The following is a 142,694-nucleotide window of genomic DNA, read 5'->3' on the forward strand; positions in this document are numbered from 1 at the left end:
TCCCTCCCTACATGTCCTGTCTCCCTGGCTCATTTCAGCATTTTCCCTTTGGCCCTTCATGTGGTCATTTACCTGCAACATAGCTGGCATTAATGTTACTGTTTACATATTTTACCTGCTCTTGTTTGGAGTCCGATTGGTCTTGGGATCTGAAAATTATCTTTTCATCAAACAAGGCAACTATCTGACCACGATGCTTCTGAGAAAGAGAACCCAGTGTGTCTCACCATCACACACTCCTCTGTGAAGCTGTATGTGTGTGCATGTAGGATTGTTTAATGCCATCTGTCAGTCCCCAAGGTTCTGTGCATCTTTCTCCATTTGTGTTCTCACTTCAGATTACGTGATTTTTGTGGGGATCTTCAAATCAACTGCTGTTACCTTTCCTCCCTGCTGTGAAGTCCACCTGGCGCCTTTTATGCCAGCGTAACTCTACTTTTCAAAGTTCTAGACATCCCACTTGGTTTTCCAATCATTTCCATTTCTTCACTGTGATCCCCACTCTGTCCCACTTGTTCATCCTCCAGCTTCCTCTGTTCTCTGAGGGTGTTAGGAAGATCCATTATAAAGCTTCTTTGCCAAGTGGAAAAGCTGGTTGTCCCATAACTGGCTCCTGTTGTGGGAGGCCACCACGTTCCAGCAGAGGATGGCCACCTCCCACACATGATCACTGAAAGACAGCTCATGAAACTAACTAGATTAAAAATATTCTAGGGGATGAGGACAGACCACAAGATAACACGTGCCAGGTACTGCTTGCCTGTAGCAGAAGTTTCTCCGGTCCCATCTGGTCCTGAGGTCCTATAGCTGCTTATAAAATAATCTCTCAGAGGCTTATATTAATTAACAACTGTATGGCCTATGGGAGGCTTCTTGCTAGCTAGCTCTTTCATCTTAAATTAACCCATTTCTATTTATCCATGTATTGTCATGTGTTCCATGGCTTTACCTGTGTCCCATTACATGTTGCTCCTTGGAGGGCAGTTCGGCGTCTCCCCTTACTCTCCTTTCTCAAACTCTCATTATCTTTCTTGGATGTTCCCACCTGGCTCCATCCTGCCCTGCCATAGTCCAATGCAGCTTTATTTACTAAGCAATGGGAGCAGCATATATTCACAGCATACAGAAACATATCTCAGAGCACTTGCCATTGTTCACTTATTGGGAATTTTTATATATTAAGAATGTCTATTAGAGCATGGCTCAGTGGTAAGGTATGTATGTATTGCCTACATATGGCTCCTGTCCCATAACCGGCTTACTCCTTCTTTTTGACTGTGGATCATGTCCTGTGTCTCAGTCTGTCTGGTGATCAGAACTCAATACAGAACTCTATGGGTGTGCTCTAGAGACCTTGGGCTCTATGATGTTTCCCCTTCTCAGTACCGGTTGCCATGACAACAGGCAATTGGTCACGGAGTGATCACCGTGAGCTTGGCTTCACCGTCTGCCATGACTTTCTCTGTGGAAGTCCAAAGTGTCTCAGACTCTTTCACTTGACTGTACTTGACTGTCCTTCCTATGTCCTACGTGTCTTTGTAGGCTGGCAGCAGCAGCCACACATGACACTTCCTTCAAGGGCTTCCTGGCATTACTAGTCAACTCCATCAGCCTTAACATCCAGCCTGGCATGTCTTAGACTGTGACAATGCCTCTCCCTGTTCAACCTCCAGTTTCCTTGCCTCAGTATCAACTCCCAGCCAGATTTGACTAGCTTTCCTTTGGTCTGGAAAGCTTCATCCTGAGCCTCAGCCTCAGGAAGGATGCTATAAACACTCCAAGTGCTTTAGGCTAAATGGTCTCTGCTCTCTGCTGTGTCTCCTCGCAGCCTAGCTGCTCTAGGAGCCCAGAACTCTACATGTTGCTATCTCTCTGTGGTAGTTTGCATGCAGTTGGCCCCGATAGGTTCATAGGGAATGGCATTGTTAGGAGGTGTAGCCTCGTTTGAGTAGATGTCACATTGTTGGAGAAAATGTGTCTCACTTCACTTCCTGCTTCTTGAGGATCAAGATGTAGAACTCTCAGCTCCTTCTCCAGCACCATGTCTGCCTGCATTCTGCCCGCCATGATGATACTTGAGTAAACCTCTGAAACTGTAATCCAGCCCCAATTAAATGTTTTCCTTTATAAGAGTTTCCATGATCATGGTGTCTCTTTCAAGCAATAAAAATTCTAACCAAGGCTCTCTCTTTGGGTTTCTGCCTTCTGTACCACAGATGGGAGATTGTCCTTAGGAAGAATATAGGGCACTGCTCAGTTTGTGAGCTGTTTTTCAGTGATCATGTGTGGGAGATGGCCATCCCCTGCTGGGACGTGGTGGCCTCCCATAACTTGTTCCTGCTCTTTGCAGCTGCAGGGTATGTATGGCAAACTCTCCAATACAACAGTTACCCATTACTGCTCATACTCACCTATCAACATATACACGGTGAGTATCCACAGTGTTCTTGGCACTGGGAACACAGACCAGAACAAGTGCTGAGATCTTCACACCCAGGAAGCTCACAGTCTAGGGATAAAACAAATGCCGAACAACCATAAAAATAAAGCTGTGGCTGGAACTGTAATGGACACTGTTGGTTAAAAGCACCGCACAGGGAGAGCCAGTACCCCAGTGCTGCCTGGGAGAACGGCTCTTCAGAGAGCTGATGTGGGAAATGTGAAGATCAGACCTAAAACCATTGCACAGTTAAAGGGATGAAGGAGAATCTGTGATAAGGCAGGGGGCAGGCTGGGAGAGAAGGCTCTAGGTAGGAGAGGCATGTTGAGGTGCATCTACAGCTCTGGGTGGGACAGGCATGTTGGGGGGCACCTACAGCAAAAACCATGTGTGGCTGGACAGGTGATAGAGGCCTTATGATGTCTGACATGCTGTCCTTGAGAAGAGGAGCCAGACCACGGTGCCCCAGCACTATGGAGTCCGGAAAGCTATACTATTCAGCCAGGTGCCAAAATCCCAGTCCATGCATCACCTGTTCTGAATGAGCCTCTCCAAGCACCAGAGAAAATAAACTTCTCAGAGCATGTGGAAATGGACTGAGGACCCAGGCCTTCCAAGAATCCATGTTCTGTGGACCTCCGCTGGTTCTCCTCTCCTTCTAATCTCCAGATGAGGGAACTATGCCTGCTGCCCTCACACCAGGAGTCCTTGCTGCTCTGACAGAGCCTTCTCTGTGGCTGTGTTTAGTTTTCCTGGGGGAGGGGTGAAGATTCTAGAATGAAGTGAGTTTGGCCAGTACTCAGAGGGAGCTAGGACATGAGAAGAGTTGGTGTCAAGGATTAAAAATATTCTAGGGCATGAGGACAACCACAAGATAGCACATACCAGCCGCTAGGTACTGCTTGCCATTGTTAACTTATTGGGAATCTTTATATATTAAGAAATGTCTATTAGAGCATGGCTCAGTGGTAGAGTATGTAGGTATTGTCTATGTGTGTGAGTTTTCTGAGATTCCTGGGGGGAAGAGAGAGAGAGAGAGAGAGAGAGAGAGAGAGAGAGAGAGAGAGAGAGATTCATCCTAGGTTTCACTCTGTAATTTGAGCTTAAACATTTTAAATTATTGAAGGAAAGATTTCAAATATAGTATCTATAGCTCATGTTTTGGGTCAGCCCTTCACATGCTACCTAATTGCTTATTTCCAGGTACTCAAAATGGGAAGTCTTTGCCTAACATAAACAAATATTGATTATGATGACCAATTTCATCCTCAATTAATTGGTGATTAAAATATTTTTCTCTTAGGCAAGAAGTAATCAATATTCATACCCACATCATACTTTTTGAACTGTTTTAAAAGGAACCATGTGAATTAGAATTTTTAAAGAGATGCTGCTACAGCAAAGGCAGGCATTTTTCTCTGTGTAAGATTCCAGAAGGGAACATAACTGCACACACTAGAAACAGCTACACGCCCATCATCACATGTAGCTATAACCTAACCGCTCAATGTCACATCACATACGTTTTATCTGGCTAAATTACTGAAAATAAAATGTATAGTGTGATATATTGCAGCCATATAGTGTGTACAGTTTGTATATAAAAAAGAATGATTAAAAGTCGATGAGAGAGTGTTTATAAATCTTGATTGCTTCATAATTTTAACTTTGAGCAACATTTTTATCATAATTATAGGCTTTCTTAAAGCATTTATGCAGATTGTTGTTGCTCAAAAGGGGGTTTATTCCATTTTGGTATAAACTACACTTTTTTTTTCTTTATGAAATCACTCTTTGAGTTCCTAATACCCAGTACTCTGCCAGAGCCGTAGAATTCAAGTAACAGGAGGCGTTTGCCCCGCAGAGTGCGATGTCCCTCTGTGCCCTGGCCATTCAGTGCCCATGGACACAGGGTGAAGTGGTGCAGTCCCACAGTGACCAGTACTTGACACGTAGGATACTCCTGACCCTTCTCCCACATGTGTGTCCCTGTGAGATTTGTCTACTTCTGCACCCAGTTCACAGATTAAGAAACTGAGCCCTGCCGGGCGGTGGTGGCGCACACCTTTAATCCCAGCACTCGGGAGGCAGAGCCAGGCGGATCTCTGTGAGTTCGAGGCCAGCCTGGGCTACCAAGTGAGTTCCAGGAAAGGCGCAAAGCTACACAGAGAAACCCTGTCTTGAAAAACCAAAAAAAAAAAAAAGAAAGAAACTGAGCCCTGAAGGCTTAGCCAGTGACAGATTGTCCCACTGGACATTTGATCTGGAAAATGGACCTAGGAACAATCAATGGTGCAGTTTTATTTTTGACCTTGAAAAGTTGAGGTCCCAAAAAGGTGATGTAACCTGCCCGGTATCCTGTCAGGATATTTACTATTACTGAGCCCAGTGGACAGTGTGAATAAAATTCAGGCTAAAAACACTCAGAGGCCTCAGCAGCTCATAGCCTTACTGCCCGGGCGGGCGGGGGGGGGGGGGGGAGTGAGTGAGGTTTGAGGTTCTTTCCCTCCAAGAATTTTCATCTTTGCCACATGGTCTATGAAAAGGGTGGGGGGAAGATATCACCAGAAACAAAACACAGAACTATGTGAGGAAGCATAAAGAGAAACTGTCCATAAAAATATCTAGTAGACTCCACCAAACCAATCTACAAATCTCTCCACGTTCTCTAGGGACCAAGGCTGGTCTTGGTCTCAGTTCCCTCATTTCATCCCAAGGCCAAGGATGATACCTGCCAAACAGAAGGTGATCCACAAATGTTTGTAAGGTAGATGAATGAGTGAGTGTGAGGATGGGTGGATGGAAAGGCAGATGGATGGAGGGATGACAGATAGATAGATAGATAGATAGATAGATAGATAGATAGATAGATAGATAGATAGAGCTATGTGGGGATGGATGAGTGGATGGATGAATGGATGGATGGATGGATGGATGGATGGATGGATGGATGGATGGATGGGTAGGTGGGTGGGTGGGTGGATGGATGATGGATAGATAGACGGACAGACAGACAGACAGACAGATAGAGCTATGTGGATGGATGGATGGATGGGTGAGTATATGAGTAGATAGAGAGACTAAGGGATATATGGACAGATGGGTGAACAGATATGTAGATAGGTGGCTATGTGGATGGATGAATGGATGGATGGATGGATGGATGGATGGATGGATGGATGGATGGATGGGTGGGTGAATGGACAGGAGAGTTGGTAAATGGATGGATGAATGGGTAGATGGATGTCTGAAAAAATAATAAAAAGCAACAAATAAGGGGTTTCTATGAATATAATATGACATGTAAATTCTTTGTATAAATTCACATAAAGAAATAAGCCTTTGTCAATAAGGTTAGTATAAACCTTAAGATATAACCACCCTTATTTAAAACAAACAAACAAAAGAACAGTTTGAATATAAGATAGTATGTAACAGGTGCCCTACTGTTACCATGGATGGCATATGTTTAAGAAGTCACCAAGAAAGGGAGTGCTCATGTCAGGTTGGCATGCTCATTGAGACATGAAGACTGGCCAGAGTGTTCAGTCACTGCAGACAGACACAGAAAGTCACCCACAGCATGCTGCCTGGGGAAGCCTGTGGAATCTCCTCAGAGAAGTGGGGTGTTCCTGGTTTGACCCCTCTCCATCATTTTTCAACATAGAGAACTAAAGAAGACCAGGGTGTGGATGAACACCGTGAGCACAGGAAAGGTCTGTAAGCAGAAGGGCCCCATGCTTCCCATCAGATCAGACAAGTCCTTTGTTTCTCACAGCAGTGCAGGGTCAGGTGTCTGCTTTAGGATTGGGAAACCAAGCACTAGAGATGTTGAAGAAGTCAACTACAACCACGCAGGATGGAGCAAAGCCAGACTTTGGCATAGACTGTCTTACAAATGTAAGACTCTCTGCCATCTCTTCATTTATCAACAAATATGTCAATGCCTATGGGGTTTCAACCACTGTTCCAGGTGACAGCAGATCCTATTTGGTGACCTCCTTCCAGAGACTAAGAATTAAAGTCTCGAAGGCTGGCCAAGATTTTCTTACACTAATCTCACTTCCACCTATAGTAAGAATAAGCATAAGAAATGTCACATGGCTGTTTTAACTTTTCTGATGAGTTAATTGGGCAGGTGAGACGGCGCAGTGGGTAAAGGCCCCTCCTACCAAGCCTGACAACCTGAGTGTGAGCCCCGGGACCCACACAACGGAAGGAGAGAACTGGCTCCCACAGGTTGTCTTTGACTTCCACATTCACACTGTGGTGTGAAATGGGCCACCACAACACACACAGTAACTAATTCATTAATGGCTGAACCAGGTATAATGGTACATGCCTGTAATCCCAGCACTTGGGAGGCAAAAGCAGAAAGATCAGAAGTTCACAGTTTATCTTTAGTGGCATACGGGTTCAAGTCCTGCTTGGATAACATGAGACCCTGTCTCCAAAAGAAATTCAATTAATAATTGAGAAGGCCTTTTAATTTACACACCATACATTTCTGTATATCATAAGTATTGTTAGCAGTGTGTTGTGCTGCTTATATCACATTACACACAATGTGCCTGTATCTGAGAACTCATCCCGTTGAACAGGGCTTGAGTTCTTCGCCACTGATAGTGTTTGGTCCTTTGGTGCGGTCTTCCCATCGTGAAAGCTTTGCTTCTAGATCCAAGAACTGGAAGGAAGTACAGTTCCAGCCCCGTCCAGCGCTGAGGCAGAGAATGTCTTGAGTTACTAGTTTCGTTCCCCAAACAGTCTTTGGGGTTGGCTCCGGTTGCACCTGATTTACTCTATGGGTTGAGAACAGAGAGAGCAGAGAAGAGGAACAGTAGAAAGATGCTGTGTCCTGTGTCCAACTGGACACAAAGACATAGTCCGGCAGTGGTGGCACATGCCTTTTAATCTTAACACTCGGGAGACGGAGACAGGTGGATCTCTCTGAGTTAGAGGCCAGCCTGGCCTACAGAGCAAGTTCCAGGAAAGCCAGGGCTACACAGAGAAACCTTGTCTAGAAAAACAAAACACAAACAAACAAACAACAACAAACCATGAAGACAGATACTCAACAAACCAGTAGATTTGTTCTGTATGACTCACTGCTGAATGAACTGCTCAGAAAACATGGCCACAGGGCTGCTATATCTAGTAAAGCAAGGAGTATGGGATGTACATAGAACTTGCAAATAAAGATTATTTTTTGAGAGGACAGAATCCATTTCTATTGCTCCGAGTAGTAAGAAAATACACCCAAAGAAGATTGTAATTAGCTCTGACTGGAAAGGAAGGAAGGAAGGGAGGGAGGGAGGAAGGATGTACTCGCCCCCTTGAGCACACAAGCCACACACACACACACACACACACACACACACACACACACACACACACACAGGCACATTGAGGTGGTACTGGCCATCTTCAAGGATGCCTTTTTTTCATCCTTAGTGTGCCATCAGCAGCCTTCAAATCCAGGGTGCTAACCCTCCTGGATTTGCTGAACCCGGATGTTTACCCTGGAACCCGATGGCACAGCATCATCACTGCTCATGGGGACACTGAGCAGGAGTTACTGCCCCCTCCTCCTGAAGACTTACATCTTTCAGGCATAAGAAGTGTATCTAATGAAGATCTGCTCCTGTCCATCTGTGGCAGGCTCAGATGTTTCCGAGGAAACTGCTTTTTAAAAACCCAGGTGTGATGGTGCATGCCTTTAATCTCAGGCAGCAGAGGCAGGGAGATCTCTGAGTTTGAGGTCAGTCTGGTCTGCAGAGTGAGTTCCAGGACAGAGAAACTTTGTTTCAAAACAAAACAAAATGAAACAAAACAAATTAAAAAAAAAAAACCTCTTACAGGTCTGCTTTTCTTTTCTATTAAAACGTTATTAAAGTCCTGGCACAGAGAAGCTAGGTACCTGGGCCACTGTAATACTCTGCATATGTAGGGAAGTGAGGACGAGCCATGTTCTTCTTGCAGTCCTTTAGGGAGACCGGAGGACGCATCAGGGTCTGCGCCAGCTGTGTGTCATTCACCCAGCATAAGAAGAAACAGGCCTCAGCTGATCTGAGGGTCACAAAGCTACAATGACAGGGCTCTGGTCCCTGTTTATCACAAGGTAGACACTGGCCAGAAGACCCCTCCTCTTCCAGAGGGCCTCCTATGCAGGACAGGGTAGCAGAATGAGGCCAATTTTCTGGAGGGAAGCCCTGAGACCTTCTAAGTCTCCTGAGGCCATATTTTGTGGTACAATCTAAACTTTTTATTCCCACCTTCGAAGTCCATGTATAAATTCAACAAAACAGAAGGAGGAGCTGGCGGGACAGAGGGACCAAGGAAAGGACAATGCACGCCAAGGGCAAAACCGTATAACTCCACCCATCATTTTGTATCATGGTCACACGGCTTGGGGCCCTGGTCTGTAACTGGTGGCTGGCATCTGCATCTGGTGTACAAGCTGGACTTCACCAGGAGAAGAGGAACTGGACAGATTTTTCAGAAGCAAAGCCTTGCGATTCACATTCTTACTGCTGAATAATCAATCCTCTTCTGACGGAGGAGAGAGTGTAGACATCCTCATCCATGAACCAAGTGCAAGTATTAGAGTCCCCAGTGGAGAATTACAAAAGCCACAGGTTCCCCTCCGGCTGCTCTTTCAAAGCGCCCTCACTTAAGAACACAGCCCTTATGCCTGGCCCTTCAGACCTTTAGAAGAGGATCCTTGTGTGACAGAAACAGAGAGGTCGGCCTCTGGAAACCTAAACAAAGATGTTCTTTCCCATCTCCTCCTTGAATTCAGAACTTGGTGTCTTTTGGTCCCTTCCACCTTCCATGGCAGTTGACAAAGCCAGGTCCGCCGCCTCAGACGCCCGGAAATTAACGCTAACGCAGCCACCCTGCACTAGGCTCCAGGCCTCCTTGGCTCTGGCGTGGTCTTAGCCAGACTTAGGGTGACCTTAGACCTGCTGTAGGCTTTGCCTCAACCACAGGCCTTTTTGAGATTTCTGCGGGCCCATCCTCCCTCCTAAAGCCGAGAAAGGCTTGGTGCAAGGGCCAAGGAAAGCGCGTGGGCTCGGAGCCCTCTGCAGTGTCCGGGACTCGCAAAGAACAGCAGTGGTCTGCAGAACCAGAGCTGGGGACTAACTACCTAGAGAAGCGAGGGTGAGGCGGAACATCTGACCACGCCCACAACCTGCAAAACTGGTTGACCCCAGGCTTCTCCTCCCCAGGCGGCACCAGAGAGGCAAGTCCTGGTTTGGACAGACTCCCAGGGTTGTATGTCCAGTGCCTGGGACCAGGCTGTGACTTGTAGGATCCTGCGTCTGCTCTTCCCCGAGGACCCGTGTGCACACCAGTTCCCTGTGATGTGGGATAAACTCCACTTCACAACCCCCATTGATACGGGTTTGACGTCTGTTTGCCACAGTGTTCTGCACTTAGGCTAACACCCACTATTAAATGACAAAACCCTGGCAGCCTGTCAAAGCCAGCTGACTGGCAGCTGCTCGGCTTACAAAAACCATTCAAATATTTGCAGGTTCTGAGGCTTTCTGCACTGTTGTACCCAATCTTTCAGTGATTTAACATGTAAAATATAAGTCAAAGTTTTAAATCTGGATTCCAAAATGTTTCCATTTTCCATACAAAAGGAAAGAGCTTCCCGGTGTCTGTTGGAAGGACTCCAACTCCGAAGAGCCTCCGTATTTCTTGCCCCCAGATTCCTGCACAAACCCGGGTTTTAAAAAATATCTAGGGCCAAACTCCCTCTCCCTGGTGTTCCTGACGTTTGGAATAACCGAGCTAAATTACTTTAAACTCCAAGGAAATGCGCCTTCTCAGAAGTGGGTTGAAAAAACAAGGAGTCCCCAAGGAACTCCACCGGCTTTATTCCCCTCTCTCTGCCACACCAACGTGTCTTTGAGGTGGGGAAGCCTTGCTACTAGGGAAAATATTCCCAAAGAGCAGGTCGGTCTCCAGCGATTCCCAGCCCACTAAGTCCTGTACTGCGCTTCGAAATCTCTCAGTCCGATTAAGAAATAATTTACAGATGACAAAGTGCTCGCCTAGATTAAGATCCACGGAGGGAAAGTCATGTGGGTTTTTGTTTCTGAGATTAGAGCCAGTCACGGTTCTGCTGAAAACCTCAGCTGCCAGCGGTGGGGGGAGGGGGGAGGCTTACGTTTGTCCACCAGAGAGCTCCAGATAAGCACACACCCACAGCACCCCGATGGGGTGAACAAACGCTCGCTACTGTCACGTGTGCTGTGTTTGTACATTTCTTTTTAATATTGGTAACGTCTTTCCTTAGGTTGTGGGGGAATTGTAAATCCTTTGAGCCGAATTTGGGGGCATCCTTTCAAGGAAAAAAAAAAAGTTTGCTTTTTGAAACATTTCCTGGGTGTCGCAGAGGGTGTAGGTCTTAAGTCCAAAGTGCTGACGTCTTCCCACGGTTGGGGACCTAAGGGGAAAGGGGAGATGGGGTAGCGGAGAGAAGCTAGCAGAGAGACTTGAGCGGCTGCAATCGGGCGCCTTCTCAGAGGTTCTCCCCTGCGCTAGGCCCCGGGGGCCGGCGCCGTACTTCGGGGTAGACTGGCGGGCAGCTTCAGCCTGGCAGCAAAGGCCGGGGTACGGGGACCCGCCATGAGAGGGAGTGACAGCGTATCGGGAGGGTACCCCACTACACGCTCCCTGGCTCCGCTGCCACGACAGCTTCCGAGCAGCCCCACCCGGCTCTCTCCCGCCGTGCTCACTAGGACGCAAGTCCCCTGTCCCGGCGACTTTTTCTTTTTCTTTCTTTCTTTCTTTCTTTCTTTCTTTCTTTCTTTCTTTCTTTCTTTCTTTCTTTCTTTCTTTCTTTCTTTCTTTCTTTCTTTCTTTCTTTCTTTCTTTCTTTCTTTCTTTCTCTCCTTTTTTTAAACCTGGAGAGCTTTGTGTCCACACACTAATCCTTAGACACAGTCTTTCGTTATGTTGCTCCCCTTGGTAGAGGGAGCACTGGAGGGAGGGAGGACTAAGGAGCGCGTTGTGGAGGGGGGGCGAGTGATGCCCTCGCTGCTCCGGGGGAGGCCTGGCGCGGCGCCCACGGCCAAGGTATCCCCTCGGTGAGACAACAAAGCTCCAGCCGGGAGCAGAGCGGAGAGAGCCCACAGCGAGGACGCGGAGGGGGCGGAGGGGGGTGCGCCATTCCGATCCCGCGCAATGACCGCGCTGACTCAGGAGTGCGGGCGGGGGCGTTCCCCCCCTCCCAACGAGAGGTAGGGAAAACCGGGAGAGCCGCTCCAGGTGAAAGTCGCCGCCCGTGGGATGCCACAAGTGACAGCTGACGACGGGCAAGGGGGAGGGGGGGTGCGATCGCCGCTGGGGGAGGGTACGCGGTCCCTGCGGTCCCAGGGTCCCGAACCTCTGCGGTCGGGCCGGCGGGAGGGGCGGCAGGCGAGGGCGAATGGGGAGCGGCGGGGACCCGGCTGGGGAGCCGCTAGAGAGGGCCAGCGGCGGCTCCACCTCCCCGCTCGGCTCGGCGTCCCAGCTGCTAGCGAAGCAACGGCTCCCTTCTATTCACTGCCGAGCAGGAACAAAACCGCGGCTATTTATTAGAATACTTGTTTGGTATTGTTCAGTGCCACACAAAAGGCGCTTCATTATGTGGCGGGATCCCCCTTTTCCAGAGAGAAACAATAACCTGAAATTGTCTTGCGAGTCTTTTCTATCAATAATAAATTTCATTTTCTTGTCTCTCTCGCCTGCAGTGTGTGCGTCTGCGAGTGTGTGTGCCGAGCGAGGAGCGAGAGGAGCTTGTGCGAGCGAGTGTGCGAGCGGGGGTGAGCGTGTGAGTGTGCGTGCGCGTGGCGCTGGCGCCGTCGCCTCTGCCAGGAGCCTGGCCGGGCCGGGGTCCGCGGGCTTCAGCGCGTGCGCTTGGCCTGCGGGACGCCCAGGTCCCACGCGGCCCGGAACCAGACGGGGCTGCGGAGGTACAGGCCGGCCAAGCGGTGCGGACCCGCCGGGCTGCAGGAAGAACTAACTGTAAGTGTGTCTCGAACTCGCGCGGGGGGCTTCACCAGCCCGGCAGGGACAGGCGGGCGGGAGAGGCGCGGGGAGGGGCGCGGGTCTTCGTGGGCACTTTCTGCGAGGGGATGTGCGAAGTGCTCGCAGCCTTCCGGCCTCAGTGGGGAGCAGCCCGGTAAGGCGGTGGTGACCTTCGCAAGCGGACTCGTGGGTCCGCTGGTCATTTTCTTCTCTGTGTATTCACTCCTTCGCTGGTCCTTTTGGATTGGCCACCGCCCAACGGTCCAACGCCCTGGCTAGGTGGGTCGCCCTTAGGGGCAGAGGTGGAGGGAGGTCGAGCCAGTGGCCGTGGGGGCAAGATTTAGTGGGTGGCGGTGCCCCTTCTACTGGGGTCGTCTGCCCCTGCTCGCCCCCGGCCCTGCCGAGGCCAGGCTGCCGGCTCTCTGCCACCACTCTAGGCAGCGCCAAGAACCTAACCCACGGGTTGAAATAACCTTCTAAAAATTAACATGTTGAGGCGCGTGCCACTTAGTGAGAGGTGTTTTGGGCAAAGAATCAATTTAACTTTGACTGACCGACAGACTTGACTGTATTAATTCTGCTACTTAAAAAAAAAAAATCAATCATCCGGAGCCCTCGACACGCAGAGAGTGCCTTTGGACCGGGTGCCTGCCCAGTAGCTGCTGCCTTGGCGCAGTGGCTGTCGCGCCGGCTAGAGGAGGACTCCGGGAGAGCGATCCTGAGTACGCACAGCTGAGGGGGCCACCCGAAGCAGGGGTAACCCTGACCCAGAGACCCAACCTGTATAGTGGCGTCCTCCCTCGTCAAGCGAAAACGCACCATTCGGGGTTGGGTTAAACTTGTACGCACTCCGAAGTCTCCAGACCCTAGCTGGCCACCCTCATCTGCCGCCTCTTTTACCCGGTTCGAGTAGCCAGAGGATGGACGTATACCGCGACTTTCAGAGGTGAAATGGATTTTCGGCGTGGCCTAGAGTCGATGAGCAAGGCGGGGCAGACCCAGCAGCATCGACCTAGGCAGGGACCAGACTGGCCGCCTCCCCTGGCAGGAAACAGGTGTTTGAACGCGATAGAGGCCTCCAGTCAATTAACCCATTAAAAGCCCGCTTTGTGTCATTGATTTCCTGCAGGGCGGAGGGGCCCGGCTTTCTGGAGGCGCCTTTGTGAAAAGCTGACGTGGGAAGGGAGCTGTATTCATGGCACCCTAGTAGGTTCAGATGAACCCCCGGGCACACTCGCCTCCTCAGTGGCTTGGGCTGGAGCTGGACAAGAGTCCTGCTCGGTCCTCAGTAGTCTCATCCCCTGCAGCCGGGTGGTGGATGCCGCCTGGTAGCGGAGTGGAGAATACTCTGAATACTGACTGTGGTCAAGTTCAGGATCCTCAGGAAAGAGGAAAGAGAAATTGCCCCTCTTCCTGGACTCTGTCAGGTGTCGCTGCCGAGGAGTCTTTGGGTGGAGCAAGGCAGGTTGGGTAGCTCTACCTGAAGGACTCCCACGGGGGACGTTCAGGTGCCCAGCGGAGTGGAAGAGAAAGTCACCAGGTGGCTTCCTGCTGGGCCCTACTAAAGAGACGGAGCCAAAGGCTTGGGGCTTGGAGACCAAGGGGCTGGAAAGGGAGACTGGGATGGAAGGAAGTAGCCTCCCGCCAGAACCCCTCAGGTGGGCTACTGGGTTTCCCTTCTCACGTGCTCCACCCAGCAATGAGCCCAACCCTGCAGGGGTCCAGAGAGAGACCGCTCCAGTGACTGGCCTGGAAAAGAACAGAGAACCAGCAGGCACAGCCCCGGTGGGGGGTGGGGGGGGATGTCCACTCTGCCCCCCAGAAGATAGGCCTGGGCATTCTGAGTTACAAGCACAATTTTAGATAACTGAAAGGCCAGCAGCAGCTGGGGTTCAAACACCCCTCTCCCGTCACCTGCAAGCATTCTTTGTCCTTCTGAAATCCAGAGTCAGTGCCTGACCCAGGAATAGCCAGTCCCTGAGGGAGAGATGAGGCATTTCTAGGGGACAGTGATGGGTGCTGATTCCAGCCCTTAGCCAATTTTGTAGAAACCTCACCTCTTTTCCCTTCATTCCTAAGATTTAGGACTCAAAGGCCACCTGAAACCTTACATGCCACCCCTGCAAACCCTCCCCCCACTTCGGACCTCTTTCCCAAAAAGCTCTAGAGTCCTGAAGGGCATCTGGGCCCTGGAAGGTGGGCTGTGATCTTTTTCCAACCCTCCTGTCCAGAGAGTTGCCCCCAAAGGCTCCCGTGCACGAGGTCAATGGGCCTCTCTCTCTCCAACCCCAGGGAAATCTGATTTCTGCGGGTGGACCAGCTGGGTTGTCTCTTTGCAAGGGAAGATGAACAGCTCAGCTGGGGCCAAGGGGTCCTCCATTAGCCCCTCACAGGGCAGGGAAGCCCTTCCCACAGCCTGGAGATATTCCCAGACCCACTCTTCCTGTTAGCTACTTTCTGAAGTGAAGCAGGGCGCATGACTGAAAGGGCTTGAAATTGTGTCAGAGTGATGTTTTAATCTCACTGAAAAGTGTATTAAAGGACAAGATGTGATTTATGTGAGCTGCTCCGATGAAAGGCAAGATTGGAGTGGATGGGCTTTCACTGGCGTGAACCTCGTGCCATGTTTATATTGCAGCCTGTGTAGCTAATCTAATTTGCAATAACTGGCATGGCCTGTAAGGAGAAAAAAAATAGCATCTCTGATTTCACCTTATTCCTCTTCATATAGAAATTCCTTATGACTTGTCTCCTCTTGTGAGGGACGCCTTTTCTATTGGGGGGCTAATGAGAGAGGATGTGAGAGAGGGGGCCATGCATACTCCAAATGCGGCTTCGAGCCCTGGTCATGGACACCCTTGGCCTTGATGGACCACTGTACAGGGCTGACGTATTATTTTAGACAGGATAGAGCGGTTACTGTTACCACCCCCTAGGATGTCATAGCTCACCTTGCCCTCCATTCTCCAGGCGGCGGATATTGCAGGCTTGTCTGCTCAGCCCAAGAGTTTCAGTATCAAAAGGCTTCTTTGGGAATGTCCCTTAATCAGACACCTTCCATTCTCCCGGGTTTACCCTCTGCAAATTTTGGTTTGAGCAGTGGTGAAGCTCCACCATTCAGAAAAAGTTTGATCTGGTGCACGAGATTTCTATGGTCTTAGGGAAAAGCCCAGCACCCCTCCGCTGGGGAGGAGAGCTTTGAATTCTCATGATCACATCTAACTTAACCAGCATTCTTTATCGGGAAGACACAACATGCATTGGAAAATTACAACTTTTGCACAATGTAAAAAAGGTGTATTCAAACTGTTAATTACGGGGGGTTGAGTAAATGAAACTTTCACAGTGACCCATTTAATTTTGCAGTAATTGCTGACAAAATAAGACACGGATGAATCACAATACAGTATATTTATCTTGAAGGAGAATATTGTGCTGATGTAGTTAAACCAAAGACTAAGAGAAAAATTTAAGAACGGCGGCAGAAAATTTTAAAGTACATAAAAATCACACCCTGAAAACATCTGGGTTAACACCGCGGAAAGCCCGGCTTCTGTGACTTTTCTGAAAAGCGCAACCAAATTACAGAGGCGACTGCGCCTCTCCTCAAAATCAAGGCTCACCGCGAGCCCTCCTCTAAGCACAAATCTTGAGTGTAGTAGAAATCCAAAGGCAAAAGAGGGTTAGGAAAGTTCCTGCCCCAGCAGAACGCCGCATCTGACAGACGCCGCCGGGTGGAGCGCCGTGGCAGGTTGACCCTGAAACACGGTCTAGCCCAGGCCCTACTTGGCAGAGAGAATGCGAAGGGAGAGGAGGGGTCACCCGTGCCCCTGGCACAATTTGCTTCCCGCAAGCGAGTCCAAACGGATTTTTTTTTCCTTTCCTTTCCCGTTCTTTTGTGGGAAGGGAAGCGGGCCCACACCCTCTAATTGCTAGCCTTCTCCTGCAGCCCAAGGCCGAGCGACGGCTCAGCCAGGGGCAATGGGGGCAAGAGGTTGGGCACGAGCCTGGACACCCACTAGATCTGTCCTTTCTCTATCGGCATTGACACAGGAGTGCCGACAGTCTGCAATGCCACCAGAGCCTGGAGCACCTAGGGTGCCCGCAGAGAACCGCATGGGTAGAGCCGCTGTCTGCCGAGTGCGAGTGCCAGGGGCGGGCGCTGTGCTGTGGACGCCCAGTCGGCACTCGCGATGGGTGGGAGCCCGGGCAGCGCTAGCTTTTTCAAAAGCCGCTGATGGAAAAGCACAGAGCAGCAAGTTGCTGGAGGCTCGGCCCTCCCGTAGGGATGGGTTTAGGCTGAGTGGATAGATTCAGACATCTGGTGCCCAGGTGTAACCGCAAGGTAGGCCTGATGAAATTCTTGTCAGGAAATTTCACGCGGCAGAAGTGGGCGTTCGGTTCCAAACCCGCGAGGCCTGGCACGCAGCGGCGGCCCAGCCCCGCTGGCATCTCGGTCGCCTCTTCCCCTGGCACCCGCAGCTCTGGGGAGAGAGGGCGCGATGCCCCCTTGGGTTCCAGGCTTTCCTCCCCTCTTTCATTCATAAACCTGGTGGCTACAGACGCAGCTTGAATATTGACGTCTCTCCCCCGACTGCTCCGCCGTTAACCCAATTACAGAATTCATCAAGAACTGTGTTGAATTATCTCTTTCCATACAGTATCAGCATTAGCCTAATTAAAAGCTATAATGTCTGATATAATGATTAAATCGTTAGCTCTGCTGTAGGGAAGCAATATTTTGTTTTCCCTTCAATTAGAAGCTGATTGAGGTTTTCAGAGCAGGTCAGCTGTGAAATTTGAATTATATGTGTGAGCACTGCTCACAGGGTGAGCCCCTACTCGAAGCTCCCAGAGATTCTCCGAATGCTTCCACCCAGAGAGCCAGGAGGCATGCATGCACACGCAGTGCAGCTCCGAATTGTGTGTGCTGGTCGCCGCGCTGATGGCTGGAACCGGAGCCTGGCAGCCTAGACGCGCAAGGACTTTATTTACCCCTTTCCCACAGGCGCGGTTGCAGCGGCTCTCCAAACTCAGACGCCGCTGCCGTTTGGGTCTTTGCTTTCGTGCTGAGAGCGGCTCGGGAGAGAAGGGATCTGAGGGCCGCTGATAAAAACGCGGGGATCGCCCAAAGTTCTTCATTTGCGAGTGATTCTCTTCCTTTGTCCCCACCCCCGACTTTCCCCCTTTATCTCGATTTTGTTTCTTTTCCCCCTTTTGAACAAATCAGTAACAACAAACAAACCACACAGCTTTGAAATTGGGCTCCTTTCGCTGTTTGCGAAGAACTCCCCCAAGTTAGTCCGGGCTGGGCCCCAGGAGATCCGCTGAGAGGGCTTGGGGGCGACCCAGGAGAAAAGACGCCCCTACTAGAGTCCCGGGTCAGAGGCGCACGCTGGAACTCAAACACTGAACTGGCCAACCCTCCAGGGACGCTGCGAGAGCCTTAGCTGGGCGAGGGGCGCCTGGGACACACAGGTGACAGCCCGAGGCGGCTCGGGAAGGACAGAGAGGGTGGTGGCCGCCAGCAGACGGCGATCGCGGCCCGCGCCGCCGCAGGGTCCACACTGACTCGCCTAGGGGCTTCGGCCCCAGCGCACTGCCCTCCAGCTTCTGCTGCAGGTCCCGGGATGGAGTCACAACCTCCGTGCCCGCCCCTCTCGGATTCGCTCTCCTCCCACTTGGCCCGTAATCTGCGCCTCCTGTTGGCCGAGGTGACCTCGGAGGCCTTTTCCAACTTGCAGCTTCCTTTCCCTCTCCTGAGTTTTGTTTGTGGCCGCCTCCTCCTGTCAACATTGCCCTTTCCTCCCTCCACAGTCCTGCCGAGAAACTGCTGGTTCGCTGGAGGGCTTCAACTATTCTGTCAGCCCACCGAGGGTACAGCAGAGCCCGGGAGTCTTTGCCCCAGGGAGTTCCCAGGAGACACCTCCATGTGTCCTTGTGCTCCAAGGGCTTCACCAGCCTTTCGACAGTCTTGTTCTGAACATGGCCAGGAGATTGTCACCAGGGCAGATAGTCTGCACCTCCCATGGGGTCATTTCTAGTCTTGCACGGTCCCCAAGAACCTCAGCCTACCCACCTTGTTCGAAGCTTGAGGCTAATTCTGAGCATAGAAACCCATAAATAGATGTCTCAGGGCCGGCCCTCAAAAAACGGAACAAGGGGTTCTGTCCACAGGGGCCCTCTTTACACCAAAGATTTCTCATGAGCACAAAGGTGTGTGTAAGGGAGTGAAAGTACTGGTTACTCTGTCAGGGGCTCAAGTTTATGGTGTTTAAAGTCTAGGACTCGGTTTATTTGAAGGTCAAGGCTTTTGTGCAAAAGCTTAAACATGTCATTTCCATATATACACACCTTCCTAATTTACCTATGCTCATTTACATATGCAGGCACATATTCATACACTACATGCACACATAATTTCCTCTAGCAATGGGTCGACCTGAATTTTCTGAGGGTTATAACCACAGGTTGAATAAAAACTTAGCCACTTTTCTAAGTCGGTCTTTTGGCATTTTGAGCCATGGCACAGTGAAATTCCCGAGTTGCTGAAAAAACAAAATTAGTCAACAGTGGAAACTAATCCTTGCCTTGGATTCTGGACTTTCTCTAGCGTTACTTGGGCATGGTACAGTTAGTCTCCAAATCCTCAAGAATATAGTTTTTAGGATGGCATCCGGCTGAGAGGCTGGGAGGGAGCCCCACCAAGCTGGCCGGGAGGATGGGAAGCAGACAGAAGTATTTATCAAACTGGTTTTAGGCTGTTCGTGTGTGTGTGTGTGTGTGTGTGTGTGTGTGTGTGTGTGTGTGTGTGTGTGTGTGTAGAGCCATTTGGGAGAGTGAGAATAGAAGAAGCGAGAAGCAGAGGCTTCCAGAAGTTATCACTGACAGGAGTTGCTTCTCACTGCTCATGCCAGGATGAGGCACAGGGAGGGCTGGCACACCATGCCCACCACTGCTTCATTGGCACAGGCGGCTGCTGCCAATCTTCTGTCACTTGGCAACAAGTTACACCTGCATCTCTGATTTCCTACTTCTGCAGGTGGGCACCCACAGGGTTTGCACTGGCTTGAGCTGGGAACAGTTTATTACGACTCGGGGCTCCTGAAAAGTGGTGCCCTGAGTGACAAGCACCAACGTGGCTGCATGCAATGTGACGCCATTTACCTCCTATTTAGATGTTCTGGAAAACAAGGGTAACATCCTATTTGGAAACAATGTTCAGGGCTTGGTAGAAAGAAATGAGTCCATTTCAAAGTCATCTATCCAAGTTCCCCAAAGCATAAAGCATTCCTGCAAAGCTCACTAGAGTGCAGGGTGTTTATAAAATAAATTGCCCCATTGATATGGAAAATAATGTGCCAAGCTTGATCCATACAAAGCGTTTTCAGGGGGTCTTTGGCTATTTAGTTTAAAAATCTAAATTGAAAAGCACAGGAAAGAAATCTTTCAATTGCTAAGTGGATAATATAGTTTATAATTTGTAAACCGTTTCTTTTATTTCAGTCTTGCTGACTTCCCCTAACACAGTGGATCTCTCTGCACACCCATCGCCTCCTAAATTATCAAAGGAAAATGGTTCTACCAAGTTCTTAAACAATATTCCTGTTCGTTTTGTTCATTTACAATGTAACTGATATTTGTAGGTAGTTCATGAAACAAATCAAAAGATTTAATAAACTTGGATGCTGAAATAAGAAAGTAGCTGAAAACTAAGTCTATAACCTAGATGTTTATTTAAAAATATGAAATGTTTCCTTTCTAGCACAATTCTATATTATTTGATGAGTTTACTAGTAAGTGCTGGATGGCCTAAAATGAAAGGTCAATCGCAGAGGGATGGATTTGCTGCTGCACTGTGCTTTAACAACCTGGGATAAAAATAAAATGAAATAAAATAAATCTATGTAATAATCATAGCAAGGGAGCAATGGGGTCAGGAATTCACAGCCTCAGATATTTTTGTTAACAGGAAAAAAAAAAAAAAGAACTGTCACATGGTCAGCACCCAAGATACTGGAACACCCTTATTGCTATTATCCGTTATCTCTGCCGTCAGAGGAGCCTTTGGATTACACACCAGGCGGTCTGCAGGCATTCAGCAAGGTCTGCCTTGCCCAACAGCAATCTCCTGAGGCACCTTCGTCTCAGGAGTAGAAACCTCTATTTCCACTCTACCGGGCCCCAGGACGTCGGAGGAACTTCTGCGCTCTAAGGGTCTTTCTGGAAGAAACCTTTAAATCAAGCCCCCATCTTTCTCTCGGAAATGGCAGTCTGAACCCATGTAGTCTGAGATTGGGTTGGAAATCTCCTGTACACCCCGGAAGCATACTTGTTCTGGGATTCAAGAATGACAGCCCTGTGTGGTATGCCTTAATCATCCCCAGGACCGACCTTTCTCTTTCACAACGTAGGAAGAAACAAAACAATACAAAAAGGCAGCAGCGCTGTCACGGGAGCAGAGGTACCACCTTTCAACCAGATTTCAGCATCCCCTCCCAAACCCCGAGTTCACACGGTTTTCGAAGTCCTTTGGCAAACAGCTTCTTGGAGAATCATTCCAGGGAAGAATGGGGTAGGTAGGTATTCTTTTGCTGTTTCAACAAACTTTTTTGACTGTTGGAGTAACTAGTTTCCAAATAGATCTTGTTTTTGACCTTCGCAGAAATTCAAGAGAAAGTAAATTGGGAAGAGTACCTGACTATAACACCCCAACCACTAAAAGACACACCCCCATCTCCCCCCACCCCACCCCACCCCCCGCGCAAAGAAAGTTCAGGGTAGATAAGGGAGCTATGAGCCCTGCACCACACAAAAGCGGCCGCACCTCCATCCACGGAGACCCGAATTATTATAGACTTCGGATCTGGAAAGGCCTTCGCTAGAGTAGGCTCTGGAGAATGCACTGAGCGCCGGGGGTGGGAGAGACTGCTTGGCCTGAAAACCAGCAGTGGTGCTTTCGGCTTAAGCTCCCCCTGGGAAGATCTCCCCCGCACCGCTGTTATTCTGCACTCTGGCTGAGTGCAAAGTGCGGCCTCTATCTCCAACTTTCCCCTTCCCTGCGGGCGCAGAGTTGGCTGGCTAGGGACAGGGGAGGAGCTGGGTCTCCAATGAGCGCATTTAAACACGACCCAGGGCTGTATTCCCCCCGCCTCCCCCGACAGCGATTCTTTCTTCCTCTTGGTTTTCAACCCAATCGTTAATCATTCGGAGCGCGCGGGCGGGGAGAGGAGAAGGGGGCGAGCTCCGGGTTCGCCGCCATCGCCGCCGCGCGCGCGCGCTCAGGAAGCAGTGTGGCTGTGACCCCGCCCCCCCGCGCCCCCTTTTCCCCCTCCTTCCTGCCCTTGCTCCCCCCCTTCTCCTCCTCCACCTCCTTGCACCGCCGCCCGCGCCCAGTGTATCTACTCCCTCCACACGTCACTCGCCAGCGCGCCATGCAAATCACCGCCGCCGGCGGCTCCCATTGGCCGCGGCGCGCTGATTTAATGGCAGCCCGGGCCCGGCGTATGGCTGCTGGGCCCCCCGCGCCACCGGCCCCGCGTGCGCCTCCGCTCCGAGCGCACGGCCCTAGGCAGGCAGCGGACAGCTTGTCCTAGGCGCAGCGGCCCGGCTCTCTGGCTCTCTGCACGCATTGGCACTCCCACCGCTGTCCCTAACCCCCTCCCTAGCTGCACCGCGATCGCCCCCTCCGAACCCCCCTCCGAGTCCCCCTCAGCGCCTGGCTCCCCCCAGGCACCTGGGACCAGCACATGCCCAGCGCACGCGGCGCGCCGCCCTGCTAGAAGTTGCGGCCCCGGAGTTGGAAGCCGCCAAGGAAGCCAGCACAGGAAAGAGACTTCGAGCCGCCAAGAGGAGGCAGCGAACCCGGTGTCGGGCCCAGTGGCACCGCTTCAGACCCAGAAAGTGGAGCCTCAACTTGGCCACGACTGCACCTGTTTGCACAGCTCAGCCGAGAGCGCCCGGACTGCGGCAGCGGCGGCGGCGGCGATCGTCCTGACCAACGGCCCCTTTGGCAAGTGGTTTGTGCACCCGGAGAAACTTTCCACCTGCGAGCTGGACCCGCGCTAAGTGCGTGTGCTTTTGCCTCTTTTTTTGTTGTTGCCTCCACCCAACCCCCTTCTCTCTGCTAGGCACCCCCCCCCCCACAGCCTCTCTGGGCTGATCCTCTCTCCACCCACCCACCCCCACCCGGCCGTCTATGCTCCAGGCCCTCTCTTTGCGGTGCCGGTGAACCCGCTAGCCGCCCAGATGTACAGCATGATGATGGAAACCGACCTGCACTCGCCCGGCGGCGCCCAGGCGCCCACGAACCTCTCGGGCCCGGCCGGGGCGGGCGGGGGTGGTGGTGGGGGCGGGGGCGGCGGCGGCGGCGGGGGCACCAAGGCCAACCAGGATCGGGTCAAGCGGCCCATGAACGCCTTCATGGTGTGGTCCCGCGGACAGAGGCGCAAGATGGCCCAGGAGAACCCCAAGATGCACAACTCGGAGATCAGCAAGCGCTTGGGGGCCGAGTGGAAGGTCATGTCCGAGGCCGAGAAGCGGCCGTTCATCGACGAGGCCAAGCGACTGCGCGCGCTGCACATGAAGGAGCACCCGGATTACAAGTACCGGCCGCGCCGTAAGACCAAGACGTTGCTCAAGAAGGACAAGTACTCGCTGGCCGGCGGACTGCTGGCGGCCGGTGCAGGTGGCGGCGGCGCGGCCGTGGCCATGGGCGTGGGCGTGGGCGTCGGGGCGGCGGCCGTGGGCCAGCGCCTGGAGAGCCCGGGCGGCGCGGCGGGAGGCGGCTACGCGCATGTCAACGGCTGGGCAAACGGCGCCTACCCCGGCTCGGTAGCCGCGGCGGCTGCGGCTGCGGCCATGATGCAGGAGGCACAGCTAGCCTACGGGCAGCACCCAGGCGCGGGCGGCGCGCACCCGCACGCGCACCCGGCGCACCCGCACCCGCACCATCCGCACGCGCATCCTCACAACCCGCAGCCCATGCACCGCTACGACATGGGCGCCCTGCAGTACAGCCCCATCTCCAACTCTCAGGGCTACATGAGCGCGTCGCCTTCGGGCTACGGCGGCATCCCCTACGGCGCCGCAGCAGCCGCCGCCGCCGCGGCGGGCGGCGCGCACCAGAACTCGGCTGTGGCGGCTGCGGCGGCTGCGGCGGCCGCATCGTCGGGTGCCCTAGGCGCCCTCGGCTCGCTGGTCAAGTCAGAGCCCAGCGGCAGTCCGCCGGCCCCCGCGCACTCGCGGGCGCCTTGCCCCGGGGACCTGCGCGAGATGATCAGCATGTACCTGCCCGCCGGCGAGGGTGGCGACCCGGCGGCGGCAGCGGCTGCCGCGGCCCAGAGCCGGCTGCACTCGCTGCCACAGCACTACCAGGGCGCGGGCGCGGGCGTCAACGGCACGGTGCCCCTGACGCATATCTAGCGCTGCGGGGACGCCGGGGACAGTGCGGCTCCGGGCCGCCGACCCGGCGACCAAGAGCGTGAGGCCTGCGCCGGAGCCTCCAGAGCTCGACTTTGTACAGACGTCTCCACGTTTTTGTCAAAAGACCGCTCTGGAGATCGGAGCACTAGGTGACACCTGCCCCCTCTCACCTTTTCCCGGGACTCCGAGGCGCTGACACCAGACTGGCGTCATAGACTGAACTTTGGTGTTTTCATGAGACCTTTTGTACAGTATTTATCGTCCGCAGAGGAGGCACACAGCGTTTTCTCAGCACGGGAGGACAAAGGACAAAACCCAGCGAGGCGATGCCAACTTTTCTATGACTGCTGGCTCTGTAACTTTCCCCGGGGTTTACTTCCCGCCGGCTCTTCTGCCTGAGGCCGAGTGACGGACCTCAAGCTGTTCTCACTTGTTACAAATGTAGTAAGGCAGATCCAAACATTTACAAGTTTTTTGTAGTTGTTACCGCTCTTTTGGGTTGGTTGGTTCATTTATACCGCGGTCCCCTCTCAGACGGTGGAGATATATTCTGGGTTTTGTAAAACTGTATCCGAGCATTTCCATTTTTTTTGTTTTGTTTTGTATTATTTCTTGTAAATGCGTTGTGACATTTTTATTTTAGGCGTTGCAGTACGGTGGGGGGGGGGGAGAGGAGTCAGATTATGTACATAGCCTGCAAATCTTTCATCTAAAAAAAAAAGAAAAACAAAAAGAGATTCCCCCCCACCAAAATGCATCAAAATTTGAATTAATACGTTTAAGAGAGAAAAGCCCGTTTCCCTATGAAATTGAAACGTGCTAATTTTATATGCATGATTTATGACTTCAAAATACAATTAGCATCTGTTGAAGGAAAATTACCAGTAGGGCCCAAGGGTAAGAGAGCAGAGGGCAGCGCTTCAGTGGCTTTATTCCGTGGGAAAAGAGAAAGCTAAACTCCGGGGATTATTCTGTAGAGTTGACGTTAACGCAGAAGGGGGAAACTACAAAACACTTCCTAATGGTTTCACGTTTTAACTGCCGCGGCCCTGGCAGTTTTTGATTTTTTTTTTTTGCTGTGGCTCTGCCCTTCACCTACTGTAGTAGTTTTTGAGGCAGCTTGGTCCTGGTTGGGAGGAGAAAGGACAGTACTCAATGGTGGGACTGGTGGGAAGAGGCCAGGTATGGGGGACCACGACCACCACCAAGACAGCGTGCCTTTGATAGCTCTGTAATTGGGATTGTAAGTGAAATTACCTTCCTGTGGTTCAAGGAAGCAATCCTGACCCAGAACGCACCACCACAGTGTCCCTCACCCAAATCCTACCCAAACACCTCCCCCTTCCTCTCTGGGAAAATGCAACATAATTTCAAGGATTTTCTTACACACATACACACACACACACACTCACAGAGAGAGAGAAAGAACCGACCACCCCCTCTCCTGTGTGAAACGGGATGCAGGTTGCTAGGGAAAGTAAACACAGAATACGGTGTTTATTATTCCTGACCAGATCTTGAGGTTGTTTGATGCTTTAAATATTTTTAATTATATTTTTTCTAGGTGTTTATTGGTACATTGCAGGTTTTTTTTTCTGGAATTTAAAGTTTTCTGTAAAACTTCGTCTTCAAGTAATCTGACAGCATTAAATATTGCATTTAAAAGCTATACTGCAGTAAATATGTTTTGAAATTAATCATGACATTAGAATGAAATTCTATTTTTGAAGGAAATTTCCCTTAAGTCCGGATGAGAAATAATACTAATTTCAGCATCCTTTCCCCTCATTTCCCCCACTTCCTTTTCCTTTTTTTTTTCTTTCTTTCTTTTTTTTTTTTTTTTTTTGAATGAGTATGAACTAGCCATTCGAGAGTGGACTTACTCTATCAGTTCCATAAGACCTTAGCTCAGCCTACATTGGAGAATATCTTTCCGTATAAATGCTAATCTTACAAAGCGACATGCGTGATTTAAAAAAAAAAAGTCATTTTGATGATTTTGCTTAAACCCCTCATTCCTCAAAGTGATTGCAAGAGATCCAAGAATGCTGCCCACTACTTTCTGATAAGGTATTAAAAGGACACCTCCTGCTTTTGTTTTTCCTCTGTTCATTTTTTCCTTTAGGGTTTTTGCTCTGTTGTTTCCAGAACGGCCTTGCTTGCTTAGGAGTCCAAGAAGGGAGCTGAGGCACTCAGGCAGTCTGGGAAGAAGAGCCCAGTAACCTCCTTGGGGAAATCCTAGGATACTTTCGGGGTCCAGCCCACCTTCCCCTTAATAGACAAGGGCCTTTGCTGACTGGTCCCCAACACCACCATCTTCTTTCTGTAGTGGGGGGCAGGGGTAGCCACACTCACCTCTGTCAAGCCTGGGTTTCTGGGGTTCTTTGGCTGTGGGCAGCTAGCCCAGGGCTCATCGCCATAGGAGTTATGGCCCATTGTAAGTGAAGCGACACACATAAAGTTAGTCATCTAGCGAACACCAGACAGCTCAGCCCCCTCATTTTGTGTGTGTGTGTGTGTGTGTGTGTGTGTGTGTGTGTGTGTGTGTGTGTGTTCCCTGCTTGAACTCCACCCAGTGAACTGGGATGCTTTGTGCCGGGCCTCCACACCACCTTCCTTTGGGTTCCACTAGTGTGAAAGACCAGGAGAAATTCTCTAATGACTTAATTTGAAAATAAAGCAGGAGGATTAAGGGGGACTCCTCTCAAGATGGGGGCCAGATCCGGGCAGGCTCTCTCCAGTTTAAATAAGTGGAGAGGATTTTCACCTAGGCCTTCCTTGGAGCACACAACTCAAGGATAAATGCGGTTCCTAACCACGCAACGCGCGTTTGTGTTCAAGTGAGATTCTTTGTGGTCATTATTACATGATAATTCACTTCCAATGCACGGGCGGTGTTCCATTCCATTAGTGCAATTTTGTTTAAAATCTCTGTGGAGAGTGGGTCGGAATCTTTGTCAAGCCTGGATAAAGTTTGCATAACTTTGTGTAGGGCACCTGGGTGGCTTCTAAACTCACCGGTGAACTAAGCAGGATGATTTGCTTGACGCTCTCGCCCCCCACCCACCCCTCCCCGCCCCCTCTCCTTTCCCTCCTTCCCTCTCTCCTCTTCCCCTTTTTTTCTTCCTCACTTAAAAAAAAAAACCTCACTGGCCCCTTTTTATTGTTGCCACTGAGACTTTGACACCCTCCCTCAAGCCCACTAGTAGGCAGATGAAACGAATAATTTTTTTTTTTTTAAGGAGTTGCGGGCGCAGCGCGCCTGATCTGCAGATGTGTCGGGATGTGACTGATAGGTCTATTAAAATCATGCGTGTGGGAGAAGAATAACACTCATATTCACGCATTTCATTTTCCCCGACAAAGACTGGGCACTGCCGAGCTCTGTCTCCGGAAAATTCCAGTCAATTCGAGAAGCCCTCCCTAGCACTCGTGCTCTGGGGACGCAGGACAGCAAGCTCTGTCCAGCCGGGGTCGAGCACCGCTGGCTCCGGGCCCCTGCGCTCTTCTGGTCACGCCCTCTCCCCCACCCAGCTTCCGCAGCGGGTGTCCGGGAGCCCAGCGGTGGAATCCAAGCCTAGGTTAGAGTCCTGGGAAAGTTCAGGAGAAAAACAGACTTGGCCTTGGCACCCGGACTACTTGGCGGGACTGAGAGGCCCCGGCGGATGGGGAGGAGGGATGCTGCGCGGGTCCCCGAGAGAGAGCGCCGGAGTCCTTCTGTGCAGGGTGGCGGATGGACTGGTGGCAGCCAGGCAGCCTCTCCGGCTAGGGGCGCCTCACCCCTCCCTCTCCTCTTGCCCTCCTCCCTCCCCCCACTCCCCCCCACCCCCTCGAGGCTCTTCCTCTCCAGCTGCGCCCGGCAGGATCTCGCTTCATCCTCCGCCTCAGAACCAACCAACGGGGCAGTGCGGCCACGGATGTGGCCGGGTGTTGGGGCCAGGACCCCTCGGGGAGCGAGCCGGCCTCCCGTGGCGCTCGTGCCCGGACTTCTGCGCTCTGCCTTCGGCGTCCCAAGTCATGCTTGTGTGGTTCTGCTCTCCACTGAGCCCCGCACCTCGCTCTTCTCTCACGCCCCTCTCTGCACCCTCTCTCTGGTCCATCACTTCTTCCCATCCCCTCCCTTCCCCTCGCCCTCGGTCTGCAGCTTCTGCTCGCGCTGGGCTTTCCCTCGGTGCGCTGTCGGGCCCTCTCTTTGTCTTGATGCTCGGTCCGCTTCCCGCCTCCGAGGCCCCTCTCCTCTCCCCACGCATGCTCTCCAGCATAGCCGCCCCGTTGGAGGCACAGGTTCAGAGCGATATCCATCCTCTCTTAGAGTTCCTCTATCCTTGCCCGGGTGGCAAGTCAGGGCCTGGCGCCCACCCTACTCATGTCCATGCTTGCCCTGAGGCCGCTGGGGAATTAAGAAAGGAGGGTTTGTGTCAAAGACTACAGGATCACAGCGGAGGAAGTCCTGGCCTGGGGTCAGCCTCAAGCCAAACCCTTTCACAATCAGTGGATGAACCAAACAGGTCCCAGGCGAGACCGCAACAAGTGGGCGCAGAGAGGGGGAGGGGAGACAGGGTCTCCTGGAAAGCAGAGACAAGGATGAGGCAGAGTGGCCTAGTTCGGCCCGGACCAAACGGGCACAGGCGGGATCGCCTGGGCCTCGGTCTGGGCCTGGACAGCGGCAATCTGCCTTCAAAGGTTTCGATCTCAGGGAAGTGTCTGCTCTGGCCAAGTCTTGGGTCCGCCAGCATGCTGCTCCTTGGGATTCGAGTCTCAGGAGAAAGCTTCGCAGACCTCTGCCCAAGAGGCAGAGGTTTTATAAACACCACTCAGCATCCTTAAGCAGCAATTTTAAAAAAAGTGAATAAAAAAATAAGACCCAGTCCTTGAAAGCTGAACTTAGCGGTCCTTTCACGAACCCCTGCTTTATTTTAGACTCTGCCCGCTCTTCACATCATCTCGTTGGGAGCTGTGGGTGAGGTGGTGTTGAAAAGAATACGTTATTACTGCCGCTTTGTCGCCAGACCTGGTTCTCTACACAGGGTGAGTGAAATACCAATGGGCAAAATCCACTGTGTGTTCAGACTGGTGGAGGCCTGGGTCGCGGAGCGGTGGGCTGGAGGGAAGCTGGATGATAAAGAAGGAAGGCTCAGTCTTCCTTAGAGCCCCCCGCGGACTCACACTGAGCCGCTGGTAATGTGTGACAAGTGTGGAAAATACGGAAGAGCTCAAGGAAGTGGTGTATCCATAGACAAAGAGCATGTGTTTGGGCAGTAAAAATAAAAAGGACAAAATTGCCAGATCTTCTAAAATTTCACTTCCACATAAGCAAACACCACCAGCAGGGAAAGGACAGAGTCAGTTTTAGGTGTTTCTTGTTTTGTTGTTGTTGTTGTTGTTGTGTGTGTGTGTGTTTAAATGATACAACTCTTGGTGAGCTCACACATCCTTGCACAGGGGGCACGGTGTGGACTTTCACACGCACCGAGGTGGAAAGTATGTTCCGAGTTCAAAGTTCAAAATCGAAGACCAGAATGCTGCAGGACCAGCTGCTAAATGACCTCTAGGGGAAATTTGTCTGTGACAGAGACGCTGGCCATCCAGTCTTCCTGAATGCCCTGCGGGCAGCTCGTGAGGATTTAATTGCCCTCAGCCACTTCAGAACAGCCGTGTGGGTACATTAAAGACGCTGTTTGTGGAGAACAGCGGGTCACCACACGCAGTGCCTCGGAATAGTCAGCCAGTCAAATCAGTGGAAAAATCAGCTTTTGTTAGATTTTGCAGTTTCGGGAATTAGGCATTCACTGCAGAGCTGCAGTTGTGAGAAATTGCAATGTCAGGCGTGTTCCCAGTGGGGAAATATTGTGAGTGTGGAGAAACGTAAGATTGGGCCTGACAATGAGGAGACTGACAGGAACCATCACCCAGACGTTGTTTTCTCTCCCAGCACCCCGGAAATGCTAACAAGAGATGTTACGGAGGCAGCGGTGGCACACTGAGTGGAGAGAGACATGCTCAGTGCGAGACTTGACCCCAATTCCACACGAGTCAGGGAGTCCACGGGCAAAAATACCGTATAGATTAAAAAAAAAAAAAAGCCACCTATCCAGCAGTTAGAAACAGCATCAGGATCGTCTAGAAAAATAAAGTGGAGACCAGTGTCTTGTTTCTAAGTGGCAGGATAGGGGCCATCCAGGTGAGCGTCTTTAACCAGGAAGAGGACTGTACCAGTCAGGCTTTAAAAAGCTGGACCCACAAACACAGTTCAGTAAATGGAGGGGCTCGAACCTCTGCTGGGGGGAGCTGGACGCCAGTCCTTTGTTTCTACACTGAACTGAAGAGAGAAGGTTGGCCGAGATGTCTGCTCTCCACACTTAACAGTTTCCTCAACTGCGGGTCTGCGGTGCAGATGTGAAACCAGAGTCACCAAACACCTAGGTAGGAGTACCAAACGGGCTTTCAGAACCCAGCAAACAGGAGGCCTCCAGGGATGGCCAGGTAAAGTAGAAGCAAGCCCTTGAAATCAAAGTCAGGAACTGGGACTTTAGGAGGCAGGTGTGGCAGAGGCCGGGTGCAATGACCCACCCAGTGCAAAGGGACTTCTCAGGGCTGTCACACTCCCTATCTGTTCAGCAGATGTCATTCTTGCCTGTTCCCAGGTGCCCATGATTCCAAGATCAACAGGACAGGGCTCACGGTCTCCTGGGTGAGACCCATAACACACAGGTAGGAATGATGATGCACTCTTGTGACATGCCATGAGCATCTGGCCTGGCCTGAGGGAGTCCAAGAAAGCCTTCCATAGAGCATGAAGTCACTTGATTCCCGAAGCTGCCCGGTCCTCCCTGTGTGGCTTGCACACTATTGGACTGTGATTGGTGGCAGTGGTGATGTGACCCTGAGGAGAGCTGGCTTGGTTAGGGTGACTTTGGACTGGGCTTTCAGTACCGGACTCAGACTTGGAGTTTTGCAAGGGTAGTGGTCTCTCAGCCTCTCCATGCTCTGACCAGGACCCAGATGGGCTGACCAGAGGTGCCACAAGAATCTGGCCTGTCTCAGGCACAGTCAGGGAGATGCTGATGGTGACCCTGGAGGACACTTGGAAAGCCTGTGTTTGCAGATGACAGTGTGTGTGTGTGTGTGTGTGTGTGTGTGTGTGTGTGTGTGTGTGTGTGTGTACAGTAGGCAACTACCAGGGCTATGTTGAGATGATTAAGATCAGAGTAGCATTTTGTGTGTGTGTGTGTGTGTGTGTGTGTGTGTGTGTGTGTGTGTGTGTGTGTGTGTGTGTGTTGAAACAGGGTTTCTCTGTGTAGCTTTGCGCCTTTCCTGGATCTCGCTCTGTAGACCAGGCTGGCCTCGAACTCACAAAGATCTGCCTGCCTCTGCCTCCCGAGTGCTGGGATAAAAGGTGTGTGCCACCACCACCTGGCCGCAATTTGTTTTTTTTTTTATAAAGGGCTCATTTAGTTCTTCAATTGGTGATTTTTAGGGGGGAAAAAAAAGCAACGTTAGGTGAAGGGAGTTTTTTGTGCTGCATTATTTGGATCTTGTGCCTAGAAGGCAGCCATGGAGCCTGGTTCTGTTCCTCACTTCTGGCTGGTTGGCTCAGCCCACCTCACCCCACTCCCAAACATATCTGGGATCTCCTGAAGAGTTGTCTCTGCAGACCAGGGGAGGGAGGCACACACACATTCTTCAGAAATCAGTGAGTAAAAGGCCTGCTGGGCCAGAACAGTCTTTCCCAATGCTTTCCTTTAACCAAGTGGGTTTGTATGTGCATGAACTGGATCGATACCTCTCTGGTATACACCAAGACATTCCTGCTAGCCAGATGGCAAAGGCACCATTTATTGGTGCATACAAAATGACCACATTGCTCTTTCCACATGTATCAGAACTACATCTGTGAAATGGGTATGCCCTGTGAGAGTGTCTCACAGGGAGAGCTGTGTACATGAAAGTGCCATGTGCAGATTAACGGGCTTGTCTCAGCAGGGCTCAGTGTGGCAGTGGGGTGGCCTTCACTGTATTGATAAGTGTAGCCACCACCCGTGGAAGAGCTCAGTAAGTGATTGGCAGGTAAGTAGATTTGAAACAAGAGAGGATGGGAAGTTTTGGTTTTGGTTTTGTTTTTGTTTTTTCATTTTAAAATTTAAAATGCTCAATTAAAATAATAAATCACTTATTTCAGTGTTCCAGGCTGGGGGGAAAAAGGGGGGTGCAAATGTAGTGTTGATTTTAAAATACTATGAAATTTAGATAAATGGCATGATCTACTTGCTAAGGGAAATTATATATAGCATAAAAAATAAGATGACACATTATTATTCTAATGTAAATAGATCATATGCAGTCACCATTCTAAACAATGGAATGCCATCTAAAGTCACAGATTATTCAGCTTCATCAAGACATACTATAAATAAAAATGAATGAACTTAAAACCAATCCACACATTACAAGTTTGATATTAATGTCAATAACATACATTTTTAAAGTGAAACTGTTATGAGGATGTGATTCAAATAGACTTGAGGAGAACATTTATGATAACATTCTCAGATGGCTTATTTAGGATTTATTTTAATTAGTCCCCAAAGGGTCACCTTCCCACACTTGCTCTTACAGTCCCTGCCGCCGGCACTGTGTGAGTGAAACTCTTCCTTAGTGAATGTACTCCGAGGGGGCAGCTGTGCCCTGTGCAGAAGTCACGTGGGGACAGACACCCCAATATCACCAAACTACATGCTGTGAGCACTGCAGCTATGTCTGACTTGGGATTTTAGGAAGCTGTGATTTACAACGCAGCCGGGTTCTGTGTGCATCGCAGAGAGACAACACAATCATTGACTTGAGTTGAGTTCACAGGGCAGATGCAGGGGTTGCAGGACCAGTGTAGAGAAGGCTGGCCTACTTCCAGGGAGCCCTTCGGCCTTCTGAGTACAGACGTGGGGCAGTGGGACAGCACACTTGGGTGTTCTTCTAGAGTGTGTAAAGAGCTGTGAGATCCTGACTGTGCCTCTGGCCCTGTAGTTATAGCAGGGAGCAGCTGGTTTGAAAAAACTGCGGGAATGGTTGACTTCACTGCTGGGCAGGGGTGTGCCTCATTCCTCAAGTGGCAGAGCCAGAGAATGGACTTGGAGGTTCCGCTGTGGTCTCCATACTAGATGAGCCATGGGGAACTTGTTCTTTGCCCCAGGATCCCCTGGAGACCTGTTGCACCCTTGGGCACCTGGTGAGTTCAGGGTGTTCTCTAGTGGCAGTGTGTCAATATGGATTTTCCTTTAGGACCATGCGGCAGACCCCTCTGTGCACTAGAGGGCTTCAGGTACCTGGAAAGAGGTGAAGCAGGAAAAGGCTGCCATGGCCCGAATTGAGTCAGTCCCCTATACTGCTGTTCTGCTTAGCCCCTCAGGTGTTCTGAGGGTTCCTGGCATGGAGGTGTCTTGATGCTGTGAGATCTACATAGGGTGTCAGCTAATCTCAATGGACTTACCTCCAGGTATCTGGTTTATTAGCCCTTATTGTGTGAATTTGAATATGTGGCCTGCAGATTTGAAATCCCTAAACACAAAACTAGATATGGCGGTGGAGGCATCTGCATGGAGCATAGGAAGCAGCTAGGTCCATGCCCCAGGATCAAGCTGTGCACATCACATGTTTCCACGCTGTTCGCTACTCCCAGGGTTCCCAAGCTGCAGGCTCCTCAGGACCCCACGGTGAACTCAGAGAAACAGTGCAGGGTTTTTAATTCCTGCAGCATCAACAGCAATTCAGGACATCTCAGAGGCCATGTGGAGCAAATACCTAGCTAGAGGTAGTTCTTAGCCTCAATGTGAACATGGAGCTAAATTGCTGCCCATGACGTCCTAGCTTTAGGCAACTAGGTTTTGGACAGACAGTTTAGGTGCTTAAACTGATTCCTGTGGGGAAAATGGAGCAGACCAGGAAACCCAGGGCCAACGCCAGCCTGGCAGGGCTTAGCAGAGCAGTATAAGTAGCTAAGAAGCAATAATGCAGGCATCCCAACTTTCTGGTGCTGTGGCATGCCATTGTGGTCTTCACATGTGTCTGGCTGCACTCATTTATCACGGAGCGCATGCAGCCATGGGCCACAGGCTAGACATACCTGCAGTAGAGAGGGAATTTCTGTTCTTTGAAGAGTGAAGTGAAAAATATTTATTTTAATCTTTGCATGTTGCTTTGAAATGATTGCCAAGCTATCATAACAGAAATATATATTAAATTGTTTGGTCTGGAGTGCTTGACAGAACTAACAGGCATTTCTGTCAGCCTGGGAGCTGTGGACAGTGGGAAATTTTATGCTGTTTGTAGCAGTGCTGAGCCTCGGCTCACAGAGTTATTTAGAAATACAAGTTGTTGCTTAGGTCTTCCTCAAGTTGCGTAGCTTAATTTAAGCTGTGGCTTGAAATACAATTTTATTTTTTTCTGCAAATAAATGCCAGAGGTGATGTATTCATTCCGGAATAATAAAGTGTTGGTTTAATTAGTTTTTAAGAATTTTATATAATTTCCCTTACAGAGTGGATAATTTACTTTATTATCCAAATTTCATAGTCAGTGTTTTGAAATCGAGATGACATTTCTAATAGTATTCTTGGTTTAAAGACTGAAGTAAATGATTTATTTATTTATTTATTTATTTAAATGAGCAGGAAAGTTTTTACACTGGCATCGTACTCGTTAACATAGCGGAATTTAAATCAGGGGTGACAGACACTACTAGTGTGTGAACTCTGGTGCCAGATACTTGTGTCATTAGTTTTTGGTCACTTTTGGAGGCAAAGGATCCCCACACCAAGATGTCCACTCTCTTCCCACAGCTGTTTATCTGCATGAAGAGACCCTCGTAAAGGTGGTGCGGCGTTCCCCAACTTTCTATTTCTATTTTATTCCATCTTCTCTAATAGAAACAGTTGTGGACCGATGTGTTCTCTCCTTCCTTGAGTGCAGGATGGTGACAGTGTCTGTTTCTGGGTGTGGGGGCAGTGTGTGCGGAGCAGCAGAGATGATGTTTGCATCATGTGACCAACAGCTCAGAGGGTGAAGGAGCACATTCAAAGCAGAGGGCTGGACAAGGCAGCCCTTGCCTGCCATTCACCAGCCACTGAGTCCCATCCCCAGCACAGAAGGACAGGGAGAGTATGTGGGGCTAGGAGTCATCTTTGCCCCCAAACCCCAATGTTTGACCAGCGTTTTTATTTTTATAATTTTTCAAATAGTTTACCTTGTATGTTCAGCAAATATATACAATATGAGGGAAAAAAAACTTCCTTTGAAAGTGATATTTCAACATTGCATATTAAATTGCTTTTTGCAAAAGATTTTTTTTGTTACTTTAGATTGTATTTTCTTCTTCTGTTTTGTTGAATAAAGTTAAGGAAGAATAAAGGGCAGGTTCGGGGAGAGCAAGAAGTAAACAAGCCATGAAGACACTCACAGTCTGGCCCTCGACTCCACTCTGTTTCCTCCCCCAATGCCCAGCAAAAACATACAGGGTGTTTTGAGTCCCAAGTGGTAACTCCCACCTGAGTGGCCCTCTGCCATTATCTTCTAACTGCTCATGCACGAGGAGATGTTACTTTTTTAAAAACTTGGATGTGTCTTTCACAAAGACCGGACCGTAGGAACAAATAGGGACTATAACTCTGGCCAAGAAACACCTGTAATGTTAAAGGAATTAAAAAAAAAAAAACCAAAAACAAAAAAAAGAAGAAGTTTTCAGGAAGTAAGGAGATAGTCAAAGGCAGAGAGACAAGGGAAGAAGCCACTGCCAAGAATACGTACTAGAAAGGGAGAGCTGTAACTGACAAGGCCAACCACTCTGGGCAGACACTGAGTCCTCGGAGACCTCTCCTCAGCCTGGAAGGAGCAGACCAAAGATCCCAAGCAGATCTGGAATTGGGATCCAGCTGTCCAAACGCCCCTGGAAGTCAGAGGATTGATTATATGAAATGCTTGTGCAGCCACCCCCTGGGCAGGTGTCTGGGACTCCCAGAGTACCATGCAGGGAGCCTTGAAGGACCAAACTATGGTCCACAGTTCTGGGGAGAAGTCTAGGCTCACTGAAATGTGTGCAGACATGTCTACACTCCCCAGGCTTCTGGTGCTGCCTTGGGACCTTGGCATTGCTTGGCATAGCATGGACTTTCTGCCTCCGTCTTCGCTGTGGTAAAGGCTCCTGTGAACACCTGCATCAGAAGACCCTTCCTTTCTTATCTCTGTTTTTTTTTTCCTCTTCTGTGTGGGTGTATGTGTGTATACATGTTTGTGTACAGGAGAGGGTGTGCGTGCCTCTGTACACACACACATGCATGTGGGGTTCACTCCTCAGGTGTGGTCCACCTCATTGGCCTGGAACTCACCAAGCAGGCAGTGTGAGCTGGCCAGTGAGCTGAGATCTGCCAGCCACTCCCCAGCACAGAGAGTGCACTTCCGTGCCATCCCACCTGTCTTTTTAAGGGGGTTCTAGGGACCAGGTCCCTCTGCTTGTGTGGTAAGCGTTTTACTGACTGAACTACCACATTTCCCCAAAACTCCTTCTTTAAAGGACTGATGTCACTACCTGAGGGCCTCACAGAGGACCCTTTCCAGACCTATCAGTCTGCAAAGACCTTGCTAGCCACCAAGTGTCCTGGGTCAGGGTTTCCAGCTCTTTCCGGGAAATGCCACTCAAGCCATGGTGTTCCCTGTTGACTGTGATCATCTCTCCTGGTAAACACTATGCGGTCTGAGGTCCCCTCTCCCCTCCAGAACGGGTACTCCAGCCTGCAGCTCTCACAGAGTGCAGTGTCTCCCAGGCCTTTCACACAGCTGGGCAGCTGCCCTCCAGCTGACCCGAGTCACCCAGGTTAATAATCTGCTTTCTGTGTGGCGGGAGTTGCAGGAGGCTGGAGAGGAAAGATGGTCATCATGCCAGGGCAGTGCCATACGTAAAATTCACCCCTCGGGGACACAGTCACAGAGGAAAGAAACTGAGCAACCCCAGGGGACCAGATTTACCTCACTTTTTCTTCCTTATTCTCAGTCCAATTTCTTTTGTGCAATTACATATGCCACTGTAAGTCACCTTCATCCCTGTGGAAGAACATTGTGCAGAGAAAATACCGCACAGCTGAGGCCGGCTCTCCCTCAATCCTCCCACACTTCTGAGCAGTCAGTACCGTATGCTGGGTTGAACCCTGGGCCTCCAGCATGCTAAGTATGCACCTTCTTGACTTAACTATGCCAGGCCCTCAAAAGAAACCAGGAGTTAAGTCATCTACCAAAGGACGTGTCATTAAGAAATCTGGAGCTGGCAGGGTCTAGTATTTATGATTAATGTAATACACATGAACATTGTACAAAAGGCCAACAGTGCTGCCAGGCTCTCAAGGCACCCGCCCAGCAGCTCTGTGCTCCACCTACCTCAACCGCATTTTCTAGCAACAGCTACTTACATTTTTTGGTCATCTCCCCCACGTCTTTCTATCCACATTTCTGCATTCCACGCCGGCATTGCCTGGTGCTCCCTTTAGATATTACCCAGTCAGGCCTTTGTAGCAACCGAGTCTCTCCTGTTCTTCTCTGTTTTCCCCACCCATCTTTCTCACAGCAGGTGGACCCTGGTTTGTTCCGTTGACATTTGGAGTTTGTTCTGAATAGACAGTACCATTCATGGCTGAGCCCGTGGTAAAGCAGGATCGGATTTCCTTTCCTGTGGGTCGGTGCCCTCTAACGTCACTAATGGTCTTGTTTTGTGAGATCGTTCACCTGCTTGGTTTTTTGGTTACTTGCAGAGTCACACTGTTAGATCCAGGAGAGCAGGCACACCGTCAGCTCAGCCTCCTGGTGCCAGCCATTCCAGGGCCACTGTGTGTCTGCTCGATTCAAGCTCGGCCACTGCCCTCCCTCACTGGTTCATCTCTCTTCCACATAGATCTTAAGTTTCTGGAATCCTTGCTGATATTGTTTGAGACAGGGTCTCATGTATCTCACATTGGTCTCTCTGCGTAGCTACAATGATCTTGAATGTTTTTTTCCCATTGCCTCTACTTCCTGAGTGCTTGGATGACAGGCTTACGCTACCACATCTGAGTGATGTGGTGCTGGGGATGGAACCAGCTGAGCTACATCCTCAGACCCACGGGATCCCTTGTTTTTGTCACCTTATTTTCACCCTGTTTTGGCGGGTTATGTCTTCTACATCACAGCGACACAAGAGCGGGTACTTTAGCTGGGTATAGGAGCCAATGTGAAATCTCCCTTGAGATTATTTATATATAGTTTGTTCATGGATACTTAATTTGTAAGTAAGCTGTGCCAAATACAGTATAAATCTGATACAGTTTGACAAAACAAGACCATAATCAAGACAATGGACACATCTACCACCCTCAAGTTTTAGTTTATTCTCCTTGGCCCCTGCAATGCTTCCATCCATAGACAACCACATGCCACCTTTCCTCACTACAGAATGTTTTGCAATTCCTGAAAGTTTCTTTAAATGGAATTTTATAAACTCTGTCTTTTTTTTTTTAAATCTGGCTTCCTTCATTTACCATAATAATTTTGAGATTCATCCACGTTATAACGTGTATCTGTATGTTATTCCTTTTACTGTTGAGTAATATTCTTCTGTGCGGCTATACCAGTCTATCTACTCACCAACTGATGAACACTTGTTTTCAGTTTTACATTATGAATTTGGATACAAGTTCATGTAAGGACACGTTTCATTTCTTTTCAGTTAACCCACAGGAGTGGAAGGGTAGGTCCTATGATAATGTTTGCTTAACTTTAATTGCAAAAAACAAATTTAAGTATTTATACTGTTTTTTGTTTTGTTTTGTTTTTGATTTTGGTTTGTTGTTTGTTTGTTTGTTTGTTTGTTTGTTTGTTTGTTTGTTTGAGCCAGAGTCTAGCTCAGGCTGGTTTTAAACTACCCATGAAGCTGAGGATGACCTTGAACTCCTGATCTTCCTGCCTCTATCTCCCAAGTGCTGAGATGTCAAGTGTATTTACCATAGCCTCGTATGTGTCCTGGGAGTCAACCCAAGGCCTCTCCTAATTGAGCACATCCCGTCCCTGGTCATGCTTGTTTAGTTTGCATGATGACATTTCCAGGTCTGAGGGTTCCATTTATCCACATCCATATCCACACTCTTTTTTTTGTTTGTTTTGTTTTTTGTCTTAGCTCTATGACTGATCATGTAGCATTATCCCCCTGGAGTTTTAATTTGATTTTTTTCTAATTATTACTTACCTTGACCTCATCTTTCCAGATGCCTATTAGTTATCCTGACATCTTCTTGGGGGAAATTTTCTGTTCTGTTTTAACCATATTTGTGGGTTACTTTTATATTATGAAATTTAACAGTTACTTTTTGTTGTATTTTGTTTGTTTGCTTGCTTGTTTTTGGAGACAGGGTTTCTCTGTGTAACTCCAGCTGTCCTGGAACTCATGCTGTAGACCAGGCTGGCCTTGAACTCACAAAGGTTGCCTGCCTCTGCCTCCTTAGTGCTGGGATTAAAGGCATTTGCCACCACCACCTGCCTAAGAGTTACTTTGTTTTATATTTTGAGACAGGATCTACTGTATCTGAGGCCCGGGACTCTTGATCTTCCTTCCTCTACATCCCATGCTGGGATTCCAGGTGTGAATCCTACCTTGCTAGAGATTTCACAGATTCTGAACACTAGGCAGTTGGCTGGCAAATGTTGTATCTTTTGAAAAAGAAACATTTTTAAGGAGTTTTGATGAAGGCCTCATCGACTGATCTCCTTTTATTCTCTAAGCTTTTTGTATTGTAATTAAGAAATCCTTATCAAACTCCAAGTTACTATAGTTTTATTTCCCAAATTCACCCCAAAATGTGCGGTCCAATTCAGTAGCCAATCCTTATATGCGGCTGTTTGAATTTGACATGTAGGGGGCTGAAACAGTGGCTCAGTGGTTAAGACCACCTGTTCCTCTTGCCTCTTGCAGAAGACTGGGTTTGGTTCTCGTCACCCACATCATGGTTCACAAGTATCTGTAACCCCAGTTCTAGAGGATCCAACTATCTTTTCTGACCTCTGAGGGCACAGCATGCAGTGTTGTGCACAGACACACCTGTAGGCAAAACACACATACACATAAAGTAAATAAATCCAAACACAACAACAACAACAAAGATTCAGCAGATATCCAGTTAAAAATAAATATGCAAAGCATAGTGGCATACAACTGTAATCCCCTAAAATAAGAAGTTGAGGCAGGAGAATCACTCTAAGTTCTAGGCCAGCCTGTTCTCCACAGTGAATTCTAGGTTAGCTGGGGCTGTCTCAAAACAAACAAACAAATAAAATAAAGTAACACTGCCTCCCAGCAGCCATATTTTAAGTTCTCAGTATCCCATGGGCAAATGGGCTCTCCAGTGGTCAGGACAAAGTTGTCACCCCATAGGAAGTTCTGTAAAATGACAGTCAGCATCATGTAGTCCCTGCTCACACAGTGGTCCGTTGTGTGAGGGAAGGGTGCACAGGATTACTTGTTTTAGTCTGGTGTTTTGAAGACATCATCCTTTGGACATCCTTTGCCTCAGCATCTGTCAAAAATCAGTGAGACCAGGGGCAGGAGAGACAGTTCAGGGTGTGAGCACTTCTCCAGGGGCTGGGGACACAGCTCAGAGTGTGAGCACTTCTCCAGGGGCTGGGGACACAGCTCAGAGTGTGAGCACTTCTCCAGGGGCTGGAGACACAGCTCAGGGTGTGAGCACTTCTCCAGGGACTGGAAGACAGCTCACAGTGTGAACACTTGTCTTGCAGAGGACCCTGGTTAGATTTTTCCTGCACATACAAAGCAGCTAAGAATCATCTGCAACTCCAGTTCCAGGGGATCTGATGGCCTTCTCTGACCTCTTTGGGCACCAGAAACAAGTGTGATGTACAGACATATATGCAAGCAAAGCACTCATATACATATAAAATAAAAACAATTAAAAATATTTTGAAAAATCAATTGGGGGGCTGGAGAGATGGCTCAGAGGTTAAGAGCACTGACTGCTCTTCCAGAGGTCCTGAGTTCAATTCCCAGCAACCACATGGTGGCTCACAACCATCTATGATGAAATCTGGTGCCCTCTTCTGGCCTGCTGTCATACATGCTGCATACATAATAAATAAATAAATAAATAAATAAATAAATAAATAAATAAATAAATAAATAAATAAATAAATAAATAAAAATCAATTGGAATATCCAGATGTGGTGACCTACACCCATAATCCCTGCCTGTGAACTAAGACATGAGGATCAGAAGTTTGGGAGTAGATGCCTGACCAAGGCTAGCCTGGGCTTCATACTAAGACTCTACCTTTAAATAAATAGATAAACAAACAAACAAATAGATGAATGAATGAATAAAGCACTGTTCCTCAAAATCAATAGGCTATATGTGCCTAGGTCTGCTTTTATGGTTCAGTTTGCACATTGATCAATGGATCCATCTTTGTACCAGCATCACACAGTCTGGATGTGTGTGTGTTTGCAATAAGTATCAAAGACATGTAGTGTAAGTTACCCACTTTTGTGCCCCCCCAAAAAATAGTGTTCTAGTTCTTCCGTGTATTTTGAATTTCCATATAAAACTTTTAACTTTGCCCTCAAATAAATATAAGCAAAGACATTCCTTCTGCTGGCCAGGCACGATGCTGTACTCCTCTGCTTCCAGATGTTCAGGAGGCTGAGGAAGGAGGACCACCTAACTAACCTACCAAGACCTTCTCCTCCCTTTCCTTAAAGGAGAGGGGCATAGGTCAGTGGTGGAGCGCTTGTCTGGCATGTACTGGGCTCTGGGTTCACTCCCTAGGACTGAAGAGACAGAAGCGTCACACACACTCTCTGCGACTTTGAGATGTCCTATAATTTACAGATGAGTTTTGGAACAATTGCTGTCTTCACAACGTTCATCTTTAACCCCCTTGTTTAAACACTCTTCGCCTGTTCTTCGTTATCGTTTGCAGTTTTCAGTGAGCAGCCTTGTGCATCCTTTGTCCTATTTTTGCCAAGGCTATTTCCTTTTAAGCTCGAGGTAGAGGATACCACCTCTCTCTCTTTTTCTTGTGTTATCACGTGGTCTAGAGCGTGGTGGGCAGAGGGAGAGTACAGGTGGTGTTTGGTTCTTGGTGGGAAGCTGCCAGCCACCATGAGCCTGTTGGCTGATTCCTGATCCTTTACATGTGACCTACTTTGTTTCTCTTGTTTGGTTTTAAAATCCAATCTACAGCCTTCTTGGGTTTTTATTTCTTTAATTTCTGGTCTTTGAAATTGCACGGCGATGTGCATGGACATGAGTCTTTTCTTATCCATTGCGCTGGAAATTTGGTGTGTTCTTTCAATCTTGAAAATCATACACTTTAATTCTGAGAAACCTGTGCAAATTATGTCTTTAAAACCTGTTTTCTCTGTTTCTCTTTTTGTAAGATTCTTCTTAGGGTGATAACTTCTGTGCCACCTTGTGATTTTCATAGTGTTCTCTACTGTTTTTCCTCTTTCTCTTCTGGTTTCATTTTGTTGCACAGTTTCTCATGCTTTTCCCTTGTTCTATATCTGTTTTATTTGGTAATCATGCTTGGGTCCTCCAGACCTTTTTTTTTCTCTGCTTGTCTTTTTTGTTTTAAACATTGTACTGATTTTGTTTTATGAATTAAATACCTCCTTTCTGGGTTTTTCTCGGAAATACTTTCTGTTCTACCTTTTCTGAATCTCCTTTGCCTGTTAGTCTTAGATGAAATCTCTCATATGGAGGCTTTCTGCGAATGTCTGGCTACCCTTAGTGTGTCTTCATATTTTAAAGCAAGGCATCAACAAATCTGGTGGGAGCCTCAGCTGTGGGCTACAGGACGCATGGAAGCTTTTCAGTAGCCTACAACTTAACTGTTTTGTTGCAAGAGTTCCAATATCTCTATATCTTGTTGTTCCTCACCCGTCCCCGCCATGAGTTCTTCTGTAGAGAACTCTGCACTCACCAATAGGCGTTTTTGGTGCTGAATAGCGTGGGATCAAGGGACCTGCAGTCCAGTCCCTGGACTTCACTTAATCATCGTTTTCATCCTGTGTTCCCCTTTTCCCTAGCCTGTGCCTGTGGTCTTGGCATCGACTGCCCATTTTGCCTAGTTTTCTGCAGATAAACCTGCTGTGTTGGACCAACAGTTCTCCATCTGGGCTTCAGACAGTCATTTCAGACCCTAATATTGTTGTCTGGGCCTCTCGCGGCTCTGCTGTAAGAACTAGGGTGTTTCTTAAGATTCTGTGCATTTCTCCTTGGTTTTCCTAAGTCTTCTCATCCCCCCTCATCCCTCCTCATACCCACAAAACGTGTTGTTCATAGGTCGTTCCCACCCCCCTTTACTCCCCACTTCTCTTATCACCTAATTCTTATATCATGTGGTTTCTGAGAAGGAAAAAAAAATCTGCTCGGGCTTCGCTTCTTTGTCCTCTGGTCTGTCTTGGCTTTGCGTGACTGGCTGCATTGTGGTTTTCTCTTTTACTGAGTCTTAGACATCTTTCGTTTTTCTCACACAATTCTCTCTTTTTCCCCTTTGTCTTCCACATTCTTGATTCCCCATGATCAAGGCAGGCTAGCTCTGGTTCCTCTACCTCTGTGTTTTCAAGCATCAGCCTTCACCATGCCACACCACACTATCTGACCTTCAGCCCAACCAACCCATGCCGGGAGGGAAGAGATCTGGACTCCACAAGGCTAAATCATTGGACCTGCCACATTAGGGGTGTGCTGGTGGCCATCTAAACTTGGAGAAGTGTCCTGGGTCTGCTACCCTTACTTATTCATCCCCACCTCTGGGATTGGCAACCTGAGTCCATGTATAGTCACTTTAAAAGTTCCTGGATGGTAGGATTCTTCTTTCAGAAAACGTAACACATGTTTTCATGTCGGCTGTGATTGTCCCTAATTTACCCCATGGTTTAATACTCCGTTGTCACACTTCTCCCTTCAACACGAGGAGACTTGGTCCACTTGACCTAAGGTAGGAAGGGAGGTGTGGTCGCACAGGAATGATGACAGCCAGCACTCATGATGACACTATCACCAGGGGATTACCACACAGCTTGTGATGGAAGGCTTCTCACAGGACCTTGTAGATGTATCCAACCTTCTTATTAAATAAGAAACACAGAACCAATGCAAAGAAGAAAGCCAAGAGGTCAGAGCTAAGAGCTAAAACCTTACCCTTCCTCCTGCGGTGGTCCTACCTCTCCGAACCAGAGCTACCCCTGTGTTAAAGTCTTTATATAGAGTTCCTGTCCTGCCTTCTCAGTGGTTGTAAACCCAACCACATGACCGCCTCCTCACAGCCTGTCTGTATAGGCCTCCAGGTTTTCCATGATTGGTATTAAGATTAAAGGCATGTGTATCCAATAACGGCTGTATCCCTGAACACACAGAGACTTACCCAGCTCTGCCTACCAAGTGCTGGAATTACAAGCGTACGCTACCACTGCCCTGCTTTCCTATGGCTTGCTAATAGCTCTGACCCCCGGGCAACTTTATTTATTAACATACAAATAACATTTTAATACAAATAAAATATCACCAGGACCTATACACGAGTTAGAAGAGATGGGACATGGTAACAGACCCATCACAGTGACAGGCCCCACTGTAGCTGGAAGGTTTCTCTGGTCTTGCCCAGCCCCAAGGTCCCACAGCCACTTATAAAATAATCATTCAGAGGCTCAATATTAATTACCAATTGCATGGCCTATGGCAGGCTTCTTGCTGCTAGCTCCTGTGATTTATCCCATTACTATTAATCTATAAGTTGCCACGTAGCTGTGGCTTGCCAGTACTTTCACATCTTGCTTCTCCTGGTGGTGCTGGTGTTTCTCTAGACTCTACCTTTCTCTTTCCTGTCTCTCTCCTTGGATTTTCCCGCCTGCTTCTAAGCTGCCCTGCCATAGGCCAATGCAGCTTTTTTTATCAACCAATCAGAGCAACACATATTCACAGCGTACAGAAAGACATCCCACAGCACTCCACCAAAGTGACAGACCCACCACCATGACAGATGCTACCACAGTGGATGGCAGATCCACCGTGATGATGGGTACCACAGTGATAAGCAGCACTGTGGTAACAGACCACACCACCACCTCCACCAATAGGAGCCATGAAAGGCAAGTGATCAACAGAGACTGAGGTGGCAGGAACCAGCACTTGCCTAAAGGACACAAGCCAGTCATGGCTGGTTGGGGGCTGCATAAAAGCATTTCAGTTCATCCGCAGACATGAGACCTTCTCAGGCAATGAGAGACAGCCATGAGATCACCATGGAAAGATGTCTCAAAAAATCCATTGACTCATAATTCATATTCTAAAGTCTTCAGAGTGGAAATTTGTCCAGTGTCTACACAGTGTTGATTCAGCAGCATTCTCCATCACTGAGAAAAGGGTTGGCATTGGAGCAAAAGACCCCCAAGGAAAGTCAAAAGAAACAACTGGGGCTAAAAACCGGCATAAATTTCCTGAACATTAAATAGGAATGGACTTAGGGAATCTCAAAATCAAAATGAGCACTTTGGAAGTCTTTTATGGCAAGACACTGTTCAAGGTTCAGAACTTGAATAGAGAATAGGAGAAGTCCTGTCCTCACAATCCACATGGGCAGCGACCCCAAAAGGGCACCATGCTCAGCTGCTCCCCAGATTTGCCTTCTTACAAAGATGGCAAATGGAGGGGCAGCCGGTTGTGGGGGGGTCGTTGTGTGATGATACCCAACCTCGAGCATGTGTCACAGGGCATGTGCACCCAGACACACCGCTTCCCCAAATACCATCTCTCCATACAGCAAGAACACAAAGGCCGAAACACGAAGTAGTTGTGGCTGGCTTTCACCATCACATGTGGAGGTTAATTAAGTAAGGAAACCAAAACTCCTATTAATATGAGATCAGAAAAACCTTCTAGAAATCACAGGCACATAATCTCACACAAGGGGCCAGGCAGTGGCGCACGCCTTTAATTCCAGCACTTGGGAGGCAGAGGCAGGAGGATCTTTGTGAGTTTCAGGCCAGCCTGGTCTACAGAGTGAGTTCCAGGACAGCCAATAATGGGATTATATCAATAGCAATCTACGGAGTCTGCTTAATGGGCAAAGGAATTTATTTGTGAAAGAAAAACTCACAAGACAAATAGAGGAATTTGTCGCAGGATCCTGGAAGGGTGAGGCACGGTCCAACACTGTTCTCTGGTGAGATCTGCCCTGGTCTGTCCCAGCATCCAAAATCATGAGGTAGTGAAGAGAGAGCCATGTACATGCATCCCAGGTCTTAAAGGTCCCCAGCCGCCGTACCCTAAGGGCATGTACTTCAAGGTCATAGCCAGCTGTAACAGTTACCTGCTACCTCACTAGGGGTGAAGCCTCACATCATGGTGAGAACAGCTACCCACTACAAGCCAGGGCTACACAGAGAAATCCTTTCTCAAAAGATCAAAAAGAAAATAAATCTCTCACAAGGGGAGTTTCAGTTTGAAGTTCAGGTGTAGCTTGAGTTTTTCTGCCTGGCCCACAGTCAGGACAAATCTCTCTCACCTGCCAGTCCCACAGCCGCTCAAACCCGACCAAGTAAACACAGAGACTTATATTGGTTACAAACTGTATGGCCGTGGCAGGCTTCTTGCTAACTGTTCTTACAGCTTAAATTAATCCATTTCTATTAATCTATACCTTGCCACGTGGCTTGTGGCTTACCAGTACTTTACATCTTCCTTGTCCTGATCGCGGCTGGCAGTGTCTCTCTCACCCAGCTTCCTGTTCTCTCCATTCTCCTCTCTCTTAGTCCCACCTATACTTCCTGCCTGGCCACTGACCAATCAGTGATTTATTCATTGACCAATCAGCAACACATTTGACATACAGACCATCCCACAGCACTCAGGTCACTCAGTAGTTCAGTGAGAAATGGAGTGGATGAACTCCTAGGATTAAGGGTTCATTTGCTAAGTCAGAAGGAGATTAGAGATCAAACAAGGTTTATGACGTTCTTTAGAGGGTCTCCCAATCTGGTTTGCAAAAAGATGGATTCCCTGAGGGGGACCTGCTCACAGCATCTGTTATTGTGTGAAGGAAGGCTCTTCAGTTGCTCCACGGACTCACTTAGGTGAGTTTGAGTAAAATTCTGACTCTGTATTATTTACATGGATGAAAGGCCTACGGATCCAGAACTGTCTCTCCAGGACAGGTTTGCCACCAGAAGCACTCAGCTGAGGGCAGGCGTCCGCATTCCTATGTCATGAATTTATCAGGACTCACAGCTTAAAGCTGGTGTCCCTAAGACACCTGCCTCCTGTTCCCCTCACACACCAGTGAGTGGTACCTACCACATCCGGGGTTTTAATATGCAAATGGGACTTTCTTTTTTTTTGGACAGGGTCTCATGATATCGCCCTAGCTGGCCTGGGACTTGTTATGTAGACCAAGCTGGCTTTGAACTCAAGGAGATCTGCCTGCCTCTGTCCCTTGGGTGTTGGGATTAAAGGCAATGCATCACTACATCCAGCCAAGCATGACATTTTGAGTCATTGGATGGTATAGTTTGCTTTCAATAAAATAAAGGAAAATGGGAAGGAAGGTTTTTGCATATCTAAAAAGAACACAGCGGGTCAGTCCTGGGTCAGCACCTGGTCAGCACCAACACAAACAGCAAAGAGAGGGCTGTCCACTCTGTGCGGCAGCCACCCCACCCGTGGAGCATCCTTCCTCAAACGCTTCTCAACAAGAGGAGTGCACACTGGGCTCACTGGGGCTGTTTCCTGGAAAAACAGCTTCCTTCCCAGGAGCAGATACCCAGGCCTGGCCACCTAGTGAGGAGTGGGCATGACCCCGAACTCTGCAGATATCCAGGCCTGGCCACCTGAGTGAGGAGTGGGCATGACCCCGAACTCTGCAGATATCCAGGCCTGGCCACCTGAGTGAGGAGTGGGCATGCCCCCAGCACTCTGCAGATATCCAGGCCTGGCCACCTGAGTGAGGAGTGGGCATGCCCCCAGCACTCTGCAGATACCCAGGCCTGGCCACCTGAGTGAGGAGTGGGCATGCCCCCAGCACTCTGCAGATATCCAGGCCTGGCCACCTGAGTGAGGAGTGGGCATGTCCCCGAACTCTGCAGATATCCAGGCCTGGCCACCTGAGTGAGGAGTGGGCATGCCCCCAAACTCTGCACGTATAATAAACTGTCCGACTAATTCCTTGCTCTTGAAACTCCAAGAACCTCTATGCATAGGCTCAGCCCTTGTGTTTATCTCAACATGTTAACTAAAGTGAAGGGAAACTAATCCCACCTGACTTCCCCGCCTCACAAGCCCTTCCTTCATGAATCACCGAGTCATTGCAACTCCAGAGGTTGAGTCAAATCTTTTAGATTGATTAAAAAAAAATGATTTTTACAAAATTGACTACAAGACCTCAAAACCATGGAGCTATACTGAGACCATTCAGAACGTGTTGACTGCCACAGCTATCCTATCAGGGGTTCAATTTGGTGGCTTCACATGGCTGCTAGCTCCCTCACTGGACAGTGACCTACCAGCAGGTCTTGGAGTGTGAGCATAGTGTCAGTAGGTCACTAGGGCTGTGGCACACAGTGTCTGTATTAGTAGGGATTCTGTAAAGAAACAGGACTTACAGAATTAATATATAGATTAAAAAGTCATCTGTTAGATCGGCTTACAGGGTGACCTCTGGGTAGCCCCACAGCGGTGCTATTTCACAGCAGGAAGGCAGAGAATCTGGTAGTTGTTCAATCTGTGGGACCAGATGTCTCAGTGGTCCCAATCTAGTGCAGGAGGCCTGGAGGGTTCCTGCAGAGTTGCTGGTCTCCAGTCTATGTTGGAAGGCTGAAGGAGTTAGTTCTAATGTCAAAGGAGGAACGCAGAGCAGCAGCAGAGATACGTCATCAGGGAGAGCGAGGGAAAGCAGACAGAGCAAACCCTCTTTCTCCCATTCCTGTTTTGTTTTTTTTAACCATGTGTATATATGTGTGTGGGTTGTGCAAGAGTCATGTGGGATCCCCAGGAGCTAGAGTTAAGGCAGCTGTGAGGCACTCAGTGGATGCTGAGCGCTGAACTCAGGTCCTCTGCAACCACAAGAACGGTATGCACTCTTTTAACTGCTGACCCACCTCTCTGCTCCCTTTCCTGTCCCATCTGCCCCCAGAAGGTGTCAATCACATTGAGGGTGGGTCTTCCTATTTGAGATAGTCTGATTAAGAAACAGCACTTAGAAGCCTGGTGGTGGTGGTGGTGGTGGTGATGGTGGTGGTGGTGGTGGTGGTGGTGACACACACCTTTAGTCCCAGCACTTGGGAGGCAGAGGCAGGCAGATCTCTGAGTTTGAGGCCTGTCTGGTCTACAGAGGGAATTCCAGGACAGCACCAGGGCTGCACATAGAAACATCATCCTGAAAAAAGAAAGAAAGAGAGAAAGAAAGAGAAAAAGAAAGAAAGAAAGAAAGAAAGAAAGAAAGAAAGAAAGAAAGGAAGGAAGGAAGGAAGGAAGAAAGAAAGGAAGGAAGGAAGAAAGAAAGAAAGACAGGGAGGGAGGGAGGGAGGGAGGGAGGGAGGGAGGGAAGGAAGGAAGGAAGGAAGGAAGGAAGGAAGGAAGGAAGGAAGGAAGGAAGGAAGGAAGGAAGGAAGGAGGGAAGGAAAAGAAGGAAGACCAACCACTGGGGAGGCAGAGGCAGGCAGATCTCTGAGTTTGAGACTAGTTTGGTCTACATAGCTACACAGAGAGAGACCCCATCTCAAAACACAAAACAAAAAAATCTCTCATGGGGTGCTCACTGGCTTGCACTTTAGTTGACTCCAGATGCTGTCAAATTGACAACCAAGACTAGCCATTCCAGGACACACTTGGGAAGTTACAAGCTCACTTGTAGGGAAGAGGCTGGAGTAAATGCAGCACGGCCTTCTCACACACTTGTTTTTACTGACAGAACGCTGCAGGCAGAGCATTCACAGGCTCTTGTTTTAGATGGCGATTGCTCAGGTCTGAAATTTCATATTGTTTCCTGGTCCCTGTCTCTCCTTTACCTGGTCAAGTGCTCACCCTCCTTATAGTGGCAGACTCCTTCACCACCTCTGTCTTTTCAACTCTGCTACTTTTGACAGGTTTCTCTCATTTCTTGTCTCTGGATATAGCTAATACTTTTTTATTGTATGCTGGACATAGTAGACATCACGTTACAGAATGTCTGAATTTTTAATAGAGTATTGATTAGCTTGATCGTGTGTGCGTGCATGCGTGTGTGTGTGTGTGTGTGTGTGTGTGTGTGTGTGTGTGTGTGCACTCATATGTATGTTTGGGTGCTTATACACACATATACATATGGAGGTCAGAGGTCAATACCCTGGACCTTTTTCAATCGCTCTCCACTTTATTTTTTTGAGACAGGATCGCTCAGTGAACCTGAAGCTCAGCAATTCAGCTACACTGGCTTTGCCAATGAGGCCCAGGAATCCACCTCTCTTCTTCCCCAGGACTAACCACCCCATCTGGGTTTTACAGAGGCTCTAGGGCTCGAACTTGGGTCTTCATCCTTACCTGGCAAGCACTTTACCAACTGAGCCAACTCCCCAGACCTAAGCTTTATTCTTCAAGACTGCCCTTAAGTTTTCCAAGTGCAGAGCAAACTCCTGGGCTGGGCCTCTGTGCAGAAAGCAGCCTCTCTGAGTGAATGCATATGTGGAATGTAAATGTAGGATGCTGTGTGAGCCTGTATGTGCATTGGTCATGTTTCCAGAACTGTGGCTTCCTTTTTTGATAGCACTGACATTGAAAACATCCACCTCGCTGTTGTGAGATAATCTTTTTTTGTACATTGTGAAGATGTGTCTCTGTCTAAGGCCCCTTCTGGTTGGTTTAATAAAGAGCTGAAGGGCCAAGAGCTAGGCAGAAGAGGGTGGGCGGGACTTCCGAGGAAAGATGGGAACTCTGGAAAAGAGTCTGAGGCGGAAAATTGCCAGCAAGATGCAGAGGAAGACAGATGTACGGTACTGAGGAGAGGTAACGAGCTACGTGGCAGAAAGCAGATTAATATGAATGGGTGAATTTAAGTTTTAAGGGCTAACCAGGAACAAGTCTAAGGCCAAGCTTTCATAATGAATAAGAAGTTTCCGTGTCATTATTTGGGAGTCAGTGGTCCAAAGAAAGTCCGACTACATTTTGGCACCCTTCTGAGAATAAACCGCAAACTGCAAGTGTCTGGCGCCTGGGACGTTTTAGTCTCAGTCATGTGTCCTCCCTCCTCCTCCTCCTCCTCCTTACTGTCTGAGATAAAGGTGGTCCTTCCATCCTCCCCTGAATCTTCCACCCGGTCTCACAGTGGTCCTCAGTACTAGGACAAGAGGTTGAACTGTGAGCCAGACCCATCCAGGTCCGGGTCCAAGGTTGAAAATGCACTGGATGGCTAAGTCGCACAGGGTGAGCAAGAACCGTCCATGTGGACAAGGGCAAGAACAGGACTGTTCCAAAGATCCAAGGGGCCTGTGAAGACACCAGCAGCCAAAACTGCCTCTCCTGTTTCCCAGACCTCCATCCCTCTCCACTCTCCACCCCTTCCAACTTCTCAGACCCCGAAGCCTCCTTCATATCCACACACCAGTGCCCAGCCTGGCCAGAGCCAAGCATTACCATGGAGGCCACCCTGCTTCCCCCTCACCTCACACGGCAACCCACCTGGCATTTCCTAGCTCCCTATGAACTCCTAATTCCCCACAGTGAACATGATTGGAAGCCTTTCCCGCCTGGCTGCCTAGGTATTTGCACAATGGCTGACCCCCTTCTCATCCAAATCTCTTAATTTTTTTCAAGCAACCCTCCTCTTGCCTTGTCTCTGTTGCCTTTTTTTCTCTCCCCTCTGTGGAAGTCCATCCCCCACACTGTAGCCTTCTCCCTCCTCTTCCTCCTCCTCAGCCTACTGCCCCCAGGTCCTGTGACGGACAAGCCTGACTGTATATGCATGGGGCTGTTCACAGGACAGCACTGAACCCGCAGGGTGGCATTCTAGACCTCTTGTGGAAAGGCTCCATCTTAGTTCCTGCAGCCCCTCCCAAGTCCCTGCAGCCCAGTCAGTTCTCAGCATCAGTGCCTTTCCTCATGACCCACACCATGGCTGGTAGCAACTTCCTTCTCCACCCCAGTCTGTGCAGACAGTCACTGCTCACCCTGTGGGCCTCAGCCTGGGTCTGTGTGCAGGTAAGCAAGGCCCTCTGAAGAGACGGATCTGTGGGGAGGAGAGTGTGCTTACTTTTTCTCGGAGGCTGTTTTATCTGCATAGGCTGCATGGCTCAGTGGTCCATGGCAGAGAGGGAATTTGTAGACACCGGTCTGCACCGGGCAGCAGGCACAGAGACTCTGCCCACATTGCCTCTCAGATCTTGTCCAGGCCATTCCTACATCCTCAGTCTCCGAGCATGTTTTCCTTATGCTCCCTCAAGCCCCCACACAGCAGGTCCAAAGTCTAGGGAATTCACTGAGGTCTGAGCCTCATAGCACATTAAAATGAGGCCGGATAAATCCATGGAATTAAGAACTAACGTGAAGTTCTGGTGTTGGAAGAATAATTTATTTTAATAGATCTGTAGGCATAACATCCATTGTAGATGTTGGTTTGGAGTCAATGACTAATAAAAATGTCATTTCCTGTGATTTTTATCAATTACAGTAAATATGCCAGTAATCACCCACTTTAGCAGCTCAGACACAAGTGCTGTCTGGAGTTGAGGCTGGGGACCTCTCAGAGGCCTCAAGAGGTAAACCCCACAGGTGTAGACTGACATCTGGGCAAACAGTAGTTAAGCATGCTGGAATCTGGAGGAGAGAAGTGTTAAATGTATGTCAGGCAGGCAGATTTGGACTTTTCGTGAGGGTCTGACACATCCAACAGGAAACGGGCAGAAATTACCCTAACGGAACAAATCTTGTCATTTGCAACCTCGGAGGCAGCGGGCTCATTTAACACATCAACTCAGAGAAAATGATTGGCGAGACTCAGCCTGGAATTCATTCCACCTTTAAAGTGTGGCAGAACCAGGGAGAGCTTCGTGTGTCCGCAGATGACCCTGGGGTAACCTTTCAGCCCCTGTAGCTGCAGAATGAGTCAAGGGCCAATTGCTCCATAAGCTAAGCTCTGAGAACCTTCAAACATAAAGAGGCATGACTGGAAGCTCTTTGGAGCTCATTGGAGCTGAAAGTGTATTTCAACACTCCAAGCACTTATGTGTTATCCGCAGTCACCCCTGGCTAGTTCCTAGCCAATCACCAGAGATCCCTGTCTATTTCAGATGCCCCAACATCTGCTGTCAGCATGCGCAAGGCTGTGATTCCAGAGGAGAGACCCAAAGCCTCCTGGGCATGTGTGAAACGGGTTCAGCGGGAGGCAGGAGGCAGGGTCCCCGAAAGCCAAGCCGATGAGCGAGAACCCTGTGCTGAGTAAATGTGGGCTCCTGAAGGTGCAGCGTCAGTGGACGAGGTATGAGGAACAGCTTAGGGGCCCACCCCACTCTAACCCTGCAAGGTGAACACTGAGAACACTCAGGAGCTTTAGGGGGAGAATTTGTCCCCAGAAAGACATCAGCCCAGACCCTTCCTCCGTTTTTCTCCTCTCTGCCCCTCTCTGGGCTTCACTCAGGCAGGAATGCTAACTGCCAGCTGCGGCAGGCTGCTCTGGTGCAGACCCACCTGTGACCACATGCACACACCTTTCCGTAGACCTGTCACACCTGTAGGGATACAAACCTGCACAGATAACTGTCTATACCTGCACACAGACACACCTGCACATACCTGCAGGCTACACACACGTACACCCTTGCCCACACCTGCTCACACACAAACAAACCTATAGGGATACACACAAATACATATATGCACATGCAACTTCAGGGACATACACACACAGACACACACACACACACACACACACACACACACACACACACACATGTCCACACCTGCAAGGATACACACATGCTCACACCCACCCACACCTGATCACATCTTTAGAGGCACACACACTTGCAGGGGCATAAATAATAATAATAATAATAATAATAATAATAATAATAATAATAATCTGGTAACTTTTCTCTCTTTGTGCTTTTTCATGTCTGCCCAGAGATACTTGGTGAGGTCAAAGCTGGTCTCTGTGTCTGTCTTCAAGAACACAAAAAGAAACCATTTGTTTAAAAACAATTTTTAAATTAACTTGGTACAGTTCGACTGCTTAATGTCTTCCAAACTTAACATATTTTGAAAATAATGGTTACTAACTTTCACAGACAACTAGCAGTCCCACTGAGTGGTGAAGATGTCTCAGAGATGCATACAAAACACATACAAGGAGGAGCTGGACGCTAGTCAGAGTCAGACCTGTGAGTTAACTTCCTGTAGCTGAGAGGGGATTGGATTGAGAGACCACATCACCCCATTGGCTCTGGAGATCTAAGTCAAAATCAAAAGCCAACCTCGGGCCCAGGTAACTCACTTCACTCTGGCACAGGGATGTTTGTGTGGAGTGATGGGCTTCTTAGAATGTGAACTTATGCAGTGCCTTGAGCAATGGGCTTGTTCTGTAATCGGCAAGTTTTCCAGAAAACCTGTACTTCTTCACCCCACCCCACCCCCTGCTTGACTATTGCTGATGGGAAAATATTTGTTTTCCTCAATGAATAATTTGTTATTGTTGTTGTTGTTTGGTTATTAGAGCCAAGGTTTCTCTATGCAATAGAACAGACTGGTCTCAAACTCACAGAAATCCTCCTGCCTCTGCCTCCCAAGTACTGGGACTAAAGGCACGTGCCACCATGTCCAGCTGAATGAATAATTTTAGAATGTATGTGCAACAACGGCCTTTTAACCACACACTATTGTTAGCACAGTTGTTAATTCATAACAAGTTAACTTTCACAGAACAATGGACATGTTTTTTAAGATATTTTTTGGCAACACATTATAGACTCACTATTCAGTTAATTAAACCTCTCATCCCAATTGCCTTGGGTTCTAAGATATACATATGAGATGTTTTTATCCTCTAGAGACTGATGTACCCTTAGCCTCAGCAGCAAGTCTCTGGAATTTTTTTTTTTTTCACAGCGATACATGGAATAGAAACACGTCCCAGGCTTGTTGGAATACAGAGGAAAGATGTGTGCCCATGGAGGTAAGTTCAATATAATTTGTGGTCCATGTGATCTAGAATGAAAAATAATTGTGACAAGATCAGCTACCTTCCTGATACCTTTTTTATGTAGGCATTGTAAATCATATCCCCAAACTGAAGCATGACTCCTTTTATTTCAATACTGTTTCACCACATGGATCTGACAGAGAATACACTTTGTGGTCTCCACGTCCAACTCAAAAAGCTACAGAATTCATTCTCAAAGAATGAAGCGGGCCACTGGCTGCACTTAGTTAACATCCGGGTTTTAAAATGAACCTGCATGTGTGCAGTGGGTTGCTGCCCGATGTCCTCTAAAGCCCATAGGAGGCAACTTCTGTGATGCCAAGAACTCACCACGACCCTCCACCTGCCACCAGCTTGCCAGCCTGAGCCCTCCTGTGTCTGTTCTCTGGGCCAAGAGTTACAGAGGAACAGGGCCAGTGGCAAACACTAAATCATGCTGGGGTGGTGAGGAGAGAAATACTATACTTCGTTATTATTTGATGGTCATCCTTAGATGATCAGGATTCCAGACAGGAGCATTGCCCCAGCTGGTACAATGTTGGAAGTGGTTCTTTCTCCTTGTCGGCAAGCAGACCATGCTGCATGCAGAAGCCAACGCGGTGAGCTCATGGTGATAGGCGTGTGGTCTGAGGCTGAAGGTGATGCTGCTTCCTTTCAGCCCCTGCCCTTCACCTCGTCTCATTTTTCCTGGGACTCTCCTATATGCCCGATTTAAAGGGAATTACCTATGACTTCAATTATTTGTTTCTTATCAGCTGATGTTAAACTACAAGGATTTGCATTGAATGGACACAAAGAGCGAGCAAGTCTCGGCACATGGCCAAATGAAAGAGTGATGTCCTGGCGAATTTAGCCGAAATAATTTACTGCCATATAAAAGTGGGGAAGTGGAAGGTACAGCCTTTGACCAATAAATCCCTGCTGCCCGTGAAACCCTTATCTGGTCCCCTCCGATATATTCCACACAAGGAAGCCATCATCATTGGCTCTGGTTAGTTATTTGTAAACCTTGATCTTCTGCACTCCGTGTCCTAAATACGGGTAATTAGCATCAGTTTATCGCACTTCTGCATATTTCTTCTACTCTCCAAACACGCGGGCTTCCATTGGCTGCCATTCTGCTACAGGAGATTATGAAGACAGATTGCAGAGAACGCATGTGCTAAACGAGATTAGGAAGGAATAGAAATAGCAACTTGGCCAATAAATTCCTCGTGAGAGCCTTATCATGCAATTACACGTTGACTAGCTTCACACTCTCCCGGCCTCTTAATCCAGTGCCCCCACCAGGAATAAAATTTCACTAATTTCTGAATTGCTGCAGATCCTCCTGACTTGTTACTGAGAGCGGTTGGGAGACGAGGTTCTGCCGAACACGTCGCGTCGAACTTCACCATAAAAAAGTAAACTTTGAATGTCAAGGTGGGTGGCACACGTTGGGATGTTCAAACAGCGCGGTGTCGTCGCGGTGGAGTGAGCACACACCATCTGGGTACTCAGAGTCATTTCACTTTTCTCTGAGTCCCACGTTCGCTCATGGTGCCAAGTTTGGGGACTGTGCCCCTCCTGGTCTGTCTGAAAGGGAGGGCTTCCTTGCCTGTCCACCAGACTTACGAAGCGAAGCGTGTTTAAAAGCCAAACAGTGCTCCAGGTGATGCTCCTTCGCGTTGAGCCGACAGCAGCCAGGGTGCTCCTGAGCAATTCTGGGACAGTCCCTCGACCTCTTTAAGTTCATTTTCCTCCTTGCTCACACAGGCTGTCTCTCATGTGCTTTATCCCCCACTGCACATTCAGGTGTATAAATAGGAAAATCCTGCCCACTCTGCACCGTGAGAACAACCAAGAACACTGTAATAGGACTTCTACAGGGGGATCGTGATTCTTGTCCCTCCCTGCCTGTTAATGTTATTCTCCCCAGGGCTTTATAATAAGTTAGGTATTTAAAGAGGCCCATTAAGCCTTTCGATCTACCAGGGGACTATTTATAGCACAGAGCCACAGTCAGACATCATGAGGCCCCCACAGAAGCAAGGTATTACAGCAAGAACCCCACAGGACTGAACTTCTCTTTGCTGGAAGGCATACACGGACATCCAGATCTGTGCTCCCAGAAGGGTGGAATGGATTAATTAGCTAAGAAAGTCCACAGCCATTGTGATGCAAGTTTTTATGTGTAGGTCACGATGTGGCCTCTGCTTTCTCTTCACCAGGTGATTCCTACAGGGATTTACTGAGTAGAGGGTCTCGTGAGCAATCCAGAGAAAGGGTTCTAGGTTTCCTTTCCGAAGGTTCCTCACGGGCCACATTCAGAGATGGACCAGGCAGCCTCCATGCAGTTGGCAGGCATCTGTGCCTCTTCCACGGGAACACTCTGTGCACTGTTCTAGAGCCTGGTTTTGCTGCACAAGGAAGAGCCCTGGCAAGATGAACAACCACCCAGAATGCAGGTATGCCTGGACCTTGAGAAGGATGGCTTTGCCTTTTGCAAGTGGCCTGGTCTTTTGTCAGCTGGCTGGCAAGGATTTTGTTTTCCAGAGGGAAGCTTTCACTCATCTGGAGTACGGGAGAATGAGCCACGGCCTGTGAGGCACATGGTGATACTTGTCTGAAGGAGTTGACTCTAAGAAACCACAGCACAGATGCCTGAAGCAGAGAGACAAACAGCTGCAGTGGCTGCCCCCCCCCCCCCCCTTGCAGGCACCTCTGTCTCTGGAGTCACCAAGAACAGCACAGAGTCTTGGAAGTTGGAGTGCTACCTCCTTGCTCCTCTGACACCTGTTGCTGAGGGGCCAGGATAGCCGGGGCCCTGCTGGGCCGGTGTAGAAGGAGTAAGGTGGTTAGTGGTGTTTCCTCTCTGGAGCCTTCAGGCTAGATTGGGAGTTCTGTGCGGCTTCATCCACAGCTCTGCTCAAGCCGAGATGCTCTTCAACTACTAGGCCTAAGGCACACGTGGCCGCTGGAGCTCAGCTCAGCAACTGAGACTGAAGGACCCTCCGGAGCCCCAGAAGACCCCCGCCCGGGGAGTGACATCAGTTGGGGAGCTATTAATAACTGCCCTCCCCTCCCTGTCATATTTCCTGAACTGGTGAGCTTTGTGGAGGGGGTGGAGTAGGAGGGAGCTGCTTGCCATTAATCTGGGAACAAACAGCTAACCCCGGTGACTGGTATTTTCGCTTTTCTTTTCTCACTTTTCTCAGTGTGGGGAAGGCGATTGTGAGGCGCTCTGCTGGAATTTGGCAGCGCGGAGGCTTGGAGAGCAGCCCCATGCTGGCTCCTATTCAGCCGGCCAGTTTTCCTCGAGCTTTGGAAGTTTCGCTCAGCCGTGCACTCAATGGCTTCACAAAGCTGATTACAAGCTTCAGCGCATTCCTGAAGGAGCCAAAAGCGACGCAGGTGCAAACGAGCCGAGGGAGCCCCTTATCCCGGTGACAGAATGGGACAAGCTGGGAAAGGCTTGGACCACACAAATCCAAGGCTCACCAGGCAGCAGAGAGCCTGCCTTGGGAACCGGGGGTCATTATCCGCCCTATTCAGCGGGGCCGGGGACCCCGGGGCCGGGTAGGCCGGCCGGGCGCAAGCACCACCGCCAGTGTGCGCCAACGGCAGTGGGGACCCCGCTGGGCGCTGCAGCCCATCGGGATGTTGGGCGCTGTGTTTGTTCTCACCGACAGCAGTCCGCGAAATCTACCTTGTTCCTGAAAGCTGGTGTCCACGCTAAGGGGATACAGGAGAACCAGGGTGGCGAAGATGCGCTGTGCGTCGACAGCACGTAACTTCGGTTGTTGAGGGCGCACTGGCCTGTGCCTGTCGCAGGCCGCTCTCAGCTCCCCCTCACCCCCCGCCCCAAGTCTTGGAACCCCCATCCCCTCGCCCTCAGCTCTTCGTTTTTCCTCTCTGCAAAGCCTACGGAGAGCGAGCTCCACAAAGTGCGGTGGGAGGGGCAGTGGCCCGGAAGGGGTGGATCACCAGGTGGTCCGGTGCACCTAGCAGGGCAGTGGAGAACGCGGAGCCACGTCTAGGGTAGTTAAATCACATCCCTGCCAGCGACGAAAGGACTACCGGCCGCGATGACAGGCTGGCTCGGCGCCGTAGAGCTTGCAGAAGGGACAAGCGTGGGACAGACTGAAGTGGGACCGCTGGAGTTCAGGGGCGGGCTAATCCGACCCTGTGGGCAGCCCCTTCCCACCGCATCCAGGTCAGCACAGCAGCCTAGGTCCCCCTCTGCGTCCTCCCACTCCCAGCCTCACGTCGCGAGGCCTCAGCCCAGCCCCACGCTTTGCCCGGCTGCACCCCGAGGTGCCCGCGTGCAGGGCGCGGGCGGGCAGGGCGCGCTTGCCGACGCTCTTTTGTCTGATAACTAATTTGAGTTAATGCGATCTTTATGTAAAGCTAACAGCGGATAATTGTCTATTTTCTCGCCAACAGTCTCCATCGCAGTCACTTATCTGGAAACCTGCGGCTGGATTAATCGCTATATTCCCAAGATGAGCGGTGCGGCAATCCGCAGTGTAACTCGGGTGGGAACTCGAAAGCATCATGCCCCCAGGCTCTCCCGGTGCCAGCAGCCGGCCAGCTCCCTGCAGATCTGAATGCCGCACCGTTGCTAGCACCTGTTTGGATTCGGGTGGGGATGAGCAGGCACAGAGGCGCACAGAGGATGTGGGGGAGGAGAAGGAGACAGACCTGTGGGGACCCCGGCCTGCGAGAGGCACAAAACTGCCTGTGGGAATAAAGCCTTTTGACCGGACAGAAATGATGCTGTAGACACTTCAGACCGTGGCCTATTTAGATGCAGAAATATGCTCCCATCTTGATCTTCCAACCTCACCTCTACCCCACCCGCCTCTGCGTCTTAGGCCCCTCCCCTGGAATTTCCTCTTTGTGAGTCCTGGTTCTCTAAGAAAAGAACTGGCAATATTTAGGAACTGTGGGCGTGGAAATAAATCCTTGTTTTCCAGCCCCTCATCCTACCTACTGGAGTTGAAGGTGGTGGGCTATGGTACCAAAGCTCCAGAGAGGAAGCATGTGCCTACAAAAACTTTCTCAGCTGAGGTCAAAACATCAGCTTCGCGGGAAAAATCATTTTGGTGCCCGAGGTGCTGTGCCGGGGCGACTTCTCTGGAAGTGTCAAAACCCATTGCCAGTTTGTGAAAACCAGCACTGCCTCTGGTCTGACTGGCTGGCTAGTCACTTGGAGGTAAACCCTCTGCTGTGGAGTATTTTCACATCTCGGCTTTGCCACCCCGCCCCCACCCCCACCTTGGTGTCAATTTTTCAAGATGTCATTTCAGGAGAAGAGGAAATTCCATTTCACACTGTGACAGCCTTGGGCCTCCGTTTCGGCAGCATAGTAAGTTCTACATGGAACATACGTTCCAAGAGTGAACACCCATTGGTCCGTCACATTTTTAGATTGTTAGAGACGAAGGGGTACCCCGGGGATGCTCCCCGAACTGGGCCCTGCAAGATCCTCTTAAAAGTCAGTTTTCCCCTCCACCGACAGTGGGAGGAAATCTTCAGAAGCGAGCACGTGACTCCCTGCAAACTAGCTCAAGCCGGGGTTCCCAGGACAGCTCCTCCTCATGCCCTTTGGACGTCAGCCCACTGTGGCTCTCACCTGAGTCCTGTCACCTCTGCCATCTCGAAGTGATCTGTGGACAATGCTGAGCAGGACAGCCCCTGGTCAACCAGGCAGAACAGTCTATGCAAATGTTGGAGGCCTGCCCTGGGAACAGTGCGCCCATTGTCCAGGGCCTTTCAGAGCCGGGAGCAGCTGCTCAGACTTGCCGCCCCGGACCCGTGGCTGCCACAGTCATGTCATCCTTGCAAGACATCAGACTCTGAAAATTATACGACCCGAATTCATGAGCAGCCTTCTCTTGAGTGTTTCTGTCTGTGACAAGTTGCAAAGTCCAAAGCTGCTTCTGTTGTTGGGGACAGGAGGAGGGTGTAGGCAGGAGCAAGTCTGCGGTTGCTTCTTACTAGAGGATTTGAAAACTTTACAAACTGTCCCTGGGCTTCTGAAGAGGGGCGGAGGGGGGGGTGTCTGGCTTGAACAACTGCGAATTTGAGGCTTTTCTGTCTTCTCTTGCTGCTCTTGTAAGTTTAGATGCGTGGAGAGGAGTCAGGATGAGGAGATGGAGCAGGCCTGCCTGCCTGCCTGCCTGCCTGCCACAGGTGCTGACCTCCTTTTCATTGGCTTCAACCCAAGCTGTACTTTCTAGAGAAGCAAGCAGGCTGACTGACTCAACACTCTCAAACCACCTCAACTCTGAGTCCCTTCAGAGGGGGACCCAGGGGCTCATGTAATCCACATCCATCCATCCTCTCTCCCTGCCCCCGCCCCCCAAACCAGGACAGGAAAGGATGCTCTTGGGCCAGAGGTTGGTGGTTCCTGGGGTGGTAAGTGAGCATGGGGACCCAGTACTGGGTGGCCTATAGTTACCTTCTGCCAGAACCTGGGAGTACATCCCTCTAGTCTCCAGGCACCCAGCCTAATGGGGAGGAATTTCAGGGATACTGAGGAGGCCCAAAGGTCCAGGTAAGGCGGCTTCCACCTCTCCTTCAATAACTGGTCCCAGGGACCTCTAGTGTGCAGTGTGTTGCATTTTCATTTTCTTTCTTTCTTTCTTTCTTTCTTTCTTTCTTTCTTTCTTTCTTTCTTTCTTTCTTTCTTTCTTTTTTTCTTTCTTTCTTTTTTTCTTTCTTTCTTTTTTTGTTTTTTGTTTGTTTGTTTTGTTTTGAGACCAGGCCTTACTCTGTAATTCAAGCTGGCCTAGAACGCAGTGCAATCCACCTGTCTCAGCCTACTGAATGTTAGTGTCACAGGCCTAAGGCATCCTGCTCTGTTGACATGTTCCCTGCCTCCTCACAGGACTTTGCTGCTGTTCTCTCTCTGCCTTCTGCCTGGGTGGAGCAAGTTCCCAGTAAACACCAGAAAACCACCAGACCGATTCTAGAGGGATCAGCCCCAAGATAGAAAGGTTGCAGAGCATGTCCTCCTGCACTGACTGAGTACGGCCTCTCCGTGTACCCAACCCTACCAAGGAGCTTTCTCAATTCTTGATAGCCTGAATGGGGAGGGCTTGAATACATGTAAAGTTCAACAAAATATTGTTTTATAAACACAAGAGAAATGGTGGAAAAATAAGTGGAGAAGAGATCCTGTAGACCATGAGGCTTATTGATTTGGGTTGGAGTCTCTGGGCATTCCAGGCTGCCCAAAACCAGGGAGACTAGGGCAGCCATGGACACCACTGTCATGGGGAGGCCAGCATGATATAAAATGCATGGACAAGGTGGGCTCTCGGTATGTGGCAGTACCTGGCCCATGCACACAGGCACACACAGGTGCCAGACATCGACCTTTAGATTCACAAGTGCCTGACTCCCACTCAAGCACAGGGCATTCCCCAGCTCCACAACTGTGTTCCAGGTGAACCCTGGATGGTTCATCGGGACTCAGTACCTGACCTCCAGGCTGCAGAACTTGAAGAACCCTGGGCTAGGCACACAGGGCAGAGTGAATGAGTCCAAGGGTCTTTCCTTCTGTCCTTTCAGGATCTGATTTTGTCCTAGAACTTGACTGGCCTGTCAGATTGTTTCCTGTCCTTCCTGATTTGCCCTCTCCATCTGTATTTATTCTGGGTTTGCCCTCAGAATGCCATACAGACTCCATGTTATTCAGGATGGTAGCTGGCCACCCCGCATTCAGTCCCTAAGCACCCAAAATTCAGAATATCACACACCCTGGATTTAAAGATTTGGAATGAGAAAGAGCTCACTGACTGTTTGTGATGTTGGCTACAGAAATGGCTGTGCGTGAGATGTGTTGAATTAAATAAAAGGCATTATTAAGGTGAGCGTCACTGGCCACTGCACTTGGAAGTCAATGTGGCTTTAGTAACTCTCCTTCACTGGCTCTGTGTCCTTTGCCGGCTGCCTTTGGTCTTCCCAGGATCCTTTAGGAAATGGAAAAGGAAGAAGTGGGGAAAAGATCTGGGCCTGAAACCCAGCAGGGGGCAGCTGGAGCTCCTCCCAGTTCTTTTCAAAGTTATTCTTACAACAATCAAAGCTTCCTTGTTTTCAGGACCAGGCAAGAGAGCCTCATACTGTATTTATTGCTTAAATCATATTCTTTCTATTTTAGCTTTAATTCGGTTTAGTTACATTGAGATCTCAGCCAGCAATCCATGAACCCTGCAGCAACTTTTGAAGAATCTTGATGCTAATGCTGGATGGTGGAGGAATACTGATTCTAGGAGTCACTCTGTGGGTTCTATGGCATTATAAGGAAACTCTCTGCTATTTCCAAACTTCTAGTCAGCAGTTGACACTTCTGACTTTAAATTTTTCCTGCAAATGTATCACCAGGTCTAACTCAAATAAAACAAGAATTCTGAACAGCAATTTGCCTTCTGTGAAAAAGGTCTATCACAACCAGGAATGAGTTCCTTCTAGAAATTCTTTTCTTGGCTAACTTGAAGTTTTAGAACTGTATGAAATCAGACATGGTCCAAGGAGGCCACAAGGAAACATGTTTATAAACTTTTATTTTTCATTTATTCATTTTTTTGGGAGGCGTACATGCCATGGTACACATGGAGATCAGAGGATAATTTTCAGCGGTCATTTCTCTTCTTCCCACTGTGGGTCCCAGGGATCTAACTGAATTCATCAGGCTTGGCATCAAGTGCCTTTATATGCTGAACCATCTTGCTAGTCCTAGTAAACTTTAATGCTAAAGATATTAAACTTCCATATAATATTTTAGATACTAGATGTCTGGAAGTAAACTTGTGAAAACTAGAGATTTTGTTTTGTCATTTGGTAATAACAAATGAAAAAAAACTGCTCCAAGCTTATTGTCTATAATATATTCTACTAAAGTACACCATGAAAATTTTACATGCATAAGGCTTGGAGTATGTACAATATATTCAATATATTTATTTTGGGGGTTGTATAATCAATATCAAACAATTCAGGAAAATGTGAAGTTAAGTCCACTATGCCAATAACTGGAAATATCTCAGAGATGATTTGAATAAAATTAAAATTATTCTTCATCATAAAAGGAGCTATTCTGTTGTCCATTATTTGTACGTCCATTTACTCTTCTGATTTCTGCTGAATTCTGTATCACTAAAAGAAAAATTATAAAATACCAAACACTGTCAACATTTTATGGATAAATGAGTTGATATGGTTTCTTTGGGGAATGCATTCCTTGCAAAATATTATCCTTGGAATTTTCTGTTTAACTAGTAAGAAATGAATAGAAGTATCTTAGTCTCTAATCACACTGTTGTCTGTCTGTCTGTCTATGTGTTATTGTTTGCAAGAGACAGGTTCTCAAGTGTCCCAGTTTGGGTTCTAATCCACTGTGCAGCTGAGGCTGACCTTGAAGTTCTGATCCTCCTGCCTCCCCCTCTGAGGACTGGGATTCCAGGTGTGTTCCACCATGCCCGGTTTTAGGCAGTTCTGGGGATGGAGCACAGAGTTTTGTGCCTGTTGGACAGGCAGGCACTCTACCAGCTGAACCACACCCAAGCCCCACACTATACATTTTTAGTAGTTGCTAAGGAAATGCCTTCAAATGGGACACATGTCTTGCTGAAGACATCGGCCTCCTATTAGCAGTCCACGTGGTGCCTTGGACATACAGGATGGCTGGTGTGTCCTTGGGCAAGGTGCTTCTGTTTGTGACAAGTCACCTTTGCTCTCGTTTACGCTGACCCACGTAACTGCCAAGAGAAACACCCAGACTTCAACCATTGCCCATCCCACTGCCCCACTTTCCCAGAACCATGGAAGATTGAGAGCATCCAGAGTGCTGAGCAAGGATGGAGGACGGAGCAAGGGAGAAGGCACCAGAGGGGCAGTGTACAGATCCCACATACTAAAATTCCAGTTAACTGATGCGCAGGTTTGTTGAGCAAGTGCATCACAGCCTCGTTTGCTTCATCATCTTCTAAGACCAGGGAGACTTTTGTGGGCCTTCTATTTTCCTTTTCTCCCCGGAGACTACAATGGTTATGCACTTTCAAATATTCACAGGCAAGATATTGTGGATAAACAGCCCAAGATTCACTAAATTAGGTCACCGCTCATATGGGGCCAGTGTTATATGTCCCTTGTGTTGAAATTATCTGGTGTCAGCTGCATTGATTGAAAAATTGAAAAAGCACTACAGACCAGGGGGGGAAAGTCTTATTACAAGATGTCTCAAAAGCAGATAAGAAAGGAACGAGGGCCTCCTGTAAACGGGTCTTATCTAGATTTTAATATGGCAGTAAGCAAATTATAAATGTTTTTGCAAGTAAGATAAATTGCATAGGGAAGCAGACATATCTAAAGCTCCCATGATTCTAGCTATATATACTTCGAGTGTTCACCAAGCCGTGTGTGTGTGTGTGTGTGTGTGTGTGTGTGTGTGTGTGTGTGTGTGTTTCCCCACCCCAAGTCACATTCCATGTAAGGGCAGAATCCTCAGCAGAGTCAGGATACGCCGCCTGGATAATTGTTCTCATTCTGGAAGAGATTGATCAAGACACTGAGGCCAACACCACTGTGAGAGCCCCTGGCCTTGAACCCCCTCATCAACGACATCTGCATCAAGCCAGTTTCTCAGAATGTCTCTCCCAAGGATGACCTGGAACCTGGGCCAGCTTGTATAGGCCCGGAAGACTGTTCTCCAGGCTTTCCTACCATGATCAGAGGCCAGTGGCCTTTCTTCACTAGCCGGCTTCTTAGTAACATTTTGGGAAACCAGTAATACTAGTTGGAGCTAGTCCCTGTTCTCTGACCAACCCAACTTAACTAGCTCCATGTTCCAGAGGTATCTGAATTGTTCATGATCACAGGTATTATTTCTCAAGACATCAACACATCAGACATTAGTGAGAATATGTCAAGATCGCAGTCAGGTGGCCTGGGAGCTTAGGACCCTGGAGGATGCCGCTGTGTGTCTGAGTGGCACTAAGCACTATGATCTTCCCCTTCAGGTCCAAACTGTGTTTCTGATGGGAAGGTAATGCTTGACCGTGCAGTGAGAGCTGAAGCGATGAGAGCTGAAGCGATGGAGAGAAGCAGCGTCCACTGAAGGCCACTGAGCTCCCTGCGGCGGCGGCGGCAGCGGCGGCGGCACGGCAGGAAGGCGAGAGGGGCGACTAGCCACAGCTGCGGTGGATGTGGGTGCTGCAGAAACAGCTGCCAGGACAGAAATAGGAAACAAAGAAGTTGGAGGCTGGGGTCTGGAATAGAGAACACTTAAAACACCCGATTGCTTGGGGAGAGAAAGGATCTGGACAGTTCAAAGTCACCCCAGCTAGGTTTGAAGGCCTCTACTTCCTGTCTGCTGCAGACTGGCTTCAGAGAACCCATGTCCTTAGGAAACCTAGCGTCTCTTCTGGGGCCACTGTAGCGTCTAGGTGTCTGTGCGTAACCACCTGTGTCCCTCACGTGTGGGGAGCAACGAGTCTGTGAGACAGGGGCTGGCATACATCTCTCTTCTTACTTAACGAAAGTTAAGTATCGTGAAGAAAGTCACATCTTCAGGAGACGGTCCTAAAGCTCCAAGGGCCAAGTCTAGAATCAAGGCCTTTGCTGTCCTTTCTGGGCTTCACCGGCATGGCGCTTCCTCAGCCATCTCGTGACCTCTCGGTTGGTTCACCAAATGCAGCGAAACCAGGACCTGAGAGTCGGCGGCGGCACAGGGCTATGGGCTCCGTCCAGGCTTTTCACACCTCTGCTGAGGTTTAAAAGGCCTTTTGATCCCCCCCCCCCCCGTATGCAAGGCTCTCTGTGTCTCCCCACAGGTTTGCTTTCATTCCGACAATACTGGAGGAGATATGGGTTAAGGGACTCCAGAACGATTATAATAGTGAGCGTTTCTGTGGGAGGCAAGGAGAAGCATGGTCACCTTGCTCTGGCGGCACGGCAGCTCCGGGAATCTCAGCCAAGCAGGACAGGCAGAAGGACATCATTCTAGGCGGGCGAAGAGCATTAGCAAAGGCACAGAGGCATGGGATAGCAAGGCGTCTGCAGGGCGGGAAGAGAAGCATTAAGAAGCCTGTGAGGGAGGGGTAACTAGGCATGGTTGGAGCTGGGCAGCAAGAGAGGCTGTGTTTGTGCAGGGCCAAAGCCCAAGCCTGCAGAGCAGAATGGAAAGGACAGTCTCTCTGGAAGGGGTGGGTTGGGATCGGGAAAGAGATTGGACTTCATGCTGCTGGACAGACAGACGGAGACACATAAAGAGAGGTTGTGTGTCTTGATCCATTCATTGGAGGAAGGAAGTGAAGAAGTCAGGCTTAACAAGGGCAGTGTGGAACAGTGAGCACACACGTGGGTCGGGAGGGAGCTTGTGAGGGTGCATGGTAGGGTGATCTCCATGTGCGTGTACTTGGAGAGGGTGAGTCTCAAAGATGGCACTAGCTAATTGAATGTGATTCTGTTTGCTGAAGCACTTCTGTGAGCGGGTGGAGAGGGTAGGGCCTGTGTGAGTGTGCCACGCTGGCTCAGAAGTGCTTTCCAGGCTTTTAATGAAAACATTGATTACTAAGGTTATTATCTTGGTAAAATAAAGTGCTTCTCCCACTGTGATGGGCTTTAAATTAAAAACACTGGTACTAAAACACAAATGTGTAATTCGCGTTTAAATATTCACTTGTGTTATTTTTGTTGATTTCGTCTGTGTGTGTATGTGTGTGTGTGTGTGTGTGTGTGTGGTAGTCATAGATCAACATAGAGTGTCCTTCTCAATCACCACCCACATTATTTTTTGAGACAGGGTCTCTCACTGAATCTGAGTTTTACTGACCGGAGTGGTGGGCTGAGAGCCTCCTGATTGGTGTGTGCCACCATTTTTAACCTATGTTCTGGAATTGAAGCATGTACCAGTTGACAAGTGTTTTTGCTGACTGGGCCATCTCTCCAGCCTCTCCATTGAATTTTTGTTGTTGTTGTTTTAATTATCACATTTCAAAAGAATGTTCATCGTGTTTGAGCCGGAGGCAAGTTGGGAAGCTTTTCTTTCAGACCTGTAGCGGGTGCTCAGGTCACATGATCTTAGCCAACATGCCAGCACTTCCTGTGCCCTCAGCTGGGTCACCTCGGCCAGTTCTCAGATGCCCCACAAGGCAGTTTTTAACCTCATAAAAGCTGACTTGCTGGTTAAGAATCTGGGGCATCACTGGATTCAGATCCAGGATCTACGTGGCTCAAAGGATCCAGGATCTGCGTGGCTCAAAGGATCCAGGATCTGCGTGGCTCAAAGGATCCAGGATCTGCGTGGCTCAAAGGATCCAGGATCTACGTGGCTCAAAGCCTGCTTTCCACTCTCCCTGCCTTCCATGTTGCTTTACAAACAGTGCATTAGTCAACTTCCTCTCCCTGACAGAATCTTGGATAATTCCAGCCAATGAGACGAAGAGATTCTGGCTTGTGGTTTCAGGGGCTCCGTGGTCCTCAGGCCTGTGGAGAGGCCCACCGACCAGAAACAAAAGAGAAAGACCAGCAGAGTTGGGGATCCAACACCCCCTGTGAGAATGCAGCCCCAGTGACTTAACTCCCTCTCCCTTGTACTAAATGGTCTACTGTAGCAGGAATCTTAAAAGTTCTTATTAATAAAATCAAACCTGAGGCCAGTTATCAGGGTGAATTGGAGGATCAGAGAGACAGAACAAGACACAGTTAACCTCACCTGGCCAACTTCTCAGCTGATCTTGTTTCCTCAGACTGGAAACCTCTGTGTCCTCATATCCAAATGGTTCTCAGCTGAACTGTGCTGCTCAAAACCTAAAAGCTTAACCAGCCAAATGCTTAACCAGCCAAATGCTTCTAGTTTCTGGTTCTCACACCTTATATAGCTTTCTGCTTTCTACCATCACTCCCTGGGATTAAAGGCTCGCTTTCTGGGATTAAAGGCGTGAGTCACCATGCTTGGCTGTATCCTTGAATGCTAGGATTAAAGGCGTGTGCTACCACTGCCTATCCTAAGTATCTAGTGACTTTTCTGTTCTTTGACCCCAGATAAGTTTATTAGGGTACACAATATTTTGGGGAACACAATACCACCACAGTCTACCACCTTCCCAAAGTGTGTGTCATCCATTGTCATCCAACCCTCGGTGGTGTTTAGATGACAGTGTGAAGTGACTGGGAAGAAGGCTTGTGCTCAGCCAATGCTGAACCAAGAAATACACAGGAAACAACAGCACCCTCCAGCAACGTGCTGGAGAACGGAAGGGAGTTCCTTTGCCCCTGACCAGCACAGGAGACCCCTTCTTCCTGCGCCTCATTTTATTGTGCTACCTACCCATCAAAGGCCCATGAGGGGCATGCTCCAGGAATGCCTGTCATCTTCCCAAAAGCTTGGCTAATTGCTGGCACTTCTGAGCTGTAAAATGTTTTGCATTAAGATACGCCCATTTCTCTTTTTGCACACTTGCTGGGCAAACACGTGCTCTATGCACTGGGAAAACAAACCATTGTGTGAAAATTCCTTTACCATCCAATTTGCTTTATCACAGAGGCCTGAGGCCAGCCTGCAACATCTCTAAAGTACACATGTAGAGATGATTTGAAATAGATAGTATTGGTAGGATGTACATGTGTACAAAAGTAAATAAGTAAATGAGGCTGGGTATGGTGGCACATGCCTGTAATCTCAGCCCCTAGGAGATAAAGGCAGGAGGATCAGGTTGGTCCATCCTTCAAAGACATCTTCAGTTACATAAGTTTGAGGCCAGCCAGAGCTACATGAGACCCTGTCTCCATAATAAATAAATTAATGCAACATGGATATTTTTGTCCTTAATAAACAGATGTTGAGAGGAGGAGCCCCTGAAATTAGAGTTTTTCAGTGAGGTGGAATCGGACAGCTCTGGTTTGGGTTTGGAATGATCCGAAAAGTCCATGTTTGAGTGTTCACTGATGGCATTATTTATTAGAAGTTGGTTGAAACCCAGAAAGTCAGACCCAGCTGGAGGAAGTAGGTCGTGGGGGGGGGTGTCCTTGTCCCTGGCCCGTTCTTCTGCTGCTTCCTGTCTGCCCATAGGTGAGCAGCTCTGACCCTCCACTGCAACATATAGATGAACAGAAATGGGCTGAGTTTAAGTGTAAGAGCTAGTCAGTAGTAAGCCTGAGCTAATGGCCGAGCAGTTTTAATTAATATTAGCCTGTGAGTGTTTATTTGGGTCCGAGCAGCTGCAGGACTGGAGATTTGTCCTGACTGTGAGCCAGGCAGGACCAGGAAAACTTTTAGCTACATGTAGGACCACACGTATGGACAATCCTAAGAGGATGGAAAGATGAAGGCTGGGCAGAGCTCCTGAGTACACTGTCAGGACCAGGGACTTTCTCACACAAGACAGGGCTTCCAGGCTGGGAACTAAGAGAGCAGCACAGAAAGGGAGGACTGAGTTGGGAGCTCTGACCGGCAGGGCAGCATACTTCTGGGTTGAGCCATCAAATCCCTCCAGGTATAAGATCTTAACACCCCTGCTCCACACTCAGAAAGTGGGCCCCCATTAACACCACCAGTGCGGTTGTAATTAGGTGAGATGTGGTCCCTCTGAGCAGGCAACTCGGAATGCAGCATGACTGACATCTTCTCTTTTTTCAGTTTTATGAACATCAGTGTTTTGCCTACATGTATGTCTGTGTGAAGGGGTCAGGTCCCCTGGAACTGGAGTTACAGACAGTTGTGAGCTGCCATGTGAGTGCTGGGAATTGAACCTGGGTCCTTTGGAAGAGCAGTCGGTGCTCTTAACCTCAGAGCCATCTCTCTAGCCAACGAGCCATCTCTTCAGCCCGTGACTGACATCTTAAGGATGAGATCAAGGGCACACAGAAGAGCCAAGACCATGTGAGGGCAGCAGCAGGGACTAGACAGCCAGAAACTGCCTACGAAGCTGGGATGGTGTTCAGAAGCCGTCGAAACTTCTCCCCGGACGCATTAAGGCCTGGCTCTGTTTCCGTAAGCTAAGATTTTCACTCCCAGAACCTTGAGGACAGCGTCAGTCCTGTGGGCTGGCAGCACTGTGCTCGGGCCACCACAGACACGGTCTCAAAGAGAAAAGGCAGCATCTTGAAAAGGGGAGTTGCAGGCAGGCTAGAGGATGTATAGTCTCCAGGGCTGGAGGCAGGGGTGGAACACTCAATGCCCAGGGCAGGGCTCCCAGGACAGAAGGCAGCTGACCTCAGCCTGAGAGAAGGGGCTTGTGAAGAAGTGGACAGCTGGCTTCACCCCTGCAACCTGCCGGGAGATGTTCCCCAAATCACACCTGGTTCAAGTTCTGGGTCAGGGAGATCTCAGGCAAGCTGACGTCCTTACCTCCCCAGGTGAGGGGCTGAACAGGCCTGAAGTCCCTGCAGTGATGATCAGGGTACACCTCCATGCCATCTGCAGCTCGGGGATGCCCTGGGGGACACAGACAGTGTGAAATGCCCCAGTTGACCTTTGAGGAGAGGCATTTAGCAGCAGCCAGCGTGGGTGAGCTAGGGAGGCTGGAACACCCTGGGTGCTGTTGGCATGTGAATGGAGAAGCAGCGAGGACTCTGTAGCTCATGGTTCAAGAGGCATTAGGAAGCTCTGCACAGGCAGATGCTGGAGCTGGTGCTCAGTCGGGCGGGTCCTTACTCCAGCATGCGGGAAGCCCTGGGCTCAGCACGGTCTAGAGCCAGGTGATACACACCTGTATTCCCAGAAGTTCAAGGTCACCTTCAACTACATAGTGAGTTCTAGGCCATCCTGGGATACAGGAGGAAAGGAAGGGAGGGAGGGAGGAAAGGGGGGGAGGAATCTTGGATGACAGAAAGCTGTATCAGTGCTCACTGTATTTGCACCTACACACACAGCACCAACACCCTTTCCCTAGTCCCCTGAGCCAGCAGGTAAGGCGTCAGCTCCTGACCCTCCTACTTGGTCTTCTTTCCTGGGTGGTGGGCTTTTAGAATAAATTGGACCGAACGGGCCACCTATTCTAAGCCCTCAGTTCTGGTGCATGGCGGGCCGCTGCTCCAGGGGTGCAAGGAAAGTCGGTGACAGGCAGAGCTGATTTCAGATCTGATTGCAGCAAGCAGGGCAGTGTAATTGCCAATCAGGCGAAGGAGATGAGATTCAGAACTTCATCATGGGCAGCCCCACCTTGGAGTCCTCCGGAGCAGGCAGCACTGGCTACTGCCACTCAGGCCCTGAGCCCGCCACTCACAGAGCAGAGAGGCAGAGAAGCCCCTGCATTGTCACACTGAGCTGCTGGACCCCCGCTGGGCCCTGCCAGCCCCAATCAGGGTCCTCTTGGGAAGCTGCCCCTTCCTGAGATTGCAGGGGAGGCCAGGATGGCCTCGGGGTCCTTAATGAGCTCAACATCAGCTGCAGCTTCAAGACTCAGCTGACACGATGGTCCCAGGGCTGGGTGCAGGCCTAGAGGCTGCTGCTGGCCACGGCTGCCCGGTCCTCCAATGGGTTCAGACTGGGACACCACCTGAGGTGAGAGGCGTCCCACTGCACTCACAGTCCTCTGCAGATCTCCGAGCGAAATCACACACTCTGAATTTGAATATGAAGGCTAATAAATGAGACATGAAATCAAAACTCCTCGTATATCAAATGCGAACTGCACAGCAGACAGGACTTTAAATAGATCTGTGGAGACACGCTTCAAAACGGGCAATCTGGTTACGAAAGCTCAAGAGCGCCAGTGACTTTGGGGAGCACACAACGGGGCGGGGCCGGCGCATGGCGGATGGACCCTGCTCCCCCTGGGATGGTTGGGGATACGTGGCCTGTCTTCTTCCTCCGTGTTCAGACCTATGGCAGGATCTTTGCTTCTGGCTCCCACTTGACCCATTTAGAGGCCTCTGACTGCCTTCCCCAGGATTTGTCAAACGGTGTGAGTTCTTTCTCTGTCTCTCACGCTACATGTAAAGCAGGACCCGTCTTAATGTGGCCTGTGTCTGCCACACTGAGGGCAGCGCTCTGCACAAGGTGGACTTGCTGAGAGGGTGAAGAGGGGGGGACCTTAAGAAGGGAGAGAGGGGGAAAGGAAGGGGGCAAGAAGGAAGGAGAAGGGAGGAAGGGGAGGAGGGGGGAAGGGAGGGGAAAGGGAGACAAGGGGGAGAAGGGGGAGCGGAAAGGGGAAGGAAGGAGGACAGGGAGAAGGGGGAATGGGGGAGTCAGGGGGAGGGGGAAAGGGGAGGGAGGGGAGGAGGAGGAAAGAGGGAGAAATGGCAGGGAGGAGGAGGGCAGAAGGTGGAGAAGGGGGAGGAAAGGGGAGGGAGGAGGGGGGAAGGGAGTTGAGGAGGGGGAGGGAGGGAGGGGAAAGAAAAGTGGATAAAGGGAGGAGAGCAGGGGGAAGAAGAGGAAGAGTTAGAAAGGGGAAGGGAGGAAGGGAAGAGGGGAGGAAGGGAGGGAGGGAGGAGGGAGACCAAGGAAAGCAAGACTAGAAATGAAGCTAAATCCCAAATCTGCCAGCAGTGCCTTTCGGTCTCCAGCTTGCAATGTCGGAGAGAGATCAGCCCCTTTTCCACAGGGCACCACAGGGTCTCAGATTTCGGGGGCCTTGGAAGAGGTAGCATGCATAGGTCTGACCTTACCACCCAGTGCTGCCTGAAGGGGCAGTTTCTACAAGGCACACCAGACACCTTACAGATGCATCTCCTCCCCCAGGAGGCCAAAGCCAGCTACCAGGGCTGCAGGCACAACTTGTGAGAAGCCCTAATGTTAACATGATTATTTTTGCCTTTCCTCGCTTGTATTCTCCCGGAAATAAGAAACACATCTTATTTTAGGGATGAGGCACCACAGGACATGTACAGACCTGCTTTAAGCATAATGATACAGGTATAAGATAGACAGATAGACAGACAGGCAAACAGACACAGGGTATGTGAACTTGAAAAAGCAGTACATTGCCTTTGTCAATGTCTTTGGAAAAATGAACTCTACTTTCATCCATGGTTTTCCTATGTGTGAACTTGTCTGCCTCTAGTCTGTAACTCTGGTGCCAAGAGCTAAAAAGCCTCCGTTTTAAAAAAATAATAATTATTATTATTCTTAGATTTACTTACTGTGTGAGCATTTGCTTGCACAAATGAATGCACACCATGTGTTTGCCCGATGCCCAGGAAGGTCAGAAGAGGATGTCAGGTAAACATGGAACAGTTGCATGCCGTCATGTGGCCACATCCTCTGGAAGAATGGCGAGCACTGGTAAGTGATGAGCCGTCTCTCCAGCCCCTAAAGTCCGAGTGTAAGTCCTGAGCTGTGGCACTGCAGTGTGGGTACGAAGGACTCTCATGGATGTGAGGAGTAGATCACTTTACTCTTGACTCAAGGTCATGGGTTGTCTCTGGAAGTTCTGACTCCACGGTCATTGCATACAGGAGGTGGGCCTTCCAGGAAGTATGAGAGTGACAATATGTGGCCAAAGACTTTGGGGATGGATAGGTCCTGGGGTTTGCTGGTTTTCTGTAGCTCCCCCATCCTTCACCGGCATCTCTTTCCAAGAGTTCAGACGCCAGCTGCCATTCTATGCCACGGGTGCTACAGGTACCGCGATTGTTCTAGAAACCCCCAGTGCAAAGATTTGCACAGTCATTGTTAGATTCTCCAAACACAGTCACTTAGGAAGAAACAACCACGGTGCTCTCTGGCCCAGCTCTCTTCAAGGCATGTGGAAGAGCCGTGTAATTGCTGCTGCCTTCTGGATATTTGCATTAAGCAGCACAGAGTGCATTTTGCAGCTGTTTTTAGGAAATAGCAGGAAGAGATGATGGATATAATGAGGCTGCTCTTATGACAACTCCAAAGCCCAAGTTTTGTTCGGTGCCAGGGGCGAGTGTGTGCGTGGATGTGTGGTGTGTAGGTGAGTGAGAACAACGGACTGTGTCAGCCTGCACAGATGTTTCTGTGAGTGTGAACTGTATGTGAGCATGGTGAAATCAAGACTCCCACCACTGGGGAATAATTCCTGGACAGACGTGGACAAACATCTACTCACCCCACATAGGGAACTAGACTGTTTGGTTCTTGTCAAATTGACACAAGCCTAGACGTATCTAGGAAGAGAGGAGCTCAGTTAAGGAGCTGCCTCCATCGGATTGGCATGTAGGCAAATCTATGAGGCATTTTCTTGATTGATGATTGTTGTGGGAAGACCCAGCCCACTGTGGGTAGTGCCACGCACGGGCACATGGTCCTGGGAGGTATAAGGAAGCATCTGCTTCAGCTCCTGCTTGGGTTCCTTCCGTGGCTTTCCTTCGTGGAGGACTCCGAACTGAAATAAACCCTTTCCTCCCCAAGTTGATTTTGTTCATGATGTTTCATCACAGCAACAGAAAGCAAAGCAGACCAGGAACCAATGACAGGCCAAGGTAATGATAATAACAACACCCAACATGGTGAACCATGAGTTTCTTGGGCTTTTAAACAGAAGCATGGGTGAGGGGTCACTTACAGAAGCAGAAGTGACTCAGCTGCACCCCCAAAGCCCACCCTGGCGTGGGTGACAGCTCACAAAAGCCTGAATCCTGCACAGCTTACAGGCAGCTCAGGTTGGAGAGAGAGAGTCCTCCGCGAAGGTGGGCTTGTCTGAGGATGTCTCTAAGCAGTCCATGCTGCACACATAAGCTTGGGGAGTTGTGGGTCTAGAGGATTTGGTTGGCTTCAGGGACTTTCTGAAACTTCTAAGTTGTTTATCCCCAAATCTGATGAGCCTCCCTTTAGAACATCCTGAGTCTTCACAGCTTCCCTCCAAGATGGAATGTTTTGTCTCAGAGGACACACACACACACACACACACACACACACACACACACACACACGGAGGGGGGCACGAACAGCCTTTAATTTCCTTTGCCCTACCTGGGAGGCCTGCCTCACACTCTCACAGAGCACATCCCCCTCTACAATTAGGGTTGTGTCTTACTTTTATTCTGCTAGTAGTGATTTGGACAGAGCCAAGCTTTTTAATTGTGATAATTTTAATTATTATTTTATTGATGATGCTTTTCACACTGTATTTAAGAACATTTTATCCAACCAAGAACACAATTTTTGTTTGTTTATTTCTACATTCCTCCTAAAATTTCCCCATTTGGGTATATTTTTTTAAAAAAAAATTTAAATCTGCTGGCTGTGATGGTGCACTCCTTTAATCCCAGTACTTAAAAGGCAGAGATAGTTCCAAAAGACAAGTTTTTAAAAAGTTGCCATAAGCATTTGTTAAAGTGATGTGTATGTGTGCCTGCGTGCGTACGTGTATGTGTGTATGCATGTGTGTGCCTGTGTGTATGTGTGTGTGTGTATACATACTTTCATTTCTTCTAGTTAACTATGTAGATTCGAGACCACAAGTTCTTGCAAGATTAATTTTAATTTCAGAAGAATTCTGGAAAGTATTTTGGAGACACGTTTTTTTGAAGACATGTTTTGCCTTGCATGAGAATTCTGGTCACTTTGCAACCCCACCAACACTTAACACTGTGATGAAAGCTAGCCATCAGAAAGCAGACTATGAGTATCACACACACAGCAGCATGTCCTGAATGAGGGACATTGGGATTGTGTTGGTGTGGCTTGCTTTTCTGTCTGACTTTTCTTTGGTAAAGTGAGTCTTCAAATATTTAGTTGACTTCACCACTGGGCAGCTTGGTTTTATTGATGACTTTGACAATTCTTTCTATACCTTGCATAAGCTCTTTGTCGGGCGGTAATTTAAAAACGTCTTGGGATAATCTGCACCTCTCACCTGTGTTGTTAGTAGTGATCTGAGCAGATCTGAACTTTTCAATTTTGATAATTTTAATTTTCCCTTTATAGATTATGCTTTTCACATATTTAACAACAGTTTATCCAACCAAGAACACAATGTTTTTCCCTACATTTCTCCTAAAATTGCTACAGTTTTGTGTTTTACATTTACGTCTGTGATCAATTTCTAGCTGTAGATAGAGGGCTTGTTTTCCATGCTGCGTCCAGTGGCTGCAGAGTCCCTGGCTGACAGGACCTTCTTTTCTCCATTGAATTATCTTTGTACTCTTGTCAAAAATCAATGTGTGAGTCTATTTCTAGACTCCATCCTCGGGAATCGATCCCTGTCTGTCTTTTTGCCAATACAGCATTGTCTTGATCGTTGCAGCTGTAAGACTGAGTTTGGGGATTAGGTAGTCTTAATTTTGTGCTTTTTCAAAATTATTTTTCTGATTCTAATAACTTGTCTTTCCACGTAAATTTTCAAACCAGCTTGTCTGCCACAAAAGAGTCCTGCCAGGGCTTGATCAGGACCGGTTTCATATCTGCAGATGAGTTTCCAAAGGGGTGACCAGCTGAGATTGCCTTCTGATCCACACACAGGTACCGAACTGTCCATGCAGGCCTTTTTCATCATCCTGTGGTTTTTAACACGCGTGTCCTGCCCTCTATTCTGTGATATAAACACCTAAATATTTCACTTTTGTGAAAGTGATCACATCGCTGGTGAAGAGATGTAAGGTTTTTTTCCCTTTACAGTCCATGTATTTTTTTCTCTTTCCCTTATCTATTCTCAGGAGGAAAGATTCTCATATAATATTGAATAGAAACAGTGGTGAGGTTAAATGCCTTACCTGGCTCTAGTCTGGTTTGTTTTGTATTATTATTATTATTATTATTATTATTATTATTATTATTATTATTACTATTAAAGACAGTATCTTGCTGTACAGCCCAGATTGGATTGAACATACAGCAGTCTCCTTGCTTTGGCGTCTCCCATGCTGACAGTACAGACATGTGCCTCCACATCCTGCCCATTCCCAGTGTTTTAAGGACGTCTTCCAGAGTCTACAGCAAGATGGTTGCAGGCTTACAGATTGGCTTTGTTTGGTAAAAAAAACAAAACAAAACAAAAACTTCCTGGTTTGCTGAGGTTCTCTATCAAGGTTTGGTTATTTGGTCAAGGGCTTCCTCAGCCTCTCCTAGGACAGTCATTCTTGCCAGCCAGTTTTTGTGCGGAGCAGAGGAAGCACTGAGTGAGAGATGCATAGGCAGACATGCACACAGAATAATAAAACATTGTTTTAAAAAGAGAAGCTACCCAAGAAGCTTCCCTTCCCTCCCCTTCCCTCCCCTCCCCTCCCCTCCCCTCCCCTCCCCTCCCCTTCTGCCCCTCTCATCCAGTCTCCACCTGTATTATCACCTTCTCTCACTGCTGTGACCAAATATCTAACAAAATTGATGCAAAGAAGGAAGAATTCATGTTGGTCACAGTGATGCTCAGGGCAGGGAAATCACAGTGGTGCGCACACGAGTCTGCCAACCTTGTTGCATCCACAGTCAGGAAGCAGAGAGGGCCGAACACGCATGCGCAGCAGGCTTCCTCCCATTTATTCACTCCAGGACCCCAGATGACAATGAGCATGCTGGGGTAGGTCTTCTCAGTAGGTCTTTCTCTGCCTGAAAACACCCTCGCAGACTGTGGCTGCTAGTTTTATGTCAACTGGACATACGAGTCATCGGAGAGGAGGGAACTTCAATTAAGAAAATGCCTCCTTAGGTTCCGGCTCTAGGGAGTTTTCTTACTTAGTGATTGATGTGGAAGGGTCCAGCTCATGGTGGGTGGTGCCATCCCTGGGCTGGTGGTCCTGGGTTCAATAAGAAAGCAGGCTGAGCAAGCTGTGAGGAGCAAGTCAGTAAGCGCCCGCCATGGCCTCTGCTTCAGCTCCTGCCTCCAGGTTCCTACCCTGTTTGAGTTCCTGCCCTGACTTCCAAGATAAACTGTGATACGAAGTGTAAATGAAATAAACGCTTTCCTCTCCAAGTTGTTTTCCGTAGCGGTGTTTTGTAACAGCAACAGTCTTCCTAACTAAACCACAGCCCCACCCACATATGCGCTTCCACAGTGATTCCAAATGTAGTCAAGCTGACAGGAAAGAGTGACCCTCAGACAGCCCTATCATCCACCGGCCACAGTGGATGGACACTTCTGTTTATGTTCCGTTTATCTATCCTACTTTCTTTTATAAAAGTGTATGTGCCATAGCCTCATTTCTACTTTCTGCTTTTAGAAAAGGTAATATAGAAACATACTCAAGCATCTTAAAAACAAAAACAAAAACAACCTTGCCTAGAAAGCTCTCCATGTTGGGTCTTAATGTGCCAATACACGGGGCTGAAATGGCAGGACAATGCTCCAGCTCTGGGATGTGTGGATCCCTGTCTGACCTCTTAGCCTGGCCAATTTCTTCCAATTCCTTCTCTCTCCATATGAGACTCTGGTTTCTCTTATCATCCCTCCTTCATATATAGACTGTCACAGCCACTTCAGAAGAGCTACTGCCCATGGATAGCCCTTGACCTTTGCTTAACCACTAGTCACCGGACCTGGAACATGGCCTGGCCTGGCCCTCTGTATCCTGACCATATCCCTCACTGACTGTTGCCTGAAGAAACCCAGGAGGTTGTTCCAGTTCATGCACAACTCCCTGCTTCTCACCCTAACCCTTCTGAGCTGGCTCCTTGTCAACAATGCTCTCCCTGCAGGCAGGATGGTGTAGTTCTGTCATACATGGAAGTCATACATGGGAGATGGTGATGTGGAGTGCACTGTCGGTGTGCTCACAAAGCACTATAGTTGTGAGCACAGTGCTGGCTTCCTGACATGCTGGTGTCCTGTCTCTGCACCCCAGCCTCAGGAAGACCTGGGCTGAAGAGGCCTCAAACACCCTGCCGAACTTAGAACCACAGGACATGGAGCAAGAGGCCTTGAAGCAGATGGAGAGATTTCCCTTTCTGATTCCTTTCCAGTCGCCCCAATAGTAAACCATCCCCTTGCTCCTGGGTATAAGGTCCTGTAATTTGTTACTGTTCTGAGCTGCACCCTGAGGTCACCAGGTGTGATGGAGACAGAACTTCAGTGCGCAGCCAGGGCGTTGCTCAGGGTTTTTTGTTTTGTTTGTTTGTTTTTTGTTTTGTTTTGTTTTGTTTTGTTTTTAGTGTGTTCTTCACTTTCCCTCTTCCTTGTTTCCTTGTCTTCCTTCCTCTGGTCAGTCTCACTCCTCCCTCTATGCCTACTCTAACATCTTTTCTCCAAATGCATCCCTGTCCCCACTGCTCTCCAAATGCATCCCTGTCCTCACTGCTCTCCAAATGCATTCCTGTCCTCACTGCTCTCCAAATACATCCCTGTCCCCACTGCTCTCCAAATGCATCCCTGTCCTCACTGCTCTCCAAATGCATCCCTGTCCCCACTGCTCTCCAAATGCATCCCTGTCCTCACTGCTCTCCAAATGCATTCCTGTCCTCACTGCTCTCCAAATGCATCCCTGTCCCCACTGCTCTCCAAATGCATCCCTGTCCTCACTGCTCTCCAAATGCATCCCTGTCCCCACTGCTCTCCAAATGCATCCCTGTCCCCACTGCTCTCCAAATGCATTCCTGTCCCCACTGCTCTCCAAATGCATTCCCTGTCCCCACTGCTCTCCAAATGCATCCCTGTTCCCACTGCTCTCCAAATGCATCCCTGTCCCCACTGCTCTCCAAATGCATCCCTGTCCCCACTGCTCTCCAAATGCGTCCCTGTCCCCACTGCTCTCCAAATGCATTCCCTGTCCCCACTGCTCTCCAAATGCATCCCTGTCCCCACTGCTCTCCAAATGCATTTCTGTTCCTACTGCTCTCCAAATGCATTCCCTGTCCCCACTGCTCTCCAAATGCATTCCTGTCCCCACTGCTCTCCAAATGCATTCCTGTCCTCATTGTTCTCCAAATGCATTCCTGTCCTCACAGCTCTCCAAATGCGTACTGATACAGATACAGATTCTTTAGGCTAGCCTCCAACTTTTTGTCTAAACAAACTGGTATGCCTTATGAATGCTCTAAAAACATTCTAATAAACTAAAATGTCATCTAGGGAGTGAGGAGAACATGAAAACAGGGCAAGAACTGTTGAGGGGGATGGAACTCTTGCCCGTAGTTGGCAGAATGCAGACAGCTGCTGGAGAACATACCATAATATGGTCCTGTGTGAAAAATAAAAAACAGATTACTCCAGCATCCAGAAAACCTGTGTGTTGAAGAGACACCAAAGGCTCACTCCTGATTACTAACTACAGCCCAGGTTTGGAATCAATTGACTGTTTAGCAGTAGATGAATAGATAAATAAAAGAGGTCCCAGATCTGGCAGCTAAGCCTTTCAACATCCCCTTTCTGAGTCTGTCAGCTGGCACTGAGTAAGAACTAGTCACTTTGAGCAAACACAGTTTTCACTTCAATGTTCAAGCACAGGAGAGATATCGAGTGCTCAGAAGAATGCATCAGAGTTAGATAGCAATCCAGAATTGGTTTATTTTGAGGACTGGAAAGATAGTTCAATGATTAAAAGAAGTTGCTGCTCTTGTAGAGGACCTGGGTCCAATTACCAGCACCCATACCACCTGCAGCTCACAGCCACCTGTAACTCCAGTTTCAGGGCACCTAGTATCCTCTTCTGGATTTTTAGGGTATGCAAACAAAATATTCATACATATATAATAAAATAAATCTTTCAAAACATTGTTATGAATTCCCTGGAGATCATGGAGAATGAATGAATAGATTGTAGAAGGCTAACTAAGAGAGTGCCTGCTATCCATGTTGCTATACTGAACATTGTTTGGTTGTTTTGTTTTGAGTCAGGATCTCACTATGTAGTCCTAGCTGGCCTTGAACTCACAGAGATCTACTTGCCCCTGCCTCTTAAGTGCTGAAGTTAATAAAGGCATGGGGCACTACCCCCAGCCTGAATAGGGGTCTTTCGAGGAAACAACACAAACAGTGAACCTTTTCACAATGTGCCAGATCTTGCTAATGTTTCCTTTAGTAGCCTCTTAGCTGCTGACTCCAGAAACCAGGCAACACTTGCTTGCAATGGTGGATAGTGGCCTGCACTTGCCCACTCTTCGTAAAAAGGTTTCATTACAAAGTATTGCTCTGCTTCCCTCCACCATGTTCAACAGATTTAGGAGAGCACCTCAGAGATGTGCAAGCACATCTAAATCCCACAGACTGCTGCTATGGCCAAACATAGTTACAATATTCTTGGGAGCTTGATGATTCTGTAAGACACAGATGACACCCCACAAGGTGAATGAGAAAAATCCCCCAACAGCCTGTGCCTGTAAACATTAGAAAAACAGTTAAGGAGATTGAAAAAAAAAAAAAGTGCCCTGTGTATGTTCAAAAAGACACTCCCAGAAGCCACAAATTCCAATGCCACAGATGGGCTACTCCCTAAGTGTTGTTGGCCCCAGAGCCCCCGCCCCCCCCGAAATAATAGTGCTGGTTTTGCCCACCAAAACTAGATGGCAAGGTTCTATTGCTGAATACATCGGCGTGTTTTGATCGCAGGACGTGAGAAAACAAGCTGGAACCGAACTGGGGGCTCCCTCCTTGCTGGCTAGCTTGTGTTTTGCTGGAAGGAACTCTGAAGGCTGCTGGAGGAGACTTGTTAAAAATAGCCTGCTTGGTTGCAGATCTTGCATGCTACAATATCAACATGCCTGGAAAGTTGTGCCTGCTGATGCAATCGTGGGGTGACTGCTAGGCGCGTAACCGACTGCTTTCCAATTGGATTTGAGGCCTGTGCCACAGGATGGAATTCCCACCTGGTACTGTAAACCCTGTCAATAGTCTGTGCTTTGGGAGACCAGAGGACACAGTGAGGAGACTACCAATGTCGTTTTAGTAAAGGGATATGCTGTTTCTATGAAATTGCCTTTGAAATATTTGTATTTATGACCACAGATGGTTGCTACTGTTTACCACATTTAGGGAAACTAAGATTTGAAGTAAATAGCAGTTGCCGTGGAGACCCATAACTGGTCAGAGTGCAGAGAAAAGGCACTTGTTGAATACCCAACTCTAAATAGGCTGCCTGTGTCATCTCCTCCAAGGCTCCCGGATCCCTGCAGAAGAGAGAGCAGAGAGAATGTAAGGGCTGGGAGAAGGAATGGAGTGTCCTCCAGGTAGCTTGAGCTCTCGGCAGCTGTGATTACCCACACAAGACCTGCTGCTCAAGGCTGAGCCTGTTAGCATTCAATCATAGAGGGAAGGGAGGGGCTAAAGAGACAGCGCTGTAGACACATGAGGCCCTCACCCCTGTTCAAGGTGTATAAGAGGTTAGGGGCTGCTGAGGGGAGGGCTTCTCTTCATGGTGTAACCAACTCTGCTCCTGCAGGTTCATAGGTTCAATCCTTCAGCAATCCTCTTATAAATGATTCTATAATCCTATCCACCAAGTTAGACTTGGGTGCAATTTTCCTCTTTCTTTCTTTGTTTCTTTGTTTCTTTGTTTCTTTGTTTCTTTCTTTCTTTCTTTCTTTCTTTCTTTCTCTCTCTCTCTCTCTTTCTTTCTTTCTTCCTTTCTTTCTTTTTTCCTTCCTTCCTTTCTTTCTTTCTTTCTTTCTTTCTTTCTTTCTTCCTTTCTTTTGGTTTGTTGTTGGCATCCTATCATGAGTAAATAGATGTTCATTAGTGTCTCTCCAGGAAACAGGACAAGAGATCCTGACACATCTCTCCACGCACATGGGAGGGTCAGGTAGGTGCAGCTTCTACAGAGTTATGATTACACTTAAAAACTCCATTAGGAAACCTGAGGACCAAGTGCTGATCTAGGGGCAGCTGTTACCCGTGTTGGCGAATGCTGTTCCTTCAGGTTCTCAGGAAGAGATTCCTTGTGTGACAAGCTGACAGTCTCTAAGTACCAACTGTGCAAAAGAGCATGCTGTCTATCTGAGTTTCTCCATGGCCCACAGCTACTCCACCAACCTACCGAGAGGTCAGAAGGACGGGCAAATTCATACCCTTCTTCACCCCAGCCTCGTGGACTTGTGTGATGGAGTGTGGGTTCCTTTGCTTTCATGGCCCTGACAAAGTCCTGACAGAAATGATCCACATTTTGTTCATGGCTTTCAGGTTTGGGTCATTATCTTTGGATTTGGTCATAATCTTTGGATCTTGGTTCTGGGCCTGTGGTGAGGCAGAGTGTGTTGTAGAAACATGTAGCTCACATCATGACAGGCAGGAAGCAGAGCAAAAGGAAGACCCAGGGACAGGAAGGACCTCTGAAGGCTCGCTCCCCAAAGACCTGGTTGTTCCCCCTAGTCCCCCACCTGAAGTTCTTATCACCTCCCCAAATAGTGCCACCAGCTGGGGACATTCAACTCCTGAGTCTGTAGGGAATGCCTCATATTCAAACCGTATGTAGAAAAAGGCTTTTATCTCAAACCCTGCTGGGAGTTGGGAGATTTACCTGGCCCACGAAACTGTCAGCCCCAAAGGTTTAGGCTCTTTTAATGATAAAATAAGAGCTGCAGATCTCCCAGGTGTCTGCTCCAGCTCCCTAGAGTCTTATCTGTAAGCAGACAGCGACCCTGACCTTTCAAGCAGCTTAAGGAGTCTTGGGGGAGCATCCTGCGCGGTCAGGGAGAGCAGTGTGGACTGCTGTGGCTGATTCAGCAATGGAGATAAAAACATCCGGTCAGTTTCAGGATCCCTGTGCCTGTACGGGCAACATTCTGAAGGATTATGCAGGCTCTGTAACAGGATTCTCCATTCCTTGCCATCCTGGTGGTCTCCTTCAACAGATTGCAAGCGTGTCCCAGGCACTGAGTCCAGCAACGGAGTGTGTGCCTCAGTACGGTACACAGCCCTCTTGATGAAGGAACGCATCCCTACGGCTGCCTCCCCACTTGGCATGCATCTGATGGTGGAGCATGTGCTAAGAGAGTTTGAATTACCGCGTGCGTCAGGGGTGGTGGATGAGCCCTGAGGAGGTGTTCCCGGTTTCGTTTGTGGAACCTGAGGGCCTGATGACTCTGCACGGCTGAGCGCTGTGGTAGTTGACAGGACTTGTTCCTTTGTTATAGTCCGTTACATCACTTGCTCTCTCCCAGAGGTGCTTAGCACCAGTTCTCATAAACACCGGGAGCAGGCCTGGGCCACACAGCAGGACGCTCTTTGTTTTAAAACCCCGAGTGTGGAGGCAGTCACGACCTACAGGGACATTTTTCTGGCAGTTAGCAAGTTTAAAATCCTGGGGTGAAATCAAAGGCCCTTAAGAAAAAAACACATAAATGAAAATGGCCACTTGCTCACTAGTCACCAGGAGTTGTCTGGCCTAGGGGTGGGACAGTATTATTGCTATTATGAACTACACAAACGTAGAGAAGAAAGTAATTACCTCCTTTAGATCCTGAAAAGTTAATGTTGAACCGCTTGTTACCATGGACACACGGGCTGTCTGCAGCATTGGTCTTTCCGTGGTCAGCAAGGCTGCTCAGTTAAGCCAGCAAAACCACCGTGGTCCCCTGTCTCAACGCAAGACATTGTCTGGATGTCTTTCCTGTGCAAAGAAAGTCCATTGCTCGAGCACATGGCCACACCAACAAACACGCTGAACTGGGGAAGATGGGGGTGTGCAGGAACCAGCTTTCGAGCACCAATGTGATGGGGTCGCAGCTCAGTGGGGCCCCGAAATAGCGGGGGCAGTGGGGAGAATAAGAGGATGGAGGAGGGGGAGGAGGGGGAGGAGGGGAGAGGAGGGGGGAGGAGGGGCAGGAGGGGGAGGAGGAGGGGAGAGGAGGGGGAGGAGAGGGCAGGAGGGGGAGGAGGGGGGAGGAGGGGGAGGAGGGGAGAGGAGGGGAGAGGAGGGGAGAGGAGGGGAGAGGAGAGGGCAGGAGGGGGAGGAGGGGGGGAGGAGGGGAGAGGAGGGGGGAGGAGGGGAGAGGAGGGGAGAGGAGGGGGAGGAGGGGGGAGGAGAGGGGAGGAGGGGAGAGGGGGGAGGAGAGGGCAGGAGGGGAGAGGAGGGGGCAGGAGGGGGAGGAGGGGGGAGGAGGGGGGAGGAAGGGGGAGAAAGGGGGAGGAAGGGGGAGGAGGAGGGAAGAGGAGGAGGGGAGAGGGGGGAGGAGAGGGGGAGGAGGGGGGAAGAAAGCAGAAGCAACCAGAGCAGCGAGCAGTAGCAGCTAGAGAGCTTCTGTCCTACAAGAGGTCCCAAGCTACCCTTAGAAGTGTTTCTTCAAGGTCTTGGTGGGAGATCCTGCTGGTGGCCCAGGAGACACTGGAGACGTCTCTGTGCATGAACCCAGAAGAAATGCGGCAAAGCCTGCTTAAAAACGGATGTGAGAGTTTTCAAAGACCTCTCTTTGGCTATCGCTGTTCCAGGTATTTCCAAGTTCTCTGCCTCTTTCTCCAAGAATCCAAATAAAGACTAACATGGATTTGCAAAAGTAGAAGGGAATTTTATTTAGAGCAAAGCCACAAAAAAAAACCTTCTGAACCAGTTGGGTGGAGGTAGCACACGCCTTTAATCCCAGCACTCAGGGAGGCAGAAACAGGCAGATCTCTGTGAGTTTGAGGCCAGCCTGGTCTACGGAGTAAGTTCTAGTACAGCCAGGGCTACACAGAGAAACCCTGTCTAGAAAAAAAAAAAAAAGAAAGTAGGCATATGATGAAGGCATTTAAGGGCCCTGATCATTGTTTGGGGTTTCCTTTTGTGGGGATCAAGAGAAGGAGTCATTTTTTAAGATAAATTTTTTTTGCATTTATTTATTTTGAGTGTGTTTATACGTTGGGGTTCGTGTGTGTCACCACAAGGATGTGGAGGTCAAAGGACAACTTGCAGGAGTCAGTTCTCTCCTTCTACCATTGGGATCCAAGGATCCAAATCAAGTCATCAGACTTGGTAGTAAATACTTACCTGCTGAGATCCGCTAAGATCCGAGTTCTTCATTCTGATTGACAAGTTTAGATCATACAGACCTTTGTTCTCCTTATATGACCTTTCTCATAATGCATCTGATTCATAAGATGATAAATAGCAGATTATTAAGTTCACTTTGAGGACAGTTTGTCTTTCTGCACGTATAGCCAAGACCAGCTCAGGCTGAACTGACCTTTCCACTCTTCATACCTGAATACATTGAGAATGTATTTGAATACACACCAAGTTTGATGGTTACTAGGAAAGAATAAGCTCTTACTATTGTTCAAAAGGGGTGCACAAGTAACGATCATAAGTGTGTGTGGGGAGCAGGTGTCCAAGGTTGCTAGGCTCTTTGCTTGGAGAGTGGTATGTATGTACATCATACATGCAAGTGAAGGAGCCAGACTCTCAAGTGCCTTATCTAGATGAGGAGGTGTTGTGGGGAGCAGATGAAGTCCTGAGTGAACGTGTGTCACTGACATGAGCTCGGCCATGTCCAGGACACCAGTGCTTCAGACTCATGGGAATAGCAGGCCCTTCCCCTATTCCTAGTGTGGATGTTAACGAATGGTTGGCCTTTAGCTAAAAACAACACCTGCCCAGAGCATGGATTGCACGGTCAGCTTCCTCCTCTGGGATGGCTGCATGATCATGCCCACCTGAGGCTGCTCCCCTACTGACATTAACTAGCCCATAGCCTCATGCATCAGACCTTCACAAAGCTCCACCGGCAGCTGGCATCGTGGCCTCCCGTCTGCACTCTATGAGGCAGAGACAGGAAGATTGCCGGGTTACACGGAGAGTCTGAGGCCAGCCCAAGTTACAAAGCAAGACAAAAGAATATCAACCACCCCTCTCGATAAAAATGCCACTGGTGTTTACCAGTGTGACTGACCAGGAACAGATGAAATGTTGATTTAATCCCAAGGGAGTCACACCGGTCGGATTCTGGAGCCATTGGTCAAGGTGGGCAGCCTAAGTCCCTCTGACTTTGATGCCCCAAGGAGAGTATTTCAAAAAAACAACTATATTCTCTCTATATTCTGAATGTAACTGTGTGTGAAGAACAATGCTCCCTAAAAAGAAAAGGCACAGTGGTGCCTTGGTGTCATGATGTAAATGAAGGCATCATCACAGTGTCCTGTGCAGTCCTGGGGACACTGGGTGAGAGGAAGCAGAAAGGAACCCTAAGCATATTCATAGCCTGACTGGATGCCAGACAGACTGTATCCCAGCTGCCACCAGGCTCCACCTGGCTCCTATCTACCTCACGGCTAGCCTGCTCCTCAGACGGAAGAACCCCACACGAGGAAACAGGCAGACTTGGACACTGAGAAGTCCGGGTGTCTATAACAAGTTCTCAAGGAAATAATAATAAATATATACTGTATATGCCAACTCTCCTGGCAAAGACAACCAAGCTTAGATTACTTTCCCTTTCTTTTAGTAATTTGTTTTCCCCTGCCCCAGCACCGACTCAACAGCACTGATCAAAAACTATTTTTAAGCTTTTTTTAAAAGCAAGTGGGAGAAACATGTTGGTTACCTTTCCATATCCAAGTATTGCTACAGAGTACTGGGGAAAATCAACATACAGGATATATTCTGGCCCACAGTTTCAGAGGTACTGACCTGTGGTCAGTCCGTCTGTTGCTTTAGGCTTCTGGCAAAGCAAAAACCATCATGGTCAGAGTAGAACAAGGATGCTCACCTCATGGTGGCCAGGAAGCTGAAAGAAGAAAGCCGGGTTTCTAATATCCCCTTGAAAACACATTCCCAGTGACTTACGGTCCATACTGAACCACATCTCTTAAAGGTTTTATCAACTGCCAGTAACGGTACCCAAGGCCTGAAGCCTTCAACATACGGGCTCCTTCAGGTCCATCCCAGAGCAGAAGGCACCTTTTCCACCTCTAGTATTCCCGTCCTTGCTTAGATAACATTCCTTCAAGGTACCATGGAAAGCTCAGGCCCTTTCCCCAACACTTTGCAGCCCTCTTGGATACCACCATATGGGACTAACTAGAAACTGTCACAAAGACCTGTGGCCATCTGGTGTGTGTGGCAGAGAGCCATCAGAAGGCCATCTTTCCCTCCCCGCCAGCTGCAGAAGCCATGGCCTCAGAAGCTGAGTTTGGTCTACAAAGGTGCCCGCCCAGTGCCAGGTGTGAGGATGTGGAGTTGTTTTCACTGGACATATGTTAACAGGGAAGCTGAGCTCCTCCTTGGTAAGCCTCCCAAGGCTGTTTCGCTCACTGTGTGACCGGTGTGTTAGTGCCATCAAACTGCATTCTGAACATCGCCACAGTGAGGCTTAACTCCAGCTTCCCCCACCCCAGTCTCAGCCTGCGGGATGCTCACACCAGCCATTCTTCCTCGGCCCAATTTCTACAACCTTCACACCTCCTGGTCACCAGGTTCTTCCTGGGCTACCTCCCCTGCGTGCCTCAGTCATGTCACATGTTTTCCATGGGACAGACCAGGAGGGACTTTCCAGAGAAACAGACTTCCCAGCAGCCTTAGGCTCCCTTTCCCCAAATCTGACTGAGTCCCCATCCCTCAGGTCTTAGTTGACCCCTACACCCTCCTTCTGGTTGTATCCATCCACCCAGGATCCCCCAGCCCAGAGCTGACCCTGGGGCAATACAGTCTCCTGCACTGTTTATAACATCTATATCTCTTCTTCCTCCTAGCAGAGACAAGAGCTTTGCTGGTAGAGCAGGGAGGGCCCAAAGAGCTGTATGTTCAGAGGTCATGAGTCCTGGATTTGGGTAGTTCTGGGGGACTGGCTGATTGGTCTAGGGCCACCAGGCATACATGGGGGCACCTGCTTCCACTCGGGATCAAGGAGATCTTAAGCCTATCCTTCAACTGCCCAGGGTGCCTTCTCAGGCCAAGGGCTCCTTGCAGCTGGGCTGTGCAGGGAACTGCTTGACAGGGTAGAAGACTGCCCACAGGTTTTATTGTCCCAGGAATAAGGAGAGCCCTTACCTCACCCACTGAGGTCCCTTCTGCCTATATTAGTAAGGGCAGTTCTGGAAGCTTCTGAGATGAGCTGCCTTCCTCTAAAGAAGAATGCCCCCCCCCCACAGCCACAGTCAATCTACACCCTGGAAATGCACACGTCCCCCCAAAGGTAGAGCTCTCTGGTGCCTCCTTCCCACTCCATTCGGAGTGGCCATGACAGACCACTGGGGAATCCAAGGTGACCTCTCCCTTCCAGAATTTTTTTTTTAATGTATTCAGCTGTGAGCTGACACATAAATAAGCAAAGTTAAAAATAAAGCTTTTACTTCACTGTGGCTATTTCCACTCCTTTACATTGTCAAAAATTATTATTTGTTCCAATTCAAAGCAGTCCTTTAGCTGTGACTCTAAACAAGGCTCAGCATTTGGCTGCTTTACGTATTCATAAGCCTTTATTCATGCCAGCACAGTGATATTTAAATATGCTCACACACAGGTATTAAATTAAGTGCTTTACTTTTTGTTTGTTTAATCAGTCATCTGTATCATCCCCCAGTGCTGGCGAGCACACAAGGCATCACCAGCTTCTTTGTGGGTCTCCAGACAGGAAGAATGCAGCTCCTGTCAAGAGGCAGGACTGTGCACCACTCTGCCCCCTGCCCATGCACCGAGAGCCAGGGTGGGAAAAAACAAAGCCGCGGAGAGTTTGCGGCATCACGTTTTTTTATGGGGACTGGGAACAGTCTCGGCAATAACTGCGTAGTTAATTTTGCTTCGAACCCTCCCCCCTGTAATAGTTCTCACCCTGCACACAGAAGTCTCAGAATCTTCTTCCTGCTGTATTTTGTGTTGTTAAAGCAATGTTTGCCAAGGTCTGGGCTGGCCACTGCCTCACTTCTGCTCAACTGTCAGGAATCAAGGAGTGAATGCAGCCTCCTCCAGTGGGGCTCTGCGAGGGAACCCTGGGCCGCAGGTGATGCTCCCAGCCTGCAGTAAAAGTTTCTGCTCACTATCAGGGAACAATTCCCCGAAAGTGTGTCAGCGAAGCACAAGTGTGACCTAACCGTGAAGCTAAAGCTCTCACATGCACTAACTTTACAGGCAGCTTCCACTCTCCACCATTAGCAGCAATATCTGGTTAAAGGATGATGGCGGGACCCCACAACGCTCACCACTGTCCTGCACGGCACTCTGGATGTGTGCATCTGCACACTTGTTTGGCCACGCGACCACGCCTGGACATATATATCCTCATAAGGCCCTGTTTGCCAAACTCATAGTGATTTCTGTAATTATACGCAGGACGTATTTCCCAAACACACAAAGAACATCTTTATGCTGCCACTTAGGGTCTAGATTGAACTTAAACCAGTACTTAGTGGGTCTCTCTTAATAGGATACTAAAAGGAAATTTTATGACAACATTATCAGTAGCATTTTGCTGATAATTAGAATAACAATAATAATACCGAGATATTTTTTCAGTAATAATGGTGTTATTAATGAGATTTTTATGAAAGACAGACTTCTTTGCTATAATTATGAAAATTGATCTTTTGCATTTTACTTGTTCGCTGAAATCAGATAAGTGGCTTAACTACATGTATTATTTCTAATAAATATTCAAAAGAATGCATTTAAACAAGGCTCCTCATTCTATTCTTGCTCATATTCCTTGCATTTAAATAAAAGTGTAATTGCTCTGCTTTTTAAACTGCTAGTTTGGATTAGCTGTCTAACCTGCACAGGGTAGCTGTTTGCTGTTTGCATTTTTAATAGCTTTATTACCATTTGGTGAAGCCTTAATTTCTGACTCCGTTGAAGAGTCCTGCCTTTAAGTCAGCTCTACAATTTAACCAGCAATAATCTGTCAAGACAAGATAAAGACCCAATACCGGAGGAAGCGCCGTGTTTTTGTGTAGCACTCTGTCATTGTTAAAAGCAAGATCCGAGCATGTCAAAATGTAACCTCCGAAAGTTTCCTAAACTTTGCAGCATAACTTCACGGTTCATGTTTTTTACTCACCGGCTCCCGTGTGCATTATCTCCACCAGGGAAAGCAATTATGTCATGGGTCTCACTATCTGAATGTGTATGCTTAAGGACATGAGCGGACTGTGTATCTGGGTGTGTTTATGTTGAGCATGTGTGCACTCAAGAAAGCTACACATATAGAAAAAAAAATCTCCCTGTGGAAGCAATCTGTCGTCTGAGCCTGTGAGTCTGAAAGTGTGTGTGCGCACATATGCATATGTCCGAGCACACAGGCGTGTGTGTATGTGTGTGTGTGTGTGTGTGTGTGTGTGTGTGTGTGTGTGTGTGTGTGTGTGTGTGTGCGTGTGCGTGTGTGTCTGTTTTCATTTTAAAACTCATATCAAACCTGCGACAGTGAAGAGAACTCTGGTGAGCGGTCTTGCACCCACTGACAAGGGTCAACTAGCAGTTCTTAGAGTCTTGCTGATTCTATCCCTGATCCCCAGCAAATCGCAAATGTATAAGGCTATATATAAAGATTTAAGAGTGAATCTTCAAAGAAGGATTCTCTTTTTAAATTAAGATTATGTGAAAATTAACAGTAATTTGTTAACACCACAAAATATCGAATCGGCATGGTTTGTTTCTCAGTTAACTGTCATGTAGCTGATAATACTTTTTTTTTCTTTCAAGTTACCTTTTAACTCGAGCCAAGATTAAAAATAAGACTCGCACGACTGTGATTCCAAATGTTTCCTGACTTCGAAGTTGCAGGTCTCAATCTCCATTCCTTGGCTCTCTCTCCCTCTCTCCTTATTATTACTGCTGGGAAGCAGCCATCCATTCATCAGCCATCCTCAAGGTGAGATGCCCACAGCTCACTTCTCCTAGTTGCCTCCAGCCTCCTCTGCTGCCTTTGAACTGTAATTATATGGGGAGGGGGTAGACAGAGTCTGTTTGGGTGGGGAGGGTAGGACCAGTTCCTGACAGTTCTGAGACACCCCAATCCCTTTTGTACTGCGAATGCCCTTACGCTCAGCATCTCAAGACACATGGTGACCTCCCGGGTTTCAGGAAGGCCAGACCCTGAGGCCACCGCCTTCTCTCCTCCACTAACCAGCTGGACACAGCTCTAAGAAGAATTTTTTTCCTGATATTGTAAGTCTAATTATGAGTTGTGCAGTTTATATTGGGGAGGTGGGATGAGTATTTGGTACCTTCTCCTTATTTACTAGTTGTTAGGATAATGAATCATTCATTAGCATCCTCCACCGGCGCCAATTATTTTCCAGTTTAATTAAGAACTCATGGATTTAAACATATGTGTTGAGCCACAATCGCTGCAGCTATATGGATGATCAAATTGTCTGCTCCTGGCCATCAGAAGCTCGATCATGTCTGCCCGTCGCCACGGGTGGGTGGGACAGACATGCCCTGCTTGTCCACCTCCAGCCTCCAAGTGCTGCTTCTCCAAGGACTGAGTCCTGTCTGACATTGCTGCCTGGCCCAGGATGGGCAGCCATGCCCATGCGCGTGGATCTGTAGTTACCTTCATGTGTTAGGACTCCAGTAGAAAGCCAACACAAGGCAGCATCCACCGATTGTCACCGAACGGACCGTAGGGATGCTGCTTTCAGCATCTGAGTAGTGAGTCCCTTCACAATCCATGCAACAGAGCCTACAGTCAGTTGGATGTGCTGCCAACAGAGTAAAATGACCTCATCTAGGATATTTCTGTCACTTACTTAAGGGCACAGCATTGTAATGACCCAGACGCCATGTCCAAGTGCTGAGTTTTGATGTTTGGATACCCAAAATCTTTTGAGTTGAGGGCAATCTTTCCCACCGGTGTTCTGCCTTGGGTCATGGGAACTGAAAACTTCCCGCCAGAGTGAGTGAAGTCCCTTGGGAAGAAAGTCCAGAGGGTGGATGCAGTCTACAAGAGGAGGGAGCTCATGGCTTCTGGGCTGCTGGGCTGCTGCTTCTGAATGATGCCTGCCGGCTCGTGGAGTTAATCAGTGGAACGGAGAAAAGAAGAAAGGCACTGGCCGCGCAGGCCAGGCAGGCAACTGGCCGCGCAGGCCAGGCCAGCTCCTCAGATGGCTGTTTTGAAAGTGTACTCTTGGTTCTCCAAGCATCCTTCTGACCACCGTCTACCCTCCCACATCCCTCGGGGACTCTGTGGCTTTGCTCCCCCGAGAACAGACCCCTGAGCCACCCAGCCCATCTTGCAGTGGCTTCACACACTGTCCAGCCTCCCTCCACAAAGCTCACATCCTACATCTGTGGATGCCCATCCTGTCCGGGGGGGGGGGGTGGGGGGTGGGGGGGGGGCAGAGTTCTGAGAGGCTTCTCTCACAATGACCCCACCCCCCACCCCAGCTCATACTCCTTGAGGCTCCTCCCCACGGCTGGGGGGACGGGTCACGCTGTGTTCCACCCTGAGGATTTGTGGGCACTTGATGTCTGCTGCAGGTCACAACACCGCACACACTGTGGGGATGGGTGAGATCCCACTGGGACATGATTACCCTCGGCTGTGGAGAGAGCGGAGCTGCCCAACTCTGACCATGCACCGTGGGGCTCTCCTCCGGCTTCTTCTGGGTGACCAAGGCGCCTGTACTTGGTTCAGCCATGTCCTCTGCTACAAGACACAGTCTTAAGTGGGAAGGGAACCGGGTGACTATCACCGGATTTCCACTGCTAACAGCTGGGTGGCTGATTCCACGGTGCTACATCTGTGAGGTGCTCTGTGCTCCTCACAGGGGATAGAGTCACTGTCATACTGCTGGGGGATGGGCAGAGATGTGAAATTGCTGTTGCTGCTCTGGGTAGTGGTAACAGGGCATTTATTATATAGGAAGTGGGGAGCACCGGGCTTCTGTGGGGCTGGGGGAGAGGCCACACCTCACTTCACTGTGGCTGGGCCCTGGGCAACAGACAACCACTGGAGTGTAACACGAATTGCTAAACAGTCTTATTAATTAAAAAAAAAAAAAAACCGGAGCCAGATATTGGGGTGAAAACTGAGAGATCAGAGGGATAGAACAAGCCAAGCATGAGTTCTTACCGCTAGGAAACCCTCAGCCCAAGAGAGAGCTACTTCCTGTATACTCAGGCCTACATACCTTTCTGTGCCCTGCTATCTTACTTCCTCTCTCCGCCCAGTTACATCATTTCCTCTTTCTGCCCAGCTCTATCACCTTCTGTCTGTCTGTGCAGACCTCCAGAACTCTATGGTTAACTAGTGCCGAGATTAAAGGTGTGTGCCACCACACCTGGCTCTGTTCTCAGTGTGGCCTTGAACTCACAGAGATCCAGATGGATCTCTGCCTTCTGCCTCCCGACGGATAGGATTAAAGGCGTGTGCTGCCTGACTTCTATGTTTAATATAATTCTATGTTTAATAACTGGCTTTTTCCTCTGATCTCCAGGCAAGCTTTATTTGTTAGAGCACAAATAAAATATCACCACACTGGAGGTGTGAAAATGGAGTCAGTAAAACCAGGAGTTCTTCAGGGCCCAGAGGTGATCCGCACAGCTGAGTCGGGAAAACAGCCTAAGAAACACAGAGAGCTGAGCAGAAGGCAGGGTTTGTATACAGTTTCTTGGGGGGGGGGGGTGGCAGAGGGGACCCTACCCCTCTCAAGACCCTACTCCTTTGGACATCGAGGGGGACACCCTGAGGCTTCTGCTCACTGTACCCCAATGGTGGAGAATGGACACCAGATGCCAGTTAAAGTGATTCAGCTCTTCAGACACAGCGCCAAAGAAAGCTGGGCAGGGAAAGCAGAGCCCATCATCTGACCTATTGGATGGCCTTTCCTGAAGGACAAAGGGGGTGGAGGCAGACCTAATCAGACATCACACCTTGCCCTGCCCTACCCAACCCCTCCCCTCCCCCACCCTGCCTAGGCAGGAAGCTGTGGAGTGTCCCTGCGGCCCCCTCCCAAGCCAGCTGCATCCTCCCACTTCCAGAGTCACCGGCCTTCAAGGAGTGGGTGTGGACACCTTCTCTGGACCTGGAATCCCTCCAGTTCAGCCACAAACTCTGCTCCAAGGAGGTCCCTGGGCACGTGTCCTGCTGCTGTCCTGTGTGTCCAGGCAGAGTGGCTCCTTCAGCACTGTCTCCCTTGAAGATCTGGATATCCAGCAAGATTACGAGAACCAGGGGATATGACGAGACAGTCGGGCCTGTTCATATTTCACAGACAGCACACAAGGTGCAGGCTGTGGAACAAGTCTTTGCCGGAGGGGAAGTTCTAGAAAGGTCGCCACAGTCTGAGACGTCTCAGCTCACCTCTTCCTGGGGTCTGGCAGTTTGGGTGACAGACCCCCTCTTCTAAAGGAGAGGTTTGCTGCCGTCCAGACCCAGGTGGCCTCCCAGCAGCACTCTTCAGGCTCATGGAGTCTCCCCACCCCTCCGGGGACTGAGGCCACAGCACAGGCTCCTACATCAGGAGGTTGCAATCCCTCTGACACCTGTACTGGAGGCAGCCGACATTCCTCATGAGTGTAAGTAAATAAACAACCACTGAGCTAAAAAGACTTGAAGATGTCAGATGGTCCTCATAGGAGAGGTCAAAGAGCCAAGGTCAAAGGTTATGCGAAGTTAGTTTCTAAAGAGCAAAGGGATGTCAGGACTGGGTCTGCCACCCATTCCTGCTCGCTGAAGAGAGCAGTCGCTCCAGAATGAGGCTCAGCTGACACAGTGTGGAGCAGAGACATGCTCAGAGCCAGCTGTGACTCTGAGGCAAGCCCCAGAGTCCCTGCTGACCATGGGAATTTGGGGAGCCTTTTTGTTTTCCCGTCTCTAGAGTAGTCCTGGGGGGTACATGCTTTCATGGAAGCCGTTGTTGAGATAGATGCTAGAGAAAAATCACAGAAGCAGCCCCAGTATGTGCTCAGTGGACAGCGGGAGATGTAGGTGAAGGAACATCTCACACATACACCAGCCACATTGTAACTATGAAGACAAGTGGCCCAATTGGGACAAGAAGAAGGTCACCTTTCCCATGGGACAAGCAGCTTCTTAAGGAGTACTGCAGGGGCTGAAGAGACGGCCCAGTGGTTAAGAGCACTGGCTGCTCTTGCAGGGGACATGAGTTCTGTTTCAGCACCCACCATCGGACAGCTCACAACCATCTGTGACTCCAGCCCCAGGGGATCCAATGCCTGCCTCTCTGGTCTCCACAGGTGCCTGCACTCACGTGCACATACCCACATACAGACCCCTGTCCACAGATAACTAAAAACAATAAAAAACAAAAAACACCTACAAAAAGGATCAAGAGAGTTTTGTATGTCACCATTTGGAGCCAAGGCTTCCCCCGCAGACTGTTCCTCTCATGTTCAGGGTGCAGGCATGAACTAGTGCCTCGAGAGTCACCATCTCAGAATGTACCGTGTGCTTCCTGGATGCATGGAAAGCCTGCTGCTGACGGGGTGGGAAAACCATGGCAACATCATGTTATGAGGTTCTAAATCGATTGTGACAAGGAATGAGCCTCGCAAGTTTTCCCCCAAGTGAACGGGGCCACGGTGGTCAGAAGCAAGGGTACATTCGAGAGCTCGACCCAGAGGTTGGCAAGCGTTCTTTGAAACCTTCTTCCCACATCACTGCCGCAGGTTCAGGGGAACTGGATCTGGATTGTGACAAAGCCACACACAATGAACTTGACAGCCAGCCAGATTTCTGTTTTCAGTCAGTTTAGGGTTACTATAATCTCATTATAATGCTTGAAAGACGACAAGTAATAGAATCTCGTGGAGCCGTTCTGCTCTTCGAGGCACCGGCTTCCCCTGATTACCTGGTGGGCCAGATCGGCTTTCAGCCGCTGCTCTTGCGAGAATAATCATCTGATCAGCAGAGGGTTTTCCTTGCACTCAACAGTTTCAATGGGTCAAGCACCAAATTAACCCTTGAGCCCCTTCCCTGAGAACATCACACTTAAAAAGCCACCTTCTTCTCTATCGCTGGGATGCGTGATGGAGGAGCTCCATCCCTCAGAGACAAGGCTTTCCAGGGCTGCTCTACACCTTCTGGGGTGCAAAGCTGGGCTCCTCATAATCTAGAATACATCAGCACCAAGCACCATTTAATGTTCTGTAAGGGCTGTGGAACATGCTGGAGAAGGCTGGGTGACTTATTGACTGAGTTTTATTGGGGGGAATGTTTCCATTAGGAAAAGTTTCCGAGACATCAGATTTTCCTTGCAACTGTTGCATTTGGTCTTGTCCAAAAGATCCAACTTCCAGCACAAAATGCTGTCGGACTTGAAGGGTGGAAGGGCAGGACCTGGAGCAGCTACAGGCTTTCTCACAACGGGGCAGGCTGTGTAACTGTGCAGCTGCGAGTCTGACAGCTGTAGACAGTTGACAGAGGTTTGCTTTTTGTCTAGGAGGGTTCTCCAGAGTGTGCCGGCACGTCTTAGTGCTTTCGCCCCTGGAAAGTGGGAAGCACAGGGTGTGAGAAGTCTAACTGTCTGCGTGATGTAGGTTAGCAGTATGCGAAACTGGTACCAGGTACCGTCGGGAACTACGGGACATGGACCGCTGGTGCTTTGTGAAGAGCCTGAGTCCCGAGGCTGCTGTCCGCACATTGGGTTCTGGGATACAGTGAACAAGTTTGGCCTTGCTGCAAGACGCTTTTGTTTTCTCCCAAGATGGCGAGGAAGCTGTGTGGGGAACATGAGTAAGACAAAGATGTTGGTGTAAGGGAGAGTGCTGGGCTACCTCCGGAGCCCTGCTCGTGCTGGGGTCTCGTCAGACAAGGTGGAGTCCGATATCCCCTGCTCTAACTCGGAGTAACTGAGGCCCAGGGCCTTTTGTCCACCTAGCCAGGACCCGTCATGGCACCAGGTGACTTGAGAACTCTCCACAGAGAGGCCTAGCCCCTACCACACCCCTTTCACTGCTAGGACTGCACTCCAAAGCTCTGCCCTGTGTCCACACCAGGTGTCCACTCCCAGGGACACAGAGGTGACAAAGGGGCTGTCACCTTGATGTCTCTAGATCTGCCCCAGAGACCCCAGCACACCACCAATGGGAGGTAGAAGTGCTTTTTAAAAAAGCAGGTTGCTACAAAGCAATCCTATATACTTACCTGGCAGGGGAGACACCATGAGCACAAAGCAATCCTGTGCTTGGGAAATGGATCACTGACTGGATGCCTGTTTCCCCCTGAAGTCTGCCCATTGAGAAGCCCAGCTTCCAAGGAATGGCCTTGATGACAAGGCCTTTGTGAGATGATGAGGCTGAGATGAGGTCACGTGAGTGTGGGGTCCTGATGGAGCCCACCGCCGTGGTAAGAAGAGACAACACAGGGTGTGCTGTTTGTCTCCTGTCCCTCTGGCACCATCTCTGCACACGGACACAATCAGAAGGTGGCCATCCATTGGCCAGAAAGAGGGTCCTTGGCGGGAACTGAATGGTCTGATCTTAGACTTTCAACCCAGGGAACTGTGAGAATAAACGCCTGTGACGTGATCCCTCAGCCCTAAGCGGACCATGACAACGGGCAGAGATGCTTCCGTATGACGTCACAGTTGGGCTCAGTCTCTGACCTGGAAGGAGGAAATCCCAGGCTACCTGAGGACAATGTGACCACTTGGTCAGCTTCCCACAGGGAAGTCAGAGGAGGTCAGACACACTGTGACAGTACATGTTTCCGTCAGTAGAATATTAATATGAGGTATGAGACGTGGGTGAGCATGTGCTAAAGTGAGGTTATTAATAAGACAATGCTCCACAGCTGTGTGGCACTTTTCAGTCGAGGTGAAATTTACAAAACCAGACCTGAGCAAACAAGTATGTGTGACAGCCACCTGCACTTTAAAGATGAAGATGAGATCAGTTGGGGTGGGGTGGGGGTTTTCACAAGGTCACCATCAAGGTCACAGAAGAGCTGGAACTATCTCTTAAGTGCCTGCTGCCCTCCTCCCCCCTCCCCCCGCCCCCTGCACGTCTGGCCATCCATCACACTCAGTGGTGCTAGACAAGAAAATGCAAAGCCCTTGGGTCTAGCACTTTGCCTCCACTCGTCATTGGCCCTCGAATTCCTTGGAACAATGTCCACATGTTTCTCTTTCTGGACAATGGTCATATGGGTGTCCTCTGAGAACGGAGAACGCAGGGGGGATGTTCAGAGTCATCTCAGCCTCTGGTGGTAGGAGCTGGTACTGGCAACCTCAGCCAGGCAGGCAGTACATTTCATCCTCTGGATTCTCCTTCCAGATGCAGCAACTGGGAAGCTTTATGGCAGATGCCAGATCTGAAAGAAGAGGCCCATCAGCTACTCACTGACACCTCAGACTTCCAGAATGCTAAGGTCTCAACTGTGTCTCTCCAACAAGATGTGAAGTCCAGACCACTGCACTTCTCTCTGCAGCCTTATTTGGAAGTGGGTTTGTGGTAGATGTGGAGGAGGGACTCTAGTCCAAGGTAGACAATAAGAAGAGACACACAAAAAGAAAATTCCGTGCAGTAACACAAGCAGAGAGAAGTATGGCAGCCAAGGGTTTCCAAGATCACCAAGGGTCACCGAGGGAAGGCAAGGGATGCCGAAGGGCACCAAGAGTTGCCAAAGGCTACCAGGGGACTCCAAGAGACACCAAAGATTGCTTAAGGACACTAAAGGTCACCAAGGGATGCCAAAGGTCTCCAGTGGACACAAGTGTCACCAAGGGACACCACCAGTCACCAATGGATAACACCAAAGTGCCGAAAGTTGACCAAGGACATCAAGAGTCACTTAGGTATGCCAATGGTCACTAAAGGACACCAAAGCTTACCAAGGTATGTATGTCACCAAGATATGCCAAGGGATCATTAAGGTAGCCCCACCCTTGAACCATCAGGAAGGCTAGCATCCTTGGGAAAGGAGGAGCAGAGACGTCTAACATGGCAGAAGGGGGAGAGCTTGGTTGCTTTCTCTGAGGTTCTGTATGTTTCCAGATAAGTGGGCTGCGTGAAGTCAAACTTAGAAGATGAAGTGCGTGTCTTCCTGAGCACCCCGTGCAGGGCTCTCTCCACCCTCACAGGGTCAATTCTATGCTAGCCACAGCCATCACAGGACCTACAAATCTCTCCAACCTCAGACCATCTCTGTTCCTTGAAGCTGGCCCTTCACTTGCTGACGGCTGGCCTGTTCTAGTGTGGCTCAGTATGCCCTGTGCGTTCCAGCTCTGCCCCGCAGTACAGAGTCTCCCTCTCTTCTCGGCTTCTGTGCCTGGCATGTGCCCCTACTGTGGCCTTTCTGTGCAGGTGTCATCAGCAGCGCTGGGTCCTCTCCAAGGAGTTTTCTTGTGTGTCACAAACTGCCTCACACACAGATGGCCTGTGAATACGTAGAAAAGCATTGCTCTAAGGGTCAACCTTCTCTGTCAGTTCGATTAGGTTTGGAATCACCTAGGACACAATTCTCTGGAGGAGGAAAAAACCCACTGAGAAGTTGGACGGTACCATCCTATAGGCTGGTATCTTAGACTGAGTAAACAGGAAAAAAGGAGGAAGCCAGATCAGTACTAAGCCGTCATCTGCTTCTTGACTGTAGACTCAATGTGACCAGCTGTCTCTGCTCCCGCCACCATGACAGCTCCAGCACACAGATCTGTCATCACAAACCAAAATCGATCCTTCCTTTCCCAAGTTACTTCTGTCAGGCATATTTCACAGTAACCAGAAGACGAACTGATATAATTGCTGGAGATGTGACTATAAAAGTAGATTTGGAGAGAATTGAAGAAGGCTTTAGCCCCTGGGAGGCCCACCAGGGTCTCTCCTGAATCCAGGGGCTCTCAGACATAGCTGGCCATCAGACTCACCTGGAGAGAGTTTAAAACCTCTGATTCAAAGGTCCCATCTCAGGCTGATTGGACCAGAACCTCTGAAGGAACTCTTTTTGGTCTCAAACAAAAGAACATTCCCAGGGCCCTCTAACTTGCCCCCAGATGGAGGCCAATGATGCACTCTGAGGACAAGTTCGGTCAAAGGAGGAAGCAGAGAGGCTAATTACTGCCTATTATCCAGTTAGCCACCCAGAACTGAGTCCCTGAGAGTCTGCTGGCTTGAGGGTTCTCCCTAGGGAGAGGGCACTTTCCCAAGGTGGGCATAGGGTGAAGGAGCATCATGATGGATTTCCTGTTCATGAGGCACCATCTGCAGAGAGGCGTCAAACTTTGGAAATTGCTGGCCCTGGGGACCTGGCACATGACTCACCTGCAGCTTCCAAGACCCTATGCTTAATTGGAAGTGTGACACGTGCACACACTGATTCCCCCAGGGTTTGTTGCAGCACACACATGTGGCAAGCAGCATGTTCTTCCCAGAAGGGAAGGTCAGGCTTGGACATCGACCTGACCCTGGAGGACTGTCCCAGGCTCTCAGCTGCTGGGGTCCTTGGTGCCACCCATGGCTCTGCTGTCACTGCCCCATCTCCTGGGCGGGGTCTGGAATGAGCTCTGGGAACACAGGGCTAGGCGTGAAAGAGACAGTACTTTCCAGAAGAGAACAGAGTCATAGTGCCCCAGCAGGTAAATTGCAGGTTACCGCTGACAGCGAAGCAGCTTTCACTTAACAAAGGGCGTGTCACAGGACTCACTGAAGTTGCTTTAAGCCGCTGTCTCCAAGTGGAGCTAATCACCTGTTTAGTGATAGTTAATGCTTCAGTAGAGAGGCTAGGGAGAGACGGAGCTGGAGTGTAAGCACCACTGTCGACAGAGAATCAATCAAAACAGGAAAAACAAATAGAAATGGCCAGCTAGTCAACTGGAAAATGGGATTCGATTTACATAAAACTCACAAACATGACTATGCATGAAGGCAAGTAATGTCTACAGAGACAAAGAGCTCCCCACTTATTTAAGAACACAGCGAGCAATGGCCCTTTCTCTCAGAAGCAGGAGAAATTGCCCTAAGGTTTAGGGACCCCTCCCTCAGGATTTCAACACGGTGGCTCTCTGACTTAACCTTGAGCACGTCAGCCAGCAAATGGGCCTCTTGAAGAATGCATTATTATTGGGTGCTTTCCATGGTAACTGAGAAGTCCAAGATGGTCTCGTTGACACACGGATGGGAGGAATATTTCACCAAGTTCTAGTTAGTTACGTGGTGAAGTCCGTCCCCCATCGTTACAATGCTTCATGTTTCAGTTTCTCATCCATCGTTACAAACCTGCAAACTGCACGGAGCTTCATGCACTGGGGCTATTTTAGTTTCTGCTGTGGAACTGCCATCCTGGTACCCTAGTATTTTTTTCCCTACTTTGTCACTGCGTCCATCTGCCCTTGGTCACTGACCCATCTTGGCAAACTGAGTTTCATAACGGTGCTGTGTGCTCGAATGCTGTTGGGAGCCATGGCCCCTAAGGTCTCTGGTAGGAGGAGCATCACTATGTTCCTGTTTTCATTTGCTCACATCTGTTGGCAGCTTTTCCCAGCACAGTTAGAAGGATATTTAAAATGTGAGCATGCGTATGTATTTTTTTAAAACTCAGTCTAACCACCTCTCAAAGTTCACTTGGGAAATCTATCTTCTTCACGTTTAGTGTAATAACTGTCTTACCCTGTGGTTATTATCCATTACATTGTAGCCTTTCCTTTCTTCTCTGGATAGTTTGAGCTCCTTGGCATTTATTTCCACTTTTTTCTCTGTTCGGTTTGCATTTCCACACTTTCCCATCTAACTAGTGACCATGCTCCGTGCCTCACACCAGCCACAGATATTTAATCACTAAATGAAGCCAGGGAGCCAGGTGCCTTCTCCCTCAGCCTTCCTCTCCTGCAAAGCAAGCACCCTGAGGCTCTGCCGCGCTCTCCTTTAACTCCCAGGCAAGCTAAAATCTGCCCGCATTCCCAGCTCAGGGGACTGATGAGATTTCCCACTGGCACACGGCATGTTCCTCTTGCTGCAAAATCCCAACTTCATTATTTTTAATTTGGAGGGAACCCAGTGTCCCACAGGTCACTGTTATCCATATCTCTTCTTTGAAGTTGGCAACAGGTGGAAGACTGACATTCAGGGTTATTTCATCCTTATTCTTTAAGCCGAGATGTGGGTGCAATTTCATAATAAAGATGAGATAAAACAACACCGTTGCATCTGACCAACTAGAGACATTGTGAGAAGGATCCCTGGAGTCCATCCAGCCCACTGTGTCCCAGGGGGTGTCCTTTCATCCAAAGGTCTGTGTCTGAGTCTGTGCTGGCTTTGCCCAACCTCGCACTATACCAGGGTTTATTACCAGATTCCTGTTCCTAGTCCTTGAGACAAACTTCTTAAGGCCATGGTCTGTCCCTCTGCTAATTATGCTTTTAAGTTTAGGTGACCTGCCTTGTCAGACTTAGGCTGATGTGAAGGCCTCTGTCTCCCCTAGGCTGCCACGTAGTCCTAGAAACCTAGAGACTAACTCAGGCAATGCTGGGAAATTGGGACAGATGAGCCCAGTAGCCATGGTAGCTATGAGTCAGGGACAGCAAACACCCTGAGTGCAGGGAGGCGTGGTCCGGTCTCCTGTGTTCACCTCGGGCTCCTGATGTTTCCTGGGTGACCACGTCTCTCAATTTGTCAGTGCAAGAGGCCACCATCCTGATATGAGCACGCAGGAGAATGACATGCAGATGTTGCTTCTAGGGAAACAGATGTAAACCCAGTGAGAGGGAAAGGAACACCAAGTTTCTTTGAAATTGCTCATTCTTTTCTCAGTTTCTCGGGATGATTTCTTCAGAGCTGAGAGTCGTCTCTCATGGCCTCTGTCTTTAGTAACTGCTAGTGAGTAGGGGTGGGGTGGGGAGAAGAGCAGCATGGTGGGATATGGAAGAGGGGCTGGGAAAGGGGTCCCCAGAGTTTCTTCTCTCCGTCTCCCAAAGGTCCTGGGGTGGAGTGAAAGCCTTGATTAGATTCTCCGTGTGCATCACGCATTCACCAAGCATTTCTGAGCAGGGCCAGCAGCAGGCATGCTGTCACAGGAACCCCGATGTGAGAACCTCCACAGATAAGTGCTGCCTTGCTCTCTGCCCTCATCCTGGTCTGTGTCCCTGCTCTTTCCTGAGCCACACTGGGCACTGAAGCCCCATGCCTCAGGGTATGGGCAGCCAGCAGCAGACACCTCACCATTTGCATCCAGGCTTGTGCCCAGAGAGCCACAAACCCAGGACAAGGTCAATATAGAAAAGCATGTTGGCTTTACTTCCACCATCCCAGGAGGGTGGGGAGAATCCCAGCTCACAGCTTGACCCCCCGAAACACCGGTGGCTGGTAGAGACTGCTCCCTCTCCCATGCTTTGCTTGGAACAAGTCCAGTCTCTTGGTCATTCCAAGGCCCGTCACACATTCCAGAAAAATGGAACCTCACGGCTTGCTCACACTCACTTGGGCTTTGCAGCGTCTGTCCCTCATGTAGCCAGGTTCCCACATTAAGAATCTTTTTCTCAGGCTGGGCACATAATTCAGGTCGTAGCATGCTTACCTAGCATGGAAAGGCCCTGGGTTCCATCCTCAGAACCACAAACAGCATAACGGAGCATCCCTGTAATCCCAGCGCTCAGGAAGTAGAGACAGGAGGATCAGGAGTTTCTGAAGGTCAAACTTGGCTACATTTGAGACCAACCTGGGATATATGAGATGCTGCCTCAAAAAAATAAAGAAAAAGAAAAAGAAAAGAAAGTCTTTCTTTGGATCAGCATTGCCAAGCAATCACAGAAACAGTCTGAGAATGAAGAGCACAAGCAAGAGACAGAGTCCTGCCTAGTTCTATGTCAACTGGACACAAGCTACAGTCATCTGAAAGGAGAGAACCTCAATTAAGAAAATGCCTCTTGCCGGGCGGTGGTGGCGCACGCCTTTAATCCCAGCACTCGGGAGGCAGAGCCAGGCGGATCTCTGTGAGTTCGAGGCCAGCCTGGGCTACCAAGTGAGTTCCAGGAAAGGAGCAAAGCTACACAGAGAAACCCTGTCTCGAAAAACAAAAAAAACAAAAAAAACAAAAAAAAAAAAAAAAAAGAAAATGCCTCTTTAAAATCCAGCTGTACGGCATTTTCTTAATTAGTGATTGATGGGGGAGGGCCCAGCCCATTGTGGGAGGGGCCACACCCAGCAGGTGGTCCTGGATTCTATAAGAAAAGCTGAGTAAGCCTTGAGGAGCAAGTCAGTAAGCAGCACCCCTCCATGGCCTCTGCCTCAGCTCATGCCTCCAGGTTCCTGCCCTGCTTGAGTTCCTGTCCTGACTTCCTTGGTGGAAGTGTGAGCCAAACAAACCCTTTCCTCCCCAGGTTGCTTTTGGTCGTGGTGTTTCATCACAGCAATAGAAACCCCAACTAAGACGGTCACTCAAGTGTCCCAAGCCTCCACTGTAGCACGTGCAATAGGTTCCTCTTCAGTGGAGAGCAGCTGTTCTGTCCACGCTTGGTGTGTTCCCAGCTGGGGACTTTGGAGACAGCTCTCTGAAGATGAGCACCGGGTCCTGCTCTTAGTCCCGAGGAGACTAAGCACTGGATATCAGCTGTTTATCCACTTGCTTTCTCGGCGCGGGTGGAACCCAGGGCCTCCTAAACATCAGGCAAGAATCATGCCTCTGAGCCACACCCCGGACACGTTTACTCCCTATGATCAGAAACCACCCCAGATGGGTCTCCGGGCTAAGGAGGCTCACACCTGCCAGCTCACCACTGGGTTGCTCACCACTGGCGTCCCTGGGGATCCACTTCCAGATTCCCAGCGAGCATCTCAGTCAGGCCACCCCCAGGAGGGTAAGAAAACCTTGGATCTGACGCCAGCACCACTTCTTTCGGTCTCTACAGCCAATGCGAGGATGACTTGGTTTTACAGAGTGCGGCCATCCCTCTTGTGCCTTCCAGCCTGGAGATTAGAGTCACGTGGAAACGCCACGGCTTCACCTGCCAGAGAGTGAATTCCTACCGTCGAGTGGCCAAAGGTCTCTGACTCTTCACCTTTAACAAGTGAGTTTCCATGGTAACAAAAACCTGATGGACAATTCACAGTTAAAAACAAAACAACAAAAGAAAACAAGTCAGAGACCGGGCGTGCGCTCTCCTGAGCCATGGGCGCGCTGCCTCGCCGACTATGGGTTTGCACAAACTGGGCACAGGAAACAATGGCTGGATTCAGATGCCCGGGGAACCGCTGCCTGCTGCAAACCCTTGAAATTAAATTTTCAGTTTGTCGTTCTTCAGCCTTATGGCAGGTGACCTTCAAGGCAGGAACAGTTGGCTGACGGTAGGCGGAGTACGCAATTGTTGCCACCAAGCTCGGGAGGGGGGGCCCTGCAAACGCCGTTCCGAAATCCCAGGTCGGCTAGGAAAGCACGCGGAATCTGCGCCTCGCATTTGGGGTGGCTTTTGCTTGCCATGTTTAATTACACGCCGAGGTCCAAATGAAGGACGCAATTTATAGATTCCCCGCTCCTTCGGGAAGAGGGAGAACGCGATCTATTTGCAGCAGATAGATTATTTTTCAGGCACTTTAGGAGACACCCAACCCCCCCTCGGATACTGACTGTAAAATAAGAAAACTGTTACCCAGCTGGGCAACAATGGGCTCCCACCGTGCTTTTCTGCTCAGCCCGCAGCTGCGGCGAAAGTGGAAACTCAGCTGCAGGGAGACATTCTTTCCTGCCGCCGTTTCTATGGGCAGGCAGGCCCCCCACCGCTCCCGTGTATTTTCTATGCAAAAACTGCCGAAGAAGTGACATTTTAAAAGTTTTGACCTTTCTACCCCCCCCCTCCACCCCATGAACCAAAGCATACATTTTTTAAACCTTCTGATAGGGTGTCTGTAAGAAACGGTAATAGCCACTATTGTAATAATAAAATGTTTCGAAATTTGAAAATTCTATATTGACTATAATCAGATAACCTTTATCTGGAAATGGATAGCGATGCAGGGCCAAGGACCACTTCTGTGTTGTCCCAGGGAAGCAGATATGACAGGTTTCAGACATATTTGGGAAACAAGATCCCGGGATGTCAAGTTTTCATACGCTGATTTAAGACGTACGTGTTTGCCCCCCTTCCCCCAAAAAACAAAGACTTAGAGGAGAGTTTCACACCAGTGTTACACGAGGAGGTGTTCCCACCTGTACCAATGTCATTTGCTATAGAAAGAAGAAGAGGAGGAGGGGGAAGAAAACACTCCAAAAAAAAAAAAAAATGAGAATACTTAGTTTTATAATTCAGTTTGTGTACCAACCTTTTTTTTTTTTTTAAGGAAAAGTTCAACTCTTATTTAAATAAAAAGCTTCTTTTTAAAAAAGAACAAAATGACCAAGGGACAAAATAACAAGAAGAAATTTGTGTGTGTGTGTGTGTGTGTGTGTGTGTGTGTGTGTGTGTGTACCTTCCAATTAGTAAGGGACATGAATGTGGGTGGGTGTGGGGAGGGGTGGTCATGTATAATACAGAAATATGGGGAAGGAAAAGAAAAAATGAGACTTGAGACTTGGATTTACTCACAAGCAGCACAGGAGACAGAGAAGCAGGGCTCTGACCCCCAGACTGTCGTGCATGACCTGAAGCTTTTGAATTTCAAGCTGCAAGCGCGTGTGCGACAGACACACACACACACACACACACACACACACACACACACACACACACACACAGTTTCCAGCCAGGACTCAGCAGCAGGCTGGACCTATGACCAAGAATACCTGGTTTGTCAGAGAGGCATCTGCAGTACATTTACATTGTGATTTTCAGGACTGGGGAGGGGCCAAGGCTAAGTCCTTCCCCCCTTTTGTAAGAAGCTGGCCACACTGAGGTGACCAGCCCCTCCAAGAAGCGTCTTAGTGAGCCTCCCTTTTGTTCTGAGCTGAGTAATTTTTGTTCCCTCTTCCCTAGACCTTGTAAGTTCTCCTAGTCCAAGTCTCTTACAAGGAGAAGCTGGGTCTCAGGCTTAAAGACACAGGAGATGAGGAGGAAGGCAGGCCCAAAGGAGCATCAAAGGCCCCTAAAGGAAGCGGTGACTGTACCTCTGGATGGACACGTGTGAGCTGTTGCTGTGTCACCAAAGAGTTAACCCGTTGGGCAAGTCAATCACCTGGCCAAGGGACCACTCCCTGGGAAGGAGGATTCACCTTAAATCACGCTAAAGAGATGGGAGGAATAATTATCCCCTTCATGAGATCATGTACCTTTCTTTCCAGGATCCCTGCTCTCTGTGCAGTGATTTATGGAGTTGCAGCCATGCTGGTGTGGCTTAAACCTGATCACTTTTCCAAATTACTCAGAAAAGTATAATGTTTTGCTTTTTCTCCTTTTTATCTCTTTTTCATTATTTTGGATGTCTGCCAAAGCCTGGATATGCTTTTCCAAACACCGCGAGCTCTCTCTTTTTCTAAGAAGATAGCCCCTGTCTCCATCTTCTTTTACCACGTGGCTACTTCTGCTGTGGTTTTTCTCTCTTTTCTCCATTCTCGGAGCCTGTCTGCCCTTTGGTTTTTCTTTAAAACTCAAATAAACTTTCCCTCATGTCCACTTCTGAGTCCATTCTTAAATTCTTTTATTAATGATACCAAGAACTCCCAATTCCTCTGGTCCCATGTGGCACCCCAGATGAGACTCCCCTACATATTTATTGTCTTATATCCCACTTTGATTCACAAAAGCTTCCATGCTCTCTCTGTCCTGCCCTGGCCTGGCCTGGGCTGTGTATGTTCTGACCCCAGATACTCCACAGAGGAAGCAGCGGGATGGGCCTAGTTATTCACAACAAAACATAGAAAGCAACCAAGAGGCCCCCCAGCAGGAAGGGCCTCAACTGAGAAGGCACAGATACAAACCACAGGCAGACAACAGCTCTAGGTCAGAACAGAAAGCAACATGCTATGCTGATGATGCTTTGTGGACTGTTGCTTTATCGGGCTGCTAGGGCATAGGGGTGCAGGTGAATGTGGCTGGTAAACTCTCCATCAGTTCTGGGCTTCTGTATAAAAACCCCCAAGAGGCAGCCCTCAGTCCCACCCAGCACCAAGCATGCAGAGTAGCGCCTCTTCAGGAAGTATGTGATTTTTGACTCACACTAAATACTTGACTAAGGAATCATTTCAAAAATCGTGTCTGACTTGTAAACAACTGAAGTTTCGAGAGAAGCACATTTTGCCCTGGAATGGTGCAAGTAGCCTTTGACTGAATGATTGCTTTTCAAGATAGGCTCTAGGCTGGCTTCGTGAGGCCAACCAGTAAGTGGACCTGGCAGACCACTCAGTGTGGCATCAGTGTCAACAGAAGCCGGGATGTTTCTGCCTTCCAAAGATAGAGAAATGACCATTAGAAGGCCTGGCATGCAATCCTGAACATTCCCCACATTGGAAGAGTCATCGGGAACAGGATTTGGACACGCAGTGTGGGGCTCACCATACACTGTGGACTCTCTACAACCTCGGGGTGTTGAACCAGGGCCTTTAGCCTTTAAACCAAAGGAAAATAAACTCACCTCAGACAGCAGAGCTGGAAGCCCCTCTCGCTGCTGAAAACCTCCGCCTGGATTAAAGAAGACTTATGAGAAGAAAAAAAAAAAAAAAAGACAGAGCAACAATTGTGTATTTGAACTAGAGACAAATATTGCATTAAATTCCCCAGCTTTTCCTTTCCATGTTTTATTTTACCATGTTCCATTTTTATTATCTGAAAAATGGGGATAATAATGGTGTTTTCCTGCTGGAGAGAAGACAGCTCAAATAATGACTCACTTTGCACCTAGCTCAAAGTAATGAAAGATAGTTCTTACTGTGGGAAAAAAAAATGTTCACACAAGGGGAAAAGATGGGCTAAAATAGCTCCTTGGAGGAAGAGAGAGAAGTCCTGCAGAGACCCCATAAACACACCGTTCTTACAGAAGTCTCTGTCAGAGGAGCTGTTCACAGCCTTCCAGCCCTGCTACCCACCAGAGCCTCGTTTTCTAGAACAAACCTCCCAGCGAATGCTCTGAGCCTTTCCAGGGAAAGCAGCCCAGCAGACTTTGGGGGCACAGCACAGTCTCAAAAGTTGAGGGTCTTTATGCTCAAAATGAAACGTGATCACAATGGCTTGTCTTTGTCTGTCAGTGATTTCCGGTAACTTCCTCATGCTGGCTTGGTGTCACATTTGCATGACACAAAAGGCTAGGCATGCATATTAACGGAAGTGATTACAATAATTAGTCACATGTCCCCCAAGTGGGGGGGACTTTAATGCAAACTGTAGTTAACTGTGGGGCTTGTGGACGATCATTGTTCGCACAGAATGTGAAAAGCTGCAAATGTATAAATTGCCCTTTAATTAGATTTCACGTGTCACTAGTTCGTTTAGCTGAAAGGGCCTTGCAGCACTGTGAACATAGCTGTGAACGTGGGCTGGGAGATCTGCTGGATTTCCAGCTCGAGGTGCAGACCGCAGAGCCAAGTCGAAGGGTCAGAGCAAGATCTGCCCTTCTCTCTGTTTTGTCTCTCGGCCTGTTTCTCTTTCGGTCCTTTGTGAGATCAGGCTACCTGCAGAGGCCTGGCCAGTGTTCATCCTAGAGCTGGAGATGGCTCCAGAGAGCAAGCTTACATGGAGGGTTGAGGTGCCTACACTGACGTGGTGGAAGGCGTCCCATGCTTCTGTGTGCTCCACTCCGAGTGTACCCCAGGAGTCGCCTTGCTTTGTCCGACCACTGGGGAGGTGAACAGGTGGCATCTCAGCCAGGAAGGAAGGGACTCCAGTAACTCTGCTGGCTACTGAAGGTGCTAGGAGCTAAACGTGGATGGTGGGTAGGGATAGACCTGCTCCAGGGAACATCTGCTAACATTTTCTTCCAGGCTTTTCTACCTTGGGGGTCTTAGCTTATACTCCAGCCTCCTCCTGTGAGGTCTCCTTCCCAGTTTCTCAAAACGTTAAGTAGAAAAATTCTAGAAATAGAAATTCCCAATTTTCCATTGAGTGGTATGGTAAAGCTCACGGTTCTCCGCATCCCACCCTCTCTGTGAGCCATTGCTCAGTCCAGCATCTTCGTGCTGGGTATGCCGCCCACCTGCTGGTCACCCAGGTGGCCATCTTAGTTGTCTTAATTGACTAGGGTTTCTGCCAAGGTGACCCCCTATCTCACTGACACAGACGGGGTTGCTGTTAACATAGATGTGGCAAAGAGCAGCAGTAGGGTGCTTCCTACGAGAGAAAACAGGGAAGAGGGGTTGATGGAGAGAGACAACACGAGAGAGCTTTCTGTAGTATATGTTATTAACAATCGCCCTGGTTTATTTTTAGCCATTATTAATCTACCATTGTGCCCTATTTATAAGTTAAACTTCGGCATGGGGACACATAAATAAGAAAAGCTTAGTCTACCCAGGAGTTCACACTGTTGCCAGGTCTAGGCATCCATCCTCTGGGCTTTGGGATGCATCTCCCAATGACAGTTAGAGATTGGTTTACCTAAGCCTGGCCACGGGGTAGCCGCAGCTGGGTTCACCTGGGCACACCCTAAGGACCACACGAACTGTGGGATGTCTCCAGCCTACCTAAGGATTCAGTCCTCTGGAGCCTTGTGGATGCAGAAAGTGCTCAGAGGTGCTTCACACACCAGCAGCTCTCCACACAACGTGCAAACAAGGAGGGGGTCATGGAAAGTTCAGCGGGTGAGGAGGGGAACACCTCTCCCAGTTGCCAGGTGAAGTGGGAACTGTTTGTATAATTATTTGAAATGAGTTCTCCAAGATCTGACTGAAAAGGCCTCTATGTGCTCGGCACGTGGGGCTTCCTTTCTTCTGCACTAACAGGTAAATAAGAAGCCTGGAGGCTCACACTGGCATCTTTTTTAAATGGCTAGGGGTTTGGGATGTGGCAGAGTTTGACCTCTGTTGTGTGAGGAGGCAAAGGTCGTTGTGTGCACTTATCTATGCCATCCCTTACTATGCCTCGAAACTGTGGTCCGCCAGCCATTATTACCTCACTTCAGCCAGGGTAAACTGAGGCCCGCAGACTCCCTGGACCTTCTCAAGTTCTTGGCATCTATCAGGGCATCTTCCGGTCCTTGCACGCTCATCTGGAATTTAGTGGCTTGACCCCAAGCTCATTGGTATTGTCCTTTCTCTCGGTTCCTATCTCCCTCTAGAAGTTCATTTTAAAGTGGATGTTTGGGGCTGGAGAGGTGGCTCCATCGTCAAGCTGCTCAAGCAGGAGGATCTGAGTTCACACCCCCAGCCCCCCATGTGGTGGCATGAACGTGTTTCCTGAGAACTGGGGAGGTGGAGACAGGCAGACTCCTGGAGCTCGCTGGCTTCATCAGTGAGCTTCGGGTTCAGTGAGAGACGCTGGCTCAAAAAGTGAGGTGGAGAGTGACTGAGGAAGATACCCAGCTTCCCCTCTGTCCTTGACATGTATGTGCATGCATATGCACACATTAAAAAAAAAGTAGGTGGTCATTTGGATAATATTGACCCAAATTAACGTATGTGGCTTCCTGGAGCTGTAAAGACTTGAGTGCCCAGGCTCAGAAAGTTGTCCCAACAACAGCCTCCACTCTGGGGTCTCCTATGCTATCATCTGGCCTTACTAAGGGCATATAAACCCCACCCCCACAGGGGAATCCCTGAACTGTAGAAGGCCACCTCCAGAAGCTGTCTTGTGAGTCATGCCCTTTTGTTCCAGAACCTTCCTACAAGATTCCCAGAGCAAGGCTCAGGTTGGATAAAGCCCAGGGCTGAGGTATGGCTTGAGGAAGTGGAAACCCGAAAGGAGCTCCTGGGAGTACAAAGGGGCAGAAAAGAGGGAACAGACAGGGAGACACACCTCCATGGCCGCCACACACAGCATGACACCTGTCCAGAGTATGCAGGCTTGGGTCCTTGACCCCCACAGTGTCCGGGCAGCTGTGTTGTGTTGTTGTGAGTACGGCTGAGGGAACTATGGGAATCCCACCTGCATCTGGGGTTTCAGAGCGCTTGCCTGATGACTCACAGAGTGATTCCTCTGCAGCAGTCAAACACTGAAGAATGGAGACCCTGACATGACTCTAGCTGCCTAGGTGACCTCGGAGAAGAACAGAAAAAAAGTCCCCCAGGGATATTCCTTCTCGGTGGTAACACACCATAGTCCTTCAGCATGGCCAGGCCTTCACTTTTCTGAGTGTCCGTGGTGGTCATGGCAGATCAAAGACAGTTAGAAAATGGGCAGGCAGAGCAGGGGGGCAGGGCAGGGGTCCCCTCCCATGTTCTGTTGGCACAAAAGGTGGAAGAGGATCCTCTCTGAGACCTTCCCAGTCACCCAGCAGCAGCTGGAGCCAATTAGGAGTTGTAAAGACGCAGCAGGCGCTCCATCACCAGAAAAGAAAGTCCCTCAAATCGTGGAGCAGGCTCTGCCTTCAGGACAAGCTCCTGTGATACAAGTTTCCTTCTAGAAAGTTCCAATCAGGACAGCCAGGACGCTGTAAATGCTTACTTTGTCAGAGAGGAAGAAAATATTTCAGCAGATGGGGTGGTATGTGGAGCTAGAGGAGTTGGTGTGACCTACAGGGAAGTCAGGACCATGCCTCCAAGACAGGCAGGAGGTATATAGTCTCTCTAGGGTAAAACCCAAAGGGACCAGCTCTCCCATGCGCGCGCGCACACACACACACACACACACACACACACACACACACACACACATATCCTGCCCATATCCTTGGTAACATCAAGGGGTGGAGCCACAGATTTAATTGAGAACCTTTCAGGTTTGGTGTGCTCTCTCCTGATTGGTCCTACTTTCTCGCCTAATTAACATATATAAGAACCAGTCAAAACCCATTTCCTCTTTTAAAACCCACTTAGAAATCCCTAGAGGAAGCCTCTTCCTGAGAACGCTGAGAACGTTTTCCTCTGCTTGATAAATCCTTGCCCATCTCCCTCTTTGCTCTCTGTGCCCCTGGCTCTACGTCCTTAAGAGACAAGAATTCTACAGAACAGAGAGTCTGCAACACTCACCGGATGGAGGACCGAGGTGAGCGTGGGGTGGGGCTTTTAAAAGGTGGATGAGTAGAGCCCAGGATATGAAAGTGCCCAGCAGAGCAGCCAAGGGGTCTGGGTGGAGAAGTGGGGTGTATGGATCCCAGGTGGAAGGGGAGGCTGCTGGCAGCAACTTGAGTCTAGAAATGACTCTCCTACGGAAAGCAGATGGGAGCCATTGCAGACTACAGGGGGAGGTGAGCATGGTCTGGCCTAAGATTTTAGACAGTAAGACTGGTACTGACATAAAGAAATTATCACCGAGGCCAGAGACAGGGAGGCCCTGAACGACCAGAGACACTAAGTGAAAGTAGACCAGACTTAGTGAGCACTCAGATGGGCAGGTGACAAGGAAGGAGGGCTGCTGGTCCCAAGGTTGCCAGCTGGCCCCTTGGGAGAGGAGCCATCATGGCATCCATGGTGAGTAAGTGGATGCAGCCAGATCCACAGGAAACGGGAGAGAAAGCAGAGTACCTCTTCCTGTGGTTTGCTCAGTCAGTCTGCTTGGATCCATGACCTGGAGCTGTCCTCCTCCAAGCACAGTACCCCATAAGGCCTTAGGACCCGAGAAGAGGCCCAAGCGGGGTGCAGCCCAGGCTCTCTCTCTCTCTCTGAGGGGACCCGTCCCAGGCCTGTCCAGATGTGGAACCTCAACCTCTGCCTTTCTCCTCCCTTGCTTCTACTGTACGCCTTTCTCTGTCTCTCTTTGCTTTTCTCCCCCCTTTTCCCTGCCTCCCTCCTTCCGACTTTACCTCCATTTCTGTGCTCCAGCCTGCATCCGGACTCCACTCATTCTTAGGGACCCGGTTACGGTGGATGAAGCCCCCCACTCCAATGTGACCTCATTTCAGTGTGACCAGTTACATCTGCAGTGAGTGACCCCATCACCAAATAAGGTCACTCACTGGAGGAGCTGGGGGTTGTAGGACTTCAGCCCACTTTGGTGCGGGGCACGGTCCAATCTGCTTTTTAGAGGCTAATGTTTTGGGTTATTCAAAAGGAAGACAAAGCTCCCAGTTTCTCTCTGCCAGGACTACAGAGCAGATGCTCTCGCCCGAGCCCTCTCCGAGGCTCGCTCAGGCTGCAGAGCTCTTGTTTGGGCCCTTTGTGAGGACCATGAAAAACTGTTTACTTCCTCGGCTGCCTGGATCAGCCAGCGTTCTGGACTTTGGACATCTTGGGCTACAGTTGAGGTTTGGATCATTTCCCGGGCAGACAGACAATAAAAGGACCACACAGAGAGACAACCCTGGCTCCGCCAGCTCACATGGCCAGAAAGGCTGCCACCCCTGCCAGGCAACTCAAGGGCAAAGGGACCGGCGGACGTGCAGGGTGCATCTGTGACGTGACTCCCGAGAGAACCCACACACCGCCGGCTCCTTACGTAAGTGGCAAAGAACTGCCCGATCTCCTCCACCCCCCCGTCCTGCCCCGCTGGGGTTCGTCCAAGGTCAGTGTGGCTGAGGTTTTCCAGCCACCACTGTGCCCTTGTGAAGAAGGAAAGGGCTGGCTGAGGGGTGGGTGTTGGGGAGAACCAGCCGCCAAGACTTCACAGCACTTAGGGCAGAGGGGCGGGACCAACAGTCAAGGCTGCCAGGCAGTGCCCCTCTCCTGTCTCAAGGAATGTCCTCACAACAAGGACCACGGACAGGTGGCTCTAGAGCGCACCACCCCCTAAGTCCTGGATACACGAGATGAGAAGCAAGCAATTAACTGAGAAAAGAATACCCAAGGAGCTACCGGGAACTCGTTAAAACAAAAAACGCAAGCCAGATAATTGCTCAAAAATGCATCCACCGGCTCAGCACGAAGGGAACAGAACAGCTGGATCCGCGTTCTCCACCCAGCCTGCAAAGTGGAGATGTGGCAGAAAAGCGTGTCCTTTACAATGGAAATGAATCTCAGCCTTTGGGGGAGGCACTGCTGAGACTGCCAGCGTTTTACAGAGGGCCCAACCCTGCAGATGGGGGTCGAACAGGGAGGGCTCTTAATTAACCACTTCTCCATCACTCACGCTGAGAAGAAAGGGCTTCTCGCAAACATGGCCGCCAGGACAAGGACAGCATAATTTGCTAAAGAGCCACTTCCTCCTGTTAGTTCTCCCCAAAGCAGACTGGGTCTCTGATTATAGTCAGGACAAGACATGGACAAGACATGACCAGCAGCAGTACAGGCTCCACAGAGACGCAGGTCACCCACAGGGGCTGTTTCAGCTAGTTGGATGCGGGATGTGACCTCTCTCCGGATGCGGAAGACACAAGAAAATGATGATATGAGGGAAGGGGGGGAAATGGACAGACAGGACTCTAGGGAAAGAGTCCACAGCCTTGGCTCTTCCTTCCAAGGGTCACTGCGATTGACCCCAATATCCTAGAAACCACCCAAAGAGTCACCAATGCACCCTGGGTTTAATCAACAGCTAAAACCTATTCCTGTCTTTAAAAAAGTGGAAAAAAACAAAAACAAAAACAAAAAGAAAACCCCCAAACAATCAAAAACAGTCAGACAAATGTAAAACAAACAAACAAAAGAAGCGCATGAGCCAAAGCACGGGAGACTGGTGTTTTTTTTCTTTTTCTTTCTTTTTTTTTTCTTCTTCTGGTATTTGAAGACAGGGTTTCTCTGTGTAGCTTTGGAGCCTGTCCTGGAAGTCACTCTGTAGACCAGGCTGGTCTTGAACTCAGAGATCCTCCTGCCTCTGCCTCCTGAGTGCTGGGATTAAAAGTATGCACCACAACCAGCTATATTGGCTTTAAAAACTTAAATTCAGTGTTGAGGGCTGGCCTCACACACCAGAGGCCCTGGGTTTGATTCCAGCACTGCCTAAAATGAGGTGGTAAAAGCCGTGGGGGCCTGTGATGTAATCCCATCCACCCAGGGGTAGGGACCATCGCCACAGCCAGGTCTACCTAGGCTGTATTAGACCCAGTCTCAAAACTGTCATTTTGAGTCTTCACAGAATCAATATCCTGAATTTTACCTTCCCTTTAAAAAAAATTAATTTTTCACCAGGCAGTGGTGGCACACGCCTTTAACCCCAGCGCTTGAGAGGCAGAGGCAGGCCGATCTCCATGAGTTCGAGGCCAGCCTGGTCTACAAAGAGAGTTCCAGGACAACAAGAACAGTTACACAGAGAAACCCTGTCTCAAAATATGAAACCAAGAGACGGACCTTCCATCCTAGACCATGGCCAAGTTCATCTGTAACTTTGCAGAGAAAGCCCCAGGGCTAGTAACCACTGCCGTGACTTACTTGAAGCCTCGATTGGCCACATTTTGGCGGTATGCCAAGGTTGAGCTGGTTCCCCCAACCCCTGCTGAGCTCCCTGCAGCTATTCAGAGTGCGGGAAAAATAATCCAAAGTGCTAAAACTGGTAGCTTCAAACAGTTTACAGTTAAGGAAGCTATGCTGAATGGTTTGGTGGCCACTGAAGTGTGGATGTGGTTTTATGTCAGAGAGATCATAGGCAAACGCGGCATCATTGGCTATGATGTTTGAAGACTGATCTTTAACATCTGATTTTATTTGAGTTCCTATTTGAATGTTCTTGGACCACATGTAATGAGACTGCTGTCTGAATAAAATATTAGCTGTCGATAAAAAAAAATTGAAACCAAACAAAACAAACTTTAAATTTTCTTTTCTAATCACTTCCCTACATGTGTCTCTGTGTGAGTGTGTGCACATGTGAGCACAGGTCCCCATGGACTCCAGAAGAGGACGTCATATCCCTTGGAGCTGAAGTTATAGACAGTTAAGAGCTGCCCAATGTGTGTGATGGTAACTGAACTTGAGTCCTCTGCAAGAGGGTGATGTTGCTATTGCTGTGACAAAACACCATAACCAAGAATAATTTGAGGAGGAAAGGGTTTATTTCAACTTACAGTTACCAGATTCCAGTCCATCACTGAGAGAAGACAGGGTTGGAATTCAAACAGGACCAAAGCCTGGAGGCAGGACCTGATGCAGAAGCCATGGAGGGGTGCTGCTTAAGGCTTATTCCTCTTTGCTTTTTCAGCCTGTTTTCTTTTTTTTAAGGTTTTATTTATTTTTAAGTATGTAAATTGAGAGGGCTAGGAAAATATCACGACAGCCTGCCCTAATAACTCCATTGAGAACTAGGCCTCAGTCCCTGCTTTTTGGAACCGAACAAAGTTTCTAAAGAAGAACCACAAACAAAGGGCAATCAATCACTGGTGCCCCTGACACAAGGACAAGGGAAATAGGACATAATAAGCCTGGGCCACTGAGCCAGCCACCATAATTAACAGTTCAGGGTAATAACCAAATAAGGACAAAGTCTAGGATTTGTCCAGGCCTGCTCAAAAATGGAAAACTATAGCCCTGACCAACCCCCAACTAACCCTAGCCAATTAGAAGTTACTAACAGGATTGCCACTTGCATAAACCAGTCATATCTACGATGAGCTAACTTCCTTGGACACTCCCCTTAGGCTTAAAAGGAGCCCTCAGTTTCCTCTCGTGTCTTTGCCACCTTGCCTTTGTGTGTGATGGCAGGCCCCAGCATGCCAGAAAACAAATGCTCTTACTAATTGCATACGTGGATGGTGGTCTTTTGTGGGACTTCTCCAGGTCCCTAACATGAATGTTCTGCCTGCACATGTGTATACCATATTCAATCCTGGCACCTGAAGAGGTAAGAAGAGGGCACCCCTGAAACCAGAGTTACAGATGGTTGTGAGCCACCATGCTGGTGCTGGGAGTTGAACCTGGGTCCTCTGCAAGAGCAACAAGTACTCTTAACTGCTGAGCCATCTCTCCAGTCCCATTATCCTGCTGCCTTATAGCACTCAAAACCATCAGCCCAGGGGTGACACTGCCCACAGAGAGCTGAGCCCTCCCATACCAATCATCAATCAAGAAAACGTCCCACACACTTGCCCAAAGGCCAATCTGGTGGAAGCATTTTCGCAGTTTTTCAAGGGGAAATTTTTTTTTCTCTCTTCCCAAACAACTCTAGCTTGTGCCACGCTAACATCCAACTAGCCAGCACAAGGACTGCTGAGTCACCTCTCCAGCTCCACTTCCCATTTTCTTACTAGATTGTTTTACTGTTTTTCACTCAAGTCCCAACTCTCAGGGCTAGTGGATGTGACCTTGTGTGGAGAACAAGGCAGATGTTACGGGTTGGCTCTGAAGGCACATGCGTATTGAGGGCTTAGTTCAGAGCTGATAGCCTTCAGGAAGTGATTTTGGCTCAAAAGCCCCTGACCTCATCAGCAGCTCAGTTCATCGACAGGTTCATGATGTGATGAGCTATTAAAAAGGGCAGAGACCAGGACATGGCACTGGGCTGGAAGGAGTTGGCTGCTGGTGACATGCTCTGGGCAGGCCTCTCCTGTCCCTCATCCCTTCACACACCGCCAACTTTCTGTGCCATAGGCTAAGCAGATTTTCTCTGTCACACCTTTCTGTTGTGACCGGCTGCCTTCCCATAGGCCTCCAACCATAGAGCCAAGAGGTTTTTGAACCCAAACCTCTGAAATCATAAGACAATAATGTCTTCCATGAATTGAGTTGATGTGGCAGGGTTAGCAGTCAACTTGACAGACTCTAGAGTCACACAGGAGATGGACCTTGAGCGTGCCTGTGGGAAATAACCTTGACTGTGGTTTAACTTAGGCGGGATGACTGTCCACTGTGGGCGGTGTTGTTCCTTGGCTGGGATCCCGGCCTGTGTAAGTAGAGAGAGGGAGATGACCAGCAGCGTGCCTTCATGTTACCAACTGTTACCGACTGCAGATGTCATGTGACTAACTACTTCAAGCTCCAGCTGCCTTGACTTCCCACCATGACGGACTGCACCTTGAATTGTGAGCAGAAGCAAATCCTGTCGTCTCTATGTTGCTTTTGTTAGGGCATTCTATTCTTGCAGAATATTCCTTCACACTGGGTGAAGATGTGTCACTGTGATTGATTTAATAAAGAGCTGAGTGGTCAATAGCTAGGCAGGAAGAAGTTGGGGGGGACCTCTGGGGACAGAGGTCTCAGGGAAGAAGAAAGGTGGAGTTGCCAGCCAGACATGAGAAAACAGGATGGACAGTACAGAGTAAAGGTAACTGAGCCACATTAAAGAATGTAGATTTAAAAATACGGGTTAATTTAAGTTATAAGAACTAGTTAGGAACAAGCCTAAGTTAAAGCTGAGCTTCCATAATTAATAAAAAGCCTCCACGTCATTATTCGGGAGATATTGGTCCAAGGAAAGTCACTTACATTCTACACAGCGACAGGAACAGAAACTGAAACAGGTGGTTTGCCCAGATGTTGTCACAGATATAATTAATATGAGGTCACACTGGACTGGTCACCCCCATATATCTTAGAGACTTATCACCCTGTATATCCCCAGGGACTAATAACCTCCATATGAGACAAGTCACCCTTAAGTATGCCCAGGGAACAGTCATCCCTGAGTACCTGGGGACCAGAAATCAGTCATCCCTGTGTCCCAGGAACCAGTCTCCCCTTGCGCACACAGGGACTGGCCCTTCCCGTGCATCCTGAGGGTCGGGCTCGGGTGGATGCAGCTGTGGGTTCCCTCATCTCTGTTTTGACAGCTCAGGGCCAGAGCAGCCTCCTCTGCCCATGCTGCATGTTGTACAATCATCCTGTTCTGTGAACCATGGTGTGTCGGAAGTGGGACACACTGTCAGAAGCCGCTGCTCCGACTCCATCTGTGAGCATCTTTTACTGCATGAACTGTCTTCCTAAGGTTTGTTCTTGCAGCACATTCGGGTTATTACATACACACGTTCACTTTTTCTACATGCTCTGCAGGACGTTGACTGTCTTCTAGAATGTAATGAATAGTGGGAATGAATCCATGGGAATGAGGGAATGAGTAAGCATACATAATAATATAAACAGGTGAGCAGCAAATGAGTGAGTGGATTAATATGCATGAGCGAGTGGATAGGAATGAGCGAATAAACAAGACTATGAATGAATGAGTGAATGAATGAATGAGTGAATAAATGAGGATGAATTAGTGAATGCAAGCAGTGATGAGTGAATACAAATGAGTGAGTGAGTAAATGAATGGAGAGTGCATGAATGAGTAAATGGACACAAATAAATGAATGAATAAGTGAGTGAATAAATGAATGGATACAAATGTGTGAGTGAGTGAGTGAATATGGTTGACAGAAGGCAGAAGTCCTGCCCTCACAAAATCCAGGACCCTGGGGCCTCTCACGGAGTTCTCACAAGCATAGGTTTCTGTTCTGGGGGAGGCCTGGGAGTTGGATGAAGTTGCCATGCCCCACAGTGCAGTGGCAAGCATACATGGTCAGCTTGCTCCTTATGTTTCATTCTGAGAGTACTTGCTAGGGCCCTCTATGTCCAAAGCATGGTGCTGGGCTAGACCATGAAATGGTGAATAAAAATGGACCCTTATAGCTGTGAACATGCCAGGTTCCCTGTAGAGGGAAGGGTTCCACACCTAGCTGTGAGCATGCCAGGGCCCCCATAGAGGGGGGTCCACACCTAGCTGTGAGCATGCCAGGGTCCCCATAGAGGGGGGTCCACACCTATCTGTGACCCGTGAGCATGCCAGGGTCTCTGTAGAGGGGGCTCCATACCTATCTATGAGCATGCCAGAGTCTCTGTAGAGAGGGCTCCACACCTATCTGTGAGCATGCCAGGGTCTCTGTAGAGGGGGCTCCACACCTATCTGTGAGCATGCCAGGGTCTCCGTAGAGGGGGCTCCACATCTATCTGTGAGCATGCCAGGGTCTCTGTAGAGGGGGCTCCACATCTATCTGTGAGCATGCCAGGGTCTCCGTAGAGAGGGCTCCACACCTATCTGTGAGCATGCCAGGGTCTCCGTAGAGGGGGCTCCACACCTATCTGTGAGCATGCCAGGGTCTCCGTAGAGGGGGCTCCACACCTATCTGTGAGCATGCCAGGGTCTCCGTAGAGGGGGCTCCACACAGCTGTGAACAAGTCAGGTTCTTGGTAGAGGGAACAACTCTCTTCAGAATTTTCAGAAGGAACGAGAATTGATAGATGAGTACATCAGCTCTTCCTGAGTCCTGCTCATTTTATCAGATTATAAATCACTTTTTGGGCCAACAGCCAAGGATAAGCAGCCCTGAGAGTGCAGCTGACTCCATGGGAGGAGGCTGCTCCCTGAGACGCTTGTGCATCCATGTGCTGGGCTGCTGTTTCCGCACATGGATTTAAGAATTCAAAGCATGAACTTTGGTGGCATGAAGGTAGCTGGTGGGGAAGGAATGGCTAGTTCATGGATGACTGGGTGGGGGTGTGAATGGGGCATGCTGTAAATGAGGATGTGCTGTGAACGGGGATCTGACCGTGAATGGAGACATGGTGTGAAAAGGGTGGGGTGTGAATGGGCTGAAGTGTGAGCAGGGGTAGGGTGTGAATGGCAGTGCAGTGTGAATGGTTATGAGATGTAAGCAGGGGTGTGTAGTTGGAGGGTTTTCTCTGGGTCCTGCCAGGCCCTTGCGGTCCCATGGCCCGCTTATAAAATAATCACTCAGAAGCTTATATTAACTATACTGCTTGGCCATTAGCTCAGACTTATTACTGACTAGCTCTTACACTTAAATTAACCCACAATTCTTATCTATATTTAGCCACATGGCTTGGTACCTTTTCTCAGTTCTGCCTTGTCATCTTGCTTCCTCTGTGTCTGGCTGGTAACGCCTGACTCAGCCTTCCTCTTCCCAGAATTCTCCTCATCTGCTTGTCCTGCCTATACTTCCTGTCTGGCTACTGGCCAATCAGTGTTTCATTAAACCAGTGTACAAAAGCATTATCCCACAGCATTTCCCCTTTTCTGTCTAATCAAAAAGGAAGGTTTTAACTTTAACATAGTAAAATTATATATAATAGAACAGTTATCAAGCAAGAATTACAGTTACAATATCTAGTCTATTTGTATTTGGCAAAATTAAAGAAAATATTCTGTCTATTCTATATTTGTGAGTCTAAAGTTTCATATCTATCTTATCTTTTATCATAACCAAGGAAAATTATAAATATATCTAGTCTTCAACTACATCAAAGACCCTAGAAAGATATAATATTACCTAAATAAACAGGAAGTACATTGTAAGCAACTTCCAAAAATTCTGGAAATGACAGACAGCTGGTTGCCTGGACAGTCACCCAAAATTCCTCTGTAATGTTGGGGTATCCATTCTTCAACCTACAGGCCTAGAGTCTCTCTGTCGCTTCTCTCTCTGTCCTGTAGAATATATGACAGTCTCCTCTGTAAAGCAGGAACCTGAAGGACAATTTTGCCTTGCAAAGTTCAATGGTCACCTTCCTATGGGTCCTGCATGTCCAGTTGATACAACATTTTATCAAGCAGTCCAGGCAAGAACAGTTTCTTGCCCAAATGGCTATTTTTGCCAAGAAGAAGATAAACTCCATGTGGAGTGTCTTCAAGGCCCATCTTTTTCTTTGAAGTAAATTGGTGCTGCCAGGAGCAGATGTGTCTCACTGTCCAGAAAGTCTAAGTTTTTAAAGCATTTTATTATTTTTTTTGTTAAAGATGTATTTATTTATTATGTATACAGTGTTCTGCCTGCATGTATGCTTGCAGATCAGAAGAGGGCACCAGATCTCATTATGGATGGTTGTGAGCAACACCATGTGGTTGCTGGGAATTGAATTCAGGACCTCTGGAAAAGCAGCCAGTGCTCTTAACCACTGAGCCACCTCTCCAGCCCTTAAAACATTTTAAATGCCATATTCTGTCAGTCTTTGAAGTGTTTGAAGATTACCTACCTAATTGAAATATATCTATGTATATCTAGAAAACTTAACTAACATGACTACAAGTTTGATTATCATAGATGATTAACTATTAATCTGTATTTCTTAATGATACATTACAATTTTAAATGAGTTGTATAAACATAATACCTTAAACAAGAGTAAAAATATACTTATAGTATAACAAAATTAACTTTAAATTTGTATCAATAAACTAAAATCCATAGAAATGTAAAATATTTTACATAAGCTGTTGCTCTTTAAAAGTAGATTCAATAATCTACCCTTTCATCCTATCATATCTATTTCCTATCCCCCTTTTTTCTTTAGAAAGATATTGACTATGACCAATAGCAATTTGTAACCAACAACCTAAACAAAGACAAATATCCATAATCCAGTTTTTTGGGAATGTGGGCATAGTTTTCTAGGCTACTTCCTACTGATTGTGGGTGCTGGTAGTCTTACAGGGATCCTGAGAAAATTCAAGATAATGGTAAAATCCTGGGAAGACCTGCTATAACTTTTGTTGATAGGTACTATCTGTTAAGGTTCAAGAGGTCTGGCTTGATCAATTCTGATCCATCTTAACCTGGAACAAATCCATAGCCTCTTGCTTCCTGTGGAAACAAAAGCAGAGCCTCCTTTCCAAAGCAACATATCCTTAGATCCAAATTTTGAAGTCAAGATACCTTTAAAGTACATATATTGGTTTAACTTAGCAGCCTTTATAATCAAATGTCTCTCTCCAGTTAAAAATTCCAAAGACAATATAATCCAGAGTCTCTGTGTGATTTCTATCTTTCCATGACTTATTTTTTATATTACTTTTACTTTCTCTTTAAAGACTTTATTTTTTAAAACTTTCTATTTCTCTATATAACTGTCTATATTCCTTTTCCTCTCTCTTCCAAGCCTATGTACATTTTTACATACACTGTAAACTGTTTAGGGTTTATCCTGTCTGAATCTGTCTTATTGTGAATCTATTGCTTTAAACTGCAGCATTATTAGGACTGAAATGGCAGCTTTGGCTGCTGGCTCTGCCCACTTCAGCTTTCCAACATGGCTGAACTACATTTACCACCAGCTCTGGGGGAACCATGCTCATCTGTAGCTAGAGTTTTCCTGCCTTGCCCACAGTCAGGACAAATCTCTCTCACCGGCCAGTCCCACTGCTGCTCAGACCCAACCAAGTAAACACAGAGACTTATATTGGTTTCAAACTGTATGGCTGTGGCAGGCTTCTTGCTAACTGTTCTTATATCTTAAATTAATCCATTTCCATAAATCTATACCTTGCCACGTGGCTCGTGGCTTACCGGCATCTTCACATGCTGCTTGTCATGGCAGCAGCTGGCAGTATCTCCCTTTCCCTTTCTGTTCCCTTAATTCTCCTCTCTGTTAGTCCCACCTATACTTCCTGTCTGGCCACTGGCCAATCAGTGATTTATTCATTGACCAATCAGAGCAACAGATTTGACATACAGACCATCCCACAGCACTCATCACTGACTCTGTGAAGCAGTGGGTCTATGCTTCCATCCAGCAGCATGTAGCACAAACACTTCTTCTTCTTCTTCTTCTTCTTCTTCTTCTTCTTCTTCTTCTTCTTCTTCTTCTTCTTCTTCTTCTTCTTCTTCTCCTCCTCCTCCTCCTCCTCCTCCTCCTCCTCCTCCTCCTCCTCCTTCTTCTTGTCTGTACTAGCAAAGGCTAAATCCACCATGCACCACACTGCGAAGCTTGGAGACTCCTCTGTGTACTGTGGTGGGAATCCGAAGCCATGCTGCTTAGCTCATGGCGGCTGGCAGCCAGCTTCATCTCACAGTCTCAGGCCAGCAGCAGCTCGGACTCATCTCCTGACAGCTGCCTGCAAGATGGCCATCACACACACACACACACACACACACACACACACACACACACACACACACACAGAGAGAGAGAGAGAGAGAGAGAGAGAGAGAGAGAGAGAGAGAGAGAGAGAGATGCTCAGGGGCCCATCTCCCAGCTAATTCTAGATTTTGTCAAGCTGACAATTCACACTAACCATAACCCAATGGGAGCCTGTGCCCCTATGAAGGCTTTTGCACAGATCTTCATGGCAGTCTGTTGGTTGTGTGTGTGCACCCGTGTCCTGTGTTTGTTTTTATTAGTGTGTGTGTGTATGTGTGTGTGTGTGTGTGTGTGTGTGTGTGTGTGTGTGTGTGTGTGTGACTTAATCTCTATATGTAAGCCAAACTGGCTTTGAACCAGAAACCCACCTGTCTCCTAAATACTGATATCACAGGCACCCACCACCATGACCAGCCAGGAAAGATGAGTGTGAAGGAGCTGTGAAATAATTACACCGTGAAACACTTCGCAGCTCACACAGTGACGTGTTCCTGCTGCTTCCCAGTTCCCTTTCCTCAGTGACATCAATATTCAGTTTGTGCTTTTCACAAAGAGCCTGTATTCAGGTTTTTAATTAAGTTTGTTTATTTAGAGACAGGATCTCTCTCTCTGTAGTCCAGGCCGGCCTCACTCTGTGGCAGTCCTCCTGTGTGCACCCCTGGGTTTTCATTTTCAAGTCCAGCTGGAGAGCACTGTCCACAACTGAGGACCAAGCCTGTGTGTTCAGCCTCAGCTGTTCGGTGAATTGCACTTTCTGCCTCCAGTTAATTCACTTCATTCCTAAGCATTGGTAATCTGATCTGTGCTTATTCTAGAATTTTCTAATACATATTTCTTTTAGCAGAGTTGGAAGTTAATCAGTATCTTCACACCCCTCCAAACACACAAAAACTGGAACCCACAGCCTTAGAGTGTCTTCCTGATTTATAACTATCCATACATGGTCCCTGTTTTCAAGGAGAGTATGGATCTTGCTGATGGACATGCCTAGAGAATGCACCGTCTGACTGACTATGCCCCTCACCCTGGAATCCTCTAGTCCCTTGCTCTTGTGGCCCTAGCTGTCCGTGGACCATGGCCCCTCCCCTTCTGAGCAGGGCAGACTTAGACTGAAGAGCCCACATTCAGGTTTCTTGTAGCCAGCAGGGGTCCTTGGCTTTCCATCTGGCTTTTTTTCTAAGTGGATATTATTTCACTTGAAGGAGAATCAGTAGGATTCAGAGGCAGCTCCTGCGCAATCGAGTGCTGAAAGACATTTTTAAAACCCTGCAAAAAAAAAAAAAATGGTACCCCGCCCTGAGCATCCTGGAGACCTGCCGTTCTGATTCCCCCACCATCAGCACCCCAAGAGGAGGACTGTGACACTTCACATCCACTTCTGTCCCTGCTCATGGAACTGGACAGTGTGTTTCAGTAGTAAAAGGGGCATGAAGCCAATCAAAGCCCATTACTAGTTTCCCTGTGCGTGTTGTGGAGACTGAAATCTCAGAAACTAGGTACGTGAGGTGTGGTGTGCCCCATGAAGATCAGCCTCTCTACACAAAGGTGAAAAACCACACCAGTGAATGAAAGTGGGTGCCTGACTGCTGTCCCCGCCCCGAGTTTAACTTAAGGAGGAGGGAGGGGGAGGGGACGGGAATATTTTTCCCCTTCTCATTTTCGGCTCTTTGGGTGTATTCCAGGTCTCCACCTCGCTGCTCATAGGCCGGCCCTCCTCAGGGTTTCTCCTTCCTTCCTACCGCCCCCCCACACACACACCTGTGCCATCTCATATACAAGGTAGACAAGGCAGATGAAGGGAAAATCCTTCCACTCCTCTCTCCCTCCCCCACCCTTCCCTCCCTCTTCCCTCCCTCTCCTCCTTCCATTTCTCCCTGTCTCCCTCTTTCCTTCCCCCCTCTCCTTTTGTTCCTCCTCTGCCTCCCTCCCTCCCTCCCTCCCTCCCTCCCTCCTTCCCTCCCTCCCTCCCTCCCTCCTGCCCTCTTGCCTCACTTCCTCTTAGTTGCCTTTCTTTCTCTCTCTTTCCTTCCCTCTCTCCCCGCTCCCACCCCTGCCCTCCCTGGACCTGGAGTTCCCTGGTTGCCCCTCCCCATCGATCTTGGGTAACTGGTACCCACCCCCTCCTCCCCTGCTTTGCTTCCCCTTCAGAAAAAGGAGGAGTGGGGTTAATACAAACATTCATCACAGTCCTCATTATTTTGGCAAGGGAAACAGATGGGAATCAAGTCGTCTTTTTCCTGTCAGGGAGGTGATGAAGGAAATGTCAATAAACTGAACAATTTGCTCGGAGACTGCCTGGCTCGCGATCCTGGAGCACAGCAAAATACAATGTACCCATAGGAGGTAAGTTCCAGCACTCTCACTGCCCACTCCAGGCGAGAAGAAGCCCTCACCTGGTCAACCCTAGCTGGTGGTGGAGACCACAGCTGGTTGTTCTGAGGCCCTAGCCCCACCTCCAATGTCACTCGGGGGCCACTGGGCTATCAGGCCTGTTCAGGCCCAATGGCTGCAGGCACCAACAGTGGTTTGTACATGTATGTGAAAATAGAGAGATGAAAAGAGGAGAAGAAGGAGAGAGAGAGAGAGAGAGAGAGAGAGAGAGAGAGAGAGAGAGAGAGAGAGAGAGGAGGTTTTAGAAAGTGCATTGAAGAATTTCCTGAGAAAGAAATCCAAGCATGCAGTGACCTACTTGAGCCCAGGGCATTAGGAAACCCTTATTGTCTTCCTTGGAGAGACGGGCAGGAGTCCCTGCAGGGTCCAGCTGAGGGGGCTATAAACATGAACTGGTCACAGCTCAGGATCGGGAGAGTCTGGAGTCAGCCTGCAGGCTGACGGACGCAGCTCAGCTTTCAGTGGTAGGCAGGACAAGGGAGGAGGAATCTCCTGTTTCAACACCGTGACCCAGCATCCCGGCTGGGGAGGCCGAGGTATAGGCACCGGCAATGCAGTGGGGCAGCATCCAGAAGGCCCAGTCTCCGCTTCCCGTCCCTGTGTCCTCAGATGGCGGATGGACGAGGGTATGTCCACCAACCTCTGATGAGACACAGCAGAGAAACTTCAGGACTCAGTCACTTCCCCTGCAGGCTCTGTCTTTTAGTACTCTCACACCTGCTCTTAGATTTGGGGACACACACTGAGATCATGGCACTAGAGAGGGCCAGCTGCTTCTGGTATTTCCAAAGGCAAGGGCTGCCTTCGGTGTCCCTCTAACTGGGAGGCCCCTGGTTGGCTAGTAGTGAGGGCCATGGACACCCTGGCAGAGACCTGGCTGCTCCTTAGCCGCCTTTGGAGATGATAGGGTATATCCACGTCCACGTCTCTGTTCCAGTGGACATTTCCTTAGTAACACCGTGGTTCAAGGAGCCGTGTGTTCTCAGAACCGAGGGTGTGAAGTTTAAATGTCTTCCTGTAGTTGCAGGGGAGACCACTTCCCCGATTTGTAGTAGATTCCTGATGGTTTTTGTCTGACCCTCTTCAGGGAAGGCACTCTTGGAGGGAGAGGCAAGCTGTGGATACAGGAGCCCTCTTTTCAGTGACTGGGAAGTTAAGGCCCTTCATTTCCCTAATCCTCAGTTTCCCCACCCACCTGTAGAGAGGTGCTAGAACCAAATTCCCTTTTACCTATAAAATCAAGGGTCCATCTTGATTCCAGGCTAGGAAGTCAGTTGTCACCACAAGCAAAAGACAGGTGTTTAAAGGCTAAGAGAAGTCTCCAGGAAGGGCAGAGGGAGGGTATACTGGCATTCATTGGGCACCAGCTCATGGGCAGGGGATTCCTCCAGTCACTGAGGACCCTCAGTCTTCCTGTCTTTGCCCCGCCTGTCCCATCCCAATCTGTGAACGGCCCTTCATCTCCACGGATGTGTGGCCTTCGAGCCTCCAGGGAGCAGTTCTTCACCTTTCATGCCTTCTCCGTGGCCATGTGGCTCAATGCTCCCAGGCTCCAGCAGTCTGGTCCTCGGCTGCCCTGAGAACTCAGGGCAGAGAGGGAAGTGGAGGTGGGATTTTAACTCCCAGACTCATGTAGGAGATACCCACAGCAGGAGTTTCTTTGATCTTCATTCTCTGGCTCCCAAATCTGTGCCCTGGGCACTCACCCCTGAAAATAACCTCCCTAAGCAACCCCTAGGACTTCCTGATCACAAAAGGAGAGGCAGCCCAGGGAAGGTGCATCGTCCCACGCCCTCCACTTCAGGACAATGGAACTGCTGGAAGGGCTGCCTAGTCAGAGCTGTCAGAGTTGGACCTGGGGACTGTGTGTGGCAGCTAGGGCATTGGTCTGGAATACTTCCCTCCCCCGCTTCAGTCCTTTTCTGTGACCCCCTTCTGACCAAGAACCTCCAACACATGTGTGCATCCTCAGAGGAAAACCCACGGTCACTCAGGTCCAAATGCTGGGGCTTCTGGAAGAGACTGCAACTGAATTGATCTGAATGAGCTTGAGTCTGCTGGGATGGGAGAGTTTGTGGAGCGCCCCCCCCCCCCCCGAGAAAGGACCCAGGAAGGATCCTGGGTCTGAGAGGACACTGCCCATAGGGAACAGGCCCAGCCTTTGGGGCTCCATAGCCTGTGCTTGCTGCCAAAGAGATGAAGGCGCCAATGCTGACCTCTGTACTCACAGAACCCAGCAAACTGAAGAATTAGCCACTGACCAGGCTAAAAGAAACATTTGCAAAAGGGAACAGAGGTTCTGGGGGTGGAGCCGGCATGGACAAGGGATGATGGACAGCAGTCCCGACAGTACAACCTGCTTTAGAAAAAAAGTCTCATCATTTAAAGGAGATTTAAATACACCAGACTCCAGGGGTAGGTCTCCACGTGCCTGTGTGCGCATGTGTATGTTCCTCGAGAGACCAGAGAACAGTGTTGAATGTCTTTCCTCACGAGGTCTCAACCTTCTTTCTTCCACGAGGCTGGAACTCGCCAAGCCCTTCTTTTCCCATCCAGCCCCAGGGATTCTGTCTCTGCCTCCCCGGGGCTGGGCTTACAAGTGTTCACCCTGCCTGGGTTTTTTATTAACGTGGGTCTTGGGAATCAAACTCAGGTCCTCATGGCCTCACGTTTCCTGACTGAGGCGTCTCCCCAGCCCCTGGACTGCTTTCTTTGGCTTGCTCATACCAGCTCAGAGCACCCAGAAGGTAGATCTTCCAATAGCACCCCATGCTCACTGTAAAGCCAAGTCTGTATCTGTGCCTTTCACACTGCCCTGGGCAGAATTGCTCATTCCAACACACATAAGCACATGCACATGTGTGCACACATGAGGGCAAACAGATATGTTTACCCACAAGGCACCACATGTATACAAAGCTACACACGCACAACTACACCCTCACAAGGGCCTCATGTGTATTTGCACACACACGTGTACACAAAGCCTCATATGTATATACACAACACCCACATACTTATACATAAACACTCCCAGGCACAAGTTCACACATCCACAACTCACATACAAGCACACACAGATCCAGAGGCATGCACACAGACAGAGCACATGTAGGCACACGCAGAGAACACATGCACACAGAAGCTACGTGTAAGCTGTGGACACCCTGTGATTTTTGAATATCACTTCACAGGGGGAAAAAATCCGCTTCCCAATCTCCTTTTCAATACCGCCTAAGTGTAGTTAGAAATCCTTCTTTACAGAAGGTGATGGTCATACTGATTAAAAGGAAATTAGACTGAATTATTTGGGGAGACACATTGTCCATCATCAGTTAAAACACTTTAAATTAATTCATTTTAAATCATTTACTGGTTTCAGAAAAAGACAGATTGGGAGCCACTGGGGAAAACGGTGCTACACATGAAGATTCCTTAACCGAGCCGTCTTGCTTCTCTCTGGTTCCGGGCTCCCTCCCACCAGCACTGCCTGCAAACACGTATGTCTCATGCATGCACTCATGGAGACTGGTCCAATGTCACCAGACAGATCTTTTCCCACACTAGATAGTAAAGCCGCGGGGTTTGCCGCGACTACGGGGCTGATGAAGGCTTGCAGGTGAGCTGCAGAACCCCCGCTCGCCCTCTGAGGAGCAAGAGACACTGTTTTGCATTCATTCCCCCGGTTTCCTCCCTCCTTCCTCTCCTCTCACCACACAATATGAAAATATCCCTAGACCAAGAATTGCCTGTTTATTATGCTGTCTCAGATACATATCCCATTATATGGGGATGGATGAAAAGAGAACCTGTACGGGTCTATTTTTAGCAGATGGCTTGAACGCTATAAATTTTAGGGTGCTTCGCGTCCCTCCCCCTCCTCCGCCCCTTCAAGCCTGTCAGCTGTAAAATGGGTCTCTCTTTAACCCCTAATGGATCCAGAAGATGAAAGGTGAACTCTTGAATTAGCGGTGCTGACAGCCCCGCCAAGCCCGGCAGCAGGGGGTCTCTTTTGTCCCGGCCACTCTGACCTCCCTCGCCCTGTCTGTCGGTGGGAACCGGACCAGAAGAATGCGGGGCGGAGTTAGAAAGCACCAGTGACCGCCCTGCGCTGGGCCACCCGCCGGCCCAGCCCGCGGGAGAGTTGACATTCTTCAGCGGCGGATATTCTGACATCATCGAACACCTCCACCCTGCTCCAGCCCCTCCAGCCCTGCACGCTTTGCAAATGAGGACAATGGGGCTGGTGGCAGAGCCACCCCTAGCAGAGAATGGGGGTGCTTGCCTGTGTTTATTGGAGAAGTAAGTGTTTCGGTGTTACAGCTTGCCTTTGGCCGGAAAGGAAAATTCTCTTCACTGAGCCGGCTGCGCTCAGGCCTGCTTGGCATTAAGGTGGAGGTGGAATGAAAGGGCTTGTATCTCACAATCGGATGTGCATACTGTCCAGCGAGGGCCTTCATTTGTTCCACAGACTCATTTGATTTGTAATAAAATACTCTTCCGTGAGCATACGAAACTCCGTTCACGAAAGACCCACCCAGCTTTAGAGGGCGCTGTCACAGCTAAGCAGGGCAGCCCTTCCCTCCAGGGCTGGCTCTGCAAGGTGTGAGCAGGTAGAGCCCCTGGGCTGGCCCTGCGTTAGCCCTTAGGAAGTTCAGGGCAGCCAGGCAGCCGCGGGTCTGAAAGTGGAGGAACAGGGGGGCAGCACCTGCTCCGCACAGACTTCGGGAAGGAGGGGCGGCCGCACGGCACACATTTGCTTGGCGAAGATTCCTCTTCCAGGAACATATATTCGGACTTCATCTAGCAACTCATGTGTTCGTATTCGCGTATTTGGGAAGAGTAGGGTTTTTTTTTTGTTTTTTTGTTTTTTTTTTTAAAGCAATTTGTCTGGGCAGAGCCATGAAAACCCCTGAATTAATTAATACAGCCTTTTGCGTGTTCGACAGCAACATGTCCTTCTTCCCCTGAAAACACAAAAACTATACTGTGCTCTGTTTTAAAAGACGAGAAGCCAGCCAGCCCCGGCCCAGGGCTCCTGAGCAGGGTAATCAGGCCTGGAGCCCGGTCCGGGAGAGAATGAGTGATTAGTATTCAACTCTCCCCTGGAACGGTAAGGCCCCAAGCCCCTCGCCGAGAGTCGCTTCACTTCAAGGGCCGGCCTGCTCTGCGAGGAACGTTCTTTGTGTTGCTAATAAACAGCACAATGCCAGCCTGCTTTCGGGTACAATTTGGACAGAAATTGAGTTACAAAAAAGCAAGGTGGTTTCTTCCAGATGTGTGCGGGGGAGCATCTAGGTCAGACGGATCTCCAATCCACACTTTTATTTTGTATACGAAAAGAAAGGAAGACTCTAACTTATTTTAACCAAAAACGTCATTCTGATTTATACTGCACTCTCTTCCAAACACCCTTCTTCAACAGCGACAATATTTAAGGTTTTGTGCAGTCACTTTTAACTTGTCACAAATTATCAATTATAAAGGCAATTATCTACCATATTTTATAGAAAACGATCTTTTAAAACTTCAGTGTTCAGGGGAACTTAAAATGTAAAACACGGGGTGTGTTCTTCTGTAACAGAACTCAGTTTTGTAAGGTTTCACACGCAGGTTGTTTACACTTCTCCTTTTCAAAAAAAAAAAAGTCAGTTAATCTACATTTTTTTTTCTAATGCCAGAGGCAACTTCTCAGAGGCAACTTCTCTAAGAAGATCAAGCCACAAACTCTTTCCAGCCCAGTTTAAGTTGGAGCTGCCAAAGCTTCTCTCGGGTTTTGTGCTGGATGTTTTTGTAAAGAGGACCCGTCAGAAGTTCACTGCTCTGGGGTGTTCACTGCGTAGGAGAAAACATGTTTTAAAAGGCAGAGAAAGAAAACTAGGAAAATAAAGGTAAGCAGGAGGATCCACCATGCCTGATGAGTCTTTTATTAATCACACATGTTTCTCTCCTTTTCAAATATGTTTTTCTCCTTTTCAAATGCAAATGCAGGCATTGGCTGATTTATTCCTTACACACCTTCCTGCTTCCGAGAGAAAAGCAGCTAGCTTCTCACTGCTCCCCGTGACTAAGCCTTGAGATTTCACTGGAGTTGTTGAAAGCCAGTTTTAAGTCCTGCCGAGAGAGAGAGAGAGAGAGAGAGAGAGAGAGAGAGAGAGAGAGAGAGAGAGAGAGAGAGAGAGAGACCCAGATCCCACCCACAGGAGGCCCAGATCCTACCCACAGGCCACTGGCTGTGGAGCTCAGAGCCAGCCTGTTTCGACAGGCTGGGAAAAGCATAGCTTCTCCTCATGCTAGACTAGTTTTATGCCCACCCATCCACCAATAACTGGAGATACAGTCGGGTACAGCATGGCATCTCAGGGGCTTCTAACACCACCCCGAGAGACTCTCCCGTGTTCATATTCAGATGGATAACATAATTTAGGAGTTGCATCAGCTTTTGAAAATTTGTTTTATTTTATGTTTATCTGTGTGGGCAGAGCCTTTAAACACTGCAGTGTTTGCCCAGTTGCCCCAGAAAGTAGTCCAGGATGAAAACCTCGTAGATGGTAAATGGACAGAAAAATATTTTAACACACTCTGAGGAATGGCATGGTTCAGTTAGTTTTGTTAAGCAGGTCTTTTGTTAAGCACACTCGTGGAGGAGTGTGCCCATGTGTACATGTCTATGACCTAGGATCTGAGATGTCTCCGGGAAAGGAAGCCTGCACAGCCCTGCAGAACTTCCTTCCATCTTTGATCTCCACCATTTCCCCAAGGGCATCTTCACCAGCAACCTCCTCTCACGGGTTGAACCGAGTCCCTCCAAAATTCATTTGCTGAGCTTCTAACCCAAGTAGTTCAAGGTATAGCTGCATTGTGAACAGCGTGTGGCAGATGTGGCTGCATTGTGAATAGCATGTGGCAGATGTGGCTGGCTGAGATGCGGTCACAGTGGAGCAGAAGGCTCTGATCCAGCATGACTGGGGTTCTTCTGGAAAGGGAGGAGCTGGAAAGACCCAGATGATGATGAAGGCAGACATGAGACCGACATACTTGAAAGCTGAGCATGGCAGCCATACCCGGGGAGCTAGGAGACAACTGGAATGGTCTCCCTCAGAGCCTTCCGTGGGAGCCAGCCCTGCCAATGCCTTGAGCTTGGTTGGACAGTCAAGTGCCACACTAGAGTGACTTCAGTAAAGTTATTGTCTCTCAGACCTGGGAGAACTCACGCACATACATGCAGTAAAGACTGAGTCATGTGTGAGAGCAGCACCCTAGAGCAGGTAGTTTGACAACATACTTCTTCATACATAGACAAAACACCTCTCTGTGGAGACTGATATTACATTGAGCAAAATTTGCTCTATGTTACCTAAAAAAGGTAAGTCAGATTGACCAAGGATGCTGGTTCCTTGTGAGCGACTATCTGAAGGAAGCAAAGCCTTATCTGAAGCAAAAGCCAACTTAAGAGGCAAGTGTACCCTCATTTAACAGGCAAGCGTTGTTTTTTATCTTGTAAGCTTAATGGCTGTTTTAAGCACCACCTTGTAGCCTTCCCCTTATGCCAGCAACACTCACCCCACCTTGCCCCAAATCCTCTGTCTTAGTTACTGTTCTATGGCTATGAAGAGACATAGTGATCAAGGAAACTTATAAAAGGAAACATTTCATTGGTGGCTTGCTAATGAGGGTGAGTTCATGACCATCCCGGCAGGAAGCATGGCAGCAGCAGCACCCAGGCGTGACACTGGAACGTACATCTGATATGCAAGATGGAGGCAGAGAGAGAGAGAGAGAGAGAGAGAGAGAGAGAGAGAGAGAGAGGGAGATTGGATCTGGTGTGGGCTTTTGAAACCTCAAAACCCACCCCCAGTGACTGACTTCCTCTAACAAGGCCACGCCTCCTAATCCTTCCCAAACAGTTCCACTAACTGGGGACCAAGCATTCAAACATATGAGCCTATGGGAGCCAATGTCATTCCAACCACCACAAGCTCCCTGATTATTTCGGAAAGTCTTGGGTTTTGAGTCTAAAATGCCCCCCCCCCCATCAGCTCATTTCCTCAATGCCTGTTCCTAGGCTGGTTGTGTTATTTGAGGAGACTGTGGAGCCTCTGGTGGGCCTTTGAAGGGTCTATGGACCTTAGCTCAGCTCCTCTCTGCTTTTCTTTTTTTTTTTTTTTTTTTTTTTTGGTTTTTCGAGACAGGGTTTCTCTGTGTAGCTTTGCGCCTTTCCTGGAACTTGCTTTGGAGACCAGGCTGGCCTCGAACTCACAGAGATCCGCCTGGCTCTGCCTCCCGAGTGCTGGGATTAAAGGCGTGCGCCACCACCGCCCGGCCCTCTCTGCTTTTCTGTTCTCTACGACATACTCCCTACACCTTCCTTACCAGGATGGAGTGACCTTCTGAAACCGCCAGCCAGAACGAACCTTACCTCAGGTTGTTTCTGCCTGGTGTTTTGGTCACCGCAGCACAAAAGTAATAAATACAGACGTCATCCGCTACACTGTTTCACCTACAGTATCATACACCGTGTCTCTAGATGGGAATCCTCAGAAAGCAACCACAGCTATTTAACCATTTGAGCTGCGCTTTACGACAGTTTTGTCTTAGCCAGACATGGTGGTGCACACCTTTAATCCCAGCACTCTGAAAGCAGAGGCAGGAAGATCTCTGAGTTCGAGGTCAGCCTTGCTCATGAAATGAGTTCCAGGACAGCCAGAGTCACACAGAGAAACACTGTCTCAAAACAACAGCAAAAATACGTTTGTTCTTCAATTTGTCTTAGAATAGAGCCTATGGGTTTGCTGCAGTCAGTGATGAGGGGTTTTGTTTTCCAGACAAGATGTCACTGCATAGTCTAGATCTCCCATACCCACTGCTCAAGTGCTACAATGTGCACGGTCGCCCCTGGCCTCAGAAGACCTCACCTCAAAGTCACTCTGCAGAGATGCTTTGTGACTACAACCTGAGTGACATGGGCATTTGCTTTCTAGTTTTTGGAAAATTCTAAATTTTAGTTTTACTGTGTAATTATGCACAATATTTACACAGCTCCAAAGTCAGAATCTGACACAAGAGCCAGTGGTGGGTTGGGGAGAAGAACCTTAAGGCCATCACACCAAAGGTGGGTGTGAGCTTACTCAACAGTTTCAGGTCAGGAGGAAAAACTTCTGGAAACTTCCCAACATCCCAGGCCTGACTGTGCAGCAAGGTGGTCTGAGGACAGCCCGGTCCCTGTTTGACCCCTCGGTCCTATTTCCTCCTTCCCTCTCTACGTGACGATTTTAAAGTCCGTCTGTGCTGTCTCAACCTGTTATTGTCATGTCTAACCCTACATTCACACACCTGTGCCATCCCCTTTCCTCCTGTGCAAATTGTGAGATGTTGTTCATGCCCCAGTAGGGACCACACTGCTCAGTCCTCTGCCACGTCTGATGTGACTAAATCTAGTTTACCTGGCCGTCCCCATGATGGGGATTCAGGCAGTTCAGTCTTTTCACTTTCGCTCTGATTGCTGGGTTGTTTTGCTATGACAGCCACACAGTCAGTAACCCATGGCGACACCACTCAGTTCTTCATAGCACGTCTATGCACGGACTCAGAGAGAGGTGGGTCTCCTAAACACACCCACTTTGCTCCCGAGTGGTCATACCTTGGCACATCTTTAGAGACATCTTACCCAGCAGGTTTTCACCTGATGATTAGAATGCATCGTGATGTTAGCAAATACTTGTTTAACCGATGAGTGTCAACACATGGGCAGGATCTGGCGGCCATACCACCTCAGTTCAGACTACGGACAGCCCACTGTGCATGCTCTGATGGCCCCTGTGGTCCCCTCTCAATCCTGATGTTGTAGTTAAGATAGCTCCTGCCAGCTACAAACTGGGACTTGCTACTTAGCACCCAGTTAGCAGGGGCTCTGAAAACCCTGTGGCCCTGTGCCGTGTGCTGCTTTGAGTAGCCTGAGCAACTAAGGAAGCCATCATTCTGTTCAAATGGGTTCTGGAGAATTTTGACACCTAAGCTTTGGGTTGGGTGAGTGCCCAGTGCTTAGAGAGTGATTCCCTTCTTTGGTGTAATTCCGAAGGCCAGGGATGGTGATAACATCTTTGGCACTGTGGTTGCATGGTTTGTCCTCCCCTAGGGCTGCTCCCACGGGCACACGATGTCCATTCCTGCCTACAGTGTGAGTAGGTGGTCGAGGATCAGGGCTTCTAACCAGAAAGCTGCTTCTGAAATCTCCGCCTCAGCGAGTCACACTTTGTGTGTAAATGGTGCTGAGCTCAAGTTCAGGAATGAGGAGATGCTCCTCACCATCAACCCCTTTCTTGCGGCACAAAGCTGTGTGGCTGTATCAGGGAGACCTGCAAGGCTTTCATTCTGCTGCCTGAAAAGGGTGACATTTCCCCACCGATAATTAGCACCTCGTCACAGGCGCGCTCTTCAGAAAGGTGCAGACACCTTCCTCAATAGCACTCGGGGTACGTGTCAATAGCATTGATTGGAGCACAATTTCAGATGAATGACGTGATCAGATGCCCCCACAAAGCGCCCAGGTGCAGGGCACATCACCCTGCGTGGCCTTGTTTCCTTGGACCTGTTGAGCTGGTGCGACACACACACAGCTCAGGTTAGAATGGCTTCTACAGACAGGTTCTCAATCATGGCTCCGCCCCCGTGGTATATGCAGTCTGAGCTCTCCTCCCCTCACCAGCCCCCACCCCCGGAAGGAAAGAGATGATCCCACCACCCACTCCCACCAGCAGTCTGTGTGAGCCTGGGTAGAGGCTTTAGGGAATGGCCTGAAGGGTAGGCTAGGGCTCCCAGGCTCCTCGAAGGCCACCCCCCACCCCATCACCTAGATTCCTTTCCCACCCCAGGTGGGGATGAGAAGTAAGACCCACTGAAGTGCTGGAGGTCTTTACGATTGCCTGCCCCATACCCACCTGTGTGGCCTTAATTAACTGAACCAAAAGCCTGCACCTGCATGTGATCACGGATGCACAGATCTAAGCACATACTTTGGAGCATGGATGCATGGATTTAGGCATATGCTGAACAGTGTTTAAATTGGGTGCATTGTGTTTTCTGAGTTATGGCTGCCACGCTCAGGGGTCCTTCTACACTCCATAAACAAGTTCCCGGACTCTTCATTCTTTGTTCCATGAGATAGATTGTGGGGCTGGGGCACAATCCTGCCTTCTGCTGGAGGTTTCCTTCAGGGTTCCAGGTAAGGCCAGAGGAAGAGGACAGGAGCCACTGTAGGACCACACATCTATCCTACCCTGAGAGGAGTGGCATGTGCTCCCTTTACAGACCAAAATGCAGAGGCACCAGGCCCCCTTCCTGAGTGTCAGGGTTGGATAGTGTCCCCAACTTTACATGCGACCAAACCCTCACCCTCAGCTCGACATGCTGCTCCCAGCAACGTAGAGTGACTATCTATGAAGAGCAGGTTTCCCGGGTGCGTGGGGGGTAAGCCCAGTGTCTGCAGAGCTGGGCTGTGGTAGTGGACAGGCTCTCGGGACAGGATCAGTTCTCTAAAAGAGGCAGCCGCACAGACTCACACAGCCAATCAACATGCAAGGCCTTTTGTGGTGGTATTGTGTTCCCCGAAATGTTGTGCACCCTAATAAACTTATCTGGGGTCAGAGACAGAACAGCCACTAGATACAAAGGCTAGAAAATGGTGGCACTCACACCTTTAATCCTAGCACTCCAGAGGTACAAATCCATCTGGATCTCTGTGAGTTCAAGGCCACATTGGAAATGGCCAGGCATGGTGACACATGCCTTTAATCCCAGAAAGCAAGCCTTTAATCCCAGGGAGTGATGGCAGAAAGCAGAAAGGTATATAAGGCGTGAAGACCAGAAACTAGAAGCATTTGGCTGGTTAAGCTTTCAGGCTTCTAGCAGCACAGTTCAGCTGAGATTCATTCTGGATGAGGACACAGAGGCTTCCAGTCTGAGGAAACAAGACCAGCTGAGGATCTGGCGAGGTGAGGTTAGCTGTGGCTTGTTCTGGTTCTCTGACCATCCAGCATTTCACCCCAACAACTGGCCTCAGGTTTGATCTTATTAATAAGAACTTTTTAAGATTCATGCTACAGCCTTTGAAATGGAAGGCCATCCCAGGGGGACCACCAGTGGGGCACCAGACCCTGGAGACCGGGATGGCTGCTAGCAAGGGAGAGGCCTCAGTCAAATCCTGGGCTTCCTGATTTCCCCGGGAAGAGAGCTCTGAGAGGAGCACATCCAGGTCCAAAAGCAGGTGTGTCTAACAGCAGGGGTCCTTCTGCAAGGATGAGAGCAGCTAAGACTCCCACCAACAGGGCTGTGGAACACAAGTGCCTTTAGGAAAAACTCTCGGCCCGGTTTCTAAAAACTCACACAGCCCAGGCCGCCTTTAGATTCTCAACATAGCTAATTTTGGATCCCCTGCCTCTCCATCCCCCTTGTGCAGGGATTACAGGTGTGCCCTGCCACACCTGGTTGATCCAGTACTGGGCACTGAACCCAGGGTTTTGTGCAAACCAGAAGACACTCCACCAACTAAACTACATCCTCGGCCCTGGTGTGGTTTGTTTTTAATTAAAAATCCTGGAAACTAAAAAGTAAGAGGTGCCCTTTAAAAAAAATATTTGGGAAAACACCAACGTGTGTGTGTGTGTGTGTGTGTGTGTGTGTGTGTGTGTGTGTGTGTGTGTGTGTGCCTATGCATTCTGAGGAAGGGAAAAGAAAAGTGATGAACAGGAACCACAGGCCACACACTGAATACACCTACCAGTGCTGCTGCTAAAGTCTCCCTGACGTCAGCCATTCAGCCAAACAGTGCAGACACGGTTCCATACTATCAACAAATAAAACATCCCAGAAATCCCAGAGTACCCCAAATCCTCCACCCTATGCCAATCAGCTCTCCTCAGTCTAACTCATGGGGACCTGGGGGATCCAGAGTGGGGTGTGGTAAGGTGGGGACTTATTTAAGGAAGAACAGCCACGGAATCAGAGCTGGTTTTGTCTGTCTGTGTGTTGGTGCTCTGTGGTTAGCCCAAGAGAGGACTGGCCTCATCGGTTCTCTACCACGTCCATCAACAACACAGAGTCATCTGAGGACACGTCATTCGTGAGGCAGACTGTGAGGACTGGTCTCTGTTCTGGTGTCTGGAATAGCCTGGTGTGAGACAGTTTCTGTTCCAGAAGCCTGCTGCCAACAGCCCACTCACCTCTGATGGGAGTCACAGAACCTCTGACGACAACGCGCCCCTTGTGTGTACCTGTGTTTGAGGTTTTGTGTGCGTATCTATATGCACTGAGATGGTGTTGCTATGCCACGTCCCCCAGAGGCTCGTGTGTTTGGAGACTTTTTTAGCTAGGGGCAGTGCTTTGAGGAGCTGTGGAACCTTCGGGTCTATAGCCCAGCAAGCTAGAGCAGGTTACTCGGGTTGGGCCTTGCCAGGGATAGCTCCTCTTCACATCCTACCCACCGGTGAACAAGCCACACTGAACTGTTTCAGCTGCGGTACCCTCCCACCATGAAACCACACACTAAAATAACCCCCTCTCCCTTAAGTGGCTTCTGTCACAGTGATGGGGAAAGAACTACATGTGTTTATATGTGTGTAGACATCATGTGTGGAGGTACACGTGTGTGCATAACTGTGTGTACCTGTCTATGAACGGATGTGCACATGCTTATGTAAACCTGTGTGTATGTGCGTAAGTCTCCAAACAGTACAAGTGAAACAGGGGGATTATTCCTGAACCACGGTGACACTGAATTTGAAGACAGCGCTATTTGAATGACACTTACTGTTCCAACCTTAGGGCCAGAGCTAAGGGGTGGTATTGACATAGTGCCAGCACTGCTAGAAATGTCCACTCACTTAACTGCCTGGGTCACAA

General features: G+C 49.0%; 2 protein-coding genes and 4 long non-coding RNA genes across 8 annotated transcripts; 4 read left to right on the plus strand and 2 right to left on the minus strand.

The window, feature by feature from the left end:
• The first annotated feature begins 21,812 nt into the window (after positions 1-21,812).
• LOC128118882 (uncharacterized) lies at positions 21,813-64,205 on the plus strand. Of its 2 annotated transcripts, none has more exons than XR_008221376.1 (9): positions 21,813-22,531; positions 28,808-28,915; positions 53,220-53,407; positions 54,216-54,412; positions 55,033-56,548; positions 57,337-57,573; positions 57,662-58,211; positions 58,324-59,321; positions 59,552-64,205. It is a non-coding gene; the product is annotated as an uncharacterized LOC128118882 (long non-coding RNA). The 2 variants fall into 2 exon arrangements; XR_008221375.1 differs by lacking the exon at positions 21,813-22,531 and adding an exon at positions 27,240-27,468.
• Sox1 (SRY-box transcription factor 1) lies at positions 22,697-25,556 on the plus strand. The gene has a single exon (XM_052751658.1). It carries the CDS (start codon positions 22,712-22,714, stop codon positions 23,885-23,887), a length of 1,176 nt encoding a protein of 391 aa, XP_052607618.1. The 5' UTR covers positions 22,697-22,711; the 3' UTR covers positions 23,888-25,556.
• An 8,455-nt stretch (positions 64,206-72,660) lies between the features above and the next one.
• On the plus strand, positions 72,661-78,247 carry LOC128118883 (uncharacterized). Its single transcript, XR_008221377.1, has 4 exons — positions 72,661-73,018; positions 74,188-74,339; positions 77,373-77,483; positions 77,834-78,247. It is a non-coding gene; the product is annotated as an uncharacterized LOC128118883 (long non-coding RNA).
• A 19,684-nt stretch (positions 78,248-97,931) lies between these two features.
• Positions 97,932-107,870, minus strand: LOC128118886 (uncharacterized). The gene is made up of 2 exons (XR_008221380.1): positions 102,008-107,870; positions 97,932-98,466 (listed from the first exon to the last, which is right to left on the minus strand). It is a non-coding gene; the product is annotated as an uncharacterized LOC128118886 (long non-coding RNA).
• A 2,513-nt stretch (positions 107,871-110,383) lies between these two features.
• On the minus strand, positions 110,384-115,484 carry LOC128118885 (uncharacterized). 2 transcript variants are annotated; one of them, XR_008221378.1, is made up of 2 exons: positions 115,215-115,484; positions 110,384-111,924 (listed from the first exon to the last, which is right to left on the minus strand). It is a non-coding gene; the product is annotated as an uncharacterized LOC128118885 (long non-coding RNA). The 2 variants fall into 2 exon arrangements; XR_008221379.1 differs by lacking the exon at positions 115,215-115,484 and adding an exon at positions 112,705-114,713.
• A 9-nt stretch (positions 115,485-115,493) lies between these two features.
• Positions 115,494-118,341, plus strand: LOC128118884 (ATP synthase subunit g, mitochondrial-like). Its single transcript, XM_052751660.1, has one exon. The coding sequence runs from the start codon at positions 117,927-117,929 to the stop codon at positions 118,236-118,238; it is 312 nt and encodes a 103-aa protein (XP_052607620.1). The 5' UTR covers positions 115,494-117,926; the 3' UTR covers positions 118,239-118,341.
• The last annotated feature ends 24,353 nt before the right edge of the window (positions 118,342-142,694 follow it).

Source organism: Peromyscus californicus, unplaced genomic scaffold (assembly GCF_007827085.1).
Source record: "Peromyscus californicus insignis strain IS unplaced genomic scaffold, ASM782708v3 Scaffold_23__1_contigs__length_62951481, whole genome shotgun sequence".
NCBI lineage: Eukaryota > Metazoa > Chordata > Mammalia > Rodentia > Cricetidae > Peromyscus > Peromyscus californicus.

What these genes read in the sequence shown, in the direction of transcription:
- Sox1 (XM_052751658.1), top strand. Translation starts at nt 22,712, where the DNA reads ATGTACAGCATGATGATGGAAACCGACCTGCACTCGCCCGGCGGCGCC.
- LOC128118884 (XM_052751660.1), top strand. Translation starts at nt 117,927, where the DNA reads ATGGCCAAGTTCATCTGTAACTTTGCAGAGAAAGCCCCAGGGCTAGTA.